Source organism: Talpa occidentalis, unplaced genomic scaffold (genome assembly GCF_014898055.3).
Source record: "Talpa occidentalis isolate TD23 unplaced genomic scaffold, MPIMG_talOcc4v2.1 talOcc4.6, whole genome shotgun sequence".
NCBI lineage: Eukaryota > Metazoa > Chordata > Mammalia > Eulipotyphla > Talpidae > Talpa > Talpa occidentalis.
Window position 1 is genome coordinate 120177292 of NW_023604972.1, and position 106811 is coordinate 120284102.

Here is a 106811-nt window from a genome sequence, read left to right on the forward strand (position 1 = left end):
TGAAGCAGAAGTAATGTTAGAGGTTATCTGAGGCATCAAATATCAACCTTAATAAAAACTATGCTATATCAACCAAATCTAACCTTAAAAATGCATGTGGATAAATACAAGGAATTTAAATGGTGTTTACACTTCAAAGTAAAAAAAAAAAAATTCCATTAGCTCTCTTATTTCCCCTTCTGACATATATACCATGTTACCACAACTCCTTCAATAGTTTAGGAAATGTACTGTTAATTCAGTATCTTCAAGTGTTTCAATGGAAATAAACCAATTGCCACTTGGAAAAATTGTTGAAATGTGTTTGGAGAACCCTACACCAAGGTTGAGCTGGTCGAAGGCCAGGTCCCGTATCAGGTTGCACACAGGCTGCTTTTAGACCAGCTTGGGCTCTGCTTACTTTTTTTTTAAGGTCATGGAAACTGAAGGTTGAAAAAGCAAACAGAAAAAAAAAAAAAAGCTCATTTTCTTTAGCTTGGAGATAAGCAGAAAACCCAAAGAGCACATTCTTAACACAGTAATAACGCTTAATAGAAATTCAACCACTGCATCTGACAGAAGACCAGACAGACATCCGGGACTCTTGTGGTGAGCTGCTGATTCTCTCATGCTCCCTGAGCCTCCTTTTCCTCATCTGTATATCGGGGTTACAGCTGTGAACATGTGATCTCATCTGTATATTTATAAATGCATAGATCATTTCTGAAAGAAGAGTCCTTTCAAGAGAAAGAAAGAGTTAATACACAATCTCATATTCTGAATAATGGGTCAAAAATATTGTTGCTATTAACATGATCACCTCCAAATTATTTCCAAATTCATTACACTTGTCATCTTTACTGCCACATAAAACCCCATGTACCTGGCTTTACCCATCTTCAGACAAATCCTAGTTCTACCCCTGGCTTGCTGTGGGATTTAGGTAAAGTTACTTGGCCTCTCTGGGCATCATTTTCCTTGTCTGTGAAAAGGAGAGGGAGAAGAAGGTTCATCTCTGGGGTCTCCAGATCTCACATTCTGTGGTCAGCTGAAGTGTGCTGACCCACTGTTCCATTTACTTCATCTGAGGGCCTCTGGAAGTAAGAATATACAGGAGTTTCCTGTACAAATGGGAGAAAGGAGGAGCTCTGAGTTAGTGTGTGTGGGGGGAGGGGGCGGAGAAAGAGGGACTGTGGTATTGTGGACTGGGGAAAGCTTTGTCGAATACCTACACTCTTATTTTCCAGAGAAAGCCCTAAACAGTAAAAAGGACAGAAAAGAATTCTAGGACAGGTCCTCCCCGGTGGCACAGCAGTTGAGCGCTGGGTTGCGAAGCTGCCATCAGCCTCTGCAGCGTCGGTTCGATTCCCAGCTGCTCCACGGCCACCGGAGGAGGGTCCCACATGGCGCGCAGACCTCTCCTGCCACGCCCTCTGCTCCCCTCAGCAGTGTGTTTCATCAGTCTGCTTGCTCTGCTCCCCGCTCTGGCTCTGGTGAATTCTCTCACCCTCCCGCTCTTCTCACTGTACCCAGTGCTTGTATAAATAAATAAAAAAAATAAATCTAAAAAAAAAAGTCTAAAGAATTCCAGGACAGGCCCTTGCCCTGATCCACGGAGGTGCTAGATGCACAAAGATGCACAGAGGTGATGACGTGACAGCGCTGAAACTCGACTTGTAGGCCGCGAGGGAGGCCCGGTTACTGTTAAAACAGCAGGAGCTAGTGCGACGTGTAAGTTGCCCTCTCTGGCCATTATGTAGCATATCAAATCTGCCCCAACAAAGAAACCAATATTTTGATTAATTTTATACTTCTATCACACAGGCTGCACTCCAGGGACTCCTAAATTTTATGTAAATTGAATTTGTTCCTCATAAGAACCCCATGAGGTAGGTACTGTGATTATCATCTCCATTTTATAGATGAGAAAACTCAAGTACAGAGAGTTCAAGAAGTTTTCCGAGTCACAGACATAGCAAGGGGAGGGGCTGGCAATCCAGCCCAGGTACTGAGCACAGTGTGTGCCCTCAGCCAGCTCTCTTTGGGAGGTTGTGCTGATACCAAGTTAGAGATGCTGCACCCCTCCTTGTTCCCGTCCATGGATCTTAGTGTTGAAAGGAGCGAGCGGGTTTGCTTTGTGCTAGTAGAAGCAATAAAATAAGGCTTTGCTTCCTCTGGGCTCAGCAGTTGCAGGAAATCCTCCTGGTTTGCAAGTGCCCAAGTTCAAGCTCTGGGATGTGAAATCTGTATCTTCGTTGCCTAAATGTGAATAGGAAATATTCAATTACATCTGTGTTTACAGCGTCCCATAACCATGTGCCTGGGCTTTTAGGAGCCTACAGGAGGTGCATATAGAGGACAGGTTCCTGCCCGCGGGAAGCCTAAAGCTTTGTGATTGGAGACCATCAGGAAAATATAAATAGTAAGATTACAAATGAATGTGTTTCGGTCTATCCAGTCAGTTCCAAGTGGAGTCTCACCACAGGAGTGAATATGAGAACATCCTGGAAGACTTGACTTTCTTTGCACCATGACGTTCTTCTGATTGTAACATCCAATCCTCAAGTTCAGTCCTTGGAGATTTTTAGGTTACCATGGAGTTTACCTTCTAGGAGTTAAACTGGTGACTAACCTATTCTGAGTGATGGAGATCACTTCCTCCAGGGATCCTTTCAGAGTCCCTGGAGCCTGGGTTAAACCTTTCTCTGCATCCCAACTCCATCACCCTGGGCACATCTCCAGCTTTGCCCATGGCACTGAATTATAGTAAAGGGTATCTCTTGCCTTGGAGTTTAGAGGGACACAGCTAAATCAGATCAAACAAGTTTCTGTTGAAAAACTTCCTTGACGTCAAATATATTGTCAGTAGCAGCTTTGCTGGAACATATGTGACCACAGACCTCAGATTCTCATCTGAGGATCTCAACTCACTGTGACCATAACTCTGAGGAACATCATTTAGAAGCACTGTTTTAGCTGTGGAGGAGAAAGAAATCAAGAGATAAGGATCTGCCCTAGAGGAGGTCAGATTTTATTGGGGGGAAATAAAAGTCTAAAGAAGCTTGCTAAGTGCTAGATTACAGGTAGGTACAGAGATACGGACATGGACAGGTGTAGACACAAGGACAAGTTGAGAGAGGTCTTCAAAGAGAAGATGACACAAGACCTGAATTTTCATTGATGAGCTGATGTCCCCCAGATTAAGGGAAAGGACATTCCAGGCTTGCAGAGGGAACCGTGCTGGCTACTTGGCAGATTGCCACTAGTTGTAGACGGAGCAGGAGGTATACTCCTTGGAAAATGACCTTAAGTCTAGAAGGAAGGAGACTATATGCCAGGCATTGTGTTTACATTTTATCTGGTGTAGGCGATAAGAAGTCATTGAGCCATGGAATAGCATCATGAAATTCTCACTGAGTAAAGAGAATCATAGAGTGTTAGGGAGGACTGATTGGGAGATTGCAAAACTGGATACAGGTGACTATTTTGGAAACTGCTAGAATATCCAAGTGAGAGATGATGGGATAACCAAGAAGTTGGCAGTGGAGAAGGAAAAGTATGAACAAATGATAAAGAGGCAAGATAGGGAGACAGGTGGAGGAAGGTAGTGAGTCAGAGTTCTGGTTTCTGTCTTGGATGACTTGGTGGCTGGTTGTATCACTACAAAGGAGAGAGAGCACAGGCAAAAAGACAGTCAGCTTGGAGAAGCAGAGACAGTCTCCAATGTGGAGCATGTTTATTTTTAGGTGTTCATGGAACCTATAGGTAGAATTACAAGTTTGGACTTTAGGCTGCAGGGAAATACTTAGAATTTGCCAACCTGAAAAGAATATTTCAAGCCATGGGAGTGGATGTGATCACCCAGCAAAGTGAAAAGAGGAAAAGAGTTAAGTGCAGAAATCTGGAGAATAAATGCCAAGTAAGCATGGAGGAAGGAGCCAGGCAAAGCTTATCCAGGTCTGGGATAAGCACCTGCATTGTGTTCCTGACCCTCAGGCGGTGCGAAATCTTGAGCTCACCCCATTGCTGCCTGCACCTTGTGTTTCTCCTTCTTCCCATCTTTTCTTCAGTCCTTCAGGTCTGTGTCTTGGTTGACCGGCCCTTCTAAGGCCAACCTTCCTGCTCTGCTCCCCCTCTGCCTCTGTGCTTCTCTGCTCCACCAAACCAATGTTGGCAAACACACCCGATTCAGCACTTCTGGAGTCAACCATAGTGGATCCCTTCTATGCTGCTGCCAACCTGCCATACCCTTCCTCCCTTTCCCCAAGGTCCCATAGATGACTAATGTCTACTCTTCTTCCAAGCTTCCCCACGAAGCTCTAACAATCCCACTGAGCTGCGTCCTCCTCTCTGTGCTTCCCCGGAGTAGAACCATAGTTACCATTATAGGTGCATTTCCACTTTATTGCAATAATTCACTTACTTGTCCATAAGGAAATTTCTGGCAGTGGTTATGCCCAGCACAATGCCTGCTACAGAGTGGGCTGTTAATACGTATTTGTTAAGACATGATCCAATTTTCACTCACAGTCTCCTTTCATGCTTTCAACCTCCTTTGAGATAGTTAAGATCATCCCTGCCTCCAGAGAAGAAAAAGACCTCACCATGTGACTCCTGTATCTAACTGGAGAAAGAACATCAATCCAGAATCTAATCTAAATCCCTGCTTTTCAGCCTTTCTTTCATTATCACCTCCTTCAAGACTTTTTAGACATTGTTTTTCTAATCACTTTGCTGCCCGCCATAAAATTTTAAGACACAGAAAAGTTGTCCATCTGTTCATGTATATACTATAGACACATGTCTATGCCTTATGCAAAAATGAATGTATGCATAATGTGTGTATATATATACTTTGTATATAAATGAACATACATACAATAATCTTCACCTCCTGCAAGAACTAAGTTTTATGTCCTGGTCAGTGATAACATCTTTTCAACTCAGGATCAATAAATGTTTGCCCATTCTCTCCACCATTCCCACCCTCAGCATACAGCTGGTCTTTTATAAAATCCCATTTTGATTCATTATCACTCCATTGCAGGAGTTGTCAACCTCTTCACTTAGGGAATGTATCAGTCTTTGTTGGGGGGCAGGCCATTTTGTGCATTATAGTATGTTGAGCAGCATCTCTAACCTCTGCCCCTTGAGGCTAGCAGTACCCCTGGCACCCCAGTTTTGAGCCTCCAAATTGTCTCCAGATATCGCCAATGTCCCCTGATCGAGAATCACTACTTCCACATTTTAGTGACTAATTCTTCTGCTCCTGCAAAATAAAATTGCAGTTACAGTGAGTAATATTTCCACCCAGGAGAGATGGTATCCCCAAACTAAGGGAAAACCCTTAAAACCTTTGCCCCTTGCTTTGTAATCCTCTCACCCTACAAGCTACTTTTCTGAGTCTTTTTTTTTTTTTTTTTTTTTTCATGCACCATTGAACTCTTCAGCTCAGACCTCCAGGTTCTGAGTTGATAATCTCATTAGAACTAATCCTGTTTACGGCCATTCTCTTGGTGGAACAGCCTTGTCAGACCCAGGCTCTTTCCTTGCCACCCACTGTTCTTGCTGCTCCATTGTTCCCGGGGACTGTGGCCTGGCTGCATATAAGCTTTCATTGATAGGGCTTATCCTGTTTACGGGGAGTCTGCAGAAGGGCCTCATCAAATACTTCCATCCCTTCCTTCAATAAATGACTCTCTTTGATCTGTGCAAGGCAAAATAGTGTTTATCAGAAGCTGGGCTTCCTCTAGCTGCTGATGGGGACATCCTGTCCCAGAAAGTTCCCCAAAAATAATACTTTCTGAACTTCAGAATATTTTCAGGTTTCTTTTTCTTATTGTAAGCATTGTGGGGGGTGGGGACAGGGTATCTTTCTACATCAGGGGAAGAAAGGGCTGCATTTTGTACTTTAAACTCAAGGTAGTAAAAACCCAAGTGGCTTTCTGCAGGTCGCAACCAAACAAGAGAAAAGGACGGTCTGATGATAACATAAATGTTTGGAACTGGGACAACGTGCAGGATGAGTGAGATCCTTTCCCTACTGTCAATTGAAAACCCCCAACTTATCTAATAAGGTGAAAAAGAGGTCATGGCTGGTAGTCATCAGAATGACAGGGCAGCAAGAGCTTGTTTACTTATGTGGATGCATAAGCAAAATTTTATACTTTCTTAGCTTTTTAAAAAGAAATGCCAGCTGAAGAGAGTCTCTCCCTACAGCAGGTTCGCAAAGTGTGGTCCGTAGATCCAGCAGCACCCTCTGAGAACTTGTTAGAAATATAAATTCCCAGGCTCCACCTCCATGTTGAATTGGCACCTCTTGGAGCCTGTGTTAGCAATCTGCTGGCAAACGCTGCAGATGAGTCTCCTGTGACTGGGGTCCGAGAGCTGCCACACTGAGTACTGACCCTCAGACAGCGGTGCACCTAAGAACCCCTTAGGAAGCTGATTGCATGCAGATCCCCAGGCCCCAGCCCTAAAGATGCAGCTTCACTTGGGAAATCCGCCTTGTTAATAAGCTTCAGGGGGTGATTTTGATGCAGGGGTTCCAGGCCCAACCTTTGGGAAGCATTGACCTTCATGCACTTGGGCAGTAGAAATTTTCCACAGTGCTTCAGACCTATTCTGAAGAGAATTCCTTCATGGCTAAGAATGAGCAGTATCACAATTCAGCTTCCCTCCCCAGTCATTCCGTGAAGCTGGCTGCTAAGATTACCTATTGTGGCAGCTGGTTCTTTTCAGGATTACTCTAACACTAGAAGGTTAGACTGGCCCCATCAGTTCCTTTCACCCTGACATTTGAAGCACTTTGCTAACTCCTAACCTGGGTTGGGCTCATACTGCTGGCCTTGGAAGCGAAAGCTTTTTATCCCATTACTAGTTCCTTGAACCACAATCCAAGACACAGCTTGGTTTTCCCAGGAGTTTTGTTTTGCACAGCTGATGCATTCCAATCATTGTTGGAATGCATTTTCCTTCTCCTCTTTCCCTTCGGCCCCTGGACCATGCCATAAGTGCATATATAGCCTCCCACTATGAGCATCCTCAGCTCCGAACCCTCTCTCCCAGAAGCCGTCTCTCCCACCAGTTCCAAACCCTTCATTCTGCAGGACTGCGCTTGCTAAGATCACTCTGAACTCTGAATTCCAGCTCAGAGAGGGAGCTGCTGCATCTCAGACATCAGCTTCTAGGTAAGTATTGCTATGATTTGCCTTCTTCCTTCCTTTGTCTCCCCTGTTTTCCTGAACTTCATCCCATCCCACTTTCCTACTAGTCCTGATGCTCTCTCAGCTCTCTGTCCTTGGCGCTGCTATAATGAAATACAGTACTTTTCATATATTTACTATGATCTGTTCTCAACACTCTCTAGTTCATCTTTGGCACCTGATGAAAGTGGTCCTTCTTTGTCTCCAGCTACCACACCATCCCTTATGTGGAGCCGACCATGGTCATGGATGTTCATGGTTCTGGTAGAGCCTCGAACTGTTGTGCGGTTTGTGCACTGCACAAAGACACCCAAGGGAGGGGCACGTGTAGACTTAAATTCAATTTACACTTTGCTCGCCAAGATGAGCGCCTGATACTATCTGTAGATTCCTAGAAGAAGGTGCACTGGTTTGATTTGTTTTTACATGAAAATATATATATATATATAAATATAATTACATTTGACTATCCCCATGACTAGGCTATATATCTTATAGTCATTTTACTGTTTATGTCTAAAAGAGATATTTTAGAGTACTGGAAAATAATTTATGGGAAATAGTGAATGACTAGATTTTATTTTTTTTAGGGCAGTTTTAGTGTTACAGAAAAACTGGGCAGAAAGATCAGAGATTTCTTATATACTCCTACCCTCCAAACCACCTCCAATTTCCTCAGTTATTAACATCTTGCAGTAGTGCATACATTTGCTACAACTGAGTCAATATTGATGCATTATTATGAACTAAATCCTTAGTTTACATTAGGCTTCACTCTGCATTGTATATTCTACTGGCTTTGATAAATGTGTAATGACATGTATTTACCATTATGCTACCATACAGAAGAGATTCATATTCACCCCTCCATTGATTTTTTTGCAGAAGCTCCACTTTTTTTCTTTGTATAAAGGAATATCTCCCAGCCAAAACCACAGAGATGCTTCTGCTCAGAGGCTCGCTAGTTAAAAAATTTGCACAAAGGTTTTACAGCAGCTAGTCAGTGCCCTGAATCTCACATCTAACCCAGTCCCAATCTTTCCCTTCTGTGTATCTGATCTCACTCATTTCTCCTTTTCGTAGTTGACGATATCTTATGTTCTTCTTCCTCCCAATCATCCCGCCCTTCCCTTCTCTGGTGCATCTTCTACATAAGTGTTGTTCAAAAGAACCTTCTGTAATGAGATATAGTTTGCCTTTATGTGGGCCAGTACAGTGACCATTAGCTTTACATGATTTTTGAGCACTTGAAATGTGGTTAGTGTGATAGAACTGAATTTGAAAATTCGATTTAATTTAATGGCTTCTATATTGGACAACAGAGGATTAAGATTTTAGCCTATGCTATAACATCCATTCTGATAGAATCTGTAACTTCCCCCCTATATTTATACTTGAAATCCTCCCTTAATCCTTGAATCTACAAGAAGCAGAATTTTGCCCACCCCATGGATGAAATACACAGTCCCCACCTCCGTTACATTTATCACCTCAAATATACTCATAACTCTTCCTTCACCCATAATCTTGAGGTGCCTTGTAAAATGTCTTTAATTTATGTAGCTGTTTGATGCCCCTGTCGATACATCTTTGTGTCACCCTCTTTTACACTTTTTCTGTTTAAAATTCTACCCTCCTAGACAAGAGAATTCCATTATTAATGCTTTCATTGGCAATACTTACAGGCTGTTGCTAGTGGGTGAACACATGCTGTTTCAGATGATGGTGGCACCCCAGTTAAGCATGAAAGAAGGAGAAGAAATAACAGGAAAAGAAATGAAACAATTCAGCCTGATACTCAGCACCAGGTCAGAAACTACCTTGTGGCTCTCAAGAGGCTGGAGTTCTAAGTGCTTCTGAGCCCCAACAGGCCTATGACTGGTCAAATCACTTCACCTCTCAGGGGCTGGCCTTTGTCCTTCATGGAGAGAAGGCCTTTACCAGATGCTCCAATTTAAAGTGTCTTCCAGATTAAAATACAACTTGGGTGAAGAGTAGTCTAGGAATAACTAGGAAAGTTGAAACAAACTTATGTCACACACAATATTTCACACACCCCACCCCTACCACCCTTGGCCCCAAAGAGCAGTGTTTGTGATGAAATGGTCAACTTGGCTAAGGACAAGACCAAAACAATATTTTAAGAACCAGCAAACCCAGCTCAGAGTGAGTCATTGGTCCTGACTCTAGTGGCTAAACCAACCACAAAAGTTTGTGAATAGTCTATATGGTGTCCTTAAAACATCTGCACAAACCTTTTATTTCCAGTGCTTTGAACAGAAATAAACATCGTGGTTTAACCAAATTCTACATTGCACAAAACAGATGGAAAGTTAAAGTATAAGCATGGATGCCCTGAAGAGCCAAATAGCTCTTGCCTGCATGCCCATGTGAGCAGTCACTTTAATGCTTGGGCTGTTATATAAGCAGTGGGAAATCTCTGCATATAAAAATAGGACGAGTTGTGCTCAAGTAAAATCAGTGTTCTGGCACTTTTAATATGCACATAATTACCACTTGGGCTTCCAAGCTAAATGATTTGCTAATGGCAACTAAAATGTCATCTGTCCCAGAGTAAAAGAATCAATTCACAATTTGGGAGGAATTGAGTAAACTGTTCTCAGTCAAGTGCCTAAATAGATTTCCTTTCTCTCCCTAAAATTTGCTTCTGCTGCCCCACACATAGAATAAAAATGGTGCTATTGGGAAGGCTAAGTGAATCTAACCCTGCAAACCTGCCTTCAGAGTCTGGGCATCCTTGCAATTAGACTCTTGTTTATGTCCTCACTTGACTCCTGTCTCTCTTTGCTAGACTGACTTCTGGTAGGGCTGCGATTATGTCAACTTTTGCTCAGAGACTGGTATATAGAAGGGGGGAGGGTGGGTCAGCAAAAATCTTTTGGATGAAACGTAAGCCATTTACAATAGCTGGAGTAAGATCTCTGGGTTTTGGGCCCTGTGTTCTTAGACTAGCACCTTCCTCACCTATGATTTAGTTTCCTTTTTCATAAAAATGGTATCTGCTTGAGCAGTTGTGACAATCAAGATAATACTTACCAAGAGCTTATAGCAGAGAACTCAATAAATGCTAGTCATTTTTGATGATGATGAGGATAGTTGATATGTAATAAGACTTTGTAAATGATAGTCCTTATTATTACTATTTACTCTCATTAATGAAAGAATATTTGCCCTGTGAATTATCAGTTGTATGAAGGTCCCTGGTTCGCACCTCTTTGTGCCATGCCAGGCACAGAGGCAGTGCACAGAAGGAGACACCTCCATGATGTTTACAATGGAACATGCATCTCTAGGGTCCAAGGAAAATGACAGAATGTTTTTCCATCTCCCTGCAGTCTTCCCTCTTTTACCTCCTATTACCCCCCTCTACTTAGCCAGCTCTCCCAGAATATCCCCAGCTTGCAAAAACCTCCCAATACTCCATGAACTCTGTCTCTGCCCATCACAGTTAAAGAATGCTTTTTGGTAACCTGCTTCTCTTTAGAAATAATGTATTGACAATGGTAGGTGATAGAATTCTATATTCCTATATTCAGGTTAGGAAAGGAAAACAAGAGAAACAACTTGAAGCTAACTCTAGATCCTGCAGCCACCTTTGGTAAGTTACTTAATGAATTGTGTCTCAGAATAATTATCAATTAGGCGGGGATAAGTAGTATGTTAACCACCTCCTTGGCTTATAAAAATAGAATGAAATGAATGTGTAAAGAACTTGATTCTAATTAAGGTAAAATAGTTTCTAAAAGGTAAAAACTAGAAATTTTGCCACCTCCCACTCTTCCAAATCTTGTCATTCTGAATTTCTAGTTTGCACTAGGAGGTTTAGCAAAGGTTTTTCTTTAGGGGTTCACCTTTTAAGTATTATGGCTACTTCCTATCTGAGGACAAAGGTGAAGGAGGAAACACCACACACACACACACACACACACACACACACACACACACACTTACACACAGTTTCTTTTTTTCTCTTTGCCTTTGGCCCTTTCTTAAATGTAAATAGAATTTTAGTAATGTTGTCATTACATTCCAGGGTTTTCCACATACTGTTCTTTAATGGATAAAGTCATCAAATCTTACGCCCTTTTCCTAGATTTCTGGATTTAGTTGACACTAGTTCTGAATTTTGTGAAATTTTTACAAAAAAGTTTTTGGGATTCAGTTTCATTTATTTGAGAACCAATTGTTGTTAAAGTTGAATTAATTTTAGAAATTATTTGATCCATTTTATTCTTTCTTATAATTAAGTACTACTCACTTTTATATTCACAATTCTTTGAAGTATAGCACTGTGCATTGCAATCTCTTGATTAAACATGATTTCACAAGATCAATTCTTTATAAAGAAAAAAAATTTGAAGAGAAGGGCTAATACTTTAAGAAGGCAGCTTGCCAAAGAGCATAATTGTATCTTAGGATTCCTCAATGTAAAAGAATAATAAATACTAAGAAATACATGCATAATTTGATTCATTTTATTCTGATAGGTAGAATGTATAAAAACATTGGTAATTTGTAAATAATTGATTGGGTACATGGTCTGGAAAATAAAATGGAAGCTCAGAGCATTTCATAAAGATTGCTGGAGAAAACCTAGTTCTGAAAAATCTTCAGGCAAACTCCTAAGTTCAGATTTTTTAAAATTAATTAATTAATTTATACAAGCACCGGGTACAGTCAGAAGCGTGGGAGGGTGAGAGAATTCACCAGAGCCAGAGCAGGGAGCAGAGCAGGCAGAAGGACCTAAGTACACTGCTGAGGGGAGCAGCGGGCGGCAGGAGAGGTCTGCGCGCCATGTGGGACCCTTGCCTGGTGGCCGGGGATCGAACCGGTGCTGCAGAGGCTGCGGGCAGCTTCACAACCCAGCGCTCAACCACTGCGCCACCAGGGGAGACCCCTAAGTTCAGATTTTAATGTACATTTTCTCTTATTAAGTGTGACTCCTTTCCTGATCATTCAAAGAACAAGATCTGGGAGGTGTTCGATTAATCCACAGGCATCAAAGCCCTTTTTTAAAAGGCACTCAAAGACCAAAGCAACTGTAGCCTCTGAGTTTCATAAATATTTTATCCATCATTTACTTGTGTGAGCAAAATCAGAAGTCCTACTCACCACTCTAACTAGATACAACATTTTTGGCTTTAAAAAAAAGTAAGAAGGAAAGATGATCTTAAGTTTTTGATTAGAATTAAGAATCCATTTCCTTTCCAATTGGTAATGACTTTGGTGGGACTTTTCAACCAGGACACTGGTTAAAAATAGTGAAAGCCACGGGGAATGATGGAGAGTCTCATGTCATGCCTCATACTGTGTTACCATCACTTTCCTCAAGGCCCTTCTGTCTTCTTCCTCCCTTTCCCCCTGAGAGACCTCCTGCTTAGAGAGAAAAACTGCTTGGGGAGCCCTGAGAGTTTGGTTTCCCAAAGAACTGATGTTGGTCTCCCAGTTCTGGAACTTTCTGTGTATTGATACATAACTTTGGCTACTGTCTTAACCTTCTGAAACTCTGTCTACTCATCTACCTACCTCACAGGTTTGTTGTTAGAATTCAACTTTTGCTAACCCTAACCCAGAATGGTTTCTGGTAGAAGAATGGGCTTGGGTACACAGTAAACGCTAGATGCAGGAGTTTTGAATGGTCTGGCTAGATTTGTTAGAGGTAAGGTACTTTGACTTGAACGAAGCTGGCAAAACTAGAAAATGGGAGAGAATAACAGGTTAAGTGCAAAGTACGAGAATTAAGCACATAGGGTTCAAATTCCAGCTTTGGAATGACTTCAGACAAAGGTGCTTAACTGCTCTGAATTTGGGTTCAAATCTGATGGTTTTTCTTCCTATCTATACTGCACACAGAAACACAATTACACAAAATGGTGACAACTACTACTTTGAATGACTTTGCATTGCTTTCAGGATAAAGTCCCGCATAGAGCCCGTAAGATCTGGTCCCTACCTGTCTCTCCATTCTTGTCACCCACTGTTCTAGCCCTAGTTCTCTTAGTTTCAGCAATAGGGTCTTTTTATAGTTGCTCACACCTTTTATCAACCGCATGCATAACCCTGTGCTATTCAACAATATCTTGTCTCATCTGACTGGGGTGATTTTCACCCCCAGCATCAGTACCGCTTTCCCTGTTACCTGAATAACTGAATGTCTAGATGTTTAGGCTTAAACCTCATTTTCCCAGCCCCATCTGGGTTAGGGATGCTGTTACATCATCTCTAGTTTTCCTCTCTTTGGCACTGATTGCTATGATGTCTTCTTCCTCATTAGATTCTCAGCATGTGAAGGGCATGGCTGGGGTGGGCTGGAGTGGGGTGCAGTATCAGGTGTGCCGCAGTCCGAGTTTGGCCCCGTGGCTGTTCCCAATGCTCACTGACCTGCTGTGTGAGGGACTTACTGTTAGATTTATTTTTGTCCCCAGACTTGAGAGTGCTGAAGGAGATGATGAGTATGTAATCCTAGCTCAGCTCCTGACACCTGCTAAGTGGTTCAGTCAGTGGAGGCTATTATTTCTTTTTTTTTTTTTTAAAGATTTATTTATTCATTTATACAAGCACTGGGTACAGTCAGAAGCACGGGAGGGTGAGAGAATTCACCAGAGCCAAAGCAGGGAGCAGAACAGGCAGACTGATGAAATACACTGCTGAGGGGAGCAGCGGGCAGGAGAGGTCTGCGCGCCATGTGGGACCCTCGCCCGGCGGCCAGGTATCGAACCAGCGCTGCAGAGGCTGCGGGCAGCTTCACAGCCCAGTGCTCAACCGCTGCGCCACTGGGGAAACCTGGAAGCTATTATTTCTAGTAAGTATATTTAAGTGAACAATTTTTTTCATTTCTAATTTCTTGGTAGGTCTTTCTCCAAATTGGAGTGTTTGGATAAGAAGGATAAGCAAGGTGCCCTTTTGTACCCATTTTTCTGAGCACTATTTGAGAGTTTTCGAGCAGAACAAGGTGAAACAGTGTGCCAAACCTAGCATTGGAGTCAGGACAGAAAATGGCTTTGATGTGATGGATCTAGTGTAATTGTATGTTTGCATGGGCCTCGGGACTGGCTGTGCTCCAATCCATCAAACAGATGTTACCCGTTTGGAGGGTTTTTTTTTTTTTAACAGAAATATGATCCATGTCTATAGAAACCTACATGTTAGCACTTGGGAAATGACAGCAGTGAATACCATATAAAAACACAATTGGAAAAAAGATAATTAAGGAATCCATATGAGACCTATATCTGAGTAATAAAGGTATATTTGTATATTTGGAATTTTAAGGTAGGACTTTCATAATGGAGACCAGATTATGTAAAACCTGGGGTGATACAGTCACACTGTATTTTATTAAAAGGTTATAGTTAAGTGCATTTTATTTTATTTTGTTTCATGTCATTTTATTTTCAACAGACCAGGTTTCTTAGGTTACAAACTTTGTGGAAACGCTAACATGGGTAGTTGGATGCTAATGATTCATATTGTTGGAATAACCATCATGATTCACAGGAATGAAGTCATAATGTTGATATGTTGCATATTAGGGGCGATGTTTTAAAATGTTAATTCCATCTTGTAACTGTTGTCCAAATTGTATAAAAGGAGGAGGGAGTCATGGGACATTTGCAAAGAGGAAGAAAAATATAAGTACGTTCTACCTCTTCTGAACTGCTATCCTTTTTCTACTAGTAGCTGGACACTAGCTTCACTCTGCAGAGCCCTAACTGAGCTTCTGTTAACAGGCTTAGTGTATCATTTAGGGATGAGTTTGGTTGTTAGTAATAAAACAAAAAAACAGGGAGTTCAATGAGTAGAGAATTAGTTTTCATACATTACAGACATCCAGAGGTAGTGGTTGCTGACATTGTTTGAAGCTCATGCCATGAGGCTCCCAGGTCACCTAGTTTTCTCCTGTGCCATCCTTAAGTCCTTGTATTCTAAAACATTGTGTTTGCTCATCTGCATTAAAATCAGACAGGGGTAGCTCTATCTCCTTTTGACAGGAAATCAAAAGCTTTACTAAAAAGTCCAGGTGAACACCTACTTATGTCTCATTGTCTGAGTAAGTGAACACTTACATGGACAAATGACACATATGTAGGGAGGAAAAATAGGGAATTGGCTATTGGATAAACAACTAACAGTAATGCCACTCTTGACTTAGTCTTTGTACTATCCTGGTTGCCAATGGGAAGTTGGGAAGGGGACTAACTGACCTTCATCATCAGTCATGCTCTCTTGGTACAGACGAATAGAGAGTGGTTGAATAAGTAGAGATATTTTATTTTTTAAAATATTTTATTTATGTTTGCGTAGAAGAACTGGGGTATAGGCCAAAGGTGCAAGGGATAAGAGGATTCACCAGAGACAGAATGGGGAGCAGAACAGGCATATCTACTGAAAATACATTGCTAAGGGGAGCAGCGGGCGAGACAGGAGAGGTCTGCTGCACCATGTGGGTTAGTTCCCTGGCTGGGGATTGAACTCAGGCCACCAAGGTGGGTTGTCAGGGTGATAGTGCTGAGACTTAACCCCTAGGCCACCGGGGAGACCAAATAAATAGAGATTTGAGAAGAGATTTCTGGTGGCTTCCAAGTCCATAATAACTCAGCTAGTTAGGGAACACACCAATATCTTATTATTAACTTATACCTTAAAAAACATGATGTTATTTAGAACAAGCCAGTCATTCTACACTGAGCCAGATGCTTCCCTACACAGAACAGAAGGATGAGCAGTTACACAACCATGGGTAATGCTCAATAGATGACTTATGTTCTGTGCCATTATGCTTTAGAAAGAGCTGGGCCTTCCCGAAGTCCAGGCTGGCACATAGGCCAAGTCAGAAAGAGATCTGAAATCCCCCACTCCATTCCATTTGCAGAAGCCATCACAGCCTTTCTTCTTCTGACCCTAATGGGAAGCACATGGGGATCACTGAATGTTGGGAACCCTTCTATGCACAAATTATGTTTTTCAAGCAAGGGCTATGATAAAGTAACCTCCGAACATGACCCTGGCAAAAATCAGTAGCCTTGCTTATTCTGGCCATGTTCCTGGTGCAGCCCAGGGTTCTGGGAAGATTTGCTTTAATTACAACCCCTTTTGCCCTCTTTTTTTCCCTCTTACACTCATGATCTCTTATATAACTTGTGTTAGTTACCAAAACTGAAAATTTCATTTCTGAGCCAATTAAATGGGTGAAATTTACAACTGACTTCTTTTTTTCAGATGATCTGGTCAAATTAGCAACTTGTACTGTTTTTCTAAGGCACACATAACTTTTATTCTCTAGTTCTTTCATTTTTGTATCTTGATGAACTTTCATTTTTTTTTTTTCTGCAATAAAGGTAGTAAAGAGACTTATGGTATCTTCCAAATAGCTTTTAGCTTTACAATAGCCTATGGGGCATATTTCTTTTAAGGGCATTTTCTTCTTAGTATATTAACTTGTATATGAAAGTTAAAATTCATATTAATTAACTCAAAGCATATTGGCTAATGCTAAAAACACTACATTCTTCATGTATCATGAAATTTTTTAGCATTTGTTAAAACGCAAGATCAAAAAAAAAGTGCTTTAAATTTTGCCATATTACTTACCACAAAATGTGTAACTCATAATTTTTGCTTTCAGTTCAAGAGCAGCTCAATATAACAAATACTAATTGAGTTCCTTGTGTATGTGTAAAAGCACTCTGCTATGAGTCAGAGGGAAATTGGATACCACAGTACCTGCTCTAAAAGAATGTTATTCCATTAAGAGAAAGCAGACACAAAAACAGATAATTCCTATGTGATAAAACAATATAAAAAAGATATAGTGGAACAGCATTTAAGTCAGTGGAAGGATGGAAGAGAGGGGCAGAGAAGGGTGATACATCATGAAAAACTTTCCTCAATTGGAGGGGACCTGAGGGAGTGACAGGAGGGCATTCTGGGCAGAAAGAAAGATAGAGGGATACATGATAAAGTGCAAGTAAGGAGAGATGGAACCTGAACCTAGGCGGTGCCAGTGAGGCGACGGTGAGGGACGAATTTGCAATATTTAGGAGGTGAAACAGAACTTTCAGGGAGTTTGATTTGGTATCTTTCCAAAAGGCTACCAAAGATGAGACTTATTGATGGTTCCTCAGACAATTTTGCTGGTATCATCTTTTCAATAGATAACCTAATTTGAAGCAAAGTTTTAGCAAATACTGTGGAAATAATGTGTTTTCATTCAAATATTACATGTATATAATTGCCCCAGACCACAGGCATTGGAAACAGTATCTTTTCAAGGTACTTGCTCTTGGTATATTGCAATGAAATGAGGGCAAATAAAGAAAATGAGCTATGTGTTGGGTGGGCATGTGGAACAAACCAAATTGGCTTTCCCTCTGGTCTTTAACTATCCTTTTTACCTGCCCAAAGAAGTTCTATTTGGCCACCTATCACTGAATATTAGTAAAAAGTTTTCCCAGTATTGCCTATTAAATGGCCAAATGACAAATTGCCTCCTTTATTCATTCTGTAGAAATGTTTTGAATAGTAGGATGCTTAGAATAATGGTAGAAAAATCAAAAAGGTGTGGTTCTTGCCCACAGAGAAAGGGAGCTGTAACCACTGCTCTTAGGGTGAGAAGTCAGAGGGAATAGAGAGAAGTGAGCTAACTTTGGTGCCAATGAAAAACTTCATAAAGGAAGTGATAATTAACTTTTGAAGATTTTGAAGACTGGAAAAAAGGAGGAACTTGTGATGGAATGAGGAAGTTTGAGAGGCTACATTATTGCTTTTAATTACTTCCTGTGAGAGGCTTATATTTCCCTTCTCCAATTAAGGTCAGGTTCAGCCATGTGACTTCCTTTGGCTAATAAAATGTGAGTAGAAGGGTTTTGTGTAACTTCTGAGCAAAACCTTTGCGATCCTCCATGACATTCCAGTATAACCCTTTTCTCTCTGCCACTTGGGAAAACCATTTCAGAAATGGGCTGTTCATTCAGTGTGGATCCCAGAATAAAGAAGGCGCTTGAAGTAAAGTTAAAGTTAACCTTCACACATATTAGCAAGAAAGAAACGTGTGTTCTTGAAAATCATTGGCATCTGGGGATGGTTGTTACAGCAGCATACCTTAGCAGACTGGCTGACTCCAAAGTAGTAAATCAAAGGCACAGTTATGAATGGGCATGGAGTGGTTGCAGAGTGATGAGAAGTTTGGAGTAGTCCAGAGCATAGATGCAGTGTTTAGAACCAAGGATGCCAGAAATGAAACCAGAAAGCTAGCTTGGGAACAGATTATTGAAGGGTCTTAAAATGTCCTGCTGAGACAATTGAACTGTATTCTTTAAGGAAAGCCATAGAAACTGAAGAGTGAAGGAAATGTGTCTAATGGGAATGGAGAAAGACTGGCACCAAGGATATCAGTTAAAAAGTTGTGATAATAGTAATATTTATTGTGCACTTACTCTGTGTCAGGCATTTGTATATATATTTATCAAAGTAATCTTTGTAACAAACCTATTTGGTAGGGATTGTCAGGATCATTTTAGATAGATAGATAGATAGATAGATAGATAGACAGACAAAGGAAATTGAGGCACTGAGAAATTAAATAACTTGACTAAGAAATAGCAGGACCAGAATTCCATCCCAGTTATCCTGGTACCAGAATCCATTCTCCTCACCAGCACACCACACTCTAGAAAATAGGAAAATGGTAATCAGCATCTGAACTAAGGCAGTGCATGGAATAGAAAAGAAAATCTCAAGTCTCAAATTTCTGAGGTTGCATGGAATATGGGCACAGAATTGGAGATTAGAGATGAGAGAAATGCTGGGGCCAGAGATAATGGTCCATTTTGAAATCAGGAGATTAAATGGGTGGTGAAACAATGGATGAAAGCAGGTTACACAAGAAGAATAGGTTTGGGGAGAAAAGTGAAGAGGTTTGTTGGAATACACTAGTCTTGAGGCAGGTAGGGGGCACCAGGTATAGATCACCCACTGACAGAAAAGGCACCAGAGTTCAGGAGTAATGTGGGGAGGAGAGGGCAGCAGGGGAAGGTGAAGGGACAGATGTGATTAAGTGATCCTCTCAGATATAGACAGTGAGTTGAGAAGAGGACCAAAGGCAGAAATTGGAGGAAACCCAATGTTCAAAGGGTAGACCTAAAAGGAGGGGGCAGGGAAGACTGAGAGGCTGTGTTGAAGGAGAGAAAAGGTGTCAGAGACCAGAGGGTGAGATTTTAAGAAAATGGTGACCAGGAGTGATTAAAACTGATCTAATTGGGAGGTGACCACAGCTATGTCTGTTTGTGACATGTTGCAAACACACGATGACTTTGAGGAAGAGCCCTCTACACACACACACACACACACACACACACACACACTGCAGCATAGACACTGCACAATGGTATCCCAGGTGAGGTGCAAGGAAGTGTTGGGCAGAGGTAGAGAAAAAACAGAAAATGAGCTTCTCCAATTATGCCTCTCACAGAGTTGAGTACTTCTATGCATATTTATAACTACAGAGCTGCTTGTGAACTTTTAAAATGACAGGTTCCCATAAATGGGGGAAAAAGTATATTGCTTCAATTTACCGGAATTGCCTAATGCGAAACATGGTAATGAGAGAGATTTAAAAGTAAAATCTTTTCTGGAACACTCCCATACCTGGAAGAACTGGCTTATTAGAGTCACTTATTATGTGTTCTCCAGTAACACGATTAAATTTCAACAGCTCTATAACTAGCTGGAATAATATTAAAGGCATTTGCATTGAATTTCCCAGGTTTTGTGATGATAATAGAATACAAGCATTTTTTTAAACATACGAATAGCTTGAAACAACACAGAATTTGTTATGTAGTATTCTACTAGGAATATTGCATCACATGCTTTGTAGTAGAAGAAAATGTTATTTTGCACATAGCACAAATGACATCCTTGTCCAGTGCACCTCAAATTGCTCAGGTAGGTAGAGACCATGTTTGAAAACATAGTTTAGAAACACAGGGTTAAACAATCCAGTTAATTTTCCATTATAGGATTTCTGTGAGCCTTTATTATACTGGTTTACATTGTCACTCAGAGATGAGTATAGTATGTAGCAATCCCCACGCCATAGATTGACCCCATCTTTTTCTGAGACATATGTATAAATATGTATTTTAATATCTAGGTATATATTAAAATAGGTAAAATATAAATATATATTAAATAAGGCTTAAAGCATTGGTGCTCAAATTCTTTTATGCCTAGAAATTTCCTGGAATTTTTTCCTAAAAGAAATTCTCAGGCCCAATTCCCACATATTCTGATTCAGTGTATCTTAGTGGACAAAAGGAATCTGAATTTTAAACCAGTCTCCCACAATATCACAAATACAGGTGATTGGTCAACCACACTTTGGGGAGCATGTTTTAAAACCACTAATTTGGTTAAAAGTTACATGAAAACTGACTGAATTAAAACCATTTCCATTTAACAAGTCACCATAGAGAGTCCTCTTTTGGACTAATAGAGACATGTGTGGAATTAGTTTTATCACATTTTAGTTCATATATACTATCACATTATATTTTAGTGCAAAATATATTATGCATAAAATGGTACTCTCATGCTTGAATGCCTATCTTATTCTAAAAGCTTCACTCTAAATGACCTGTGGCTCTTTCAAAGAAAATCAATCTACTCTAAAAAGATTAAGTTCTATTACCAATGAAATCAAGGACTATTTCAGTTACAAGTGACAGAAACCTACTTCAGACCACATTCAGCATCACAAATATATCGGTTACAGAACTAAAAGCTCTGCTTTTTTGAGAAAAGGAAGTCCAGTTGCTAGTTGGGCAGGCAGGAAATGTCAGAACTGGAAATCTGCCTTTGGGAAGGTGTTGGGAATGGGGGTGCTGTGGGTGAGAGGCAAGATGAGGATGGTCTGCAAGTTCTCGTGGGAAGAAGACCCAGCAATTTAGTTCCTTCTGGGAGAGTAAGAGAAAGGTGAAGGGGTAGTCCAGGCACATGGTTATCATTAGGTACATACGATAAGGTATAATCAGGTGGAAGTCCTGGTGGCTGGGTGGGGAATGGCCAGGGGCTAGGAGTGGGGACACGCAGAATAAAGCATGACAGTCAGCTGAAATCAGATCTTCACTTGTAATTGAATCTAGATGACTTCAAATATCTGTTTCTTTCCATCCCTCAGCTTTGCTTGCCACCATGATAGCTTCATTCTTAGATTCCCCTGTAGGAAGTAAGATGAAACAGCCACAAATTTAGTAAGCCCTCACCTGGATCTTATTGGTCCGACATGGGACAAGACCAATCTTTCACCCAATCATTATGGTTACAGATGCTCTGTTTGACCAGGACTGTATCACATGATCCAATTACCTGTATCATGAAGGTCCCCCAAAAGGAAATTGAGGCATTGTTCCCACCAGGAAGGGTAATAGAGAGGATTAGATAGAGAAAATTCAGCCTGTCCACTATAGATTTGACACTTCTCTTACTCTTGATTTAACTAGGAAAAGAACTGACATGCTAGGGTTTCTTTTGTTTTTTCCCCAAAGGGGAATTTTTCTACAATGAATAAGGCAAAAAAATATTATTAAATATGTTTGAAGTCAACAAATGATATCTATTCATTGTGGGGAAGATATCACAGAGGATATTACAGTCTATGCTTACACTTACGCAGTTATAAGAACATGTGTTTTCTCCTTCAGTGTTACCTGGTAATAAATTTTTTCTACTAGATATGCTAAACTTACAAACCTACTAACCTTGTTTTAAATTCACAATAACTTAGTTTGCAGGGAAGTAAGATTTTCTACAGATGCATAAAATTGAAGGAGAAAATTTTTGACCAACTCTTGTCCCTTCAAGTCAATTACAGAAGGCCAGAAACAGTCATTTGCTGCAAATAGTTCTTAAAATATTGCAGAAAGAGCAGGTCAGTCTTTACTAAGATTTCTATTGACTCACTTGTGATTTGTAACCAAGATGCTGCACATAAGTCACTTTACCAAAAGGGTCTTGGAGCCTGCTGTGCCTTTCTCTTTGCAGCTCATATTTTTCACTTGTTTATTACCATAGACCAATTTTAAGGTAAAGAATTCATAAGTAAAGGTGTGTCCATATTGATCCATTCCCTCTAAAGAATGCCTCCTCTATTTCCCCCCCCCCTGCTGTAATTGGACTTTCTCATATTTTTGTGTGTAAGCTCTACTAGGTATGATGTCTCGCATACCGTGGGTATTCAATAAATGTCACTAATTAACGACTCCGCACAGGATCAATGTGTTCTGCAGTGTGTGTGCCGCCATTCTCTGCAGCACTGTGGAGTCAGTTCTGAGACAACTTGGACTTCTGCCAAGATCTAGATATTTGGGTATTTTATGAGAGACTTGGGAAATTCAAAAAATGATATTTTTTCTAAATGTAGCTTTTTTTATAGAAAGCAAACATAACAGCTGCTTTCATTTGTTAAGGAACAAAAATAAAGTAGAGCTTGACTAATAAAATGAGACTTATTTAGGAGGCTACTAAACTCTACCTACTTGTTCACAGCTTGGCACTCGAGATGCCGATTTCTGACTGCACATGAATATCTCCAACACCCATAATCCCCCTTGAATGACCATGCAAATTGAGCTGCATCTGTCCTTTCTCTCATCACATTTCCTACTTGGCCAAGCTGATGCAGTAACAAGTGTATTTATTGTTTTCAGACCAGTAGAGAAACAGAACTAGCCAGGAAATCAGACTCCTATCCTGCCCCTGCAGACTACTGGCTATTATGAAGGTGATAAATGGCTGCCATCCCACATAGCTTTCCAGAACTGGAAAGTTCAAGGACATGGAGGGTTTATCTGTATCAGCCCCTTCCTTCGTTATCTTGTAGGAAAATTTAGAAGTCAGAATGGAAAGGGAAAGGAGAGAGCAGAATGAGTTGGCTAGATGTCCAGAAACCAAATCATGATAGTCTTTTCAACTGATGTCCTTGAATTCCTTGAGCTATTCATGACATTCTTATAACCTCAAATATCTGTTAATGTCATCAGTGTCTGTTCATATCATGGATTCCATGGACAGTTTGATAAATGATTTTCAATTTTATCTTAGAGGCAAGTGCACTAGGGTTCAATCAATTGTTTTGCTTCTGCAGGCACTTTGGGATTATGTTCATAGAACTTGGTAAAAACTTAGTTTTCAGAGTGTTGCCTTACCCATTTTCAGATATTTATGCTACGAGAGCATCTGCATTGAGCCCCAGCTCCTCAATGGCTATAAGTAAACCTGGGTTAGAAATAATGTGTGCTTTGTTACTGACCCTTTCTTATGGGCAACTAACACTGTATCTGGGTAAATCTGCTGATATTGTGGTGTCTGCCAAAGAAATTGTCTCCTGCATATCACATTTACACAGTAACAGTGGTGACCATCCCCGACACCAAGGCCTCCTTCACCCAAGGCTCTCGCTGCTGCTTGTGGACTCTTGGCATTTACTGTTGTTTACTTACTGAACGGTGTCAGGTTTCTGTGGCTCCAAGTGCTGGCTCATATCACAGTTAAGTGGAAGCAAGACAATGCAGGCAAGCCTTTCATGGAAAGATGGACCTGCTGCAATTTCAGGTTTCTTGGTAAATGAGCAGAGAAGAAGGAGATGTAATCTCAGCTGACTTTTCCAATACTTTGACAGAAGAGAGTTGTGCAATTGGGGATGTGTAGGGGTCATATTAGAACCGGAGACGGAACCACTTCTCCCTCTGGGAAGGTGGTGGGTGAGGTGCTGCAGAAAGGAAGGGAGGGATAAGGATCATGTACAGGACAGTGGGGGGGAAGGGGAAGTAGCGGAGGGTCACAGCATCTGGAGAGTGTAAGGACAGGAAGGTGACAATCCAGACAGGTTATCTGCGCTAGGAAAGTAAAGTATGAACAGGTGAAATTCCTAAGCATAATGGAGAAGAATGACATAGTCAGGATCAAGAACACTGGTCAATGTCATGGCACCATCTGGGGGTGAGAGTTTGAGCCTAATCTTGGAGAACAAGGGTCCCCAGGGGGAGCAGTAGGACCAAAGAAGCTCAGTGATTAAATCCTGAAGGTACAACAGTGGCTTGGTCACAGAAGAGAGAGAAAATGGGAACTAATAATCATTGTTTGCCACCTCTATCCATGTCAGATACTGAACTGGGCCTATATTTATTCAACAAGTTTTAATTGAGTACCTACCATGCGCCGGTCACTGTTCCAGGCATAAGGGATAGAGCAGTGATAAATCAAAATACTTGCTCCTGGGCCTCCCCTGGTGGCGCAGTGGTTGAGCGCTGGCTGAGAAGCTGCCCGCAGCCTCTGCAGTGCCGGTTCGATCCCTGGCCCCCTGGCCACCAGCGAGGGTCCCACGTGGCGCGCAGATCTCTCCTGCCTGCCGCGCTTGCTGTTCCCCTCAGCAGTATACTTCGTCAATCTGCCTGTTCTGTTCCACACTCTGTCTCTGGTGAATTCTCTCACCCTCCTGCATTTCTGACTGTACCCAGTGCTTGAATGAATGAATTGAATGAATGAATGAATAAATAAATAAATAAATTTGCTCCTGTGAAACTTACATTGTCATAAGGGAGACAGACAATAAACAAATTAACTTTATACTAAAAAGTAATATATAATCGAGAAAAATATAAAGCAGGTAGAAAGGGGTTATACATTTTTAATGAAGGAGATCAGGGAAAACTTTACTGAGGTGATGTTTGGGAAAACCCTTGAAGGGGTTGAGGGAATGGGCCACGTAGATACCTGGAGGGAGAACATTACAGGCAGAGAAAGCAACAGGTGCAAAGTTGTGAAGTGAGAAGTGAGAGCACACCTAATGTATTCTAAGAATAGCAAGGAAGCAAGATGGCTGGATTTGACAAGTGAAGGGTAGAGCAGAAGGAGATGGAGAACAGCTGGCCAGGGAGGACATCCTCTAACCCTGTTGAGATCCGTGGTCCTCAACTGAGGTCAGTTTGCTCCCAGGGAACCTTTGCCAATATCTGGAGACATTTTTGGTTGTCACCATTGGAGACTGTCCTATTTTTGATTTCAGAACAATTCAAACTGGGCTCTTTCCAAACATGGGAAGCTCCCAACGGAGCAAATAGTGGGTGGTCAGCACACTGGGCAGGGGCACTAGATTTCAAAGGGTCTCTGCAAATTTAAATAGACACAAACAAATAAGTTGTTTTGTAACACATTTTATTAAAGTATAATTTACATAAAAAATTTTACATCGTAAATATGCATCCTGACGACTTTTCACAGGCAAAACACTAACACAACTCGTCCCCAGATCAAGAAACGGCGTTAGTTAGGAGAGCACTCTGAGAGCCCCCCACACTGCTGTGATCAAGAGTAGCCATTATCCTGATTTTTCATTCCAAGATTTAGTTTTGCCAGTTTTTGAACTTTTTATAAACAAGTCCATACAGCATACACTTGACTTCTTTCCCTCAACATTATGTTTGTGGATTCATCCACATTGTTGTGTAAATTTGTAAGTCATTCATCTCCATTGTTATATAATATGTTGTTGTGTGACTATAAAACAGTTGACTTATTTTATCTGGATCTTCATCTGGATAGATAATTTCCAGTTTAGGGATGAGTAAATTCCAGTGCATGCCTCCTGGTGAATATACCTATACATTTCTGTTAGGTAAAAGTCTAGGAATGGAATTACAGATTGTAGAAGAGAGAAGAAATCTTAATAAGATGAAATCTAGCATATAATAGCTAGGACAGTAAACATTTCTTATAGGCATGACAGGAAAGGTTTGGGGTGGTTTAGGAAGGAAAAAAGTGCCAGAGTTCAAGATAGAAACACTGCAGTGGAGAGGATATGAAAGAACGTTTGGTTTAAGCTAAGTAGAGCGATGATGTGTGTGGGTAGGCTTGTAGCTTGCAGAAATTGAGTGGCAGCCATATGGGTTGGAGTAAAAAGACCTGAGTTTGAAAGTTACTTTGCCCAATGTGACTGTGTCACTTGAGTGTACAGTCCAAAGCTTTCCATTGAAGGATGTAAGGTTTTTGAGAAGAATAAAATCATTCAGTCAACAACCAATTAAATACCAATTTATTAAATACCAATTTATATGCAGCATACTGGGGATTCAGTGGTGAACACAAAAGAAGGGTGCTTGTCCTCACTGATTTAACTGGAAAGGAATACATTAAACACAGACCATTCAAACTACAAATATGCTAAGTGTAACAAAGGGATCTAACATAGTGTGGGGGACCAAGGTATGTTCTCTGAGACCAGGAAGATACAAGTCAGGCCTCAGACTTAGGGATGAGATTTGTAGGTAGAGGAAATAAAACAATGGAAATCTAAAGAGGGAGGGAGTTTGGCAGGTGTGAGAAAAAAGGACAGTGAGTATGCAAACAAAATTCAAAGGGGAGAGAGGGAGAGACAGGTGGGAGGGGCATGCAGGACCTTTAAGTGATGAGCTTTAATTGATTTTTAAGCACTTTTAAACTGAAGGTAAGGTGAGACTTGGAAATGGAGTAGCAGTGGTGATAGAATCAAGTAAGTACAAAAATATAGGTTAATTTGTGAATTTACATTTCAGTAGTCATTCCAAAATGTGAATCCATTTACATTTAAGGAGTGAGGGGGTACCAAACAAATCTGATAAAACTGAAATTATCTGCATATCAACAACTACTGAGTAGATGAATACATAAATAGTAACTTACAAGGTTAACACATTTGTAAAATTAAAAAAAAAACCTGAAGCTTATTTCATTCCCATTGTTCTGATATTAACTTAGTTCTTTAACTAGATTTCCATTCTAGAAATAGTAGCTAATATATCATGTTATTATATACCAGTTTCCATTCTAAGCAGGATGAGGCAGTTGTATTTTCTCATTAATCCTCATCACAGAAACCCAAGGATGCAGGTTTTATTATTATGCCCATTTTACTGATAGAGAAGTAGATACCAAATTGCAAATGGATCTATTTGTCTGAGATCACCCAGTTAGTAAGCATAGAGTCAGGACTCACTCTCAGGGGGTCTGATTCAACACGCAAGCTCTAAACTTCCAGAAAGAGGTCACAAACAAGTCAACACAAACATCTGGTTGGTTTGATTGCTCCATTTCTCATTTTAAGTTAATACATTAACATTGTGCATTACCCATTAATCTCTTGTGAGTTCATTAGCTTGACTTGATTCTCTAGGGTTTCACTGTCTAGTTGTGAACTAAGAAAGCTGAGCTTCCAAATCTGCAAAATCCAGCTGTGGATCAATGACTGGACCTCAGAAGAATGTGAGGAGTAGAGATTGTGGAGGAAGACAGAGGTCAAATCCTGCAGACCTTGTGGAACCTAGAAGCGTTTGGAATTATTTTCCTAATGCAGAGGGATGGAATATGATTGGTTAGGAGGTGATCACAATAGCCTGGGTGAGAGATATTGGCCATTTAGACCCATATGATGACCCTTAGATGGAGTTGAAATGAGAGGTTTTAAGTGAAAGGCCTGAGAAAATGCTTGGCATTTTGTTAGGGGTGACCACTGTTACCAACAAAGGCAACTTCATTTCAATGCAGCAGGCTGAAGCCCATGTATTGTAAAGTACTGCATGGCAGTGCAGTGGAAAATAATTCCAAACCTCTTTCAGACCTGCATGTGAAAGTGTTCCAATGAATTAGACATTCATTGACATCCAGAGCACGAGCTTTGTGTAAGTCAGAGGAGCACCCATACTGAGTGTCCCTTTAATAATGGTCTTCAAGTTAAGAGTCTCACCCATGTGCTTTGAGTTGTTTCTTCTTGACATAAAATATTATATAATATAAAAAATAGGCTTAAATGATAAAAGGAATTTTTTATTAAGAAAAAAGCAATACCTGATGACTGATGGCATATAGAAACTGGCAGAATCCATCTCGGGCTTGGAAATATTCATGGGCAACACACTGCAAACAAAGGGTTTCACAGGCAATGCATGGAGTCAATCAGTAAGAGAAAGAGAGATGGGGATACAGCACAGTATTTGGTTTTAGAGACCCATTTTCACTTGACACTTGGCTATGTCTAAGGGCAACTTTGCTCTGAATGCAATCACTGACTTTGTGATGAATAGTATTTAACCTTCAGCTGATGAAGATCAATTCTTAGCCTGACCCACATTCTGAAGTTACTTGAATTTTGACTTTCCAGCAGACACACAGATGTGAACCAGTCAGAACACTAGGGCTTATCCATTTTAAAAGTTTCCAATTTTCACTCAGTGCTTAGTACATAAGACTTCACAAATGTCTTTTGAGTAAATGAATGAATGCATAACTGGATGAATAATTTTGGCAACTCTTTGTCCTCACAAGTAAAGGTAATTATGAAACCAGTAGGTATTGTAAAAATCAAGGAAAAAATTTAAATAAAACAATGTCTGAGAAAAAAGATTTATTTTCTTTTGTATGGACAGTTAGCAAGTTGATATGTTTTTGTTCCTATTGTATACTGTATACTGTTTGTATACTGAAGAAAATAGTGTCTAGGGAACGACTGGATAGTATTATTAACTTTGTCCTTAAGTAAGTGTCTTTTGGAGAAATTTGTATGGGTTAGACAAGTCACATCATCTAGCATTATGTCTCCTGGACTAGGTGATAGTTAAAGTCCCTTTCAGGTCAAAAGTATCCATGAATCTGTTCACTTATAAATGTGATGCCTTGTGCTTGTTTTTTTTTTTTTTTTTTTTCTTGCACCATTGGAAAAGTCCATAATCTTCATTATAAAATCAGGTCTGAGTCCAGATTGAAAGGGCCCCAGGAAAGCACAGAATTACAGAGTATTTTCGCAAGCATCTCCTCACTTATTAAAGGAATGTTCATAAGAGGAAAACAAGGCCTCTATTAACAAATTTCCCTACAGAAGAACTTCATGAAGGAGCCTTCATTGAGTGCATGAATCTTAGTGAGAGCTGCAGTCCTTTTTCTGGCAGCTTTGAGGAACGTGGGTCAGCGTGGGTCAACCTAGGGTCTGATGACCTGGAAAGTCCTCTAATAATCTCAAGGTGCTACCAGTCACCACTTACATGTGCTTACTAAATGGCAGCCACTGTTCTAAATGCTCTATGCACACTAATTCATTTAATCCTGACAACAATCCGATGAAGTTGATGTTATTAACCTCATTTTACAGATGGGCAACCCGAGTCTCAACATTCACAATTAACATGTGAAATTCACCTAGAATTATGGACCTAGCAAGTAAGCCAAATTTGAACCCAAGTAGTTTGAACTGAGAATCCCTGCTAGTAGCCATTTTGTCATACTGCCATCTGTGAAAATTATCCCGCCATGGTGAAAACTGAAATAAACCAAATCATCCAACATTTATTGGGAGTCTACTATGCTAAATGCTGTTAGGGCGTGAGGCAGGTAAAATGAAGTGGACCTCATTGCTACTCTTCTCCTGCTAAGTAATAAGTAACTCACTCTGGGCAGGATGAAATAAATACCATAATGGAAGTTGTGGGGAAGGAAGAGGGTAGAATTTGCACTAACCTTTAAGAACAGGATTTTGATAAAGTGGCGGAAGAGAATTTCTGATTCAGGCTGTGCCAATAGGTTTGTCTGCCCAGATTGTGAGACATGCGGTGGGGAGATGAGGTGTGGCTTTTAGAAGGTTCTGAATGCTGTGTAAATATAATTCCATAAGCAAAAGGAACAATTAGACTTCCACTTTGGGATACAATTCTGGAAACGGATGGTGGTCTGTAATGAGAAATCAAGTCAGTCTCTATGACTACAGTGTAAGGAGATGGCGGGTAGATGTTGTGATATACCCAGGCCCCCTGTGAGAAATAAAGGCCTTGCTGGGGATGCTGCCAACACAGAGGTTTGAATCACACTGTTGTCTCTATCTGTGTGGCCTCCTTTGTAAATGGGGATGGCAACCCTCCCTTGCAGCTCACAAGGTTACAGAAGGAGGGGTTGGTACACAGTACCCCACATGCCATAGGGCTTAATGCATGTTCACTGTTGTTATCTAGCAACTAGATAGACTGAACCCTACTTTGGGTCAAGATCTTCAAATTCCTTGTAATGACTTTGGAATTAGACCAGTACATTCAAGTATTTGTTATTTTACTTCTTTGAGCATCTATCTTTTCAACTGTAAAGTGGGACATACCTTTAACACAAAGGTATATGCCAACCCAGCACTAGAATTATCCCTGTTAACTGTAAATCAACATTGATTATCCAAGCTGAGGTTACCTGTTCAGCGATGTTTCTCTTTCCTGGAGTTAAAAAAAAAAAAAACTAAATAACATCAGATTAGTTAGTGTAGTCCAGGCTGTTTGCCTTGGTGGGTAAAATGAGATTTTATGAGCGCTGGCATTTGAACTGGATGGTACCTTAAGACAGTCAGTGTAAAAGTAATTGTTAGTTCTTTAAGTATCAGATTCCTTGATTCAACAAAAGAGCCAGGAACCCAGAATTGGGCATGTTACAGAAAGAATGTCCTCAGTTACCTTTTGTTCCCGAGGGGGAGTCATCAACAGGGCAGCAGCTGTTGACCAGAGCTGCCTTAGCGTTGGCCACTTTTGGTTTCCAGTGAGTCCCAGGGGGTGTAACGGATCAGGGACCCAAAGGAAACCCTAGGGATCTCACTGTTGTTGGAACTGTTTCTATGACTCTTTATTTTTCAGCTCCTCAATGTGTGAGACTTTGGAATTAAACCTGTTGGCAAATATGTAACCATTGAAAGTTCTTCACAGTCAGAAACTGGAAACAAAAACTTTCTTTTGGTTTTAGATTTTTTGGTCTTCTACAGAACACTGAAGGCTCTGGATTAAGTGCATTAGTTAGAATAATATAGTCAAAGATTTAAAGAATTTGGGTCCAATTTCGAACCACTCTGCTACCACTGGCTTGACCTCAGCTCAATTCCTTAATCTTTTGGCTTCTCTCTCCATCTGCACAAGATGCCTCTGGCAACACACTGAGTGCAGGAGCTGTAGAAATAAATTAAATAACGGGCTTAATATTACCACTGAGAATGGACTAAATTTTTCTTCTGTGGGATCCATTAGCTCAACTGAGAATATTAGCACAGGATTATGGGTCTAAGATGGACTGAAAGAAATAAGGTAGCATCAATTTTAATGTCTTGCTTTGCTCTTAAATGGCTCTGGACAAAAGATAAAGAATAAAGGTTAGAAAAGAGAAAAGCAGGTTCAGGACAGAGGGATTGGGAGGTCAAATGAAGAGTTGTAAGGTGAAAGGAAGGAGGAGCACAAGTTAAAGCTTGAGGCATGAGCAGAGACTTACAGAAGAGCAGGCAGGGGACAAGATGGCTGAGAAAGGAGCAAGAGCAGGGATTTGACATGAGGATGCAGACAGCAGTTCATTGGAACCACGCAGGAGGTCTGGAGAGAGAGTAAAGCAGAGGGGCTTGCAGGGTTCGCTAGGGGAGCCCCTCTTTTCTTTCCTATCTATATTCTGTCATGCCCCCTTTCCAGCCTTTGGTTTCTAACTCTGGGAGTTAGTTTTAACAGGCCAAGTCATTTCGATTCACCAACATATAAGAAATTTAGCAAGATTCTTGAAAGTGGCTGGTCTTAAGATCTAGGAACTTAGCTAAATATTAGGCAATTAGGGGAAAGGGTCCTTCCTCAGTATTGACCACCTCAAACCAGTGAGTGAAGTGATATAAGACAGGAGATAAGGTGCAAACAATAAAAGGAAATAGTGTAGAGAGACTCAATTACTCCTTATATTCCTCAAAGCTTTACCCAGAGGACACAGTATTGTATGACTATTTCATAGCACATAGCCCCAAGGCAACCTCACAGATCTGCTCTGATAGGATTGGTAGCAGAAAGTGTAATGATCATAATATAGGCAGTAATACGTATTGTTAACTTTGTGTCAGGCACCTTCTATGCATTCTTTCAAAAAGGACTTGAGGTAGTTTACAATAAAAGACAAAGTATAAGAGAGAGAAAGATACTATACTTGAGCTAAAGAAAACTTTAACAAATTTGCCACTCACAGCATTTCAGTAGTCTCAGAGGATTTAATTCCTTTGTCCTTTCTCTACCCAACAAGCAGGAACTTAAAAACAAACAACCAACCCTTTTTAGAGAAGGAAGCTGGGAAAACACAGATTTGCTATTACATCCTTGGCTTGCCTTCAAAGACAGTATAAAGGAATAACAACTCTGTACGTCTTGCTATTTACTTTCAGCAATAACAATTTTAAAGCTATTTACTAGAAAAATCATATTAGCTCTGCCTGCCACAAAAGATGACAAACCAGTGTTGTGTGGTGTCCCTCTTAAGTGAGACGTCTGAATAGCCCTTACCTAAGGTCCCTATGACTAATCCTCCCAGTGCTTGTGCCAGGAAAGATTTCTCCTAAATAAACTGTGATTCCTTCCACTTGACAATGAGCGCTATGAAAATATTCATTCTGCCTGTTTCATTTGGGCTCTGAGGAAGCTAACTTTCAAGCTGAAATGCTATTCTGTCTCAACCATTATTCATATTCTCTCTCCCTCCCCCCCGCTTTGGATACAGGCATAGTATAAGTAAACAAAAAACAAACAAAATGCAATCCTCTTGGGGCCTTGCTAGAGATATAATAATTTACCAAAATAGTTTACATGACACCCTGAAATCTTTTTTTCTGAAAAGAATATATTAAACAAATCCTAGGCAGATACTATGTTTCATGGTGTTTATCATATTTTTTCATGCCTCTCGAATTGCATTCCAAACCACTTTGGGTAAAGAACATAATAACATCTACAGAAATTTAACTGATTACTCTCATATGTCTTCTTGTTTCAGGGGATCTAATTAAAGGTTTTGGAGCTTATCCAAAATTGTGCTCTGAAATAAACCAATTTAAGTCTGCATTTATCAGTCAGGTTTAAAAGAAAGAATAGTTTCACTCATTTCCATTTCAACTATTCACAGCTTAATAACTGTGCTTAATTTGTAGTTTTTCATTGGGTTCCAAAATATCTTCCAGGAACAAAGCCATAACTTGTCCCACTGATTGATAAATATTACATATATCAGAAGAAGCCTGCTGAAGGGCCAAGATATAACTCATTTAATAATACAGCCTCATATCTCAAGTTTGCTGCTTTTTGAGTGATTAATCCTTTTAATGAACAAAACCTTTCACTTCTAGAATTTTCATTTGATTACGATTTGTATTTCACTTAGATTATTTTATATTTAAGCATTTCAAATGAAATCTTATTAAAAAAAAAAAAAAGAATAACCAAAAGCTGGAAAGAAGCACCCAAATCTTGCACACCAAATAATTAACTAAAAAGTCAATTCTGCTTATCTGGCAGGAAGTTAAAGTTCAACAATTTACTGTTTCTTTCCCATTCAATTTTAGTTTGTTACATAACCTACTCTTACTTCTAACCCTGTGATCTTTTCTATTACATTATTTGTTTCACAAATATTTAGTGAGAGAACTACTATGTGTTAAACTGTTCATGTTATGTTATGAGCATCACAAACACAAATTCTTGTCCTACTGCTTATTTTGCTGTATCTCATGAAACTGCAAAAAAAGTAAATAGATAAAACAGTATTTATAACATAAGCTGGTTTACGACAAAGGAAATAAAAATGGTGTCAATTTATGAGTTAAAATTGAACTGAAATTCCTTTAAGAATCTGCACTTGGTTAATTCATCTTTTATATGGCATTTAAGAGAAATTGGTCACATACATCACAGAATCCTATCAGTGCTGCAAACCAAGTTATGGCCTGGCTATATCGGAATATGCATTGCTAACATACTTTCAAGTATCTTGTTGTATTATGGAAATATAATAGCCACTATTTTTCATAAAAAGTGTGTGCACCACCGCCCTTCACACCAGACCTGGGTCTGTGTGGACCCTACGTTCCTTAGAGGTGGTGTGGCAAATTCCTAATTCTCCTGACCTTCAGAATGGGTATAAATCAGAGGCAAGTTTTCTGTGAAGCTAATTAAAATGCAAGTTTCAAGGCATCTTTTCCAGGCCTCCATCCAAGACCCTGGCAGGAGCCTAGCGATACAATCACTCCATCATTTGTTTTAACTAAGAGATTTTAACCACAATCAGCTGGGATTGAGCTCTCTTTCTGCTTCGGTTTTCCCATTCACTTTCTCTCGTGTTGAGTGATGGGGGAACAGCTTGGAGGTGTTGTATTTCTTTTCTTTTTCTTTAAGATCACCCAAACTGCACACGTTGAAGACGTCAACCCCTAGGTGTGATAACAGTACCTATTTTACAGGTATGTTGTGAGCATTAGATTAGGTGATGCACAGTGCTTGACAATTGGTATCTATCCGGTGGATGTGAGGCTACTCATTATTATTTAGTGTTATCTCTTCACATATGGATAGATTTTATATGTTCTATAAAATGCTACTATCTATATATAGATGCCACATAATTTTCTTGGACCCTAGGCATTTTGTTGAACACCACTAAAAAATTAAAATTAAAACTTTAAGACTATATTAGTATAAAGACAAATATATTAATATAGTAAAGCTTTTTTTAGACCAAAAATTAATTTTTTTCCCATCTGATTTGAAAACAGATTATAACATTTTATGGGCCCCTAAAACTATATTAGCCTAGGCACTATCCTAACTGAAAAGCTAGTTATACAATTCTCCAATATGAGTGATGATAAATCTCCCAAACCATCAAGGACTTAAGAACGGAGGCAAACAAATAATGCTGTACTATCAGACAGGGCTTCAAGTAGAAGGAGACCAAATTAAGATCTGAGGGACAACAGGAGGCATTCGTTTTCAGTGTTCAAAATACGCACATGGAGGGATTTGATCATTAGGCCACCAGTAGCGACTGTATCTTAGTGTAAAATGTGCATTTTCGTCTAGGAAGCTGACTTTGCAATCAAAGTACTTGCAGGTATTTTGTTGCCCACTTTAGTTAATTATCAACAGGGGAACTGCTAGTTAAGAAAATAAGCTTCATTTTGCCTAATTAGAAATTGGATTGGAATTTCATCCAAATATCTTTAAGAAAAAATACGTTGGCCTGACGCTGGCGCATCCAATAAATCACAAATGAAACAAACAAACCGGCTTCCTATTAAAGGTGTGTCTGCAGAATCCTGTGCCTCTGCGTGCCAGGGGCTCCATCTGGCACATTTCTGAACTTTGCAAAATTAATTGCGCCAAAGGGAACATCATCAAAAGCGTCCGGCAGAGAACGTAAACATCTTCAAATCATGATTCTGCGCCATCAAACGCTCTCCAGCTAATTTCATTTGCTGCATTACTCTGGAAGAAAATCGAGGCCAAGTGAAACTGCGGAAATGGGAACAATGCATGGAGGAAAAATCTCACCCCATTAAGGGAGCCGTTTCTTCTCCGCACAAATAAACCCACCACGCCTTGGAGGCAAGACTCGATGGCTCCAGGATATTCTAAGAATGCCCCCGCGGGTCCTCTCGGGCAGAGCGAGCTCTGCTGGGGGGAGGAGAAAGGTGGCCAGAACTGCAGCACCCCGACATCGGGGGCACAGGTTACCTCGCCAAATCTAAGCAACCCCGGGGACCCCTCCGGGCGCGGAAGCGGGTCTCCGCGGTGTTGACAGAGGCGGCTGCGACGCGGCCCCTCGCTGTCCTCCCCGCGGGGAGCGGCGTGCAGCGCGCACGGCCAGCGTCGGGACCGGCACCGGCGGGGCCGCCCGCGCGCCCGGCTCTCCCGTGACCTTCCGCGCGCGGCCTCGGGGCGCGACTCCGGGCGGAAGCGCCACCCTCGCGCCGCGGCTCCGGGGCGGCCCCGCGGGGGAGCTGGGCGCGCGCGGCCGGGCCGGCGGGGAGCGCGCGGGCCGCTTCCGGCGGGGGCGCGCGGGGCGCGCGGGGCGCGGGCGGCGGGGCGGGGCGGGGCGGGGCGGGGGGCGGAGCCGGGCCCGCGGCGCCCCCAGCTGAGCGGCGGGCAGCGCCGCCCCCGCTCGCCGCAATCGCGACCGGACAGCGCGGCGGCGAGCGGCGCCGTTACCGTTGCCGGCGGGCGGCTCTGGCGGCGGCGGCCCCGGCGCGCGCACAGGGCAGCGGCCGCCCGGAGCAGCCCCGCGCCGGGCCCGGGGGCCAGACGGCGGCGGCGGCTGGTGCCCGGCCCCGCTCCTCTTCGCCTCCGGCTCCCGGGCCACTGCCGACTCCGGGCAGCCCCCGGGCGGCGGCCCAGGCGCGGAGCGCGCGGCGGGGCATGGCGCGCTAGCGGCGCGGCGCGGGTGAGTGCCGGGGTGGGCGCGGCGCGCGCGGGCTCCGGGAGCCGGGTGCCGGGGGCGCGGCGCCGCGAGCGCCCGGCGGCCCCGGCGGGATGGGGGGCCGCGCTCCCGCCGGCTGGTCCCGGGTCTGAGCGGAGCGTCCGAGGCGAGACCGGTTGGGGGCGGGGAGCGCTGGGCTGGAGCCTCTTTCCGCGCGCCCTTGGGCGCCCCTCGGTCCCCGGCGGGCACCCCTCCTGGCCTCGAGCTTCTGTCCCACGGAGCGCAGTCATTGCTGAGACTGCCGGCGACCTGGGGGATGGGAAGCAGCTTTAATTTTCATTTTCCTCTGGAGCTGTCATCAGCCGAATGATTTGGAGACCCCCTGTCTGAACTCTTTATCAAGTAGTTCTTGTCCCTTCTGGACTTTAGAGCGCACTGGATTTACCTGTATTTTGTCAGTGCTCATAGCAGAAGGTGCTGTACTGACTACAGCCAGAGGTAACGTGTTGGCCATCCAGGTCAGGCTGCAAGAAGATGCCACTTCTGATGGGTTGTCCAAGAGGGCAGAGCTGGAATCCTGAGCTCTGACCGATAGAAAACTCTGCTTATCAAATGTTGTGACTTTCAGTCTGGATTTGAACAATGTGATTCTGGTCCCCACCTTCAGCTACCAGAAATATATGAGATCTTTTATTTGCAGTTGGGCATGTGCGTGTTTAATGTAGTCAAATATTGATACAACTTGTCTGTTGTTATTGAATGGCATTTGTGTGGGAATGAAGGTTTTGCATTCCTTCGTGTGTGTTTTAAGGCAGTTTTCAACACAAAGGTTTCAGTTTAAAGTTTTCCTCCTCATCGGTTCATTTTCAGTTTCAGATTTGTCTGTAGTTAAAGAAAAAATGCTCCTAGTAAAAGTAATGTGATTTAAGAATATCATTTAGTCAGGGGTCCAAAAATGATTCCTAAATTAAAATTGAAGCCAATTTCCCCCTGCGACATGAAAAATTAAAGTGTGTGTTTAGTGCAGATGATACACTTGCCCTCCCCTTAAATGATATTTGCCACAGATTTGAAATCCCATTTCACTGGTATCAGAGGCTTCCTTGTCTAAGCCTGGCAGAGGAAGGGAAAGCTGGTAAGTTTAGTGTGTTTTTATTATGATATTGGCCTCTTGCTGGTTTCTTACATTGAGTTGGGTTTATAACCAGGTGGAAACTGCTGATTTGGAAGCTTCATTCACTAGTTACAAATTTGATTTAAGTATGAGGTATGTTTTCAAGGTGAACAAAGCACCTATTTCCCTTCCAGGAATTGAATGGAGGCTTATTTGCTTTGTAATAGGTGAGATGACGAGCTACTTCTCTAGTGGAGATGTGGATTCTCTTCTGGGAAAAACCAATCAGGAACTGTGTTGTTGAAGACAGCAAACTTTTTGTGATTTTTGTAAGTTTTGGCTTCCCGTGGCCGTCCTTGGGTAAATTGTTGGAGAAATTATCTTAATATTAGGATTGAGCATATTAACTTGTGAGATAGGCAGTTTATGCCCATGATAGAGATTCAATAGATAGAAAAAGGTTCAAGTGGAAAATATACTTTCTGTCAAGGTTCCCCACAGCACCCTGCTCCCTCCCCACCCCAAGGACCCAGTTGCTAACTCCTTGTGTATATCTTTCCAGATATAGCCTCTGCTAGTATAAACATTTTGTATGTGCTCTTTTTATTTGTCTTTCCACAAATGAGGACACATTGTATACTCCGCTCTGCACCAGCTCCCTGGCCCTCCCAGTGCAATCTTGGCAGTCTCTCTATCAATACTTGAGAGAGCAGTCTCATTCCCTCACAGCCGAGGACTATTCCCTTCATGATGCACCATAATTTATTAAACCTCTTCTCCATGCAGATATGTGTAGGTTGTTTCTCATATTTTGCTATTTTATAGCAAACATTGGTTTTTGAGGTTTTTAAGTGGATTTCAATTATTCCCAAAGGTCCAAGTCAGTAGGAACTTAGTTCTTTGCATCAGATTCCAGGAAATAAATGCACCTTCTCTCCAATGTACACCTTTTGCTTTTATATAATTTCAGAGCCATCCATGAGGATCACTAGTGTCTTTGTGGTGAAACATGAGTCCGGGTGGCCAGTAACTAACGTCATACAGTATTCCTTGATTAACACTTGAGCTTTTTGTTTCAACAAAACAAGTTTTAAAGAATAAGCTGTAAGAAAAATCCTTAACAGTTTAAATATTTTTGAACACGGATGAAAGGCTTGAACCTTGGATTACATGAAAGATAAGAGCAGTTTGCATTTCATAAAATTTGTTTGCCCCTAGCCATCGAAATCCATGCTTTCTGTAGATTATCACCAGTGTCTCCCATTTTAAGATTGCTATAATGTGGTTATAAATTGTGCAGTTTGAGAGAAGGTTATTAATAACTCTTATGGGGGAGTATGCTTTTAGATAATATTTGGCTTTTTAAAATTAAAAGTTGAGATTTCTTCTTAGGGTGCTTTTAACAATAAATTGCAGAAGTAATGATCATGCTAGAAATTGAGCCTAATATTTTATGTAATTTAAGCATTAGCCAATGTTGAGCTTTATGTTTCCATTATGCTTATTTTGCTGCATGTTTTTAAGCCCAGGGTTTTTTTTTTAGCTGATCAAATCTTTTAGCATTTAAGGGGCTCTCTTTTCCCTTTATTAGTTGGTACTTGATGTTGTAGAACAAAACAGCTAATTATTATGTTGTTCTTCCTATATAAGTATTTATTGAGCATCTGTTATATTCCAGGCAACTGTCTGGGGGCCAAGAATATAGCAACCTACAGGATGGACCCCTTGCAGTGAGTGCACCTCTTACCCAGAGGATGGACAGAAAGCCAAGAAGTAATAAAGGAAATGTTAACTGATAGTGAGGTTAGGAAACTAATAAAACAGAGGTGCTGTGGTAAAGAGGGACAGGTGGGCATGCTGCTAATTGAGTAGCTCTAGAAGCCTCTCTGAGGTAGAGGTGTGAGTCAAGGGCTAAATGGTACCTGGTGTTCTTGGAGACTTGGAGGAAGAGTGACTTAGGCAGAGAGAACAGCAAGTTGAAAAGCCCTGAAGTGTGCATAAGTGCCGGTGTGGAGGAGCCCAGTCCAGCCCAGGGCTGGACTGCCCCTGTGGCTGGAGTTAGTCAAGTAGGAAAAGAGGGAAGAGCGGCTGACAGGAGAGAGCGGGCTCTGGGATTGTGGCCTGCACATGTGTAAGTGGGTGGATGTTCCCTGGAGTGGAAAGAGACCTTGGGTGGTGGCCATCTACCTGTGCAGGAGGCTCCAGGAGGGCCAGCCCAGAGCTTGTCCTCATGGTTGCGCTGGCACCAGGAAGAGCCTGGGTCAGAGTAGGCTGTGCATATTTGTTGCATGAATGAATACTTAGAGAATTTAAGAAATAACCTTGCCTTATTTTGGTCAAAAAGCTTAGATTCAGGAGTCTTTTATCTGAGCTTTCCATCTTGGCGCTAGCCCTTGCCAATACCAAATCCGTTACACTGTTAACACATCCTCTCACACGTTTGCTTTGTCAGTTGCAGTAGCTGTTTCATAATATTAAAAGGGTATAGCTTTAAATATATGCCTAATTCCTTTGGGCCAGGGCTTTGTATCTGATTTCAGTGAATTAATCATTTGCTTAAGTATAAAATTTCAAAGATACTATGGTTTATATACTCATGTTTTAATTCCTTTGGGGGCAGATGACAAACTAATGAGCAAATAAAATATATGTACTTTTTGCAGGTACTTTTATTCTCAGAGGGAAAAATGTGTGCATGTTCTATTTTAGGGAGTATCAGGAACTGTGGTATTTCCTCTTCCCAACTTAATCTGTTTGTCGTTCTAAATATATGTTCCTTTATATTAATTGAAAGCTTGGGAAATGTGTTTTGTGCCAACCAATTGTTGTAGATATCTAATAAGAACCTGCTGTCTTTTTCTTAGCTATGACTTTTGGGGTCCTGTTTGACATTAGGAGTTTTCTGAGCCTACAGAATGGGGTTTTTAATTTTTTAATTCTAAATTCTGATTGATGAAATATCTATAGCTGATAAATTGTGTCCATGTAATGTAATTTTATCTTCTGCCATTTTCTCATAAACTCTGTGTAAATGCTGTCTAAAGGATGGAATCCATGACACCTACATTTGTCCTTTGTCACTGTCCTTAGAGTGGAAGATCTGGCAAATGGCACAAACACTTAAGTATCTGTTTTATCTGTAGCGGGTTGTGGGGAAATTTAGAGGGTTAGATGCTTGGGCTAATTTTACTAGCTTTTACTACTTCCTTGCCATTTCCTTTGTGAACTGCAGAGATGCAGGAACTTTGAATTTGTCTCATGTTGTTTTAAAATGACCACACCACATTCTACCAGCCATTGCTACTGCTGCTTCTGTGAGCTCGGTTTTGTTTACCAGTCTGTTTTATGGTTTCATGTTGGAAGTTAAGGAAAAACGTCTGGTGGATGAATTTTTTTCATGTGATTTTGCACAGGAGTGAGAAAATCTTGGCTCTTACCCATTCTGTGGTTTGTAGGGCAGGTGCAGGGGAAGAATTGGAATCATATGTGCCTATGGTTGAGAATGTGTCTGTATTATTAAGCGGCGGTATCCTGAAAGTCCACAAGGAGGCAGAACTCCCTCCTGAAGGTTTGTGTGGCTCTAACCCTCGGTGGGGTGGTGCTAGGGCTACAGAGGACCCTTGCTGGGGCTCCTTTAAGTGCTACCAGAAGCAGGCTTCTCCAAGGAGACCTGGACTTGGGGACAGTTGAAATGGTGGTGGCAGGAACTTCAGGTGAAAAATAACAAGGTGGCAGAAGTAGTGCTTCCCATTTCTAGTACTAGAAATGCTAGTGGGGCAGCGCATGGGTAGACATTCTGGGTAGACTTGCTTGTGTCTGTTAAGTTGAGGGTGGGGGTTAGTCTCAGAGAGGTGAGACTCTGTTACCAGGACTCCCGGCCAGGAGCTGGAGGGCACCAGTGTGCTACTTTCAAGCTGGGATGTCAGCCATTCCTACCTGCAGACTTGGAGACCCACCACCATACCAGCGAGGTCCTGTTTCATGGCTCCTACCTTGGTATTTTGGTACAGAACAGAAGTGAAGGGGGGCAAAAAGGACAATTTAGAAACATCTTCAAAGAAATTGCTAAAGATGAGAAAACAAAGTTTCATCCAATGAACCTGTCTTGGTGTATTCCTGGAAGTACTGGATCACCAGAGTTCTACTGTAGTTATAAAACTTGTTTTGGCGGGGAGAGGCCTGGTTCTGATTTGATGGAAGAACTATACAGAGCTTAAAATGCAAAGCCCTTTTAAGTAATAGAAAATTAAACTTTGGAACAGAACCAAAGAAAAAGTGAAATCTGAGAGCCAAAGGACAGACATCACATCATCTGGTCAACTTCTTACTACGTTTGTTGATAGAGAAACCAAGACCGGAGAATCAGCAGTTCAGATTGGCACTGGAACCACGACCTTCCTAAGGAGACAGGGTGCTGGAATTCCCCTAAAGCAGGAACTTTATGGGTTTGCTACTGTGTGCTCAACATAAAACAGTGCCAACCCATAGTAGGTGTTCAGATATTCATTGAATAAATGAATATCTGAAAGAATTATAAGAACTTAAGATTGGAAAGAGTGCAGTTTCATGAGTATAAGTATAAGCAATAAAGTATGTTACTATCAAAGCCTGAACTATTGAGCCTCCTATTAGCCAGACGGGCGTGTGAAGCTGCAGACGGGCGTGTGAAGCTTTGGTGTTGTACTTACGGACTTGGCGCCTGGTGGACTGTGGTTTCGTTAGCTTTTCTAGCAGTCATCCTATTAACTTCAGTCTGTGGGGATCTGGTGTCATTAAAGTTTTATATTTTGCTGTTCAAAATATATGCACTTTTAATATCTAGCATTTGTTGCCTACATTGTTTGCTGTTTTTCTAAATATGTTTTATCAGTGGTTTTACTATTTTTAAAAATTTAGGGCCATACAGGGATTTGATTGCTTAAAAACAAATCTAGCCAACTGGAGGGTTTTGGGAATTGTCACTTTGAAATGCTGCTGGTGGGTGTTTCAATTGTTTTAACTTTCCAGGAGGTCAATTTCATATTACTCATGGAAAGCCTCAAAAATGTGCCATGTCCCTTAGTCAGGCATTTCCACCACTAGGAATTTAAATTAAGGGGAAAATAATAAAGCATGTGTACAGAGGCCAGTCTACAGCAGAGCTCTCGCCTACGCAGCGCTGCCTGTGGACACCATATTCCTGTTAGTTGCCTTCTTTCCCCGCAGTGATGCTGAGCTTGGTGGGAAGTCCACATAGTGGAGTTTCTAAGAATCAGGGGGTGCTTTCTGAAGTTTGGAAAAAACTCACCTCCCCATTCTGGTGATGCACACAAAAAATCCCTCTTATTTCCAAAAATGATTTTTGTAGCTTTGTTTTTGATAGTTATAGAGATAACTTAAATGTCCAACAGTGGGGAGATTAACTACATCAATTATGGTCTATATGTGCAGTGGACAACCTCTCCTAGTTAAGAGTAAGGTAGGGAAAGATTTGTGGATGTGGAAATATAGCCCAAATTTGTAAACTGAAAAAGCAGATCGCAAAACCGTATGTGCAAATTTGTTTTCGTTTTTCAAGGATGAATGTGAACAGGGGAGAGAGCGAGCAAGAGTGTGTGTGTGTGTACAATTTTCCACCTATTATGTGGGAAAATACCAGGAAGATAATACACCAAATGTTAGGTGAGACTATCTTTGTGTGTTGAACAGATGACTATTATTTTTATTTTTCTTAATTTCCAGCGTATAAAGCATATGACTTGGTAAAGGTTACAGGTTCAGATTCCATTTCCCTTTTATGAGTTGTGTGAACTTGGGCAAATATGTGACTTTCTCCTTATCTGTAAAACGGTAGTGGTAATACGGAGCTCTGTGCCTGTAGGTAGGAAGTGTTAGATAAATTTGACCTTGACCACACTAATCTGATACAATGATTAAGACCAGTATCCCTTTAATTAAGATTTCTAAGCAAGGTAATTTTCTTTTATAAGCATATTAAACTGTTGTGAAAAGCATTTCAGGCCATCCTGGCAAAATACTGCATTGCTTCTGGTGACTAGTAATGATTTAATTCAGTTTTTATTTACTTTAAAACGGAAATACTGGGCCTCCCTGGTGGTGAAGCTGTCCGCAGCTTCTGCAGCGCGGGTTCCATATTGGCCGGCCGGCGAGAATCCCACATGGCGCAGCAGACCTCTCCTGTGGTCTGCTGCTCCCCTCAGCAGTATATTTCATCAGTCTGCCTGTTCTGTTCCCTGCTCTGTCTCTGGTGAATCCTCTCACCCTCCGCGTATCTGGTCTGTACCCCAGTTCTTGTATAAATAAATAAATCTTAAAAAAAAACATGGAAACTCTTTTTATTGCTAGTAAATTTTATTTTTAATTGAAAGCATTGTTTTCTTCAGTATTCATGTATCATTTCTTATAGGTCAGGGTCAGAACAAGATCAAAAAGACACCTTAGAATGAAATGTGATTCATTCATTCAGTACCTCTTGGGGTGGTTTTTTTTTTTTTTTCTTTTTTTTTGTTCTTAGTTTGTTTATTTTGTTTTGGTCTTTGCTTTTGCCAGGCAGTGAGTAGACATCAGATATGCAGCAGTGCCCAGGACCGACATGCTCCCACATTTGAATGTCATGGGAACTGACAGTGCAGTTTAGGGCCAGAAGGCATAAAATAAATGGGTCTCATGCCATTGGCAATTAAGTAGGCCTGGCTTCCTCTCCTGCAATTTTTTTTTGCATTTTAATATTTTAAATTAATTTTATATATCGTAAATGTATCATTTTTTATCAAGGTGTATATTTGTTAGTAACACCTTGTATGATTTAAGATAGTAGGTTCACACCTCTTCAGATATATTTTATTATACCACATCCACCACCTAAGCTCCCCAAATCTCCACCGTAGTGCATTGGGCCTCACGCTCCCTTTGCTCCCCACACCCCATTCTTGTCCTCCAGTTGCCTCAATTCTGCAGACAGATTTCTAGGGTTTGCCTTGGGTTAGTTTTGTCTGTTCCTTTGTTTTGTTTCTATATATTCTGCATATGAACGAATGACATCTGGTATTTGTCTTTCTCCTTCTGACTTATTTCACACAGCATGATCGGTTCTGGTTCGTTCCATGTCGCAAATTGTGAGAGCACATCTTTTCTCTTTTATAGCTGAGTAGCATTCCATTGTGTGTGAGTGTGTGTGTGTGTGTGTCTCTATAGTCCATATCTTTTTTTTATATATTTTTTAAAGATTTATTTATACAAATAAATAAAGGTACAGTCCAGAAGTACGGGAGGGTTAGAGAATTCACCAGAGACAGAGTGGGGAGCAGAACAGGCAGGCGGATCAGCAACACTGCTGAGGGGAGCAGCGGGCGAGACAGGAGAAGTCTGCTGCACCATGTGGGTATCTCTCTGGCCAGCCGGGAATTAAACCCATGCTGCATAGGCTGCGGACAGCTTCACAGCGTGGCGTTCAACCCACTGCACCACCAGGGAGGCCCTAGTCTGTATCTTCTTTATCCACTCCTCTCTTGTTGGGCACTTAGGTTGTTTCTATAACTTGATTGCTGTAAATAGTGCAGTGATGAGCATAGGAGTGCATATCCAAGACCAATAAAGCTCTCCTGCTGTTTTTTAAAAGAGCTTGTTGTGATGTTACTTTTCAGTGACCACAATATTGCCTTCTGCTTATTGCACAAAACTGCATGAGGAGCAGACCAGGTTATTTCATCTTGACATTCACTGATGATTTAGTGATGACTGATATTAAACATGTATGAGACTATCCTAGGATAATACTTTTTAAATTGCTACTGTATATCTTCTGTGGAAGACATGCCTTCTTGAGATTATCTTTTATAAAATTACTGAGATGGGTTCCTACCAATAAATTCAGGATGAATGGAACTCATGTATATCTCCCTTGAGAAATTACAGCACATTCTGAGGACTAGGGCAATAAAAAAAGCCATTTAAAATGTTGTTTTCATTTTATAGTGTATAAAATAGCATTAATTTTGTAATTTTTTCCTTAAAAGGTTTTTTAAGTTGGCAGCAGAGGTAAATATTTTGATAAAATACAAAAAGATGTATCAAACCTTCGTGACAAATGCTGACCTTGCCTTTAATTTCTCTCATGTAGCCTAATCAGAGGAGATGCTTTCACGAATCATTTTTTTTTTCCTTGTCCCTCTGCAGGATGCAAGGCAGATGAGGTCATGTCACAGGTCAGGCCACCAGCAAAGTCAACATGTTCTTTTTTACTCATCTCACATTTTTCTGTCCATGCCATTGCTTTCCATGCCTCCCTTTACTCTTCCTGCTCCCACAGGGACCACCCCACTTACCTTTCATTTTTTGGTTGGGGGGGTGTTTACACAAAAAGGCGATTTGTCTCCCTTAATGAGAGATACTGAGTGTGTGATGGCATATCCAGGGCAGCCCAGCAGTACTGACGCTCAGACATGGGGCTGTTGGCTAGACAAGAAAGTTAGCCAAGTCTCTCCAAGTCTCGCCTTTCCCAAATGCTGGCCTCAGGAAGATGACAGATGACTCTGTTTTGGAACTTTTCAGCTCACACCCCAATAGAGCTATTCTCAGGGATTCCTGGGCCTGCTGCAGGCATCACAGCCTCAGATGCCCACAAGGACCACATTGGTCACATGCAGTGCTGCAGGGAGTCTGACCTGCCTTTGGTCTCTATGCTTTTGATAGATAATAAGAAATATTCCATTTCCTTTGGATTATACTACAAGATTGACAACAGCGATGTGTTTTGTCTAATGGGACGACGCCTCTTCCCAGGAGTTGATTGGTGCCTGTGGTGTGTGAAATCATTGTTTCCAGAGCTTCTGAATTTTCTGTGTTTTGGGATATTTGCAAATTATTCACTTTTTCTTTTAAGTAGATGGTCCAAATGAAATATATCTAAAGTCATGGCCTGTCAGTTACCAGTTATAAACCGTGGTGTGTGACATTTCCTTGCAGTCTTTTCCTTCGCTTTTTCTCTTCGTGTAGTCACACGCCTTCTGCAGATTGTTTTGTTCCCCATTTTAAAAAACATTATATGAGTATTTCTCTATCACTAAAGATTCTTTAGTGTGTATTGATGGCTGTGTAACATTCTGTTCTAAGGCTGTACCATAACTTGAGCATTTGCATTGTTTCAGCTGTTCTTATTCATAATGAAAGCTGAAATAAATGTCTTTGAGCACAAAACTCTTTTTTTCCTTTTGGATGACATTTCAGATTTCTGCCTAAAAATTGGTTTCGGGCCTCCCTTGTGGCCTACAGGTTAAGTCTTAATGTTATCACTGCTATGGCCTGAGTTTGATCCCCAGCCAGGGAGCTAATTCACATTTGGTACAGCAGATCTTTCCTGTCTCGTCCGCTACTCCCCTCATCTGCTGCTTCCCTCATCTGCTACTCCCCTCTATTTCAGTAGATCCACCAGAACTGCTCCCCATTTTGTCTCTGGTGAATTCTCTCACTGCCTGCACCCCTGGCCTACACCCAGCTCTTCTATGCAAAAAAAAAAAAGGAAAATTAGTTTAGGGAGTTAAAAGAATTATATATTTATATTTAAGACTTTTGATTTAGTTTATGTCATTTTGTTCTACTTTTAAGTACTAGGAAATACAGCGGTTTTTTTTTTTTCATTGTATTAGCTGTTGTTATTTTTTTGTGAATTATTTATTCCTTATACTTTTTACGGAAGTTGGCTTTTAAAAGTTGTAAAACGAAAAGTGCTTACTTTATAAAAATTAAAGAAACTTCAGAGATGTAAGTGAAAATTAAAAACATTTTAAGTCTCAGTACTCAGTTGATAACTCCTGACTGCATTCTGTTTATATACATCTGTGCATCTATGTATATGTAGAAACATATATGTGTTATATATATGTGTGTGTATATATGTGACATGATTAATATGATTGTTTGAGAAATTGGTAAAAAAGCAGAAAGAGAAAGCAGTCCTGGGCAGATGCAATATTAAGTTATCATCTTCTTTATGCAGTCCCAAATTGATGGACTTTTAGGTTATTTCTTTTCCTACAAATTACAGTTTGCATTCAGTGAAAACTATCTTCATAAACTTCTCTAAAATCCCTAGGAGAAATTCTGGAAGTGCAATCAACTAGTGGGTAGTAGGCGCTGCACACTAGCTGTGCCACTAGGCATCCTGGTTTGTTGTCACTGTTAGTAGTGTAATCAAGTCAGCGGCCTCTGATTTAAAATGTGTCACAAAAGAATAGCTCAGAGCTCAGGTTCTGCTGTTACAATTTTGAACCTGGGCTCAAATCCTGGCTTTGCTCCTTACAAGCTGTGAGACTTTGGGCAGGCCCCTTGCGGTCTGTTTTCCTCATTTGTGCCCCTCTGGAGTGGACCTCCTGGGAGAGCTGTGAGGGTGCAGGTGGAGCGCTCCACCCACCTTGGTGCCTGGAGTCCCAGTGTTGGCCATGTTGTCACTGCCTGGGCTCACACAGCTGCAGAATAGCTTCTGGCTTCTCCACATGATGAGAATCATGGGCTCTTCAGCGTGTGGTTGAAATATGGCCTCATCTGTGTTCATACTTATTGTCCATTTGTATTTCTGAGTGTGTAGGTTGCGTATTTTTTATTGCTATTGAAGGCATTCATCTCACTCTCCCCTCTTCTTTTATCAATTTGTCTGGACTTGGTGTATACTGATACCATTGTAGCTGTCATGTTTATTGCACATATTTTTTTCTGCAATAAAAAGACCTTTTTCAGTAAAGATTTTTTTTTTTTTTTGAATGCTTAATATATGCCAGCCCTGTGCTGGGGTCCAGGGGACCTGGAGATTGGTGAGGTCCCTACCTCCATTGGTGAGAAAGGTGGTCATCATTGGGTGATCTGTGTTTTCTGGGGTGAGAATGCTGGGGTGGGGGGATCTGGAGTGGTGTGGCTAAGTTTTGAAGGACGAGTTGATGTTTGATAAATGGACAAGCAAGAGTGGAGTGGGAAGGAGGTTGGGTAGAGGGTACAATCTGCACAGTGACCCAGCGGGAGACAGGGCCTGGCACCCAGGGTGGGGCATTGGGCAGGAGTGGGACTTGGAAGGTTGCTGGCGTGAAACGGCCGCATGCCAAGCTAAAAGTGGGACCTTTTCCAATAGGCCAGGGAGGGCCATGAGAAGTTTTGTGCATGTGAGACAGACATTTCAGAAGGTTGACTTCAGATTGCGGGCTGAGGAATCCAGATGCCACTAAGGAACACCACAGCCCAAGTGGATAACGCCCCAGCCAGACTGGACCTGAAGTTTGTCTTTATTTTCTTAATGCAGAGGCGGTGCCGCAGTAATGACTCCATGCTCTTCTTGTGCTTATTCCACCAGGTTCTTGTGTAAAAGCTTCTGATTAAACTTACATAGCGGAAACACTTTTAGCATGTTCAATCCTATCCTTAGCTGCTAAATGTCCAGTGGGCTACTTGCCTAGAGATGGTGGTCAGAGGATACCAGCCTTCAGCTGTAAGATGAAGCAGTCTTGGAGGACTGTGTGCAGCAGGGTACTGTACGTACTGTGCGTACACTTGACATTTGCTAGGAGAGTGGATCATAAGTATTGTCATACAACAGCAAAAAAGAAGGTAGCTCTGTGAGTTGATAGGTATGTGAATGAACTAGACTGTGGTCACCCTTTTATAATGCACACGTATATCACATCATCTTGTGACACGCTGTAAATATATACAATTTTATTTGTCAATTACACCTCAGTAAATCTGTAGAAAAGGTAAAATAAGATGAGGAGTAGATTGCACCTTTGGAGAGATGGAATGAGAATACTTAGTGAAATTTATAGTAAGTCAAGAATTTATAGTGTGAATAGTTCGGGCAGTAATAAAATCAACAATAATAGTTTGTTTCATGTTAATATCTTAATATTGGATTGTCTTTTTACTCTTTCAAGCTAAAAAATGTTTCTCTAATTTCAGTACCCTTGGAGAACAGGTTTTTAGACAAAGATAAAATGAGGATAAAAGAATGGTCATTCTTTTGGCAGTTATAGAATGTCATTGGCCCATTTCACTGACCAGTCTTGTGTTTTTCCCACATGTTGTTCCTCAACCTGTATTTTTGCTTGTTTTTGCTGTATTACAGTACTAAATTTACCTTATCCATTTATTAGATTAATTTATCAGAATCCTATTGTTATAGACAATATATTTGCTATATTGCTCAATTTTTTTCATCCACAGATTTGAGAAATGTGATTCATGTGTCTTCATCTACTTCTTGAATGAAAATTCAAGAAAAACAGAGCTCTGTCAGTCTGTCTATAACCCTTGTCTAGGAGACATTATCCACTAATTAGCACCCTGAGTAAGGTTAATCATGGCCCAAAAGACTCCTTCCCTCTCTTCTTACATAACCTTTATGTCGTCATCTTGCTCTTAAATTTCTTCCAGGCATTGAAAAAGTCCTGGTTCAAACAAATATGCCTCGTGACTGTTCCCAATGTTGCTTTCCTGGTTCCACTGCCTCACCTTTTTGGGGTAACTACATGCGCTGGTCTGGGCCTCCCTTCCTCAGTACTTTCTGTCATCTGCCCAGCACCGGCTCACAGGCCTCTGGTCTATAGAATATGCTTTCGTGACAGACTGTCCCCTTCTGAAATAGCTTTGCCAAAGGCCAGTTATTTCAGGTTCTGTTTTGTTTTTCATTCTCTCTTTCCCTCTTACGTAAAGGACTCACGTAAGGTAAAGTGCTTCCTTCCACGTACTTAGAAGACATTATAGACTGTCTACAAAATAAAGGTGTTATTGTAGTTCTTGTCTTTATTTAGGGGGAAGGAGTGGAGGAAGCTTCTATGTTCTAAAATGTGCTTTGGATTTTGAGACCTAGGATTAAATAATATCATGGAGAGGAAAAAAGAGACCATTTGAATTGTTTGGAAAAGAGAGTTTTCAGATGCAGACCCAAAGACTGCTAAGAAAACATTCAGGCACATTCTGGTTAATATCTGTGCCCTGAAGTATAAGTCTTCAAACAGTTGATATTTTAAGATTATTTCAACAGCAAGGCAAGAATTTTTTAATGCCAATGCATTTTGAAACAGGTTGTTAACTGGCGCCCTAAGAACTGGATTTGGCCTGCACATGTGTTTTGTTTGGCCCACAATGTGTTTTTTTAAAAATTGAATTAGTTGCCAGTGTTTAAAAATAAGGAGATTTCACATTAAAAAACCAACAAAACCAAACCCTGCATTTTCTGGCTCTTTTTGAAAACCTTGAAGGCCTGTGACTCCAGGGGACCCATGTCCCTGGTAATATGGAGGCAAGGGGCTCTCTGGACTGCCCGCCTTGGCCCACCACCTGCGCAGCTCCCCTTACCGTCCCACTGACCCTTGGAGTGTCTGAGTGTGCACCTGCTGAGCTAAAAGCTAACCAGTGGATTTAGTGTGGGGAGGAGAGTTATTTGTTGTTTTGTTCCCTGAACACAGACTGTCTGACTCCGTCAGCACGTGGTGATTGGAGGTGCTTGTTAAAGCAGGTGTTGTCACCCCCAGGAGCCGCATTGAACCAGGCTGGGCAGGCGAGCAGCATCCCTGGTCACGTCCCAAATCTCCTAGATGATCAAGGTGACAGGGACTGTGTCCTGAGAGATGTCCCATGAATTTCTCGTGACACTTAAAGTAGGGAAAGTCGGCCCTGAGTCAGAGCTTGTGGTTTTGAGCTGAGCTGAGATGCTGGGAGGCTTGTCCAAGGTTGGATTCCTGCCACGTAGTCAGTGGTGGTGCAGGACCCAGGGCCAGGACTCCTGACTCCGGTTCAGCTAGTTTCCTGCCCCACATTTTCCAGTGTAGTGTAATGGTCTAGAGATAAGATTTGCAGTGAGACCAGAATTCAAATCCAAGTTCTGTCCATTAAATATTGTGCGACCTCAGGCAAGTCTTAAAAACCTCTCTGTGTTCATTTTCCTTGCTATAAAAAGGGAGAGAATGATGATACTGACATCACAGGGTTGTCATGGGGATTAAATGTGATATTGCATTTAAAGAACTTAAAATAGTTCCTGCCGGTAGTAAACAATGTGTGATATCTGAAGAGTATATTTATGAGTTCTGTATCCTCATGATAGATTTAGCTGAAACCAGCATTTCAATGTTTAAGGACAGTTTTGCTTCATGTATTAAAAAAATCTTCCAGAAATTTGAGCCAATATTGTCTTTTTACTCATAAACTCTGGTGATGTGTGTGTGTGTGTATGTGTGTGTTTAATAGCAAACAGGTACACTCAAAAGCATGTCATTTAGCTTTTTCTTCAGAACATAAGCAACTGAATGTCATCAAAATATTTTAAGTCCTCACCAAAGACTCTATTGGAGTGGATTTTTGTTCAGTTCACTAAGTACATCTTGAATATGTTGTGTATATAAAACCACCTTAAATGCCAAGTGTCGGGCCTCCCCTGGTGGCACAGGGGTTGAGCGCTGGACTGCAAAGTTGCCCGCAGCCCCTGCAGCGCCGGTTCGATCCACGGCTGCTGGCGAGGGTCCCACATGGCGCAGCAGACCTCTCCTGTCGTGCCTGCTGCTCCCCTCAGTGTATTTCTTCAGTCTGCCTGCTCTGTTCCCCGCTGTCTCTGGTGAATCCTCTCACCCTCCCGCACTTCTGACTGTACCCAGTGCTTGTATAAATAAATAAATTAAAAAAAAAAATGCAAAGTGTCGTAAAGACAAATCTCAGCTCTTAGGGAGATTATAATTAATGGGCAAAGAGGGTGGGATAATGGGAAAGAATAATTCCCATGATACATGGCACAAAATGATCCATGCTCCAGGTAGTAAAACAAAGTGAGGTGGAGGCACTGGAGATCGGGGAGAGCAGGGACAGATGCCCCAGGACAGGGAGTCCATGAGTTGAGCAGGAGCAGACCTGGAGGTGGAGTCGAAATTTGGCCCTGCAGTCCAGCTGAGGGTGGGACAGCCTCCTGATGTTTGGCCTGGACTTGAGGGTTCGAGGTGGCAGTGCTCCCTGAGCCAGGTGCGTGACTGGAAGTCAGACTATGTGAGCCCTTGGCTGGAGGCCCCGGGATGAAGTTAGTAGGGACTTGAATAACTCTGCCAGAGATGCTGATGAGCTGAACGGAGGACATGGAAATCGGGGAGAGAATGTAGGAAAGAATCAAGGCCTGTTTTGGAGGTAAAACTGGTGAGTAGGAAGAGGGGTGAGGGAGGGGCAGCGGCAAGGATGACTTACGCTGGGATGAGCAGAGGGCACCAGTGCCTCCCTTGTGCCACGGGGCACAAGGGAGCAGGTGTGGAAGGGTGGGTGAGATTAGTTTTGTGGCGTTTTTGAGACATCTTTGACATATCTGAATCCATAGACAGCCTGGCAATATTCTGTCATCCCCTCCCCAAAGGATCTCATTTGAGTAGATTTGTATAAATAAGCAAGAAGCTGCCCAGGAGTTGGGAAATCTGTGTCTGAGAAGAAACCAACCCTTGAGATACATCTTTGGAAGTTGTTAGGAGAGATGGTTCATGGGAAGGTAGATAACACCGTTCAGGGAGGGGGCGCGGGGTGAAGAGCAGTGGTGAGGGGAGAAGGAATGGCATCTGAGTGGCCTTTCAGGTGAGTGAGGGCAGGACTGGATTGCTGAGTCGTTGATGGGCTACGCAGTAGCCTTTGGAGGGAGAGGGGAAAGCCAGGTTTCTGACTCAGAGTGCCCACCAAAGTTAATTTTTTATGGATTAAAGTTTAAAATGTTAAAAGCCTGCATGTTCTTGAAGACAACGCAGGTGACAGTTTACATAATCTTGGTGCAAACTTTATGGGCAGAAGCCATAAAGGTCAAAGTTGAGAAATCTGACTTAAGGAAAATCAAATTTAGACCTTGCTGGAAAGGAAGCAAGCAAGCAAACTGGGAAATATATTGGCTTGAAATATATTAATATTCTATTGATGGTTAGTGAAAAGCTAATGCTGGTGTATGTGTGGTGGGGGGAGTAGGGGTACGGTCCAGGGTTGGCAGTGCTTGGGTTTTCATGGAGCCTAACACTTGAAGCACACAGTGTGAACATTTATTCATTTATGGGGTTTGTGTTCCACCAGCCCGTTTAGAGTTTTGAGTGTCTGCTCGGTGCCAGGCACCGGGCTTGGGCCTGGGAGGGCCTCACAGAGTTTCCTCTCGGGAACTGACAGTCTGTTGGGGGAGTCGTATAATGGGAAGGAATGCGGTGGAGCAGTGTTCAGCAGGACTGCTGCAAGGGGGCAGGCGGAGAATATTTCAGGCTGTGCAGGTGTGCAAATTCTGTGGGACACTGTAATGCGAAAACACTCACTGGCAATTCATGAGTGATAGACCTGATGGTGTCCTAGTGAAACATTATTTACAAAGCAGAGTGGGGTGAGGTCTGACCTGCAGGCCATAGCTGGTGTCACCCCTTAAGAGAGCTGTAATCAAAGTGTTGTGGAAACAGAAGAGGGAACATCTAACCTTCTGGGGAATCCTGGACGGCATTGCAATGTGAGGAGGTTTTCCTAGCCCCTCCTAGGAGTTTCCCAGGTGACTTGAGGAGGAAGGCAGAACGTGCAGAGGGGACTCCAGGCAGGAGGGAAAATACATGCACACAGGAGTCACGAAGGGACCGGCAGCTTGGAGAAAGGCATCAGTATCTGTGTGAACTAGACTGCAGGGTGGGGCACAGGCCTTCCTCCTGGGCTAACCTCCAAGGTCATATGTCATTGTCTCATTTCTTTTGTTTTCTACATCATTTGTGTGTGGGTGAACCACATTGTTTAGTAACCTCAGGGAGATAGGTGCATGGAAGGTATATCTTTTGAGGTCTGGAAAGTCTTCATAAAATGTATCTTGTCCTTTCACTTGGTTCTTGTCTTGGTTGAGACTGGAAGTTAAGTATGAAAATAATTTTCACTCAGATTTGGGAGGGAAGGTGTTTTCTTTAGCTTTCAGTGCAGAGGCAATGACTGTGCATTGTCCAGACATTCCAGGTCCCCTGTTCACCCAGAGTCTGCTCCAGGCATAGTGCTGTCGTCATCGCGATATGACAGCAGAGGCTCTGTCCAGTTCAAGGGCAAGCCACAACGTGCTGATGTCCTCATGCTGCTCGCATCCCTGAGCCTGGTGTGACCTCCCCCTCCCTGGAAGCTCTTCAGATCATTGTCATTGTTCTCGTACTTTCAGACTGAATGTATATGTTGGCTATTGTGTCTGCCTTGGCTGTTGCAATCATCTCTTTGTGAATCTCCTTCAAACGCCACTTCCTTTCATCTGCCCCCTTGCTTCAGCCTTGGCTGCTTCCCTTACAGTCTAGCCCCAGTCTGCCCAAATGGAGCTTCCCAGCCCAGCCAGGTGTGCATCTTCACAGGTGTGTCTCTCGTTTTACTGAAGCCCCTTACCTTCTCTTTAGTAATACAGTAGAGTCTACCTCTCTGCATGGGGCGCTTAAGCCTTTGTGTGTGGTGGGGAAAGAGGAGCTGGTGCAAACAGGGACATGGAACGAGAAAATAGTCACTGGCCAAATTTTTTACACAATTTTTTTATGTTTCCTAATTGAAAGCGGCAAAGAAGACTAGAAATCCTTAGTGTGGATGCTGTTTACTTTCCACTTGTCAAGTTTGGAGTATGCGTCTCTTCTGTAGATACGGTGACCTGCTCAGACGTTTATTTTGCCTCTCTGCAGTCAAGTGGCTTTTCTCGCTCCAGTGTTTCAGTTCCTTCTGTGTATTAATGACAAGGGAGCTACTTCACCATAGCGACACAAAGATAAAAGTCTCGAAGTAAACGATGCTTCAGTCCTCTTGCTTTTCCTGGATGGAGCAGGCATCTCTCAGCTCCTTCCCAGGGGGTCGGGGTAGCCTGCATGCACTAGGGTAGAGAGCTGCCTGCAGAATGCCTCCGCCTGTCTCCCCCTCCACCCTCCAACAAGGCAAAAAACAGAATCACAGTAAACAAAACACAGCAGTAGGTCACCTCCCCAGCCTTCAAACTCTAATTTTCTCCATTCTTCTCTAATTATCCTCAGCAGAAAGGTCCAGATCACAGTTGACTGGACCCAGAATTCTCAAAACTGAGGAGGAAGCAAGCCAGAGTCCATGTGCAGATGCCCCACTTCCACAAGAGTGCCCCAAAGCTCCAGCCATTGCTGTGTTCCTCTTGTTGAACTTGAGGGGCTCTGCTCGTGGCCGCTCTGCTCTTGTGGCCGGCTCCTTGGCATCCTAACTGATATGAAAACAGACAAGCAGAAACCAGATTTTTTTTCCTTTGTTTTCAATAGTTTCATAAATTGATTCTGTATTATCAGTTTTCTTACACAAGGGTGTGTTTAAGACATTTTTGTGTCCTTTAGGGATGATATAAGCGTACACAGCAGTGACCCCAGGAAGGATACAGCCAGGAGTGTTTCCTTTGGCCTTTGGATATTTAAAAAAAAAAAAAAATGAATTAGGTGTTTATATTTACACACTTGAGTGTTACATATAAAATCCCAGATATCTAACGTGTCTTGAAAAATCATAAAATCTGGCAAACCAAACCCCATTGCTTCCCTCTGCGGACTCACCAGGTGAGTTCTGGTTTGCACCTCTCTGGAGACTGTTACCTGCTGACCCCTCTGGGCATTTGCATTTATGTTTGCATTCTGTTGCTGCCAGGACAGCCTTCCTAATTTTGAAAATCAGTGCCCTCAAGTTCTGTAAAAAATGTGTTCTCCTCTAAGGAACAAGACACAGGTAGAGAAAAACAAATTCTGACAATGATTCTATCAGAAGGGAACAGAGACAAGTTTCTTTTTCTTCCTGAAAGTGTGCCGGAGGGCTCTGTTGGTGTAGCGTTCTGGCTCTCAAGTGAGCCCATTTGAAAGTTTCGCTTGGTAAAGAAGGCACATGTGTTGCAGGCACAATATCATATGGCCTTAATGACTTGCTTCAAATTTCCAGCGTGAATGTCTTCTGTATCACCCTTCCTATTTCCAGTTTGGCAGGCGATGCAGACACTTCCTTTGATGGCTCCAGAGCACCCCGCTGCACCTCCACCCTGTTGCTGCTGACCTCAGTGCCACCCCTGAACTAGGGCTGGTGCTGGGGCTGACCTAGTGCTGGTGAGCCATCGTGGCAACAGGACCAGAATATTGCCACCTGACTCGAGATGTTTGTCCTGTGGGCCCTGTAGTATTTGCGCGGTGCTGCAGTGGTGGAGGCTGAGGCCGAGGGATTAAGTGCTTTGCCCTCAGTCCTGTTACTAATGGAGCCAGACTGAGAGTCCGAATCCACTCCACCTGATCCAGAGCGCCTCCCTGCCTGCTTCCCCCACGTGCCACTTCATGGAACACTCTTGTCTTTCCTCCAGCAACTGTAAACTTGTAGTGAGGGGCTGTCTCATTTCAGGATAGTGTGTAATCAGTCAGTGGATACGGTTTATATTACTTTAGTCATGGTTTGGCCCTGCTGGGTCTCCTTTATTCAATTATTTCTCTAATGCTGTATAATTCTGTAATATTAGAGCTGCCATGTTAAACATTCCAGGACCGCATTTCCTGTCTTAGAACACTGGGATGGACTAGGGAATTGCTTATCCAAGAAATAACTGGACACTTGTGAAATGGGTGCTCATGCCTCCTGTGTGTTTTGGTTGTGATTGTTTAGCTGCTCGGATTGCTTTCCCGGTTTTCAACACTGCTCTACAGTGGCCAGGAAGAGGCCTTGCTGTTTGCTTTCACTGACCTGCTTTTGTTGGGCCCCTGTCTTTTGTCAAGTCCCCGCTTCTCACACCTCGCGTTGATTGTCTTTTGTTTTCTTTTTCTGAAATACCTCATCTCTCTTTTAAAAATTTTAATGTCAGCTAATGTATTTAACTTATAAGAGCTGTTTTATTTCTGATTATTTTTCTTTGCAGCCTCCTCTTGTTGCATGGCAGTGCTGTGTTTGCTCTGAGAATACTATTTATAGGTGGTTTGTGCTTGTTTTTATTTTTTCCTTTTCCTTTTCCCCCATTATTACTCTTTCCTCTGGGAGTAATTTTTTTTTTAATTTCCCTTTCAGTGATCCTGTTTCCCCTGAATTTCTCTTTTACAGTTTAGACTTCTCTTAAATATTTTATTATTCTTGGTCTGTTTTAATTTAAAGCGATTAGTTTAAAAGCGAGGCAGTCTTAGGTCCGACAAGGTGTTTTCAGCACAGGCACCGTGGACCTGGTGCAGGTCGGGCCCAGACCGCCACCCTGAAAAGAGGTCACAGTACAGCAAATCCCAAGAGTCTTGTGTCTCCCAGTGAATGTGAACGCTGTGTTTATGCTACTACACCTTAGCCTGTTAAGTGTGCAGCGACATTGTGTCTAAATAAAAACAGTGTACACACCTTAGTTGAGTGTGTCACCGAGCACATGCTCTGGAGACTTGCTCAGCTCTAGGTTGCCACACAGCTTCAGTGTATAAGAAGCGCTTTCTCTGCCAAGGGTGATAAAATGAACTGCAGTAAAAGGTAAACGTGCACATTGCAACGACTGGTCAGCCGATTGTTTCCATTTGGCAAGAGTGGACGGAGCAGCATGACCGTGGAATCCCTCAACGCAGCAGAGGACACTTTCTGCTTTGGCGCTGGGCTGTGTCAGCTGTTCTGGTATCCTCGGCAATTCTTTTATGATCCTCAGGGAGATATCTCTACTTGGAGCAGAAGCGTATCTAGGTTGACCTCTGTCTTTGAATCTTTTAATTTCAGGCCCACAGAGCACTGCGTCTTCTTCCTGCTCGCAGAGAGGGTTGCAGTGGTACCATCGTCCATCCCTGGCTGGGTTCCCCCAGTGTAGTCACCACCCTGCTGCTTTTCTGCCTGCACCTCACACAACACATAGATACATACATGCACAGCTCTTCCTTGCACTTGGCACCATTCTAAGTGTGTGGCATCTATTTATACATTTAATCTTCACAATAAACTTGAGAGGAAAATACAATTGTTATCCCCTTCACAAGTGAGGAAACTGAATCCCAGAGAGTTCAGGTCACACGGTAAGTGGCAGAGCTGGGATTCAGAGCCAGTCTTTGCATTTAACCAAGGACTTCTCTGCGTGTAATGCACTGGTGAGACCCCCCCATCTCTGAACAGGGCCATCACATGACCGCCAAGTCATGTTTTCCAAGTTTTCACTTGGAAAACTCCATCCTTGCCACTGATATTCTAGTTTGGGATGTGGTATCTACCCCCCCCCCCACACCCAGTCCTCCTTCATGGAGTAGCTAGAGAAATCTTCCTAAAATTGCAAATTGGATCATGATTAAAACATTTCAGCAACTTCTAATCTCAACCCATTAAACTCCAAATCCTTTCAATGGCACGAAGCCCCGTGTGATCCTTCCAGCCCTCTTCCTGGCAAGCTGGTCCTTGTGCATGGCATTTGCCCTTGGTCTTGCTGTCTTTCACCTGGTCTCATCAGTCAGGTTTAGCTCAAGTAACAGCTCTCCTGCACTCACACACTCCCACGCAAATTGACTTATTCTAGCTTCTAAAGTGCACATCAGGGTCTTAAGTTTCTTGTTTGTTTATGTGCGTGTGCCTCTCCCAGCGAGAGGCTGGGCTTCTTGAGGGCAGAGGCTTTGCTCTCAGTGTTGCCTGGGTGAGGACTGTTCCAGGGCGCTCCTAGGATGCAGCAGGCCTTCCCTGTTGCAGACTCCCTCCTGCCCCCAGTTTGCTGCTGCTGGTACATGCTTTCCTTTGCAGCAGAAACGTGTTACAACCTTTTGTCTGCCAATGATCCCTTCCCCACTGTCGTCGTTATAGTGTTTGTTAAATTTTAGATAGCTGTGTTTTGCCAGTGTTCTTATCACATCCACCAACCCTCGAACTGGTTTTTACCCTGATTTTTTCTCTCTTTATGCTGTCTGAATTTATATGCAATAGAAACTTTATACCACAGTGTAAATGCATAAGAAAACCATTTGTGACATTTACTTGTCAGAAATAAGTGACTGTGAATGTCCATACATACTGATTAAAATAAGTCATTTCAGGTATCACTTAAAATTGCCCAAAATTCAGTTTTATGCACTGAGTTTTTATATTCTAGTGGTATTTGAGAGTTGATAAATGTATAATATTGAACTTGGAGCAGCCTATCCTTTGAAAATCAACCCTTGAAATGGGCCCCTGAAGCAGCAGCAGCATCTGACTGCTCCTGTCTTCTGAAGCCTGGCAACTCATGGCGCGTGCAGTCACCAGTGGGCGGTGTGTTTCATTGTCGCCAGCTTCCGTTTCCACATTGGTTTGGACAGTGAGGCATGTGTTTGGGTAACTTGAGCACCATTTGAAATTCTTTTTTTTTTTAAATCTTTTTTTTTTTTTTTTTTTTATAGAGGCATGTTTATTTATTTATTTATTTTGTTTGTTTGTTTTGTTTATACATGCACTGGGTACAGTCAGAAGCGCGGGAGGGTGAGAGAATTCACCAGAGCCAGAGCGGGGAGCAGAGCAGGCAGAAGGACCGAAGTACACTGCTGAGGGGAGCAGCGGGCGGCAGGAGAGGTCTGCGCGCCATGTGGGATTCTCCGCCGGTGGCCGGGGAGCAGCCGGGGATCGAACCGGCGCCGCAGAGGCCGCGGGCAGCTTCGCAACCCAGCGCTCAACCGCTGCGCCACCGGGGAGGCCCCATTTGAAATTCTTCTCCTCACCTAGGACTGACCATGGACATCTCCTTGTGTTTGAGACGACAATCCCGGATGGTGAGCGGTACAAGGATGAGGATGGCTTCGAATTTCTGGTGGCTCCTGTCAGCATTCATACTGCTGTATTTAATGAAGCAAGTAAATAGCCAGAAAAAGGGTAAGTGCATCAGAGCCACAGAGAAGGAACCGATCACGGTGTCGTTATCGTTTTGATTTTGAAGTGATTTTGTGTCTTTATTGAATTCCTCAGGTTTTTAAGTGCCTACAATCTTTGTTATCCTTTTTCTGTGTACTTTTGATTTCTTTTACAAAGACTCTTCAAGATAGATCTAAATATTCTTTACCCATTTAAGGAGCTAAAGGTATAATTTACAAACAGTAAAATTCACCCTCTTGGGGTGAAGTCTTGTGAGTCTTGACAAGCGCATGCAGCCTTGTAGCCACTAGCGCAGTCAAGGTACAGAGCAGTCCCGCCCCCCAGAAGGGTCCCCAAGCTCCAGTACTGAGCCCCTCCCATTCCTGCCTCCAGCCAACACTTAGCTGTCTTCTGTCTCTATGATGTTGCCTTTCAGAATGTCATCCAATGAAATCTGAGTATCTTTCTTTAATACTATGTTGTTTTCATCTTATTTAAATGTCAGAATGTTTTGTAGCTATTACCTAGCTTGTTTCTATAAAGAATGTTATTATCCCTCTGCCATAGTTTAGTTTTGCTAAGCTAAACTTCTTTTTTCGCCAAGATCGCTTTTAAATAATTTTATTTTGATTGCGAGTGATTTCTCATATGAGTGCTTCTAGTGGTTTTGTTTTCCATCTTACATAAATAGTTTTATAATTCCTTGCTGTAGTGAATGTTACTCCAACCAAATGTGAACACTAGAGGGAAAAAAGCTTTTTTATACACATTTATATAGAGAGTTTGAGGTGGAATACCTTATTATTGTTTATAATTTTATTTAAAAAATTATTTATGCATACAAGAACTGGGGTACAGGCCAGAGGTGTGGGGTGGGGGTGAAAGGATTCACCAAAGACAGAGTGGGGAGCAGAACAGGCAGATCTACTCAAATACACTGCTGAGGGAAGCAGTGGGTGACTCAGGAGAGGTCTGCTGTGCCATGTGGGTAGCTCCCTGGCTGGGGATGGAACTCATGCTGCAGTGGCTGCGGACAGCATCATAGGCTGCGTCTTAACCCCTTGTGCACCAGGGAGGTCCTGTGGATACCTTTTTAAACTGAATAATTTTTCTCCTGCTTCCCTCTTCCTTCTTTTTTTTGTTCTTCCCCCTCCACCCCCCCCCCCACCATCTTCTCTCCATTTGCCTTTCAGAGTTACATTTTTCCATTGCACAGTACTTAAGTCTTCCCTGTTGTGGCATTAATTTATGCATTTGAGTAAATACTATTAGATTGAAATCATCTGAACTATTTGTTACTTTACGATTGCTTAGGCCCATATAATATCTATATTTTTCAGAAACTCGTGTAAACTTATTACTATATAAACTTAAAATGTTCTGTAAAAATCTAAAGGTTGGTGTTGAGATTTCTGTGTAGATGGTGGCCCAGTACATGAAGCAGGTGTGACGAGGAGTGTTGAGAAGTTGTGTTGTGAGCCTGGACACCGTGGTTGTTACCGGGTTACATGTTTTTTACAAAGGGACTAGTGGAGATTGAAATACTCCCAGGCTTGACTTTATGGCCAGCCACTGTGGCCTGAGTTCAATCCCCAGCCAGGGAGCTCACCCACATGGCACAGCAGACCTCTCCTGTCTTGCCCGCTGCTCCCCTCTGCAGTGTATTTCAGTAGATCCACCTGTTCTGCTTCCCACTCTGTCTCTGGTGAGTCCTCTCACCCCTGCACGTCTAGCCTAGACCCGGTTCTTGTATGAATAAATAAGTAAAAATAAATCTTAAAAAAATAAAATTCTCCCAGGCACTTTCCTGGCTTCATCCCTGAATCTAACACACACAGTCACTCCCTCTTTTTCTCTTAATTGTCCGGAGGTGGAATTTTTGATGGAATCCTGGGTCAGAAGGATAGAAGCCTAACCCCTAAAGGGTCTAGTGGTTGCCCCCTTTTCATCAGTTTATTCACTAGACTTTTTTAAGGCTCCACCATGAAATAGAAAGCCAGTGTCCTGCCTTGGTGAATGTTTATGTCTTCCTCTCTGCACTAAGACCACCAGCCCTTTGCAGACACATGCTTGTACTTATGACTGAAAACTGATTTTTTAAACTTGCTTACAGTAGTTAAAATAAGCATGTTGTGTGCCTGTGTGTTCTTTCTCCTTCTTCAGGGACTCCTCGTGATTTAAAGTGTATAACTCACAATTTGCAAGTGTGGGACTGTTCTTGGAAAGCATCCTTTGGAGCAGGCCGTGGTGCTTTCTACGAAGTTTGCATTGAAAACAGGTAATGGAAATACTTCATCAGCTACCACAGAAAGATAAAAAGTTCCTTATCTTTAATTTTAGAGCATAAAGATTTTATTCTGTAAGTATTTACTCTCTGTTTCCTAAAAACTGTGAATCACATCAATCATTCAAGATGAAACAAACCCTTCTCCGCCAAAACTTTGATTCTTTTATTATATGAATAGTCAAGAAGTAATGTGCTGTGTGGCTGGTCTGTCTCAAACCAATGTCTGAGTATGCAGTTAAGTTTAAATTCTGACTGTGCTAGCAGAAAGTGTCTGTATGAATGCCTTAACAAACAGGCACTTACTCCTGTGTAAAATGTCAGTTACAGGCTACAATGGCTATTGATGACCGCGAGAGACCCAGGTTTCTCTTTAGTGCCTACTCAGCTGTGTTCAGCTGGGTCTGCTTTTCGAAGAGAATGCTTGGGGACTGTTGTGTGTGAATTTTGGAAAGTAGGAAGACAAAGGTTTTTGTAAAGAAGACTTCTGAGAAGTCCCACACAGCACCCCTGTTTTTGTCTCATTGACCAGAACGTAGTAAAATGGCCAGACCGAGTTGCCAGAGGCTGGCCCCACATCCTCCTAGCTGGGTGGCCGTGTGTGCCACCACATACCCAGATAAATGTTGGCTTGTTGTTGAGCAAAATGGGAAATGTACATTAGGAGGGAAGCAGCAGTTTCTGTCACATCCTTCATTCGGGACTGGCCGGATGCTCCCGAGCCGGGATTTGAGGCCTCTAGCCTGCCTGAAGCTGGGACATTCCCCTTACCTGTCCCTAACCACAGCCAGGTGATAAGTTGTTGGAAACACCAAGAGATTCAACAGGGAGGTCCAAGTCCCAGCCTGCTGTCGAGTGGTCTGGACATTGACACACATGTGTGTTTGAATTCTCTCAGATCTTCCCTCACTGTGTACATTTACTGAGTGTTGTCATAAGCACCAGGCCATTTAGGAGCCAGGGTGAGTTTGGTTGTGTTGCAGAGACAGCCGCCAAATCTTAGTTCCTTATTTTCTGCTTGTGTTCTCAGCCAGTGCTGAGTTAACTGACACCTCTCCCTTCGGACCCCAGACTGAGGGGCCCCCAGCCTGGGGCGCGGCAGGGCACGTGGCGGTGGGAGCAGTGGGGAGAGGCCAGCACAGCCTGCGCCTGCTTTCACAGCTTCCTGCTCGAAGTGATGAATGTGACTTTCACTCAGAATCCTCTGCTGATAAAGTCACAACACCTTTACGTCAAGATTCAGGGAGGTGTCATGTCATCACTGGGAGGTCAAATGAGAAGAACCTGAATATTTGGTAAATGACACTCACTAATGAATCCTGGGACCACACAGAGAGAAGGGAGTTTTGACCCCAGGGAGTTCTCAGGGTACAAATCCCAACAGTGCAGTGGGTGCAGTGCTGAGAAGGTCCAAGCAGGATTGACAGAAGTGTCAGGTCCAGAGCAGCTGCCAGAGGACATGTGGATGTGGAGTAGGAATACTCAGTTTTCGCAGCAGAAAGTGGGCAGAAGGACATCCAGTTGAACAGGTCCAATGGCTGCACCTTTGAAATAGCACATGGTAGAGAATTCAGGCCACTTTGTGGCATTAAAGAGGCCCCCCATAGGACCCCACCTGTCTGAGTCTGCACCCCATGTGAATAACCTGAGAGGCCTGTGCAGGTGCTGGACAGGGACAGGGAAACAGAAGGCACCAGAGTCCTTTGCTTGAATTAATCTTTTCATGGGAAGTTAGAAATGTATAGGAATAATAATAAAGAATGCCAGCATGCTTTGTAGAGACACAAAAGGCCCTGGAGCCACAGAGGAAAAATCACTTTTGTCTAGGAGAGAATGGGCGGGGGAGCTGGACGCTGCTGAAAGCAGTGCAGATGAGGAAGCTTGGCTCACAGGAACTCTGAGCCAGGGCAGGGGGTGGACAAGTGGAGGGCGTGTTCAAGGGGGCAGACACATGGACAAGTAGCCAAGGTCCTTTCTTTCCTCAGAAGGCCATCTCAGCTTAAAGGACAGAGGGCTTGTGTGACCTACAGATGCAGGCCGTTCAGGGGACAGAGGAGGGAAGGCTGCAGAGATTGGATGGGAATTCATAGGGCATGCTAGGTGCTGCTTTCTAGTACCACTTTCTAGTACAGTCTGGTTCATTTTCTTCCATTACATTGATGAACTTTTTTTCAGTCTTAAAATTCAATGTAATCCATCAGTCATTTTGTGTGTGTGTGCGTGCACGTAGAAGAACCTAAAGTGTTTTCTGGGCCTCCCCAGTGGTGCAGCGGTTGAGCGCTGGGCTACAAAGCTGCCCACAGCCTCTGCAGCGCCGGTTCAATCCCCGGCCGCCAGTGAGGGTTCCACATGGTGCGCAGACATCTCCTGCTGTGCCCACTGCTCCCCTCAGCAGTGTATTTCATCAGTCTGCCTGTTCTGTTCCCCACTCTGGCTCTAGTGAGTTCTCTTACCCTTCCGCACTTCTGACTGTACTCAGTGCTTGTATAAATAAATAAATAAATCTTTAAAAAAAAAAAAGAAGTACATTAAAAAAATAAAGTGTTTTCCACTGAATTGTCTATTAATCAGTTTTTTTGAAAATGGCACTATCAATTTTATCTACTAATTAAAGTTCAATTTCTTATATTGCAGACCGCGTTCTTGTTATCAGTCACAGAAAGCAAATATCAAAATCCCACCTCTTCCACCTGGTGACCATGAAATAATGATAAACTCTTCACATGGCTTTGGAAGTTTGATGAGTAAATTCCTCTTAAGTGAAAAAAACGTCTGTAAGTATTCATAAGGAAAATTAATTTTAAAGTAACTCAGAAGAGTGTCTTTGTTAGTATTGTGGTGCTCTAAAGTTGGCAGAATCTTACATTCTTTTGAGTCTGTTGTTACAGTAATTCTTTCATTTGCCCAGCAACCACACTGTGTGTTGTAGAGCACAGCCAAGGTTAAGAAGGGAGCAAGCTTGTCTTCCAGTCTGTCCCAGTAGATGTCACAGGGGTCAAGATCCTTTCGGCGGTTGGGTGCTCTTCTCTTCACCCCTTTGCCATGTGGATTCCTGAGCCCCTCAGAATTTCTCAGATGCCACCTGCTCTTGGGAGGAGAAGTAGTCTTTGACCACCCTCTCCCAGAAAGACTGTTCTGTTCTTAACACTCCTTTAGGCAATCTGTATTTCTCACAATTGTATTTATAATTTACTGTGTACATTGATGGGTTACACTGCTTACTGTGTCCTCCTCAAGAAGATAGGTCTCCAAGAGTCAGGAACTTTGTCTTCTACACAAGCACCCAGCCCATGTCTGGCACACAGTGGGCATCTTCTAAACATGTGCTGATTGAGAGCCCAACAGATGTGCTATAAGTTGAGAGGAAGCAGGAGACAAATCCAGGTTGATAGAGATGCAATTTTGTTATGCAGCAAAATCCTAAACGCTTGGTAGTCTTGAGTCTTTTATGGTGGGGTGCAAGTGTGTTGGCTCCTAGCTATCTAGGGTGGTATCATAATGATAATATAATGACCTTTATAGGAATGAATCACTTTGAAGCAAAGGAAAGAGAATATAATTACTTTGGTCATCTGTCCCATTTCATGGACAGGACACCTGTTTGGAGTGGTCTGTGTCTGAGATAGAACATTTTGAAAGTAGGAACTTAAAATCTGTCCCATTTTCTGGTCAAAGTGTTGTTCAGTGAGTTACTAGTTAGGGCCATCTTTGAAGATAAAGGGAACAGCCATGCTTGTTATTTTCCTTCTTAGTTTATGGAGATCCCTTGAGGATGTTTTGTTCTGATAAGCATGATCCAAATACCCACAGAGAAATACTGTTAACTCTCAAATATATTTTCTGTGCATATATATATGAACAACAAGACTCATGTTACTTTATAACCTGTTGGGTAGAAGACAGATTTTACAGTTATCTAAATAAATCTAATATCATTGTTACAGGCTGCAGAATATTCCACTGAATGGAGGTGCCATAATTACCTTAGGGGTTGCTTACTAACCTTAAGGATTTTATTTCCAGTTTTTCAATATTTTAACCAGTGCTCTGATGAACATCTTTTGCACGTATTTCTGAATATGCGTGCTGTTCAGCTTAAGCTAAATTCTAAGAATCGGAAATGCTTCATCCATTATATTCCCCCTTTTATCACTTCTGATATCCACCACCAGTTGTCCTCCTCACATTTTGAATCCTTTTATCTTCCCATAAACATCACAGTGGAGAGTGCCTGTTCTTCCGTGTGCTTGCCAGGACTCGGTGTTATCTGCCTGTCTTCGTTTGCCATTTCAGTCTGATGACCTCCAAATTTTAACACTTTTGTTTTTACATTTCTGTGATTAATTTTCAAAATTATCAGTTGTCTGTGTTCTTTTCTAGAATGTAAGTATCCTTGTAAATTTTCTCTCGTGTAAAAAAAGTCTTTTCCTGATCATTTCACAGACTTCTCTATCTTGTGGCTAGTAATTCTGTCATATTTGCTACAAATAATTTCCCAAGTTTAGCATTCAAATATGATGGTATTTTTTTATACCACAGGTTTTCAATTTTTTTTCTTAATTTTTACTTTGATTTGGGGGGGGGTTTACATTTTTGTTCTTCCATGTGTGCATGTCCCACTCCTTCCACCTAACCATCCACGCCAGTGTCCCCTGCCTCCCTCCCTCCCTCCCCTCCCCCTTTGTTCTTTCTAATAGTCATTATATTCTTTCACTGAGTTTAAGATCTATTCCTACTATATTTTACCTGTGTATGTTGTTTGGTTATTTATATTCCACAGATGAGTGTAACCAACAGAACCCTGTCTTTCACTTCTTGAGTTATTTCATTTAACAATCAGCTTGAAGTCCATCTGTTTTGCTGCAAATGCCACTATTTCATCTTTTTCACCACTGTATAATACTCCATTGAGTATGTATCCCACCATTTCTCTATCCATTTGTCCGTTGAAGGGCATTTAGTTTGGTTCCAGGATTTGAGTGGGCTGTTTTGTTTTTTGTTGTCCTTGAATTGTGTAAAAATTTTGTAAATTTTGGAGATTATCCTCTTGTCAGCTGTGTGGTATGCAAATATTTTAATGTCTTCAATTTCTTAAAATAACCTGAAAAAGTGGATCTCGCTGATAGGGTAAAGTACAGAACAGTAGGGATCCTAGGAAGGAGCTGCAATAACTCCCATCTTCAGATGTTGTTAAGCAGAAAGTATGGTGGTGATGGGTTGAGGGACTGATTTAAAAAAATAAACAAGACTTTGATAGCATTTCTTTCCTGAGAAGTTCCTATTTTCTAGAAAGTAAGTTAACCTTGGACTCAAGTATCTCTTTTAGCTAGGAAAAAATGCAGCTGGCAGTTCATGGGCACTTAGGAAAAACTTCCCATGTGTGCTGTGAAGTTAAAAGAAAGGGGGAGGAGACGAGAGTTTAATCCTTTCATTTGTGACTGTGGTTACTCCTGTCTTCAACCTGAAATATTGGCTGTGGCTTGTGTTTTGAAGAGCAGCCCACTACTGTTTAGATAAAATGTAAATTATGTAGACTTTGCAGGGAGGCAAGCATTTTAATAAATGAGTGTTGCCTCAGTAAAAGTAGTCCACGTTTCATAATTTTAAGTTACATTGTGACATCTTGAAACATTTGAAAGAGAAACCACCTTCTTGGAAGCCTCTGCTCTGTGTGGTCACAGTCACCTTCGGCTTTCCCATTCCTGACATTAAATCAACTTCTTGCTCTTTGTTGCTCTGTGCTTTTTCTTTTTTTAAAAAAGCACTATCTCGCTTAAAGCTTAGCCTATAAAGCGCCCACCACTGTCCTCATACAACTCTGTAATTGTTGACTTTTACTTTAGACATTAAATCCACATGTGCAGTTTCTTTACAGCTCTGAGCATTTTACCAAAATCCAGTGTACAGCACCACGGTCAGCAAATTTCAGTTAAATTTACAAGTCCTTATTTTAAGTTCCAATACTGATTTATCTTGCATTTGTTCTGCCATTTCTGTTTATTTTTTTTCTGCCACTGTTATTTAGCACGTCAGCAACACGGCACTCCTGCAATTTGTGCTCACCCTGACCTTGTTGCATGACCTTGAGCTTCATGGGGAAGCATTAGGTTTGACATGCGCCTGAGAAAGCATGTCTCTGGATTTCTTGTGACTTGCCTTCACCTGGTTGTCCCTGGGGTGTCATTTGAGGAGAGGATTTGGTTCATTAAAAATTTTCCTTAAATTACTCATCTCTTGTAGGGGGTTGGCTTGAAGATTTTGATGGGTGCCTTACTCTGTCTGCTGCTCATTTCAGTGTGCCAGTTTCTCCTATTAGAGGCCCATATCCTTGAGCTTGGTTTTTTTCTTCACTGTGTTTGCAGTGCAGCTTCAGGCCCACTGCCCCCTCAGACTTTGATGCTGACAGTCCTCCCACCAACGCCTGTTGTCTTTTCTGTCTCGCTCCAGGAGCTCTTTTTGGCTGAGTTAGCAACCCATTTCTTTTGCTTTCAGTGATCCTGGATGTTCTGCAGTGGAAAGTCTCTGTGTCATTCTCTCACAGGATTCTTGCTGGGGTCTTTGGTTCCTTGAAATGTTGACTGTCTATGGGGACAGGCTCTGGCTGTTTTATGTCTGTGAGTTCGCATTTGTTTCTCCAGGTACACTCAGTAAGATCCCCTGGAATCCGTATCCATGGGTCTGACTTGGCCTGTCCTCACTAGCCCTCTGCAGGTGCCTCCGCTGACAGACTCTCCTCCCTGTGGCCCCTGGTCACCCAGAGCCAGGCTTCTGCTTCTCTTTACAGTGGTCTCATTCCTTTTTGCCTTTTTCTGATGCTTTATGGGCTAGAAACATAAGGACATCTTACATTTAATCTCTCTCATTATGCTAATCCTTCATGTCTGATTTTGTCCTTTGTTTTCTATGTGCAAAGTCATGATTTGTATCTATACTACTCTGGCCAGTTTTTCCATAGAACCCTCCCACTTGATCACCTTATCTCTTGCCTTCATGCCTGGCAGCCCCTGTGCCCACCACTGCAGCACTTAACCCGCTGACTTCCTTGCTCAATGCCTTAGGCACTGTTCTGGTCCTGCTGCTGATACTGATACGAATATCTGATAGTACCTCATCACCCCCTCAAGTGGGTGACATCTCTGAGCATGAAGGGCGTCTAACATGGGAGGTAAAAGGAAAGGCTATAGAAAAATACAGAAGGGCCTTCCTGGTGGCGCAGGCGGTTGAGCGCTGCACTGTGAAGCTGTCCGCAGCCTCTGCAGCATGGGTTCGATCCTGGCCAGCCGGCAAGTGTCCCACATGGTGAAGTGGACCTCTTCTGTCTTGCCCACTGCTCTCCTCAGCATTGTGTTTCATTAGTCTGCCTGTTCTGTTCCCTGCTCTGTCTCTGGTGAATCCTCTCACCCTCCCCCACATCTGACCTGTACCCCAGTTCTTGCATAAAAATAAATAAATCTTTAAAAAAAAAAAAAGAAAAATACAGAAAACTCAGTCAAAGCAAAGTCTCCATAACTGTTGTCTTCTTAGACATAGCTTAAGAGTGGAAACTTATTTCACTCTGATATTGCCAGCTTGTAGGACCTAGATCACCTGATACTACAGTTGCTATTTGTCTTAGAAGATCTATTATGGATTTGAAACAACCAGCTGATAAGTACTTTTCTCAAATTTTCTGATGAATCACTGGGAGCTACTTATACAAATAAATACTTATATTCTCTTTATTCAGTAACAGGTTTCAGCGTTTGCTTTTAATACTTAATTTTTTTTTGATCACGAAGGAATGGGATTTAAAATCAGGTAATTAATGGAATCACAATATGAAAAATTATTACTAATTTTACTAAGTGTTATCTTCTGTTTTTGTTTTTTGAAGACTTAATTCCAGATACTCCAGAGATCTTGAATTTGTCTGCTGATTTCTCAACTTCTACGTTACACGTAAAGTGGAATGACAAAGGTTCTGTTTATCCACACCACTCAAATGTCATCTGGGAAATTAAAATTCTACAAAAAGAAAAAATGGAAATCATTGAACTAGTAAGTTTCAACAAAAGCAGATTTTTGTTCTGTAACATAAAAGAAACTGAGTAACTTTTGTAAAGAAAAACTTTTAAGGTAGCATCAGTGAATCTTTGAGTTATTAAGGAAATAGATCAGACAACCTTTCAAAGTTCATTAAAAACTGTATGCTGTGACTCAAAAGTCACTTAATTACTAAAACAACATGTAACCATTATAGGAAGTTTAGGGAAGTCATATTACCACTCACATAGTAATTTTTTTATACATACGCTTCTACATATATGAAATAAAGGTATACATATATACACTTTTATATTTAGTTTATTATTTTTATCTTTGACTTATTATAAACATAAAAATAAATGTCTTAAAACACATTTAGCCATAATGATTGCTGAGAAATCTGTGAGTTTCAGTTTGTCTACATCTGAAAAAATGCTTTTATATTTATTACATAATTTTTTCCCTCTCATTTTTTAATCCTGCTTATGAATGGTTTCCTCATGTTCTAACTTTGGTTAGCTTTTTGTCCTAAGGGTTAATGAGAGGTAGTAATAAAAAGTTTAAACAGTTAGTATGTGGTAATTACTCTTTATGACTTTTACTCTTTTCCCCTTAGTGGATTTGAGATATGCTTATAGATTTAAGAATTAGAAGGCTATCTCATGGTTTTACAATTTATTTGCGTAGGTTCAAGATAAGATAGTAAATATAATAAACAGAATTATTCTGTAGTTCATAGCTGCCGTCTTATCTTTTTTTTGTCAATTCACATCTTACATTCCGAAAGCAGTCACAGCTGTCGTGTTGGCATAGATGGAGGCTGCAGCATTCCTGATGATGTTGTAAAGCTCCCCAGTTAATTCTTTGCACTGTCAAAGCAACAGGCCTCATGAGGGAGGCAGCTTTCTCCCCCAATTTTACAGATAAAGATACAGAGTCACAGGAAGACTTTAAATGGTAGAACCAGGTCTGGAACCCAGGCAATTGTTTCCAACACACACATGCACACATTTCCTCTCTTACCTGTGTCATTCTAATTTTTGGTCTACTTGTATTTGCTGTTCTTGTCATAATTATCAGAAACTCTGTCCACCACTGAACCATGTAGTATATCCCAATCTTATTTTTCTTCTGTCTTTTTTTTTGTTTTTTAGTTTGATTTGTCTGCTTTATTTATTAACTCCTGAAGTCTCTCCAGGTAGTGTAAATCTCCTGCCAGAATGTTTAAACATAATAGGTCTTTTATCTCTGTGACTAAGTCTCTTTGAGGAGTCTTTTCTGACCAACTTCCCAACCCCTGTACATAAGGCCTCTTGTGGATACTGACAACATTTGGGTAGCATAGAATGTGGTAAATAGCTGAGGATTCTTGGGCCAGTGGTGTCTCAGGAATTCCAGCATCTTCAACTCTTACCATCTACCTCCTAGATTTCAAGAGATTAAAACCTAAGTATTCCTATAACTAGTTTAAGAAAATCTTAGTATCTTTTGGCACATTTGTCAGGAAGCTATGGTTCAAGGGGTTCTCCCTTATTGAACAGTATTCTGTTCACATGTTTCTTGTAACAATCCTGTTTTTCCTCAAATCCCTGCCTTCCTTTTAGTTCCTTGTTTTGTTGGAAGCAGATATTCTATTAGTCATTTGTTATTTATTGTAGAAACTCTCCTATCTATAGTAGTTAGCTTATAGATAGATTTTATTTAAAAAATTAAAATAACTTATAACATTAAAAAGATTGTCATTTGAAGTTGTTGAGAAAATGCAGAACATTGGGAGCTTTCATATACTGCTAGTGAGAATATAAAATGCTTCTTGCAAATATATTGAGACACAACATTTCCTAAAATGTCTTTATTCTGTACGCAATCATGATTGATGGATTGACTGGATATAGAACTCTTGGCTGGGAAACTTTCTCACATTTTGAAGGCATTATCCTATTTGTTTCTTTATGTGAATTTATCTTCATCTCTTCTACTAGACAGTCAAAGGGTCTCTTTCAGTTTGAAAGTGTAGCTTCTAAAATTTTACTATTATTGTTTCTTCTCCTGTTTTTTTGTCCTTGTCCATCTATAATCTTGTTTTAGAGGGATTTCAGGAGGTAAGAGAGAAGGAGATACATTTATTTAAGCTGTTGTCTTAAACCATAAGTCTCAAGGTCTCTTTAGCAAATACATAACATTTTATTGAAATTCAACGTCCATTTCTCATAATTTAGATAAATATGTTATACAATAATAATTTGCATATTTAAAGGTAAAATTTAAAGTTTATGTAATAGTTATATTAAAAAAAACAGTTCAAAGCAATAATTAATTTTGTTGAGATGACAACCCTCCCTCTTATTTGAATGCTTTAGAGGTACAAACTATTAATCCTTTTTTCTCCATGAAAATGGAAATGATATAAGCAATGGCATATTTTCTTCAAAACTGCATTGACTCTTACAGAGTATCAACATCTTGTGTAGTAATGAAGTGGAGCCTAAAGCTGAAGAAAGTAAACATAAACATATCATGATTAGTGCTACTGTTACGCTCCTGTTGCGCCTTATTGAAAGCTGTGAGGTAGTTGTACGAAAAAGCAAACCTTTAGCTTATTTAGCTGGTGATTGTGTGTGGTCGCTTGTGTTTTTTAATCCTAAAAGAAAGCAAAACATATCACTACTTGGAAATAAAATTTTTTGTTTCTATTCAATTTTTAGATGACCCACAACACAACTCTGACAGGAAAAGATACAATTCACCATTGGAGCTGGACCTCCGACATGCCTTTGGAGTGCGCCATTCACTACGTGGGGATTAAATGCTACATTGACGATCATCATTTCTCTGGTCGGAAACAGTGGAGTAACTGGAGTCCACTGAAGAACATTTCCTGTGAGTGCTTACTCAAAGTTAATTTTTGTCTCAAGTGAACTAGTTTAATCTTGCTTTAATTAATCTTATCAATTAAATTCAATGATGTTTAGCTCAAGCTTGCAGTTCTCTGAATTCCAAAACATGAGTGTGTGAAGCTTACCTGGTGATCTTCTCAGGTTCCCCATCCCAGAGGATTTTAACTCAAGGAGTCTGTCAGGCCTCAGGAATCTGGATATTTAAAGAACTTCCTGAGTGATTGAGTAAACATGCAGGTTTGAAAACCACTATAGTTGGTAGGCACTGAAGAGCATTTAAAAGTTGTACGGAGGTGGTAATGAGTGAGGTCTATATTTTTGCAAAATGGATTCCAGTTCTTACCCACAGAGCAGACCCCTGTGGATGGTAGAGTTGTTGCTGAGAGCCTGGGAATCTGCACAGATACCAAAAATCACTTGGACTTTTAATAAAACTCATGTGCTGCTAGAATGTTGGCAGTGTGAGAGAGGCCTTGGAACATTGTTAACAATTAAATGAAGTCCTCAGAAAGGCTGGCAATCATTGTAGTTAATCAACTCCAGTGACAATATGGAGAAATGAATCAGAAAAAAAGGAAGGACTGGAAGCAGGTTGATAAATAAAGAGAATCTTGTTGAAGTTGGGCAAAAGCCAATGAAGTTGGGTTTATAAATGAAAAGGGGCGGAAGGTATGAAAACACCAATGAGACAAAATTAGAATTAGTGACTGTGTTTGGTGTGGGAGAATTTAAGCCAAAGTTCAGTTTGAGAAGCTGGGTAGTTGCCAATGCCATCCACTAAAGACAGAAAAAATATGAACAAATTATGTGGGAAAGATAAATTTCATTTTTAATATGTTGAACTTGAGGTATTTATGAAGTGTCTGGGTAGCAATGCCTAATAGGCAGTAAGAAATACAGATTTGGCATCCTAATGAGTAGTTGGCGCTAACTCTATGTATTGAGTATTATTGACACTGTATGTTATGAAAAGAAATGACATCCAAGAACTAAGAAATTATAGGAGTTGGAACCCAGGAGAGAAGTGAGTTTTGAGAAGGAAGACTTCAGCCTGTGGAAATCAGTGAGAAGGGTCACTGAAAAGTGGCCGGAGCAGTTAGTCCAGAGAGTCATTTTTTGTAGACTGGTAGGGCTAGTAGCCCGATAGCAGTAAACAGTAGAAAGGAGACTCGAGGCAATAAAAAAATGACAGGCTATTTAGGAGGTCAAAAAAGGTGTGCCTTTAACCTGCAGAGATTAGTGATAAAGAAAAAGTGCTCTTTAAGATCTGCATTACTTAAATATATATTAGGCCAAGTGAGGTAGAGTTTCCCTAAATGTGTAGAATCAATTAAAAGATAGGGAATACTTAATGAGTGATTTTTTTGTGTGACTTTTTCCCATATGAATATAAACCAATCTAATTTGAACCTTTGAACTTCTTAGACCTTAACCTGTAATCTTAGATATTGGCCTGTGATTTTCCCTCTGTTCCCTGACCATCATCCCATCATCCGTAAATAAAGCACCCACCTTTTTATTTGTTATGTGGTATGTCTTCTCCTTTGAAACCTGGGAGACATACCCTGTAATGGGCCACCACTATGACAAAGCACCTAACAGTGTGTGTTTTGTATACTTTGGGCTATTTATGGTAAAAGGCTTCTAAAGTATTTATGACTCCCTTTTGCTCTTTCTAGGGTCCTCTGATTCTCAGACTAAGGTTTTTCCTCAAGACAAAGTGATACCTGTAGGCTCGGATATAACATTTTGTTGTGTGACTCAAGAAAAGGTGTTGTCAGCACAGATTGGCCAAACAAATTGTCCCCTTATTCATCTTGATGGGGAGAATGTTGCAATCAAGATCCATAATATTTCTGTTTCTGCACATAGTGGAACAAATGTGGTTTTCACAACAGATGACAACATGTTTGGAACAGTTGTTTTTGCAGGATGTAAGTATATAATATTTACTTATTCATTAATTCATTTCTAAGCCAGTATTGATTTACAACATTGTATATAATTTAGGGGAACAGCTTCACACCTTATCAGATGTGTGTCATCACACCCCATCCACCAAGTAGGCACCCATATCCAATTCTTAAAGAGTTCCTATTAATTTGTTTTCTTTGAACACCTTAGCTTTATTGAGGAGGGGGGGAGCTTCTGTTTCTTCCTTACTTTATAAATTCTTTAATATAAATTATATATGAAAGTGCCGTAAGTTTTGCTTGTTTTAAGATGATCTAGCTGTGTTTTCTGCATACCTCTATAGAAATTGTAGGTTTCTTAAAAAGATTTAGCGCATCGAGCTGCTAATTTTTAGTTCAAATTCTTAGCTAACAGCTTTGTTGAAACAAGGGTAGTGTATAATATTTCTTAATCCTGCATCATTTAGGAATTACCTCCTATAAATTATTTTCTCAACTACTAAAGGCATACCTTTTTTAAGGATCTGAATTAAAGAAGTTTAAATGATTTTGCCTAAAGCCTTTCAGGAACATGTATATACTTCTCCAGCCTTTACAGTGACCTTTTTGAGAGCATCACCTCCTCTTGATGTGTCCATTACATTGATGCTCTCAGTGCAGGAGCATCTTCATTACTGTAATCACGCCTTTGCTCCTAAAATTTCATGATATTTCTAAAAGTTGTTGTGATGGACTGCTCTACCTATGTAGCTTCTGTTGACTGTCTACAAATGATTTTGTGTTCGCATCTTTGTCTCTTCCCCTGTGTCTGTAACGTGGTGGGTTGCTGAGAGATTTGCTTCCCCACATTCCAAACTACCGGCCCTGAGTTTGGTCTCAGGGTCTCGTGAATGAAGTGTTTTGTGATTTACTCTTACTTAGTGCTTTTCCTTGTGCTTTTTTATGGTTCTCAGCTGTGCTCTGGACTGCCTGCTCTCAGCCACTTCTTTACTACTGCTGATGAAGTGCATTCCATCGCTCATGTGCTTTCCAGGGAATAGCCAGGATTAGGTGCATTTCTCAGCTGAGAACTGTGGCCTTCCCTTTATGCCTTCCCAGTATAACATTTTGGAATTCAAGGGAGAGTGAGGCTATACTCATATTTAAATTTGACAATATATGAAAAGTAAATTTTCTTTTCTCATGGAATTTTAAGAAATAAAACCTACAACATTCCTCACAAGTGATCACATAGACTAAATTGAGAACACGGTGGTATTTGTAGTGAAGCAGTTTGATAAGCGATACCAGAAAGTGAGCTCTCCACTTACAAGAATGAAAGAAAAAAATACAGCTTAAGAGATGAGAATGTTCACTGAGTTTATTAGTTCCAATAGTGATCGACTCTACTATCATAATATTAGAACAAAACTGAATGAACTCAATTTCACTTTCACTTACAACATTCAGAGGTTGAAAAATTGTTCAGTATTTATCAAGAGCAGCAGTAACTTTTCAAAGGGAGCTCTTTAAAAGCTTATTACAATAAAGATAGGTTATGTTATGAGTTAGGGATTGAGCTTCATTTATTTTCTTTCCTTTGTGGATAGCCTATTAGGCCACCATTTCTTGAAAAGACCAGAGAGAATTTTAGAATCAGCTTGTCAGTTTCCCCTTACACACATACACACACTATCATAACCTGACAGGATTTTAATTTGGATTACATTAAATCTTGTCAATTTAGGTGATCAATCTAGGTGATCAATTTTCATTCCAACAATACTGAGTCTTCTAGCCAAGAATGTGGTATATATCCCTCCATTTATTTAAATCTTCTTTGATTTATCCTCATGACATGAGGTCTTACATATCTTTGATAAATTTATTCTTAGGTTTTTGGTGGTGTTTTGGTGCTACTAAAAATAACTTTTTTTATAATTTGCATTTTTGTATTTGCTGCTATATTGAAAAAAAATTGGTTTACACCTAGCTTTTACATCACTTTGGTTAATTCTTTTGTAAACTAATTTCTTTGAAAAGAAAATTAGTAAATTTCAAATACGGCCCTCTTAACTTTTCTCCTTCAATCTTTATCTTCAGTTCCTGTTATTTGAAGTATAGTTAAGCATACAACATACTATATCTGATAGTCAACATTTTAAAAATACTCAAAATTTTGGTATTTGACTTTAATAAAATGATTAAGTTTGACCTTAGATTTAAAACAACTTTCAAAATAAATGTCAATCTTAGTTCTATTGATGTGTTCAGGTGTCTGCTGGAGCCAGTTTCCAAATGAAATTCACTTATATGTTAATCCATCATTTCTAATGTAATATGAGCTCCAAATTACATGCTACAGAAAGAGTGGTAATTCCTACATAGTTCAAAAAGTAAAATGTACAGTAAACCTTCATTTTTGAAGGAAATGGTACAAAATATAATTAACATTTATGAAACAAATTTTTCAAGGAAAACATGTAACCATAAGTAACTACATTTTGTTTTCTTTTCCTATTAGATCCACCTGATATTCCTCAAAAACTAAACTGTGAGACATATGATTTAAAAGAGGTTATATGTACCTGGAATGCAGGGAGATCAACGGCACTGGTGGGCCCTCGAAATACCAGCTACACTTTATTTGAAAGGTAAAGGTCTCTGGAGTGGATGCTAAATGACATGTGGAAATGCTCAATCTCATTTGTATTATGAACCACCTTAAAACCAAACAAGGGGTATAGAATTATGTATACCATAAATATGTAATGTGAATGCACACGGACTTGATTTCTTGATTCTTTTTTTTTAAATAACCTGTAAGGATGAACACTCAGCTATGAACTGAGACCGTTTCAGAGCGCAGTGATTTGCTTCTATTTTCTATATTGTATACATATTCTTTCCTTGGTATGTAGTAGTCTGTAATAGGAAATGTGAACTTTTAAAAAAGGTTATTGGAAACTTTTTCATTCATTTTTTTTTATATACCCTTTATCTCTTGGCATTTTGAAATTATTTTAATATTCTTTGTTGTTCTAATTCAGTTTTTCAGAAAAACATGTTAGATATCAAAGAGCTGAAATGCCCACAAATGAAAGCTATCAGTTATTCTTTCAAATGCTTCCAGATCAAGAAATGTATAATTTTACTCTGAACGCTCGCAATCCTCTGGGCCAATCAAAATCAACAATTTTAGTTAACATAACTGAAAAAGGTAAGCTACTCCATAAACCAGTGTCGTAAAGACAACTTGAGAGGTGGTGAAATGTCTTGCGATGAGTGAAAAGTACATCTAGATATTACTTTTTTTTTTAAGATTTATTTATTTATGCATAAAGGGGCTAGGGTACAGGCCAGAGATGCAGGGGGGTGAGAGGATTCTCTAGAGACAGAGCGGGGAACAGAACAGGCAGTCGTACTGAAATGCACTGCTGAGGGGAGCAGCGGGCAAGTCAGGAGAGGTCTGCTGCGCCATGTGGGTAGCTCCCTGGCCGGCTGGGGATCGAACTTGTGCTGTAGAGGCTGTGGATTGCTTCATAGTGTGGTGTTTAACCTCTTGTGCCACCAGGGAGGCCCTAGATATTACTTTTTACTGATTATCTTTATAGTTACTTAATATTAATTTTGTGATTTTATTTTAAAATAGTGTATAATTTTTATTTCACCATTTTAGTGAATTCAGAAAAAAAAAGTGTCACTTACATAGAAACTGTGACTTTAATAGTTTTTGATTTCTGACAATTTTTTACCTAATTTAAAAAACCTTTTTATTTTGAAATAGTTATAGACTCACAGGGGGTTGCAAAAATATTAAATTAGAGTCTTGTGACCCTTTGACTTGATGGTAGTGCACCATCCACACCAGGCTGCCGGCAGCAGCACACCACCAGGAGTGGACCACTGGCCTAGACTACTGTTCCTGTTTCCTTTTATTCAGTTTTTAATTGGCTTGTGTGTGTGTGTGCAGTATGTACACGTGTGCGGTATGTATGTGTGTGCGCATGCACACCTGTGTGTTTTTATGCAACCAGATCCATCTATAGATTCACAGACCCACCAGCACGGACAAGTTTGTTCCATGGCCCCAAAGGAACTTCGCGCTCCTCTTTAAGCAAACACACCCTCCCCAGCACCTTAGTGCTGATTTTTCCTAAGGCCAAAATGTATTCTGTACTAGTGTTTGTATGTATTTATCTGCCCTCTGCCATGTCAACCTTTTTTTCCCAGTTGATTCTTTCCCACAGCTCAAATGGCCACATGTACTGTTACCTCTGTCATGTGCAGTTTGCCTCATCATACCTCTGTTCTTGCTGTTCTCTGACCTGAAATGCTTTTCAGCATACATTTTGCCAGTTTAAGTATGATTCTTCCTTCAAAGCTCATCTTAATCCCATGTTCACTTTAAGACTTTTCCTACCACGCTTATATTTAAATGCCCGTACCAGTTACTGTCTATACTTATACTTACATAGAAACTGTGACTTTAATAGTTTTTGATTTTGTAATTGTCTTTCTTGTTTGTTTGTCATTCCCCAAATAAAGCAGGAGTTTCATAAAGGTAGAGACCATGATCTTTAGTAAATCTGGCTCCAATTGAGAGACTCTGGTTTGTAGAAAATGTTTGTTGTTCTTCTGGTGTCAGTAGTAGAAATAAGGCTTTTGTATCCCAAACTATGGAATGTTATTAATCAGCACTAATGGTAACTCTCTTAATTTAGCTTTGCTTGTTTCCTAATTGTCATATTAGAAAACAGCTTTTAAAGTAATTAATCTTTAAAAATTACATTTACAGTTCATCCCCGTACTCCTACTTCAATCAAAGTGAAGGATATTAATTCAACAGCTGTCACCCTTAACTGGCGTCTACCAGGCAACTTTGCAAAGATTAAACTTTTATGTCAAGTTGAAATTATTAAAGCTAATTCAGTACAAGAATTGGTAAGATTCCTCTGTAAATTTTGTTGATGTTGTTTTGGATAAACAGTTTTCAAAAAGAAAGAAATTGATAGATGTAAGTGCTCGGATTATTTATTATAGAAATTTACAAGCACCAGGACATTATACCTCAATATAGTAACATTATATTTCACACATAAACAGTCATAATAGTAGACACTATATGTAAGTTTGACTTTTACTATTCAGAATGTTTCCAGGTCTAGTACAGTAGCTGGTGCATAGCTGATGTTCAATAAATTTACGAATGAATCAGTAGTTTTTGCTATAACCTTTAGCACTGGCTAATGGACTAGTCAGCACCAGAAGGAATATGTGACTTTTAAAACTGCTAAGTGCAGCCACGGGAGCAACTGATAATTGGCCATTATAAGGCAGAACATGACTTTCTAATACACTTGAAATATTTAGGTTGACTTTTATACTGCATCATCTCATAATGTGTATTAAGTCCAAAATGAATGATACTGTACTTAAATATTCATTTGAAAATTTACTGTTGATTTCTAGAAAGTTAGTCAAATGCCACATGTAATCCCAAAACTCCAGTGTATGTAATTAGGAGGTCAGAGACTTTCTTGAGGCATGTAAATCCTCTAATTTGTTTAAAATTGCTTTATTTTAATTTAACTTAGTTTAAATAAGTATTAGTTGAATGTTCTACATTTTTAGTACATACTAGAGGGTCTAAGTGCCATATAAAAAAGACACATAAGAGGATTCCTGCCTCCAAGAAATTTCTAGAAAATACCTGAATAATATTTTTAAGCTTCAAGGTTTAGTGGAGGAACTGTCTCTGGTCATATAGAGGCAAACTGATGGACAGTCAATTTATATTACAAATTAAGGGGGCGTTTTTATTTTAAAAAGTGTGTGTGGAAATATATAAGTATGTGTACACAGCACTGTGTCTATACATGTATATACATATTTATTTTCTAATAGCGGAATTTCACAATCAGAGGAGTAGAAAATTCAAGTTACCTCGTTGCTGTGGACAAGTTAAAACCATATACTCTATATACTTTTCGGATTCGTTGTTCCTCTGACACTTTCTGGAAATGGAGCAAATGGAGCAATGAAAAGCGGTATTTAACCACAGAAGCCAGTAAGTCAACTAAATGATTTATAGCTAATTATTACTATAAATTGTTCACACTTTTTTAAAAGAAAATATCATTGAAGCATCTCAGAGTAGGGAAATACTCAGGTAAATTGTGTAATGGTAGGATATCTGCCAGAAAAATATAAAGCCACTTAAAGTTTCGTGATAATATGGAGAAATGCTTGGCTCATACATGAAAGGACTAAGCTGCCTAATCTATAGTATGATTCTAACTATATTAAAATGATGTATAGGAAACTAAAATTGGAACCATGGGAAGATTATGGGATGATTTTTCTCACATTTTCCTCCTCCTGGAATTTTAATAATCTCTTTAGATTGCCTTAAAGGAAACAGTTTCTAACATAGAGATTTTGTTGAGATTTATATTTGCAAACTAGACCTCAGAAATGGATCAGGCAAAAAGGTCTTGAACTTCAGTTTCTATAGTGTACCTAGGTCAAAAAAGTCATGAAATCTGGTAACTGTTTTCCTAAGTATGATAATTGCCAGAGACATAATGAGAGACATGTTTTTGATTAAAAACATGTCAACTTAAAAAAACCAAAAATGTAGGAATTAGGTGTAATTTTCAAGACTTATTCAAAAGATTTTTAAAAAGGTTTATTTGCACTACATAAGGAATATAAAATTTCCAAAAATCAACCAACCATAAAACAAAAAATGATAGCTGTTCATCCAGATTGTGTCTCTTCACATGAAGAATAGAGAGATGAGAGGTGCCTTGCAATATGTGTAAGAATTATTTGAACCATCAAAAAATGAATCCTGTGTGTAAGTTGGGAGAGAGAATACATTCATTATCCACTGCTGTATAACAAATTGTCTCAAAATGACTTTGGGTCTGAGTCTACAGTCAGGGTGTGGGTGAGCCTGCAGCCTAATTGGGACCAGAGCTTCAGCTTTCAAGGTGGTTCACTCACACAGCTGTTAGCAGTTGGCCTTTCCTTGTTGGGGCTGCCAGTGTGTCCTCGTGACATGGCAGCCGACTTTCCCAGACTTAGTGATTGGAGAGAGAGCATGGTGGACTCCACGGGATCCAGAAGGGACATGCCATCCTATCTGCCTTACCCTATTGGTGTACAGGCCAACCCTGATAAAGTGTGGGAAGACGCACACAAGGACATGGGTATCAGGGTGTGTGAGATCGTGGGTCAGTCTGCAGACTGGCTCCCTTACAAGCTTTTGCCCTCAGCTAATGAGCTATTGCTATTGAGAAGAAATATTTTGTCACTTTGCAGGGCGGCAGAGTAGGGAGCAGCGTGGGATAGAGGGAAGACAACTCAAAGTCCAAGTAAAGAGAGAGACCTAGAGGGGTTATACCTTAGGGACTGCCTTTTCCGAGGCAGTCTCACATTTATTCAGAATCATGTTCATGGGAGGTAGGCAAGTACATAGCGGAATGTGTGGAGGAATGTGCATCATGGCGATGTGGCTTGAGATGTATCAGTGTCTGGCAGAAGCTTGGGGGGAATGAATAGGGGTTGTTGCCTGGAAGGTTCCATTGTTCCCGCTGATCAGAACATCTTCTCCCTTGTTCCTATTTACACTTAACTTTCTGTCAGGATAATCAAGCTGGTTATGCTAATTATGGGGGCCATTATGTCTTTCTGCTGCTTCTAGCAGATATTGGTTTTCCAGTATGTTCCTTATACCAAAACGTTTGTCCTGGTGAGAGGTCCCCTGCCTGACTCTACATTTTAGCTTGACCAGCAGGCCTCTGGGCACCAAGACAACAGCTCGAGGAGAGGGGTGCTGGGGAATCCACAATATTTTATTTACACCTCATTAAGATGAATGTATTAATTCACTTAACAAATATTTATTGAGTCCCTGCCATGTGTCAGGAATTGTTCTAGTCCGAGGGATATGTACTGAAGAAAACTGTAATCTGCCAATGGGCGTTATAGGATAGAGGTTTAGAAATGAATATTTTAAAAACATATAACAGTTTCTTAGGGAGTAATGAGTGTCACAGAGGAAAAAGAAGACCTCTAAGGGAGGTAGGTATGAGGGCTAGCAGTCGTGGGGAGGGGATTTAAATAGAGTGGCTAGAAAAGACCTCACTCTTAAAAATATATCCATTTGAGCTGAGCTTTAGAGGTGAGCAAGCAGGCCACATGATTTATTTAAGGAATGAGAGCTCTTGGCAGAGGAAGAAAAGGCACAGAAATGCAGAAGTCTGAGGTATGCTTGTGGAGCAGCTGGGAAACCCGTGCAGGGCCAGCACACACTTGCTGCGGGCAGATAGAAGCATGGCAGGAGGCAGCCCGGGACCAAGCAGCAGGGCCCTGGGGGTGACTTGAACCCATCCTAAGAGGCTGTGCGCTTTGCAGGCATTGAGCACTCCGTGTTCCATGGCTTCATTTCCTCAGTGGAAGCCACCAGACTGCTTCCCGTTTTCATGAGAATTCCAAATATTGGGGAGGAAAATCACATTATCAACTGACATATGGTGTGCATGTTCAAATGTTAATTTTAAATCTCTTTCCTAGTTCCTTCAAAGGGACCAGACACATGGAGAGAGTGGAGTTCTGACGGGAAAAATTTAATCATCTATTGGAAGGTAAATCTCTCGTTTTTCCTTGAAAGTTTGAATAAGTTTATTGTGCTAGATCGCTGGAGTCACATAATGGTGCTCTGACTGTCATGGAGCCCAGAGCTTCCCTGACTGGTTTGCTTTGCTTTGCTGCTGAGAACCTAATCTGACCCCTGACCCTCTTGATTCTCATTGCTGCTGCTTCACCACGGCTGCCTGAGGGCAGATCCCCATCTCACATCTGAACACTCTTCTTTCAGCTCCATGAAGCCTTTACAGGACCTGAGGAGCTTTTGAAATCCATGTCTCTCTCTCTAGTCAAAAACACAGCCAGAAGCTGCAAGTTAGTCCCAAGTGTTTACATTACACTTTTTCTCTCTGTGAATGGGAAGCCGACTTTTTATATATTTCAGGTGCCATTTGTTGCCCATAAATAAATTAAATTATAATATATGCCAATTACAGTTATTCATGGTTTTTTAGAATTTTTAGGTAACATGTGAATTGCATTCTGGTCTATATTTTTCTCTACCATAGAAAACATTTTTGTTACTATATTTTTATCTGATTATGCACTTCAGAAGTAAACTGTTGCACCCTACATCATATTTTGCAACAACAGTGATAGTGGGAGTCCTTTAAATAGTGAATCTAGTTATTGAAAGTAAAACGTAATGTTATGTTTACAAAACTGCATCATGGTGTTGTGGAGCTGAGTTGTGTCGTGTCATGATGGTCTGTGGGGCCCCTGCATCTGCTGCCTCCCCTCATCTTGGACTGAAGAACCCTGGTTGCCCTCAGACGTCTGTCAGGTGCCCCCAAAGTATAGTAATGACTGTCCTTAATACAGACTACTTCAATGTATTGTTCAAACTAGATGACTATGTAACCAGAGTTAAAAATATTGAAGTGATTCAGGTGCTGACTTCAGTGACTAGATTAATGGTGCTGCTGCTTGCCACAGGGGATCATATTTGCCTGGGAAATTAAGTTGTTTTGGGCACATTGTGCCCCTAGTGTCCTTGGAGAGTGCCAGTAGGTGGTGGTTTGACATAAGGCTCTGGAGCCCCAGGGGAAAGGGCCTGAGGACATGGCTCCGAATAGCAAATGAACTATTTTGCTTGGCAGGCACACGCTTCTGAAAAAAGTGACGATAAATGTTGTTTTGAATTTACTTAATTTTCAAGTAACTGTGTGCTCGCACTGCTTATAGCAAGTGTAGTTTTTCTTCCACATCACTTTCCTGGTTTATCCTGGTCTCGGGAGTCTCCTCTGTGTTTCACACTGGTAACAGCTTCATCTTCTCTGATGTTACCTAGTCATGGGTAGTGTGGAGTCCAGGTTCGATTTCATGGTCTTGTCTCGCCACCTCGTCACTTTATAACACAACGTGTTTTTCTGCTCTTCCTAGCCTTTGCCCATTAATGAAGCGAATGGAAAAATACTTTCCTATAATGTGTCTTACTCGTCGGATGAGGAAACACAGTCCCTTTCTGAGATCCCAGACCCCCAGCACAGGGCAGAGATACAACTGGATAAACACGACTACATCATCAGTGTGGTGGCGAAGAATTCGGCCGGCTCTTCCCCACCTTCTAAAATACCCAGTATGGAAATTCCTAACGGTGAGTTCAGAGGGTGATGAGAAGTGAGGGTGACACAGTTGAAAGGTGGGACTTGCTCTCTTATAGGCCAGCTTTCTTCTCATCCGTCCCCTTGCTGCTCTTGACATCTGAGCAGGAGCAAACAGACTCACGTAGATGCTCATGAGAGACGGGTCCTTCGTAGTGGCTCAGAGCATCTGCACTGACGATACAATCATTCCCTCGCCCAGTACCTTTCACTGCAGTGCTAGAGAATTATGGAGAGTTGCTCTTAGGAAGAAACAGTGTAATGATTTATTCAAACGCTGTTTTCCTGGCCTCTCCAAGGCCACAAGGTTGATGCTGTCAGCGAGGCTATTTGACCACCTGACAGGCTGGAAAAAAATCTCATTTTAAGTGGCAGATGTGTTGCTAAGACATCTTTATTGGTAGGAATACTATATTAAGAAATTCTTCTGAAAGTCTAACTTAGATCCTCAATATAAGCTTAAAAAAATAACCCTGGCATAATTGTAAAATTGCTTTGTGTCTCCTGTTAAATTCCCCAGATTACCAGAGATGAGCCCGTTCCTGCTGAGCTGCCTTAATAACAGCTCTGTGAGTTTTAAACAGCCACCTGTGTCTCTTGTCCGGGCTCACATCCCTCCGGGTCATCCCCTGACCCCCCTTTGCTGTCCTGCCCCATTTTTATGACCACCCACGCCTAGAAGAGGACCCTAGTCAGGATCCTCAAAGTGAAACTTTCCAACTCCTGCTTGAGGTTGTTTCTGCTGCTTCTTACTGGTGGGGTCTTGCTGCTTCCGTTGGCTCAGGGGAATTAGGAGGAAGGGACCGGGGAGCACCACATATCTCAGGGACTCAGGATCCACCAGGGCCCAGAATGCCGCACACCTCAGGGAGGAGAGGCCCTGGGCAGGGTGCGGGGGACCGAGAGCAAACAGGAGAGAGAGGGAATGTGTGAATCCTGAGCATAATGTACCGACTGAGATTATGTGTGTTACTGCTCTCATATTGACAGGCAACAGCTCTGTTTGTTTTTAATGAAAGATCTGTATTCCTACCTTTTCCACGTGTCTCTGAGAAGATAGTAATTTACAAGGTTAGCTTTCAGGTTGACGCTCCAGAGCAAATCATTGTTCCGTGAGGATTTCCTGCCTTAATAACTGTGCATTCACATCCTCCAGTGGGTTTCTTCTGTGCCATCCCTGCCAGGAGCCCCCTAGAGCTCTTCTCTCAACCCTGTTCCCACAACCCCCTCTCCACGGCCTTGATCCTACAGTCTCAGGCTTGATTTCCTACTGCCTGATCCCAGGAGCTGCTTTTTGACTTTTTTCAACTGCATGCTGAGTTTCTGCATATGGACAGGGATTGCCTGTAGTTGTTAGAACCAAAATAACAGAGCAACACCTGTAAGCTTGATTTAGTTTGAGCACTTTTGAAGTTTCTAGGCAGTGAAGTAATTTTCATAACTCTTGGCTCATTTGCCTGAGATTTACCTTGTAGGATTGTTTTTTTAAAGATATATTTATTTATTTATACAAGCACTGGGTACAGTCAGAAGCATGGGAGGATGAGAGGATTCACCAGAACCAAAGCGGGGAGCACAACAGACAGACTGATGAAATACACTGCTGAGGGGAGCAGCGGGAATGGCAGGAGAGGTCTGCGCACCATGTGGGACCCTCGCCGGCGGCCGGGGATAGAACCAGCGCTTTAGAGGCTGCAGGCAGGTTCGCAGCCCAGTGCTCAACCACTGCACCACCAGGGGAGGCCCCTTATAGGATTGTGTTTAACACCAGTAAAATGCCCTCCTCTCTTGTTGAAGATGATCTCAAAATAGAACAAGCTGTTGGAACAAGAAAGAGGATTCTCCTCACTTGGAATTACGACCCCAACATGACTTGCGACTATGTTATTAAATGGTGCAACTCCTCTCGGGCTGAGCCCTGCCTTATGGATTGGAAAAAGGTCCCCTCCAACAGCAGTGAAACTATAATAGAATCTGGTAAGATGAACCGGTGTCTGTCAATCCCAGTTCTTAAAAATATATATATTTAAAAAAAGAACAACACTTGGTACAGCCAGGCACAGCTTACCTCTGGGGCAGGTGTGAATTGGTTTCATATCTCTGGAAGGTGGTTGTGGGGTCTAGCTGTGGAAATTGGCATCCTTTGATGCAGTAATTGTCTAGGAATTTGTCCTAACAAACAGAGAACAACACAGATTGACATCTAAGAATGTTCACCACAGCAAAATTTGTAACCATAGAAACGGAAAATAACCCAAATAACAAATAGGATAATGAATAAATGATGTACATCTGTAAAATGGAATATGCACTATTAAAAAATGTGGAAGATTGAGCAACGTTTAATGCTCAGGAGGAAAAAAAAGACTAGTAACTTCTGAGCGTAATGGTTTCACTCCGTGTTCTTTTGCCTTTGTTTGCCTGGGGTGCAGATTACTGAGTCTAGGGAGGGACCACTTGGGAAGGACATGTACTCCTTCAGCACCCTCCTGCTGTGAGACAAGAAGGTGTCAGTGTGATATGGACAGTACAGTGGGGGGCGAGTCCGCACCTTCCTGACTGCTGACGAGTCGTGAGCAGCCCTTGTTACGGGAACTCGGTAACCAACAGTCTAAGCTCCCTTGTCCTGGAAAATTAGAACCTTCCTTCCATGGCCCTTGCCCTTCTGAGCAGCTGATGAACATGGGTCGCATCTCCACCCACGGGAATTCTGGAACTTGCAGCCCTTGGTAGTTGTGCTTCTTGATATCATCCCCTTCTGGTGACCTTCCCTGACATGTTACTGAAGTTCAAAAGAGCGAGCCACTGCTGATTACTAATCTCCCAGGGTACAAGTTCTACTTGTTTGCTTGTTTCACTTGAAAAGATGAATGAGGACATCCATTCATTAGATTACTATCTGTGGGCAACCATTATTTTCGCGTGTTCTTCACTTTATAATGGCTGGGCATGGCACCTCCCTGTGCCACCTCACCTACCAACGTGCTGCCTGCCTGTTTCCTGCACCTTCCCTTGTATTTCCCCCACATGGAGCCCCCTGTGCCTTCGGTGGTCCTCGTGTATGTTCTATAAATTCTAACCCCCTCTTCATCCATTCTCCTGGGGCTGTGAGAATAATAGGGATGGATGGTGTCTGATGTAGTGGTAGGGGTTTGAGGTGGAAAGACAGCTCCACAGATGGACTATATTGGAAGCTGGGGTTAAGCAGGGACCTGTAGGATGAGAACTTTCAAGGACACTGAGCAGTGATGCTGTAAAGAGGAACAGACTGTGAGGCTCTGTCCATGAACATGGAGATGTCTCAGGAGAGTGGAGCATTTTGTGTCTGCATCGTCGAGCAAGGGGAAAGCAGTGGGTTTTGTCCAATCCAGAAATAACTCTATTTAAGGAAGGGATTTGCAGAGGCATGATGTGGCCCTGGATTGGTTAGTAAACAGACCCCAGATCAAATCTGGAAAGAGGTCTTCATGGCTTGATTTTAAGGAACAAAACAGGAGCCTTGATCACTAACTATTCCAATAGAAATGAATCTAATTGTTGTTCAGTCAGTTTTCAATCTCGTTCTGTACCAGTTTTGAAAATATGGGTGTAATTTTCATAATAAGAAAATTTGCTTAAGTTAGCTTTGGAAATTTCAGAATAAGTTATAAATTTCGTATTTCTAAAATAAATATGCATGGCAACATTTATTTACAAAAGTTTAACTTACTGTGTCCATCCTATAGATCAGTTTCGACCAGGCATAAGATATAATTTTTTCCTGTATGGATGCAGAAACCAAGGCTATCAACTATTACGTTCCATCATCGGCTACATAGAAGAACTGGGTAAGTTAAATGGGTTTTAAGTATTCTTAAGAGTTCAAGGTAGAAGTTATAAATGGATAACTACTTCAAGATTCATTTCCACAAATAGATTGAATGAAGATGTTTTGTTGAAGGAAAGTTCAAAGAATAATTAGTATGATAAATGTAAAATTACTGCTTTGATTACTTATTCCTACTCCATTTGTTTAATGTGTATAGTTCATGACTTCATGTTGTCATTAACAAAGTTTAATGCATAACTTGGAAATCAGCAGTACTTAACTTGGACCTTTGTAAGTTTTTAAAGATATCAGGACACCTGATCAGAGGGGACATACAAGTGAAGTCTATTTGAAGAGCCACTTAAAGATTTTGCTTTGGTTACTTCCGTAGATATGTATTTTGTTTAAAAGCTGAAAGTTGTGTCTTTGTGTCTCTGGTTATTAGCATATAAGCTTCACAAAAGTATTTGTGATAAAAATCTCTGAAAGTTTGTGATAAAAAAGAAAATTTTGATCCCAAGTTGAGCTATCTTTGGGACTGGCAATCTCATTAAACATCAGTATCTCATTCTGTAGCAGTAAACTGTCCTTCAGCTAGTGACTGTTTTCCTTTCATAGCTCCAATTGTTGCACCGAATTTCACTGTTGAGGATACATCTGCAGATTCCATATTAGTAAAATGGGAGGATATTCCTGTTGAAGAACTTAGAGGCTTTTTAAGAGGATATTTATTTTACTTTGAAAAAGGAGAAAGAGACACATCTAAGATGAGGGGTTTGGAATCAGGTAAGTTAATTTCCATAACTGTGGGTAGCGTGTCTTAGAAATTCCTCCCTAACTACAAAAAGAGAGGAAAGAAAAGCAAAGTACAACTAAATCGCTTAATACTGGTTTCTAGAAACAGAAGCAGCTCCTGTGCAAGGACAGGGGCGAGGACTGGCAGCAGACTTCTCAGCAGCACACCAGGCAAGACCTTAACAGCCACATCTGTAAAAAAACACTAGGTGAAAATGACTTGCAATCTAAAATTTTCTGCTAGGCCAGTCAATCAACCAATGTGAGATTAGAATGAAGGCATTTCCAGAAGGCTGCAGATATTTGCTGCCCTGTGCACCCTCTCTCAGGAAGCTATGAGAAGATGCACCAGCCTGAGGAAGTAGTGGGCAGCGGGTCCCAGTGTGGGAACAGAGGCCCGGGAAGGAGGCCCCTGGTGGGAGGCAGAGGTGATGGCCCTGTGACTTGGTTGAGTTGGACTGTGTGAGACATTGTGCTGGATGGCCACTGGAGGGTGTGTGGGAAGAATTAGGAGATAGTCCTTCAAGCAAATGAGGAAGGAAACCAATTTTAGCAAGTAAAACAAGGGAATGTGATGATACCAGGCAGTTTGGCTAGCACTTGGCTGCCAGAGACCAGCTCCAACCAGGGCTGGGTTTCCGCAAGGACGAGACGGTGTTGGCAAACTGGAGGAATGAAGCGAGGGGGAGATGAGGTCGTGAGGAGACACTGATACTTGATCAGGGTGCAGACATCTCCCCCTGAGGGTCTCAGCAGGGCTTTATTTATACATCAGATGTGCTATTTGATCATTGCATCATGCAGTCATAATTGATTTTACTTTTACATTGTTTCAGAAATTATTAATGATTATTAACAGTGCACAGTCCTTTTTTTAATTTTCCTAGTCTATGATTAACTTGGTTATATTAACTTGGTTACATATTTTCCTAGGTGATATATGTTAGTCAGAAAATAGAAACAGGTGCTATACGCAAGGTGATTTATGCAGTCAAGCTAGGTAACTGTGAAACAGGGCTAAGCAGGCATTGTAAAATCGAGGGCGGCTTCCTATTTTCTATATAGAAGCAAAGGGTCCCGGTACCATGGGAACAATATGTGGTGTGTTTCTCTCAGACCATTTCGCTTCCCAGGGCGCCTCAGGGCCTTCTCTAGTGGGGACTTTTACTGGGCTCAGTTCCATCAGTTCTATCAAGCTTGGTTTGTTAGAGAACTCAATGTTACTCATGGTAACTGAATTACAAATCGGAGGACGTGGAGAAATATTGGAAACCGTTTCATTATCAATCATGTTGGAAGGTACTTTTCTCAAACTACTGAGGTATGCATTACTGAAACTGGCATTGATGCCAACGCTCATTCTGTTATTCTAAAGCTTATAGAAAATTTCCATGGCTTCAATAACTGCCACAAACAAATGAAAGGAAGTAGCAGGAGCCAGCTGTGGAGTTTTCTGACTTTTCAGAAACTTGCCTCATGCCCAGACCTTGTCAGATAGCATGAGTAGCATGGCCCGTGCCACTCGGCAGTAGTCCATTATTGATATGATCACAGTCATGCAAACACTGAGTTTACCAAATGTTTTGATGCTTCAATATGAATAATGGGAGGAGGTGATTGAGGGGAGAGGTGGGGGAGGAGAAGCAGCTGTGTGAGAGAGCTAAGTCTTGACCCTCACAGGACATGAGCTGATGATGTCTGAAATTTAAAAAGCAATCACTGCCGATCTAAGTTCACTTTGAAGTATGAAAGTCAGTACTCAAAGAAACTGATAGCATGATTTTAAAGTAGTTGTAAGTGGTGGGAGGAAAGTGTGGTAGGGAACTGTTACTTTTTGCTATTAGCCATTTAGTATGATTTATTTCTTAAACTATTATTTTGGTTAAAGTTTTAAAAGCAATGGTTGAAACAGTTCTTCACATTTCTGTCTAAAGTGATTCAGAGGCTTCCTCACTGACATCTCATTTGAGAACTCAGGTGCACTGCCTTTTACGCAGATGGCTTGGAGTCATCTCTATGCTTGATGCCTGAGTCCCACCCAACTCATAGGCCAACCAGCCTCAGTGACAGTAACCCCTGCCCCCAAGCCCCCTGCAGTGGGTTTAATTATGGTGGGCTTTGTGTGTGTGCATGTGTGTGTGTTTGTGTGTGCTTTTAAGTAAAGAGAAGTGACCTTTATTGATTCTCTGCTTGCTGTGCAGAATTATCTTAGAGAATGTCTCTGCAACATTCCTTAGCCCTTTGAGTTAAGCTGTGACATAGCAGTTTCACAGGTAGAGGGGCTGGAATAACAGACCCAGATCACAAGCCACTCACTGACATAGGTGGAACTTGTACGTGGCTCTGGCTGCTCCCAGACCAGCAGCCAGACTCAATTTCCTGGGATGTGGGCATGACAGGTGTGCACAGCCATGTGTTTAAAATGGTGCCAGGATCAGTAATAATATTCTTTACTTTAAAAATAGGTCGTTCTGACATAAAGGTCAAGAATATTACTGATGTATCCCAGAAGACACTGAGAATTGCTGATCTGCAGGGGAAAACAAGTTACCACCTGGTCTTGCAAGCCTACACGGGTGGTGGAATGGGTCCGGAGAAGAGCATGTTTGTGGTGACAAAGGAAAACTGTGAGCTAAATACTGCGTAGTGTGGTAGTTCAGCGCATAGTGCTTTTCGCGATTTTTGGTTATGTAGCAGCCCCCTTTTCTAAAATTTCATATTCTGATGCATTTTTATAGTAGGTAGAAACGGTGTTCAGAGGCCATGAAATAACTTTGTGTTAATCCTCACCGGTTATTAGAAGCCATTTCCTATTTGGATACCTAAGCATTTAATGAATTAAGGGCACATGAGTCTGGAGTTCTAGATTCATGTTTTGGTTCTATAATGGTCAACCTATAAATTTTTTTGTCATCATTGCTCTGTGATTTTTCACATAGCCAGGAAACAGTGAAAGAAATATCCTTTAAGAATGTGTGAAATGCACTAAATACGTTGAGCTAGAAAACAGAAATGGGGGAGGTGTGAGGAACCTGACTTCAAATTGACCCTGGCTTGTTCTCTGCCCCAGAGTGAGAACATGCACAGCTCTCCTAACAGTCATGAGACTGTGGCCCTTGTGGGCACCTTTACCCCCTCAGAGGCCCCTGGCAATGTTGGTGATATTTCTGGTTGTCATCACTAGATAGTGGTTGGAGGCTAAAGGATGTGCTGAATTCTGCCCCCGACATAAACAGTGAAGAAATATCTGGCCTAAAATGTCAATAGCGCCAAGATAGAGAAACCTTGTTCTAAAGAATTGATATATTAGTATAACAATTATTGCAAGACTTTTAAGGTTCTATTTAAATAATTTTTCATGTTCCTGGAATAGTTAGGATTAACTTTTCTTCAAATAATCTACCAATTTAAAAATCTTCTAATATAATCTTGTTCTATACTGTGCACTAAAAATGATGATTTTAATATTTGCACTACTCTCTTTTCAGCTGTGGGACTAATTATCGCCATTCTCATCCCAGTGGCTGTGGCTGTACTTGTTGGGGTGGTTACAAGTATCCTTTGCTATCGGAAGCGAGAATGGTAATGGTACCTGCGTTTGCCCTTCCTGCTTTGTTCTTAAAGGCTTGATTATTAACTTTATGTGTTAAGAAATAATGGTATCGGTCCGGAGCGCTGCGGCGCCCTGAGGTCACAACCTCAGGAGATTTTTTGAGCGTGATATGAAACCACTGCCATCCATGGAGGGCCTGGAAAGATCTTAGAATATTGTCATATGTCCTTGGGCAGCTTCTAGGAGCAAGGAAGGCAAACAGAATGTATACTGATGGGAGAAGAGACGGTGGTACTAGAAGACACTTACGACCTAAGAAATATCTGGAGGATATGGAGAGATAAATCACTGCACCTTCCAAGATGTTTCTAAATTCCTGCTATGAGTGAGACCATCCAGTGTTTTTCGTCTTCTTTCTGGCTTATTTCGCTGAGCATGATCCCTTCCAGCGCCATCCATGTTGCTGCAAATTGCATGTGTTTATCTTTTTTGAATGCTGAGTAATATTCCATGGTGTATATGCACCACCTCTTCTTGATCCAGGCATCTATTTTTGGGCATTTGGGTTCTTTCCAAAGCTTCGCTATTGTAAACAGTGCTGCTGTAAACATAGGGGTGCAGGTGCTCTTTGGAATTGATGTTTCTGTGTCCTTTGGGTAAATACCTAGTAGTGGAATCGCTGGATCCTACGGAAGCTCTGTCTTTAGCAGGTCCAGAAATCTCCACACAGCTCTCCATCGTGGTTGGACCAGTTTGCACTCCCACCAGCAGTGCAGGAGAGTTCCTTTCTCTCCACATCCTCGCCAACATTTGTTGTTGCTAGTTTTTTTAATATGTGCCATTCTCACTGGTGTGAGATGGTATCTCATGGTAGTTTTGATTTGCATTTCCCTGATTGCAAGTGATGTTGAACATTTTTTCATATGCCTGGTGGCCCTTTGCATTTCCTCTTTGGAGAAGTTTCTTTTTAGCTCTTCTGCCCATTTTGTGACTGGATTATTTACTTTGTTTTTTTTGAGTCTCTTCAGCTCACTAAGAGCATTCATTATTCTATGAGGACATCAGAAGTCTGCAGACTTAACTCTCTAGAAACTTCTAAATATTGATTTATACACATGATCATCACCAAAGAAATCTTTCAGGATCAGTACAATCCTGATTACTTTCTGAACTGTGTAGGTTTTTCTTCTGATTCATCAATGAAAAATACTTGTTTTAGAATTGAAAAATCCCCATACTTTGCCCCCTCTTGTCACCGATGAAGACGTGGAGGTGCCGCTGAAAGCCATCTTCCCTCAGCACCCACGGGCCTGAGGAGGAGACAGTGATGATCGCTGAGGGAAGGGCAGGGCAGCCGCAGTCTCTTCTGACTTGCTGGAGGAGCAGCTGTCAGTAGTTCTCCTGAAGCCTCCTAATAAAGGTTAAAGGCTCCATTTAACTCAGCCTCTGGCGGGGCCGCCAGGATGGCCTAGGGGTTAGTCTCAGCGCTCTCACCGCTGTGGCCTGAGTTCAAGCCCCGGCCAGGGAGCTACCCGCAAGGAGCGTGGGAGCTGTGGGAGTTAGCCCCGTCAGGGGGCCTGGAGCTAGAGCGCATGTGGTGCAGCAGATGGTCTCTTCGTTCTGTGCCTGCTGCTCCACTATGCTCTGTGCTTCAGATCTCCCCTGCCCTCCCCTGCCCCCCCCTCCTCCCCTCCCCTCCTGCCCTCCCTCCCCTGCCCCCCTCCTCCCCTCCCCTGCCCCCCCTCCTCCCTGCCCCCCCCTCCTCCCCTCCCCTGCCCCCTCCTCCCCTCCCCTGCCCCCCCCTCCTCCCCTCCCCTGCCCCCTCCTGCCCCGCCCCGCTCTTCCTAGCAAAAATCTAACACCTATGATACTCCCGAGTGCAATGTGAATATCAGTCGATGAACAACCATGCCACTAAACACCCTCCGTATGTTAAAGCATTTATTACCCCGTAGTACCTTGAGTTTTTGGCAGATCAACTACACCATTATGCTCTTTCCCTATACTGACTGTTTTGTTCTTTAACTCAGCCTTAATATTCCCATACAAATCATAAAACATACTGAGTGAGTTCTCAATGAAGTGATGAGTTCCATCACTCTCCCCCTTTTGTGTCCTCCCTGTGATTCATGTTACAGGGTAACGCTGATATAAAATGGGTTGCCTGACTGTGGGTCCTCACCGGAGAACTTAAGACTGAACTGCAGACAGGCACACAGAAAAGTTCATAAATGGTTTATTTACAAAAGAAGGGGGAATGAAGAACTCAAGGAGAGGGAGATAAATTGGTGAATGCATCCTACTAGCTCCATCGAGCTGGAATCCCTCATGGCACACAGGGCCCACACAGCATACAGAGAGCTGGCGAAATGCCAAGCGAACCCCCAAGGGCCACCTATCAGGTTATATACCGGGCCTGTTTAACTCCACCCTCAGTTCCCTCCAATCCTTCCTTCCATGAAGTTTGCATTATGGGATTTGTAGTTCCCGGTGTTTAGTCTGGAGTAGGGGGGAGGAGTCCACATAAACCTGTGTAGTGGAGTTTGTGGAGTTTGTTCAGGGCGTCCTTTCTCCCCAACATATTCCCCCTTTCATTTTTTGCCCCCATTTCTATGTTGCTGAAGGTCAGATGTGTATATGCTGGGATTCAGGCTCAGATGATAATTTCTCAGGGTTCCAGTTTAGAACAAAAACCAGTCTCCAGGTTCCGTCAAGTGTGGCAAACAAAAGTCCTCTATTCCTGGAAGAGAATTAAGTCCATGCCAAAAGAAAATCATCGGGAGGCACTAGCCAAAACAAAACAGCAAAAATATCAAAATCACAAGAAGAAGAAAAAAAAAATCTTAAAAACTGATTAACTGTAATCTTAAAGTTCTAGTCCACCTTAATCCCAACTTTATCCAACAATATAGTGAAAATTTGCAAACTAAATCTTTTTTTTTTTTTTTAACTTCTTGGTTGTGAACAAAGGAACCTGATTAGGGATTCATGGGAAATAAAAAGTCATTATGTGGTGTGCAAAAAAAATAAATAAATAAAAAATAATGGTATCACTTTTGGTTGAAGCTAGTAAAAAATGATTGTTTTTAGTTCAAATTAATATTGGATTCAATATTAAGCAAGAACATGGTATATTATTTAAAGTTTTCAAATTAGTAGGGTAAAAATGTAATTTTCCCTATTGTCTTGGCTAGTAATTTAAAGTGATAGCATTTGTACTAAAAAAAAAAAAGGACTTACACGAATAAAGATGGCAACAATAGCTATATGCAGAGTTAAGTGTTATTTAATGATTAAGAGCCTACTTTTCCTAGTGATCTGGTTAGAAAAATCTGGTCATTTACTCAAGTATTCAACAATACAAATGACCCCTCCTATGTGGAAGGGAACATAGTGGTGAACAAATAAGCCTTGTCCTAACAGACTTACAGTATTGTGGGGAAGATGGACACTGAACCCATAATCATCCAATTAATACATAATCATCCAATAAATACATGCTTGTAGAGTGTGAGCGGGTACAAGGAAGGGCACTGGGTACCATGAGAGAATAGCAGGGACACCATATCACTTCCTGGTGTGAATTTCTTACGAGAAGTGTCCCAAAGAGTAAGGAGAAAGAGAAAGAATATTCCAGGCAGAGAGAATAGCATCTGTGAGGGCCCAGAAATTGGAAAGAGTTTGATCTTCTGGAGAAAGTAAGATCTACATGTCTGAGTAGAACAGGAGAGCGAGGACGGAAGATGAGGTGAGGAAAAGTAAGTGAAGGGTGAGCTGAGGTGAGATGAGGTGAAGTGACAGGTAAGGTGAGGTGAAGGGTGAGGGTGGAGGTGAGATGAGGTGAGATAAGCAGGGGCTGAGCAGGTCAATCAACTGGCAGCAGCTGTCCTGCACTGAAGCAAATGTCTTTGTTCATACACAGATGGTCCTCCCTGGTTTTAAAAATGTTATCAGTTGTACTAAAGAAGAGAATGTGTGTTAGTGATCCTACATATAAATCAAAATAATAGTTTAGGGCTATGGAATAGCCATGTTCTCATTACCAGAAATCTCATTTTAAAAATTACTTCAATACTACAAAAAGACAAAGTAAAGAGAAATTCCAGACATTAACAGCATTATTTTTCCTGCAGAAATTTCAACCAGTAAGTTCTTTTTTCAACAACTGTAAAGATGATAGGACTTCTTGTGTTTGTCTGCTTTTTTTTCCACTCAAGATTAATAGCCTTCCTTTTTCTGATAGCCTAGAGCCTGGGATGAGTAGTGGAAAGCTGCATAATGCAAGCATGTTCCCTAAGCAGTGGGTCACACTTAATCCAGTTTGCAGTATATATATTGGGTTAGCTGAGTAATGGCTGTATTTTACTTTTGACTTAATAGCACAATCACCATTATAATTCTTCACTTTCCATTTTCATAAAATACATAAGAGGTTGTTCTAGAAGTACGTGTGTTATTTACAGTTTTCTATATATGGGAACTTTTATGTGCATTCTACAGAAAGCTGTAGTGAATGAGCACACTGAAACTCCGCTTCCATTTTTATCTCAGATATTTGTTCATCTTACAAAATGTCAAAATAAGCACGATGATTTACGAACTTACTTGCCTTATGGGTAATCTTATGTTATTAAACTTATTTGATTGTTCTTTATTTAAAGGATTAAGGAAACCTTCTACCCTGATATTCCAAATCCAGAAAATTGTAAAGCACTACAGTTTCAAAAGAGTGTCTGCGAGGTAATCCTTTATTTTCTTTCCTATATCTTTGAAGTATTGGCTTCCTTTTATCTGTCTTTCCTGAAAAGTTATTAACATGCAAATGTCATTCTGAGTAAAGAATCCTGAAAAAATAGCAGTGCTTTTAACATTTGCTGAATTCCTCAATTTATTCATTGTAAATTGTACTGGGCTCTTTTTTCCACTGGTATTAATAGCAAGGAAAACATTGATCTGTAGAAATGACTTTGCTCTCATATGCGCTACAGAGGCTCAAAGAGAGGTTTTTACAAGCAAATGTAAATGTGAAACCATTACTGCTAGCCTTAATTGCCATTCTTGTATTTATTTCTAGGGAAACAGTGCTCTTAAAACATTGGAAATGAACCCTTGTACCCCAAATAACGTTGAGGTCCTGGAAGCTCGATCAATAGTTCCTAAAATAGAAGATACAGAAATAATCTCCCCAATAGCGGAGCGTCCACAGGATAACTCGGAGGCAGAACCCGAAAACCATGTGGTTGTGTCTTACTGTCCACCTGTCATTGAGGAGGAAATAACCAATCCGGGAGTGGATGAAGCTGCAGGCACTTCTCAGGTCATTTACATTGATGTCCAGTCCATGTACCAGCCTCAGGCCAAACCAGAGGAAGAACAAGAAAATGAGCCTATAGGGGGAGCAGGCTATAAGCCCCAAATGCACCTCCCCGTGACTTCTGCTGTAGAAGATCTAACCACAGAAGATGACCTAGACAAAACTGCAGGCTACAGACCTCAGGCAGATGTAAACATGTGGCACTTAGTGTCCCCAGACTCCCCTAGGTCCACAGACAGCAACAGCGAGATCGTGTCTTTTGGGAGCCCATGCTCTATTAACTCCCGGCAATTTTTGATCCCGCCTAGAGATGAAGACTCTCCGAAATCTAACGGCGGTGGGTGGTCCTTTTCAAACTTTTTTCAGAACAAGCCAAATGACTAATGGTGCCCCCCTGTCACTTCAGTCTGCCATCTCAATAAGCTCTCATTGCTAGTGCTGCTGTGTCAGCGCTGGGTCTCCTGGAGGATCCTGTGAAGTATTGCTGGTGAGGTGGATGTCACCACGTGCAGATTACACTAAAAGTATTCATATGCTTTTAATGTAGTCTGAAAGCCCCGCTGAGTAACTTGGAAGTTCATCCTACAAAACTCAAGATTTGTGATTCGAGCCAAAGAGTCCTCACCACCCTACCTTCCACAAGCATTTCTAGGCTCACGGCCTAGCCCACACGTGAAAACAAATCCCGCGGCAACTGCGTTCTGTTGTGTTGTTAACGGTTTTCCCATATGTACGCTATGGAATTGCAAGTGGATTTGAAGGCGAGGGAGAAAAATGTCAGAAGTAACAAGATGACCTCTATCTGCCTGACATTTACTCCATTCTAGATGAAAACCAAGCACAGGTGTTAAATCTTTGAGAATTGTTCGCCTCTGTCCTTAGCATTTAAGAAATGAACGCAAGGTTTAATGTAGTGACAGCTCTTTAGTGTTTAGTTTGGCAAAGTTTGCTGATTTCTGTGCCTACTGTATAATGGGTTACCAAATAGTGGTCTCAGGGGTACAAACTTGGAAAAAGAGTGTGACACTGACTAGCCCAAATTAGAATCGTGTTTTCTTGCTTTGGTAGATTTTTTGAACCTCCCCATTAACTTCAGCTTTCATGCCCGCTTCCTGTATTGCAGTCGGTTGCCTTAATATTTAAAAGTTAAATATCTAATATTGTTGTTCTAAGTTTTTAAAATACCTGTTTTGTTTTTTTTTGTGACACTTAAGCATTTTCAATGTTATTCATAAGCATATAATTCCAGTAATTTACTATTTGAGACGACTACTAAGCAATAGCCAGCGGCATTAGCTATCCAGATGCTTCTGGTTGGCTTTCCTTCCTCCGAGAAGCCAGGGCCATAGATCTTTGACCCCGCCCCAAAGCGAGCTTTTCTCTTGATCTTGCATCTTGGCGATTCTGACCTCTTAAATGATTATCAGTCCAGATTATTTGATCCAGTCCTCAATTTTTTAAATCTAAAACTAAAAACATAATGCTTCTTACAGGAGCAGTTACTCAAGGGCTGTTTTCTGTGACATGCTGGTTGGCGGCGGGCACGCTGTATATGGTGTAGGTGGGAGTCATCTGAGCTGCCGGGGGCATCTGTCTCACAACACCCTCCCCCACCCCTGACCTCCCCCCCTCCTCTTTCGTAAGTGACATCTGGAATGAAGGTGGTCTTTGGAAAAGGAGAATGAAAACAAAATACTCTAATATTTTCCCTGCCCTTGGATTGTCTGTGCATTTTGACTTTTGATAGTTAAGACAAAATGACTCGAGACTGTGAAATAGCTGAGTCAGTCAAGAAGTCAAGATATGCCTGTTTTTTAATCATTTGAGGTTCTGTAATGTCTTTGCAAATGATGCATCAGTTGTTTTTTTTTTTTTTCCTAACTCATAATGTATCTTTATGAAAACCACATTGTGGAAAAATCCACTGGGTGACAAGGGACAAAATCTATTTAGGTACTCTGTTTATGAATCCTTACCTTAGCTTCTAGGGTTCAGCTAAGTTCCTCAGCTTTGTGATCTGTGGACATGTGGAATGAAATATAATTAATTATGTACACATGTAGTATGTTAAAACTATACAATAGCTCACAGAGATCTTCAGCAGTGAAAAAAATATCAAAACAGAGCCATCCCTTAAAGAATTTGCCCTGTTGTCTTCTCCTCTTGGGTTCCTTGCCTCAGCTTCCACCCCTGACTGAGTCCCGGGGCTGCCTTCTCTTCTGCTGGAGCTATCCTCACCGTAATCCCTTCATGCTCAACTCATCCCTCGTTCCCTATTGGAACCTCTTCTCCTCCAGTTTACCTCTTTAGAGTAAGTGTTGGCTGAGTTAAAAGTTTGTCAATCTAAACAGCGCTAACCTCAGACCACGGGAGAAGGCCAGAAAAGATTGATCTCTGTGATCAGTGTATGTGTACTTCATCAAGGACCACCTGGCTCCAGTGCCCTTCTGGTGCCCACAAGCCTCTCTGGTGACCAGCTTGTTTGGCTAATGGTGAACGTTACAGGGGGTCCTGAGTCCTTTCACTCTGTCCAACACTTGGCTACTTTTCCTGCATGAAAAAGGTGATGTGTGCACTCACCTCTCCCTCTACCCTCTGGATTTCCACCCACAAAGATCATCTAATGAGAGCAGAATTACTAGAAGCAGAATGTTTTATTAGTCTGGACAAGCTCCATGTAACATGCTTAAAAGAAGGTGGTCTAAGTCAGCAGCCAAAACAGGTCTCCTGTCTTTCGCCACTGATGTGAGGAGGACAGGCAGACCACTGTACAGATCAGAAGGTATGACCTCCCAACCCTTGCCCCACCTGGACTGGTAGGGGCAACACTCAACACTGGGAGAGGGGAGGGAGAGGGAGGAGGGCAAGAGAAATGCCCTCTGCCACATACCCTGCTGTTTATGGTGCTGGAGACCCTGGTGAATGTGCAGGTTGTCAGCTGGACCGTGCCCACATGGGAAAGGCGGTCTGTTGCCTTGTTCTGTCCAATCAGATTAGCTCTGCTCCCTGGGGAAGAGATTGATGTGTGATGTGTTCCCTCCAGCCCTTCCTGACTGAGAAAATAATTGGGAAATCCCTCTTAACTAAAGCCCAACCATTGGTTAGAAAATTCTAAGTGTATAAACTAGAATTATGTTACATTACACTGGTTGACAAATACTGCCTTAGGGACACATTTTCACATCCCTTGTAAGTCCGCTTATTTAGAAGCCCCTCTGAAATCAAGCTTCCCTGTGAGGAATGGAAATGACGGTGGTCATTACACTTGAATTTCTTTTGAGTGGCCATCTTAAGGAAACAATACTCATAGAACATTGTTAGAAGTCACAGCTGGGCCTTAGACATAGATAGACCTTGTGCATCGGGTATTGCATGAGTTGACATCTGTGTGTGGAAGCTGTCAATGCTTGGATTTGAGATTGTAGCCCTGAGGATCTGGATAGTTGACGTGTGTATTCGTGTGCTTAGTTGTAGAGGCGGTTTATTCCTGCAGCTTAGCCAGAGGCAACCATTCACAGCAAAGGTTAAGGGCGGAAATAACAGCCTCATTTTCCAGGCCAGCATCATTTTCACGGTTCAGGAATCTGAAGGATTGTACTTGGAACATCCAGTACCATCGCACTCTCAGAAACAGTGGTAAGAGTCACATTCTTAAAACTTCATGCAACTCGTATTCTTGTTGATTAGCCCTGTAATTTCTTAATTGTCCTCATTACGTCCATATTTAAAGAACATTGTAATTCTTTCTGTATTTGGATAATCTGATTATTATATGGAAGATTAATGAATATTTTCTTCCAAAAGGAATTTGAAATCATTTTGATGGTATATTGAAATGAAGGTATTCCCAGGACATGTCAATAGTCAGAAAATATAATGTTACATTTTTCTTCTGCTCAGGCATATCATTTGATAAAACTTTTTTGTTTTAATTTGCCCTAAAGTAATTGTTACTGTTTTCTCATTAGTATAAATAAAATTCCATTTTTTTTTTAATTTTGAAAGTAAAATTGTGTATCTCAAGAGTAAAATGTGAGATCATTAATGAATTACTAAGGCAAGCTCACTGAGTAATTTTTTATTGACTGAGTTCTGTCCCAAAGCATGCAAATTCAAGGTTGTTTCCCAAATATTGGGCAGGTCTGAGACTATTGACTGGAAGACTCAAGCCTTCTTTGGAGGACTAGGAGTGAAAACTGGGGAGACCAGTTTATGCAAAAACAGCACTAGATACCTTATTTCTCCCTAATTTTGAGTTTTCATTGTTCTTTTGTATATGGTAGGCACACAGCTTAGGACGTGTTTGTACCAAGTAGTCTGTGTTCTAGCAAACAAACAGTAAATTGATGTGAGCTTAATTGATTAATATAAGCAATTGTTCTTTTGATAAACTATTTCTTAAGCATTTATTTTAAACTGGTATTTCCTACTGAAACAAAGTGCCCGTCTTTTGCATCCAGAAGAAAATTTTTCACAAAAGAAAATGATTTATGTCAACTTAATGGAAATACATCTTTTAGACATGACCATAGGCTATCACTGGAAATTACTTGGTTTGCATTTGATCAATTTATTGTCATGGATTGTGAATCAAGGCTATTAAGAATAGTTAAACCTATTTCACCAGGGTAGTAAAATTTGTATTCCTTTTCAATTAGTGTGTTTTTCTTAACTATTACATGATCATATTCATGCTAATTATAATACTGGAGAATTATTTTTATTACCAGTATAGAGGATTAATAATATTCAATTAATTTATATGTAAAACTTTATTGTATATGATAGAATTCCTGGGAATGTAGTGATTTGATCTAACTATAGCCAAAACCTTGTGATTATGACATTGAGTTACATCAGGACTCTGAGAGTAGCACTTATTTCTCCCCATATCAAGAATGTTAATATTTTGGATTATAAATGTCCAAGTTATAACAGAATTTACCTGTGCAAGACAACTCCTAATTGTGCAACATTTTTATGAAAATTAAAAGTAGTGTTTTAACAGGGAAACTCTGTTTTGATGTTCAAGTGCCTAGCTGAAGAACCATAGAAACAATAAGTTCAGAAGCTCTTAAGTGGGTAAACTGTAACTGATCTAATATTATCCAAATGCAAAGCAGTAATTACTTAATTTCTTTTTAGTGGGTATAACTTGAATACCCTAAAAACAAAAATAAGTGAATGGGAAAATCATGACTGTTTAATTGATAAGGAAATTTACTTTTATTGCCTTTACTTATATCTTCTAAGCTTGCCTTTGCAGTAGCCAATCAGAGCTTAAAATTTTTTTCAAAGATCAATAACATAGATCTTTTTGCTGCACTTAAACCCAGAATACTCTGTACACCCAACTGAATGGCTCACTCGAATATATTGAATTTCTTTCTGTATTTAAAATGTACTTCCCTTAGGATGATTCCATTTTAAATAGATATCTTTCAATTTCTGAATCATTCCAGAGATGAATTATAAAAGATCCAGAGATTGTAGATGGTAATACCATAATCATTTAAAAATAAACAAGTTAACTATTATATTTAACATTGGTATTAGTATTTTTGCATTTGATTTTAGAAGACAATACTAATAATGATTTTCATAATTTTTTTTCAAATATTCTTCCCTGGGTTTGATTACAAATACCTTTCCCATTATTTATGATATGCCCTGCTATTTAATTTTTTCCTTCTGACATAATGATTAGGAAAAATGTGAATATGTTATGGATAGTTGAACACTACACAAACAACACACTATTATTCAGGTCATTGTTGTGAAAGTGTAGGTATTATATGATACCCTGGGGTTTTATCTTACTACTTTCTCAAAAAGGAGAACAGCTTTTTCTTAAATGCATTTCAATTCAGAATTGCTTGAAAGAGATTGACCTTAATAGAAAGAGAAATATCTTAAATTTCAGATGATACTACCTTAAAGGTATGTTCAAAGGTAAAACCATTGAAAATTTGCAACTTTCATAGTGGGAATGTCTTCCCTTTTCTTCTCCTTCATCAGCTGGCCATAAATCAGATGTCCTTAATAATTCTTCAGAAGTCACCATAGTTTTTATTTTCAAAATTACATTATAACGAATTACTGTTTACAAAACACACATACTGTGAACAGATACAAGTCTTTGTCCTTTATAAGGTTGTTTGTAGAATGAGTGTTTTTTAAAAGGGGATATTATATGTTAAATATTTTCATTTTATAAATACTAGTAGTTGTTTACTAATTTTTGTTTCGTCAGGTGTGTGCAAATATTGCTGAAAGATAGGGAGAAACTGCAAATCCAAAACTTCCCTTTCTCGTTTCTTGAAATGTTTACCACTACAGACTATTTTTTTAACCTGAATGATCAGTTGTGATATTCTGTTCCTAAAATCATGCTTAATCATATAAAGAAACATTAAATCTACGTATACAGAAAGCAAACTATAGATTGCAGTACGTTTGTGTGTTTCAGTCTGATTCACAGAATTCCGAGTTTTGAATGGAATAAAATAACTCCATGCACAGAGATAACAACTGAGCTATTTTATGCCTTTTGAAAATTGGGAGATTATGTTGGTATTAGAATGGAAAATTTGAACATTTTATATCCTGGTATAATTTCAGAATTTTTAGTTTCCGAATCTTTTGGAAAACATGGTTGTAGCAAGAACATAGAATATAAGTAACCTATTACTAAGCCACCTTAAATGTAAAACTAGTATGCTTGGCTGTTAACTCTAAAGATGTTACTATGTCTGTTTTTAAAACATGCATGTATTTAACAATTTTATCATAGTATTGTCATGGAAAAAAATAAATATATTTTCTTACAACTTAATACTGACAGATTATGGACATTATTTTTTGTTTGTTTTTTCTTGTTTTAAGCACATAGGAAAAGTGGCATCTGCTTTATTATTGCACTTTCAGTTCTATCCCCAAAGAATTACATTGGTTATGAAGAGATCAGAAAGTTATGACTAAGTTATAAATACTGCAATGCATAGCTATACCATTGCTAGAACCTTTCATGTGTTCCATTATCTATATTCTAATTGCCCGAGAAGTGAGAAGTTAGCACAGAAATAACCAAATGATAGGAATACAATATTATAAAACACATACTGAGCCTTAAAATACTAATTTTAATTTTTTTTTCCTTTTGAAGATAACATTTTTGGACATTCTAGGAATGTAGCAACATTTTCATTTCAAGCTTATGAATTTGGAAGTAAAGTCATTGATTCAGCAACACCTTGTAATTTTAAAGTATGAAATAATCTTGAATAGAATTTCATAAACAAGAGAAATTAAGTCTGTAGTCATAGTTAATTTAGGATTATGCAGACTAAACTGAAATATAAGTGGCTATGAAATATAAATGGCCCTGGACTTAACTGGAAGAAACTACAGGCCAATTTTATATTAATTATGACACACATGTTAGTCTTGAAATGCTGTAACAACTCATGCATATGGTCTGTCCGTAGGGAGATCACAATATGTGAGTCCCAGACAATGAATTCTTGAGCTAAATGTAGCGCCATCAACACAGGAACTTAGAAAAGGTCAGAAAGAGGAATGATGTCATTATTTGGGGTAAGAAAACAGAGAGGTGTGAATAATGTTTTTTAATGTACAATATCCGATATCACACTAAAAT

General features: G+C 41.1%; 1 protein-coding gene across 6 annotated transcripts; it reads left to right on the forward strand.

Moving 5' to 3' along the window:
- The first annotated feature begins 6960 nt into the window (after positions 1 to 6960).
- LIFR (LIF receptor subunit alpha) lies at positions 6961 to 106005 on the forward strand. 6 transcript variants are annotated; one of them, XM_054688263.1, is made up of 21 exons: positions 7029 to 7169; positions 10742 to 10803; positions 60199 to 60345; positions 62488 to 62602; positions 65243 to 65382; positions 70482 to 70645; positions 73339 to 73513; positions 75210 to 75464; positions 77947 to 78076; positions 78473 to 78642; positions 80221 to 80366; positions 81330 to 81492; positions 84006 to 84076; positions 85461 to 85674; positions 87479 to 87658; positions 89407 to 89508; positions 90108 to 90275; positions 92750 to 92911; positions 93773 to 93866; positions 98499 to 98577; positions 98912 to 106005. In XM_054688263.1, the coding sequence occupies exons 3-21, from the start codon at positions 60207 to 60209 to the stop codon at positions 99533 to 99535; spliced, it is 3291 nt and encodes a 1096-aa protein (XP_054544238.1). In that variant the 5' UTR covers positions 7029 to 7169; positions 10742 to 10803; positions 60199 to 60206; the 3' UTR covers positions 99536 to 106005. The 6 variants fall into 6 exon arrangements, with proteins under 6 accessions (XP_054544236.1, XP_054544238.1, XP_054544235.1 ...); XM_054688260.1 differs by lacking the exon at positions 7029 to 7169 and adding an exon at positions 8869 to 8992; XM_054688261.1 differs by lacking the exon at positions 10742 to 10803 and having other exon boundaries at positions 6961 to 7165; positions 60195 to 60345.
- The last annotated feature ends 806 nt before the right edge of the window (positions 106006 to 106811 follow it).

Bases quoted from the DNA above. Each gene is read 5' to 3' on its own strand.
- LIFR (XM_054688260.1), top strand. From the start codon at position 8,892: ATGCTGTTTCAGATGATGGTGGCACCCCAGTTAAGCATGAAAGAAGGA. The intron at 87,659-89,406 runs GTAAGATGAACC...TCCATCCTATAG, and splicing joins TGAAACTATAATAGAATCTG to ATCAGTTTCGACCAGGCATA. The intron at 93,867-98,498 runs GTAATGGTACCT...CTTTATTTAAAG, and splicing joins TGCTATCGGAAGCGAGAATG to GATTAAGGAAACCTTCTACC.